We start from the raw sequence: 143,591 nt of genomic DNA, 5'->3' as shown, positions 1-143,591 counted from the left end.
ACTGTTGTTTCCTACACACAACAACCACACACCCCACAACCATCCTGATGTTCACAGGACATCCCAGCATTCCAGAAGCCACCTTGGCTTCAGATTGGATCCCCGAATGTCCCATTCCCCACCCCACCCCTCCAGTGCCACCACTGCTAAGCTCAGGGAGCAGGATGAGCTTGCAGGTGGCGATGGTACTTGCGGTGGTGCCATGCTCTCGCCCGAGTCAGCTGGCTCCCACAAGAGCATGGCGCCGAAAGATGCGCGTCCCAATTTTATTCAACAGAACGTTGGAAGGTATGCAACTAGCAGAAGACAGGGACCCCACAGCATGGGTGCCAAATTCCACAATAGTGGAAATTAAGGCTGCCTTGATAGGCCTTTCCCTTGGTGTGGGACACCAGCTGATTGCTCTCTACAACTGGCCATAACAGTGACAATAGCCTAGGAAGTGAGAGCCATTTTTGGAAAGGGGGCCACCTTCTTTTCTCCTCCCACCCCCCCTACTGCATTTAGATGTATGTGTGCAAAATAAAAGAAGAAATTTACAACTTAAGGGTTGTGGCCAATGTCAGCAAGCAGCTACATAAGGAAGAGTGGTGGGAGTTGTTGTAACGTGGGGATCATGATCCAGCAAGTGATTTCAGCTCTGACATAGCAGGCAGGAGACAGCTTCTTCATGTAACACTCTTTATTCAGACAAACAAGACTGGGGAACTGAGGAGAGGGGTGCTACATTTATAGGGACAAAAAGACTGGCTAGAAAAGATACATTTTGGAGGGAACAATCTCAAGCAATCACAAAGCTGCCTTTTGGTGGAAACCAAGAAGACTGAGGATCCAAATGCAGCAACTTGAATGGACCAATAGTAGCTGTTCCTTCTGGAACGGGAAGGCAGTTACTTTCCACTAATGTGAATACAGACAATAGTAATACAGATATCATAACCCTTGAATCAATACACAACGGGAGTCATCCACCCAAGAGCCCCCCAGGGAGGGCACGGAAGAGAATGACTTAGATCCCAGAACCTGGTGGTGGGGTACTGAAGAGCAGTCTAGGGAAGGGATGAGCTGAGGGGAGAGATACTTTCTGCAGGCAATGGCTTCTCCACATGCCTTGCCCCACCCTCCTTTCCCAGACCATGACTTTGAGAACAGCAGAAGCAGCTGGGAAGTGAGGTGTTCAGGGATATTAAAAAATAAACAAATTATAAGTTGTGTGTCCTTGTTTCTCAATTTGATCCTATTACGTGGTTTTGTATGTTTTTTATGCATTGTGATTTCCTGTTATTTTTATTGATTGGGTTAAACCACAGAGCCTAGGGCTTGCCGATCAGAAGGTCGGCGGTTCGAATCCCTGCGACGGGGTGAGATCCCGTTGCTCGGTCCCTGCTCCTGCCAACCTAGCAGTTCAAAAGCACGTCAAAGTGCAAGTAGATAAATAGGTACCGCTCTGGCAGGAAGGTAAACAGCATTTCCGTGCACTGCTCTGGTTTACCAGAAGCGCCTTAGTCATGCTGGCCACATGACCCAGAAACTGTACGCTGGCTCCCTCGGCCAATAAAGTGAGATGAGCGCCACAACCCCAGAGTCGTCCACTACTGGACCTAATGGTCAGGGGTCCCTTTACCTTTACCTTATTGATTATAGATTTTGTTGTTCAGTCGTTCAGTCGTGTCCGACTCTTCATGACCCCATGGACCAGAGCACACCTGGCACCCCTATCCTACACTGCCTCCCACAGTTTGGCCAAACTGCTGTTATAGATTAGTAATTCTTTATTGTAATTGATAAGTGTTAACTGTTTAATTATTATTTGCTCGTGTTTAATTTTGCTTTTCACTATTGGCCAAACTGCGGGAGGCAGTGAAAGATAGGTGTGCTGACGAAGAGTCGGACACGACTGAACGACTGAACAACAACAAATTGGATTCTAATGGATTTTTGAATATTGCTTTATTTGATATACGTTTATTTTAAAGTTATTGTAACTTTCGATATTGGATTGGATTGTTACTATTAATGTTTGATGTTTTATTAATATTTTTATGTGTTTTGGAAGCCACCCAGGGTAGCTGAGGCAACCCAGCCGGGTGGTCAAGCTATAAATTAAAATTTATTATTATTATTATTATTATTATTATTATTATTATTATTAGCTGGGAAGTGCTAGAAACGGGGTCATGAGACAGAGGGCCTTCCAGGACAGGGTCAGGGGCTGAGAGTCACAGTGTGAGCACAGACTCAGACAGAGAGGCATCAGAGGTTGCTCACACTTTAACTTACCACTGAGGTAAATCTCCTGTGGGAGCTCTGTTGGGATGTTTAAGCTACATAAGTATAAAAACTATAATGCTGAAGATAGAAGTATAAGCGATAACAATAATATCGAGATAACATATTAAGATATTTGAAAGCAAGTAGGGGGAGTCAATATGGGGGGGGGACCAGTAGAGGAAGTTGAGGGAAGTCGTGGGAGAGGGGGGAAATTGGGGGAATATATCTTGTTAATTTTGATGATTTGATATGTTGTAATGCGAAAAAAATGTAAAATCCAATACACACACACAGAGAGAGAGAGAGAGAGAGAGAGAGAGAGAGAGAGAGAGAGAATATATAAGCTACACCTCCCGTATATTTGAAAATAAATCAAAATACAGCAGTACCTTGGAAGTCGTACAGCTTAGTTCCCAAACATTTTGGCTCCCAAACGTCGCAAACCCGGAAGTGACTGTTCCGGTTTGTGAACTGTTTTTGGAAGCCGAATGTTCAACATGGCTTCCGCTTGAGTGCAGGAAGCTCTTGCAGCCAATCGGAAGCCGTGCTTCGGTTTTTGAATGTTTTGGAAATCGAACAGACTTCCAGAATGGATTCCGTTCGACTTGTAAGGCACCGCTGTATTACAAAATGCCAATTGGTCTCCAGCAACGGTGAAGCCCAGCTAAGCTCTGCGCTCCTTCATGTCGTCCTCAATGCTTGTAGAAGTGGGTCACCCATAACACTTTCTTTATTTCTCCACCATTGTTTAGTCGTCTCTTGGTCACCCCACCTTCTCATTAACTATACATTTGGCGAGAGACATTTCCTCTGAGCGAAGACGGCACCCATCTAGCACTCAGCTAATGAACACAACATAATTCACATCAGGCTTTGATTACCCTTATAAAAAAAACACTGGCGTTTGCTGTGCTTTCACAATTACTGCTTCTCTAACTTCCAATTATCTCCCCTGTATTAACAATCAGCATTAAATGCATTAAATAATGTTTCCATAGCAATGCCATCCTGCTCTCTTGTGGCGTTCATTTAGGGAATCCTCTCCTAAATCATGATCTGCAGCTGAAGCTATAAGCTTCGGAAGGTAGGACCTCTATCCCCTTCCTTATGGTTTTACATCTGCAGTTAGCCGGAAGCAGATATCCTCGCATGAGCGTTTTGAGCAACGGAAGATCATTGCGAACCCTTGCCCTTCAAAATCCAAAGGGCCTTACAGACTATGGATATTAGGGATGGGAGAAAAGTACAACTGAGTTCACAATTACAGTGGAACCTTGCTTCTCGAACTTAATCCGTTCCGGGAGTCCGTTTGACTCCCAAAACTGTTCGAAAACCAAGCCACGGCTACAGGAGCTTCCTGCACTCAATCGGAAGCCGCGTCAAACGTTTGGCTTCCAAAAAAACATTCACAAACCGGAACACTTACTTCCAGGTTTGTGACATTCGGGAACCAATTTGTTCAGTGACTAAGCCGTTTGGGAACCGAGGTTTGACTATATAGGTAAACCTACGCAATTTATACTTTCCGACACAATCTGGGAACTGAAACATAACCAGCCTTTGAAATCTGCTCTCCTCCCGCCGTGAGACCTGTGGGTAAATGGCTATATATGAATTCAATTAACAACAACAACAACAACAACAACAACAACAACAACAACAACGGAGCTGGGTATGTTTAGCCTGGAAAAGAGGAGAATGGGAGGAGATACGATTTCCATCTTCAAATATCTGAAGGGCTGTCACATGGAAGAGGGAACCAGCTTGCTTTCTCCTGCTCTGGAGGTAAGACTTGAACCAATGGCTTCAAGTTACAAGAAAGGAAATTTGACTAAACATACGGAAAAACTTTCCGACAGTAAGAGGTGTTTGACAGTGGAACCGTCTCCCTTGGGAGGTTGTGGGCTCTCCTTCCTTGGAGGTTTCTAAGCAGAGGTTGGATGGCCATCTGTAATAGGTACTTTAGCTTAGATTCCTGCATTGGAGGGGGTTGGACTAGATGAACCTTGGCACCCCTTCCAACTCTTCGATTCTATGATTCTAAGTTGTTAAGGACTTTATATACCAACGCCTAGAAGGGGTTTGTAGATTCCAGCTTGGAGTTTCAAAATTCTCCCTGAATTTAGAGTTCCAAATTATCTGGTTCCTGACTCCAAACTGGACCAGAGACCTCCCTCTCTTCCTTCCTCCCTCCCTCCCTTCCTTTATAGCCCACATTTTCTCCAAGGAGCTCAATGTGACACGCATAGTTCACCCTCACCCTGTTTCATTCTCACAACAACCCTCAAAGGTAGGTTAGTAGTGACTGGGCCATGGCAGCTCAGTTTGCCTCATGGCCAAGTGGTGGCTATGAACTCTGGTCTCCCCAGTCCATGTCCAACACTCTAACCACTAGACTGCAGCAGTTCGCATAAAGAATCCACGAGCAGGGTCGTATTTAGTGGTTGGCAACACTGGGCTTCGCCAGAGGCCCATGCCCCTGTCATGGGTCCACAACCAGTCCCTGGAACCTGCTGGCTTGGGAATGCTCATTCTTCCTGCTGCCACCTGTTCACCTATCCAGTGGTGGCAGCTGCCCATTGGGGCTGGTGGGGTGCAAGATAGGGAGACCAACAGCAGGTGGAGCCAGAGCAAATGGAAGGCAGAGCCACCCTCTGATTGGCTGCAAGTAAGTGGGGATTGGCTGATTCAGGGCCAGCCAAGGATGTTTTGCCACTTGAGGCGACATTCTGCTGCTGCCGCTGCTGTTGCCGCTGCTGCTCCTGCCTCCTTTACAGGCGCACCCTGCCCTCGTACTTCAGGCCATGTACAGAGCAGGGTGGCATTCAGTTAAACATACAGCGGAAAAACTCCCTCAGAACTATATAGCCAATCAGAGCACCCTGTCCCTTCCAGCTCTACGATTCTAAGTTGTTAAGAGCTTTATAGACTAACACCATGATTCTATCGTCTTCATCATCATCATTATCATCATCTGAGCTAGATGAATAGGGCAGCTTTCTGTCCATTCACCTCTAGGACTCCCCTGATCCTGCCTCTTGCCCCCAAGGGGCACATCTCCTTTCTCGTTGCTGTTTGGGAAATGGAGCAGGAAAGGAGAGCAGGAAAGCAAACCTCTGACATATTGCAGGTGCAGATAAGATTACGAACAGTGAAATGATTATAGCTTTCCCCCCGCTGCCTTCATATCTGAATATAACCAGTAATTAAGAGCAAACCAAAATAGCTGGTTTGGTCTGGGCAATCTGATTAGCATGTCCTTCAGCTGATAAACATGCTATATTTGGGGAGTGGGGTGGAATTAAGAAGCTATTAAGCCAGGGAGATAATCTGTTCTGAGCAATGATTCCCTGTTACACTATTTTTGAAAAGCATAAATAAGCAAGAGTCACCTGGCTTAAGTGTGTGAGGAGTAACTGAAACCGTCTGGGAATCTGATAGCAGGAAATCATTGCTATTTTTTTATTTTGTCTCTTTTGCAATATTTCTCCAATTAGAGAACCTTACTGGAGCAGAAATCCTCTTTACTCATAAGCCTCCATTTATTGCAGTGATATTTTCAAATGGCCCACATGATTGATATACCGGTATTCTAATGTTACATAACTGTGTGCACTACATAGAATCATAGACTTGTACTAATGAATGCAGGTGAGCTAAGAAGTTTAAAGCTTTTTCACTGCAATGCGTCTTGCAGAATATTGCATGATGCATATATATGTGTGTGTAAAAGGGTTAGATACTTCCTTAATATGAATTGGGCGACCAATATTATCAAGCGTCTGGAAACCAAGACTTATGAGGAGTGGTCGAGAGAGTTGTGTTTGTTGAGCCTGAAAAAGAGGTCTGGTTCATGGGCCGCAGGTTGGGGACCCCTGCCCCAAGGCATCCAGAGTTGGGATTTAATATGTTCATTCTGTTTCCCCATGATTCCCCCGCGAAAATGGCAGGGAAGTATTTATGCCGGAATCCTGCCCCAAATTTCTCCACACAACGTGATCCATGCAAACCATGGGGAAATCACAGTACAAAACTCTCATTTTCCAGGTTTGGGGGAAGCAATTAACATGGAAATGAGTGCTAAAATGACTCCAAGAATTATCAAGGTAAGCAAACAGCAAGGAAAGGGGATAAGTGCTGTCTTGAAAGGGTTCCTGTGACAAATGGAGGTTCATGTTGAACCCGAGCCTTTAACTTGGCTTGTCCAAGAAATGTTTAGAGAGGACAACAGAAGCACGTGGAGTTGTTCCATTTCCTGCAAATAGCCAGCCAGCTGCTGGGTGAAAACATCACTCTTAAAACAACCTTTTTTTCTCGAAAGCCTGCTTGTAGGCCAAGGCGGGGTAAGCGGAGCTTGTGAGTATCTCATCTCATCAACATTCGATCTCCATTCTTCCCATTGGCCCACAGAATAGCTGGGTAGGTGTGTGCTTAATGCACACATTAAAATTTAAAGAGATTTCTCTTAACTAATCCCATCAAGTGGCATTTGAGCATCGCAAATATTTGCTTTGTTCCTTCAGCACTCTTCCAATTACGCAGAGCATTTCAGAGAAATCAAATTATGGCAGATTTAATATTAAAAGGGGCGTTGTGTGTGTGCTGGGACAAATGTGGGCCGGGGTGGAGAGAAAGAGAGACGGTAAGCTTTAAAAGGGAAAGGTGGTTTAATTTAGTTTGCACATTCCAAATGCATCCCTGTTTTCTTTTTTCCAGTAGCACAGTTGTCAAAACCAAAGGTGATAAAACAGTTTCCAGTGGGCTGCACAAAATGCATACGCTTAAGCCTGAACAGACCTAGTGGTCTATTTGTCGTCATGGATCTCGTTACTGTTGCATTACAAGGATCAGCTGTTGTACAAAATAAAGCTGTTGTGCAAGGGGGAAAACAAATATATTATGAAAGATAACAGTTGCACCCCAAGAATCAGCTGTTGTGCAGCAAGCTTCCACTAGCACAGCTGTGTTGTTGGATTCCATTGTTGTGCTGCCTTTGAACTCTGCCAGCTTTCTCTCCTCATCCTAAACCAAGCCCCAGCTCTTTCTCTTACTCTTAACTCTAATTCTCAGACTAAACCTACCAGAACAAAGTTTGGGAACCGCTGGTTTAGACTGAGAGTTGGGCTTGGGGTTTAGCTTAGGGTTGGGGTTAGAGATAAGTTCATACTTAGAGTGAGATTTAGGGTTAGGGTTAAGTTTAAGTTTAAGGTTAGTGTTAGGGCTGGGTTTAGGGTTAGACTGAGAGTTAGGGTTAGGGTTCAGCTTAGAGTAAGGTTAGGGTTAAAGTTGTGTTTAGGGTTATTTATTATTAATTAATTAATTAGCTTTGTTAGTCTCTTTTCCTTGCCCAGGTCAACCGAATGCATCTTACAAACAAACAATAAATCCCTGTAGATATATTAAAACCAACAATAAAGAGAAATACATTAAAAAACATTCATACTTTTGGTTAGAGTTAGCAAGTTCTTTTTTTTCTCTCTCGGGGTACTCGAAGGTCCACAGTACCAGCACCTTTCTTTTTCCAAATGTTGAAACTGTAGCATTTAACTGTTAAAACCTTCGTGGCGAGTACGGCACCTTTTCTTCCCTTTTTTTTAAAAAAGCACTGGGTTAGATATAAGTTGAGGCTTAGGGTTAGACATTGGCCATGGCACAGTCTGTCAGCTTCCTGATTCTTAAAGGTAAAGGTAAAGGTACCCCTGACCATTAGGTCCAGTCACGGACAACTCTGGGGTAGCGTGGTCATCTTGCTCTATAGGCCGAGGGAGCTGGCGTACAGCTTCCAGTTCATGTGGCCAGCATGACTAAGCCACTTCTGGCGAACCAGAGCAGCACATGGAAACGCCGTTTACCTTCCCGCCGGAGTGGTACCTATTTATCTACTTGCACTTGACGTGCTTTCGAACTGCTAGGTTGGCAGGAGCAGGGACTGAGCAACGGGAGCTCACCCCGTCGCGGGGATTCAAACCGCCGACCTTCTGATCAGCAAGCCCTAGGCTCAGTAGTTTAGACCACAGCGCCACCCGCGTCCTGATTCTTAGTCTCAAGACCTGCACCAGCAGTTGGTACTTCCAGGAGGCTGGAGAGGAGACTTCCCACCATTGCCCTTCCTGTCATTTGCCTTCTGGTGCTCTCAGCCTCCTCTGGAGGAGACAAGCGGGAGCCAGCAGTAGGTCATCTACTCCACCCCTCCAAACGGTATTTAAGCCAGGCACCTAGGAATGCAACTAGACCGATACCAGAAACCTTATTGCCGGTTAACTTTCATTTTTGCTTTGTATTTATTAAATCGTGTTTTTTTACCCTTTCTAATGTTGAATTTATTCTGTGCTTGCTCAATTGCTGGCTTTCATTATTTTGAATTTGTTGACGTGGTCTGTGTTTTGCATGTTTGTATTTGCAACGCCCCACGCTTTAATGTTTTGAACGTTTGCTGTAAGCCACTTTGGGCAGAGCTCATTGTGCGAAAACAGCATATAAGTACGTAAAATCAAACAAGTCAGTCAATCAGTGGTTGTTTGTTTGTTTGTTTTTATTGCAAATACGTACAAATCCAAACTTACAAACTTGAAAAAGAGAAGAGAAATTAAAAGGTTACAAAAAAGAAGAAAAGAGAGAAAAAAGGAAAACAGAAACATAAATAAATATCATACACCGATACAGTTAAATCTTAATAAAGAAAAAAGGAAATCATAAATAAAATGACATTAAGTCATTCATTATTAAACTAATACTTTACAGATCAAACACATAAGTTTTAAACAATTACCTCTTCCATGTCATCCATTTTCCTAATAAACTGACATTTCTTAAATATTTCATTTTTTCGTGTATTATTTTTGTTGTTGTTGTTCTTTCGTTCTTTGGGCTTCCGTCAGTCTCACAACAGTTCATTATTCCTAATTAAAATTAACTTATCTGTATTTCAGTGCACCCCTCACCTTGTTATCAGGGTCAGTGTTGTTCTTTTAGAACTCTGCAGGGAGGAGGATGGGGGGGGACTAGAATTACTGTATTTGGTGCTGTCTCTCATTGGATCTGGGTCTGCCTACTGTGAACCTCCCTGCCTTCTTCCTTACCAATCACAGACCCTCCCGGTATCCCTTTTTTCCAGGGGAAAAGAACGTCCCGCTTTTCCTTAGGGCACCCCTGTTTTCATCAGAGTAATGTTGGATGTTAGGGAGTTATGTGACCCCTGAGCCAAGGAGAAAAGTAACCAGGCAACATCTGAAGACATTAGAAGACATCCGAAAGCAAGTTTGTTTAATGTTTTGTTATGTTTTTATATATGTTGGAAGCCACCCAGAGTGTCTGGGGCAACCCAGTCAGATGGGCAGAGTATAAAAAATAAAATTAATAGGTCGTCGCTATTTTCATCAGAGAAATGTTGGAGGGTATGCAGTCCCAATGGGCACCACCACATGGAAAGGGGGGGATTTGCTCATGCCTAGTGTTAAAAAAAAGGTTAAAAGGTAAGGGACCCCTGGAGTGTTTAGTCCAGTCAAAGGTGACAATGGGGTGTGGCGCTCATCTCGCTTTCAGGCCAAGGGAGCTGGTGTTTGTCCACAAACAGTTTTCTGGGTCATGACCACTTCTGGCATAATGGAACACCGTGATGGAGACCAGAGCACACGTAAACGCCATTTACCTTCCCGCCACAGCGGTACCTATTTATCTACTTGCACTGGCGTGCTTTCGAAATGCTAGGTTGGCAGGAGCTGGGACAGAGCAACAGGAGCTCACCCATTTGTGAGGATTCAAATCTCCGACCTCCTGATCTGCAAGTCCAAGAGGCTCAGTGGTTTAGACCACAGCACCACCCATGTGCAGTGCCAAGTGTAGCTACCAACTCGCAAACAAACTCACAATGACCCTGCTCTTACTTAGGGAGAGAAGGCATCCAACACACACAGCATTCCCCCTGAGCACAGCTAACTTTGCTACCAGAGGTTCAACTAAAATCTTCTACCAGCCACTCATCTCCCCACCAAAAAGGAGATGTCCCCACCATGGCGTTCCCACCAAGGCATGTCAGGCACAGCTCTTCGGTGGTTTTTAACTCCGGGCTGGTGGCTGCCTGTCTTGTTCCATCACAATTAGCCAAGCGGGGAATGTATTTAGAAAGCTGACAGCAAGTATTTGGGGAATTAATGATCACTGATTTATGAATATTGAGTGGCATCCCAGTAACATAAGCTGAGCAGTCACTCATAGATGGATCGCGTTCTCCCTCCCATTATCATCCCTTGCAGTCACTCAAAGGCAGTTAAATGATTTTGATTTATGACCTTAACCGACAGAGCTTGGTACGTTTGCTTTATCGGTGTGTAAATTCCTCCGATGTAATTCCCTGCCCCTCCAAAGAGCTCATTTAGCTTCAACATTATGCATGAGCCGAGCAGTCTGGAATTCTCAGATCTCTTACTTCATCTCATTAAATTTGCACCAAACAATCTTGCAATTAAAATTTCATATAGATTCCCTACTTATGATTGGCATTTGGCCTTGGTTAAAAACACACTTGAACGGCGTGTCGCCATTCCCCACCCCCATCCCGCCGCCGCCGCCCAAAAGAGTCTAAAGTGGCTAGATTGATCTTGACATTGTTTGGTTGCCCGATGATGACGGGGAGTCTAATGTTCCAATTAGCATTTGCAGCCGCTTTGGAGAGGGGGGGGGTCTGCTGCATGAAAATCTACACAGAGGCGTACCTAGGGTCCCTCGGTATCAGTGCCCCTTCCTCCCCCCCCCAAAAAAATGCTTAACCATAGTGCAAGAAAGACAGGAAGCTTCTTGTTGTGACAGCTGTGTTGCATCGCCTCACACATACCTGCCAACATTTATCTGATAAAAATAGGGGTGCCCTATTTAATAATAATAATAATAATAATAATAATAATAATAATAATAATAATAATATCATTTATACCCCACCCATCTAACAGTCGCACCAGGAACTCTGGGTGCCTTCCAATATATATAAAAACATAATCACAGAATTACACAGAATCATAGAGTTGGAAGAGACCACAAGGGCCATCCAGTCCAACCCCCTGCCAAGCAGGAAACACCATCAAAGCATTCCTGGCAGATGGCTGGCAATCCTCTGCTTAAAGACCTCCAAAGAAGGAGACTCCACCACATTCCTCGGCAGCAAATTCCACTGTCGAACAGCTCTTACTGTCAGGAAGTTCTTCCTAATGTTTAGGTGGAATGTTCTTTCTTGTAGTGTGAATCCATTGCCCCGTGTCCGCTTCTCTGGAGCAGCAGAGAACAACCTTTCTCCCTCCTCTATGTGACATCCTTTTATATATTTGAACATGGCTATCATATCACCCCTTAACCTTCTCTTCTCCAGGCTAAACATACCCAGCTCCCTAAGCCGTTCCTCATAAGGCATCGTTTCCAGGCCTTAGACCATTTTGGTTGCCCTCCTCTTTACACGTTCCAGCTTGTAAAGCATTAAACGTTTTTTTAAAAAAAAAAACTTCCCTATATACAGGGCTGCCTTCCGGTGTCTTCTAAAGGTTACTTATCTCTTTGGCTCAAGGGTTGTGTAACTCCAAACCCCCCAACATTTCTCCGCTGAAAATTGGGACGTCCGAAGGAAAAGCAGGACATTCCGGGATCAAATCAGAAAGTGGGACGGCTTCTGTAAATCCGGGGTTTCCCTGGAAAATAGGGACAATTAGAGGGTCTGCACTCACATATGTGGCTTACACTCCACCATCTGAGTTTTGCACCCCCAGTGGGGGCTGGTTTCGCCGATTTCTGTATCGAGAAGTTTTTAATGTTCTATTTTTTATAATGTTTTTATATGTGCTGGAAGCCGCCCAGAGTGGCTGGGGAAACCCAGCCGGATGGGCGGGGTGTAAAGAATAAAACTATTATTATTATTATTATTATTATTATTATTATTATTATTATTATTACTATTATTCCCTAGGACTCGAACCCACAGCCCCAAGAACAAGTGTCTCATGCTCTACCAACTCTCCCAGTCCAGGAACGGCCATTGCTGCTGCATCGTGTCGTGCAGCTGGTTGAAGAAGAAGAAGAAGAAGAAGAAGAAGAAGAAGAAGAAGAAGAAGAAGAAGAGGAGGAGGAGTTTGGATTTGATATCCCGCTTTTCACTACCCGAAGGAGTCTCAAAGTGGCTAACATTCTCCTTTCCCTTCCTCCCCCACAACAAACACTCTGTGAGGTGAGTGGGGCTGAGAGACTTCAGAGAAGTGTGACTAGCCCAAGGTCACCCAGCAGCTGCATGTGGAGGAGCGGAGACGCGAACCCGGTTCACCAGATTACAAGTCTGCCGCTCTTAACCACTACACCACACTGGCTCTCCCATCACAGATTTGGATCCAGCAGATGCCCCAAACTTGCTGCCTTTTAGTTCTTATGATTTATTATTGTTTACACCTGCTTTGGGTTTGGTTTTGTTTTTTTGAGTTATTTTCTGTGTTTTCTTTTATTTCGCCGCCCCTGCGGATTCTTACGGAAGGGCAGTAGTTGTGGAAATATTGTGCAAAATAAAGAAATCAGCCTCTCTTGACTCCTACAGCAGCAATCTATAATTCAAGAAAGTTAGAGGAGGGTATCCTTCCCCCTTTAGAAGGCGAGTGAATATAAAGCCTGCTTTTGTGAACAGCATAGCCTTTTTTTAAAACATAAGCCAGCCCATTTACAATTAAGACCTAACTGCTTCCAGACTGTGATGCCAGTTGCCAAATTGCAGCCTGGTTCAACTTTCGTTATTAGCCCTGGGGGGGATCTTTAGAGAGAGAAATTCTTTGGGATATATGCACTTGGCAGGATTTCTGCCTTCCCTTTCTGCAAAGAGGTCAGAGCATATGCTTTTATCATGAGCTTGAAGCAAGTCCTTGATGGACTAGCCTTTGTTCTTCTGACATTTATTACTGATGGGCCGATGTTGGCACATAAAGGGGGAGAGGGATGCGTCTGCAAAAGGAGGCTGTATATCAACACCTGACATGTTAAAATTAGCAGGACTGCACCAAACCCTATTTTACTTCTAGAAAATCAGAGGCATCAGTCCCTCTCTTTCTCATGTTCCTCCCCTAAGAGTAAGTGAGAGGTGCTATAGGAATTCTGAGGTCTCAAATATAGAATAAATGTTGATAATTGCACAAGGTAAACACACATACGTAAATATATAAACCACATGTCTAAAATAGTATAGGAGAGCAATCCAAAAGCCATCTTGGCTTTCCTAAAGACTCTAAATATTTCCTCTGCCTCCTTAATCCTCCTTGCCTGAGAACACGTAGGCAGACAGCAATCAGGGGAAGTTCCTGAAATGATTATTCCTCTCCTGTATCTATGAACTCCTTCGTGGATCACTGCCTTGTCGTGGCGAAGGGGCTTGAATAACTCAGAGAAGCTATGAGCTACGCCGTGCAGGGCCACCCAAGATGGACAGGTCATAGTGGAGAGTCTTGACTAAATGTGATCCACCTGGAGCAGGAACTGGCAAGCTACTCCAGTATCCCTGCCGAGAAAACTCCATGGACAAAGACAACAGGCATATAAAAGCTATGACGCTGGAAGATCAGCCCCTCAGGTCGGAAGGCGTCCAACATGCTACTGAGGAAGAGCAGAGGACAAGTACAAGAAGATTCAGAGCTGAAGAAGTGGCTGGGCCAAAGCCGAAAGGTCGCTCAGTTGCGGGTATGCCTGGAAGCGAAAGTAAAGTCCAATGCTGTAAAGAAAAATATTGCATAGGAACCTGGAATGATTCACTTCCACCTGGATCTGGATTGGGTGGCTCCTGTGGACCAATCAGACTGCTGCATTCGGGATCCTATTGTTCTAGGATTCAGCTCAGTACATAACACAGGGCTAAATCCTCCAGCTTATCCCAAGGTGCCCCATCTTGCAAGCCTTGCCTCCATATCTATCTTTCCCTGACCCCTGGGACCCTCCCCAGCATCCTCCTCCTCAGACCAGGCATGGAGCATAGGGGCGTTCCATGACCCTTCTTAATTTACACAATAACTACTTTTTAAAAACAAAAATAGTTGAGGGTGGGGCAGATGACATGCAGTGGGGTGGAATTTTCCAGCTCAACCATGGCACAAAATTTATTTTAATAAGGGGGTGCAGAAGATGACCCCCAAACCTATTAAACATTTAGTCAGCCTCCATTTCAAGCTGTAATAATGTAAGAGGGGATAATAAATTCAACAGACCTTGATCTCTGAGTGCTTTTCTTCATTCGTATCACTATTAATCGTCATTTATTCATGTGCCTCACTCCTCAGAGGGGTTTAAATGTTTCACTGCCTCCGTGTAAACGGACATGACTCTATTAAAGCTATCTGGAATGTGGAGAGATACAAAAAGATACACTACTTAGGTGAAGCATTTGTGTGTGTGTGTGTGTCATCTTCTGTTGCTCTAAAGGTACCCCTGGCCATTAGGTCCAGTCACGGACGACTCTGGGGTTGCGGTGCTCATCTCGCTCTATAGGCCGAGGGAGCCGGCGTTTGTCCGCAGACAGCTTCCGGGTCATGTGTCCAGCATGACAAAGCCGCTTCTGGCGAACCAGAGCAGTGCATGGAAACGCCGTTCACCTTCCCGCCGCAGCGGTACCTATTTATCTACTTGCACTTTGATGTGCTTTCGAACTGCTAGGTGGGCAGGAGCTGGGACCGAACAACGGGAGCTGACCCTATCGCGGAGATTTGAACCCCCAACCTTCTGATTGGCAAGCCCTAGGCTCTGTGGTTTAGACCACAGCGCCACCCGCTCTAGTAATCTCTAAACTGGATTGCAATGTGTTATATGTAGGGCTGCCTCTGAAAACAGTTCGGAAACTTCAGCTGGTGCAGAATTTGGCAGCTAGGTTGCTCACTGGTGCAAAATGGTTTGAGCATATGACACCAATCCTGGTCCTGACTGCATCAACTGCCAATGCAAAGTGCTGGTTTTGACCTATAAAGCCTTAAACAACTCAGGGCCACCTCTCCCCGTATAGGCCATCCTGAACTCTGTGTTCATCATCTGAGGCCATTCTTCATGTGCCTACTCCACAAGAGGTCTGGAGCATGGCAACACGAGAATCTTTCCCCACTGATAATGCTGTTACAAGCATTGTACTTCACTGTTTGTTAATTGTTTGCCTTTTTCTGAAACTCAATCAAGCACAATTCACAGACACACAAAACCTGCCAATTGGCACCTACTTCAACTGTGTCATGTTTTGTGGATTTGATTTTCCATAACTAAAATAAGCATCCTGACCCCATCCCCATGAATGTTAGATAGAAGCTTCGCAGTGGGCATGGCAGAAACTCAGTAAGCCCTGGATCTGTTAACAGTCTTAATTCTATTTTTTTCCTCGGATGCAACATCTGGCAGCTTTCTGTCACCTTCACTTGATGTTTCCTTCCAGCTTTGCATTGTTATGCATGCCACGCTGACACAAGCAACTTACAACACATCTGCCTAAGCAACCCCAAAGTGTTGTGTTGTTGCCTCCCCTCAAAGTGCCATCTTGCGGTTTCAGCTGTGATCTTAAACTCATTTATCGGCACAACCTACCCGGCAGTTTCAGTGGGACTTGCCTGTAGAATTCGAAACGGCCACATTCAGCCTTATTCTGAACTTAAGGCAGAAGGTGGGGGAGACCACTGTGGGATGTAAACACAGAGCAGCCAAACACAACACTCCTAGAGAGGACATGAAGGTAACTCAGTCCTCCAGGCTTAACTTCCTGTTTACCTGGACTGAGTTACAGGAACCAGAAGTAGGTGTGGTCTTACCTGGGAGCAAGATCCCAAAGAAGACTTCCCCATTTTGCCTCATGGTTTGAACAAGCAGGATGCTCTCTCTCAGCTTGCAGCTGAGAGAAGCAGCGGTGAAGCCTGTTCCCCTATGGAATCAGCTTCACCTCATGTAAATAGATTTATCTAAGCTTATCTGCCTCTTTGAGCCTGTACTGTGACTCTTGGATGTCTGTAAGTAAACTCTTTTATATCTAATAATCAGTACTGTATTGTGTCTTTGCTTTTAAGAGGGAAGAAGGGGAATATACCAGGAATATATATTTCTTATAGAGGCTTTAGCAAGACTATGCAACTGTTTTCTGCTGTGTTTTTAAAAGGGAATGTAACTCTGCTAAGTTTGGAGCTTGCTCACACAAGCTGGGATTGAGATATATAAATAATATATACTCACCCACACTTCTAAACATTCCCACAACCACAGCCGTACTGGCTTCTGTCTTAATCAACACAGCCAAAGGACTTAAAAACCAGGGATGGAAACGCTGCCTTGTCGAACCTCATATCGCACAGCAGAACCGCTGGTCCTCCATCCTCTCCCAGCCGCACATGCCCTCATATTGCAAACCCCAAAACGGTCATGAGACTGGGGAGCAGGTGCCTCATATAAATGATATGAGAGGAGCAAACAGATCCAGATAACTCAAGGAGGAAGAGCCAAATGTGATGGGTTTTTCCATATATCCGGTCTCACAACTGCTAGCTGTGAGCACCAATAAACAGATGAAGTTCAGCTCTAGAGGTTTTGAAGTAATCCTTCTTTTATTTATAAGCTAAACATATAGATATATACAGACTATACAGACTGTGTGAGTTTCAGTCACCTAGCAGAGATGATAACACATTTTACCTCAGGATTCTCTCCTCAGAACTGACAGTTAAGAACAGTTAGGAATAACAGTTACCAAGTAAGCTCCTCCCCCCCTCTCTCCACTGAGTCAGGAGATTGACAGAAAGGGAGGGATGAAAATGCTAACAAAATGATGCATTTGAAAGGGAATAAAAAGCAAAAAAAAAAAAAAAATACAAACGCTGATCCATGAGGGTGAATGGAGCGTTGCCCCCACCGAGCTCAGCCTGCCCTCAGCCACACCCCACCAACCTGCTTGCCTCCTGCCTGTCTACTTACAAACCAGCTCAGAAGGTGGCCCTGCCTGCCAGCTTCTTCCTCCTCGATATTGTTCTTGTAAAACTCATCCGGGAGGAGAATGGGGCCAAAATGTCGGTCTCCCTGTCGTTTGCTCGACCAGACCCAATGGGCACCAGCCACCACTGCTTTCAGATCGGAGCTCTGCTGTCTTTCTTGTTTCAATTTCTACACTGTAATCCCACCGGAGCAGAGACTTGTCCTCTCCTCCTTTAGTAAAGCACCCTATACTTTATGATTATCGGCTTGTGGCAACACGGAGGTGGGCTTTTCCACCGACGGCGCAAGCGTTGTGGAAAGCTCTCCCTGCAGAAATGCAAGAGGCTGTTCAAGGCACTCGTTCTGGCAAGCATCCCCCTGATTCCCTGACTCGAACCTCTTGTATTAATTGTTTTTAATTGCTGCATTAACTGTTTCGATGGTGTTGTTTTTAATGGGCTCATTTTTATTGCAGATGTTTGTTTTAGTGATTCAGTGGAGTCTATTGTACATTTTAATTGTACATTTTTGCAGTTGGTTTTATACTTGAAAACAGTGCTTTTTTTCTGGGGGGGACACAGGGGTACGCATACCCCTAAACATTTTGTGAATCTAACAGGAGAAGATTTTTTAAAAAAAAATAGTTTCTTCTCTAGCACAGTGAATCATCAGTTCCGTTGTTACCCCCAATGGCGGCCTCATTTCCTGTCACGGTGTTCCCTGAGTCTCAGACAGAAGCGGGCGTTTAATGTGTGAAGTAGCAGTTGGAATCTAGCACAGTGATTGGTCAGTTTCATTGTTACCACCTCCAATGGCAGCCTCATTTCCTTTCCCAGTGTAATGTGTGTTCTTTGTACCTTTGTCCATTTACTGTATTTATTTTTCCCGATTTCAACCATAAAATGGTGTGTGTTTTTTTTATTAGTCAAAATGAGAGTACAGTGGTATCTCAGGTTACAAACACTTCGGGTTACAGACTCCGCTAACCCAGACATAGTACCTCAGGTTAAGAACTTTACCTCAGGATGAGAACAGAAATTGTGTGGTGGCTGGAGGCCCGATTAGCTAAAGTGGTACCTCAGGTTAAGAACAGTTTTAAGTTAAGAACGGACCTCCAGAACGAATTATGTTCGTAACCAGAGGTACCACTGTATCCCTAAACATTTTTTTAGGGGGGGAAAGCACTGCTTGTAGACACCACTTAGAAGCTGCATTGGCAACTGAGTGGCATACAGTTGTACCTCGGGTTACGTACTTAATTGGTTCCGGGTCGCTGTACGTAACCCGAAATGTACGTAACCCGAAAAACGCGCTTTGCGCATGCGCGAAGCTTGCAGAACGCTTCTGCGCATGCGCAGATCGCGTGCGCGGCGGGATGCACTCCTGGGTTACGGGAGTTTATAACCCGAAAAGTATGCAACCCGAAGCATACGTAAACTGAGGTACGACTGTATAAACAAATCGCTAATCATTGTGATCCACGGATGACAGAATACAAGAAATGTGATTTTAACAAGGGCAGGTTTTAACCTCTGGATTATCCTCCCTGTATTTCCATCTCCACCCATCTCCAGATCCTCCACTCAATCTTAATTGCAGCAAATCTTCTTTTCCTCCTGCTCGGGAGCACATGAGTGGCGCTGTATCTCTCTGCCACTCTTCCTGGAATTGATGAGCCGCTAGGCCAACCCCGCACTCTCCTGGCTTCGAAAGCAATTTGTCCCAAGCCTGAAATTTAAACAATAGAGATTCATTTAAAGCTGGATAATATACCACCTCTCTCACCGATTTAACATGCTCTCGCAGCAGACAAAGATGGAAATTGAGAGTGACACGCCGTGAATAAACTATCCCCAAACGTACAGTTGGCAGCTGTAATTTTATCAAAAGGCTTTGCGGTGAATATAAACAGTGTTTCTAAAAAAAATGCGAGCTCTAATAACTGTTGTCCTTTACGCCTACAACAGGCTGTGTTTTACTAGCAGTTATCATACTATCGGCTCAGCAGCACTGATGCAGGACAATTGCTTTAACCACGCAGGGACTTATTGACTGATACTTCTCCCCAGCTGGACTCATTTGCATGGAGGAGAGCAAGAAATTGCCTGCCCATCTTCAACATCTCGAGGTGCCCACAGGGGGTCATGACCAGTGGATGCTGGTGCATTGGGGCAAAGGGGGCACCGCTCCCCCAAAATCAGAAAGCCCTCAGCCAGCCCCCGCCTGCCTGCCTTCTTGCTTATATCCAGTCCAGGGGGGCTGCCCTGACTGTCAACTTCTTCTTCCTCCACCTCCTATGCCTCAGTGTTGCCCCTGTAGACTCAGCAATGAGGCGGAGGATGGGTCCAAAACTATAATTAGATGATTCTGTCCAGGCGTGCAAACTACAGGGGATCAAAGGGTCTTCGGCCCCCTCAATATCTGGGGGCAAGGGGCCAGGGTCCCTGAATATTGAGGGGCGCAGAAGGGCAAGTGCAGAGGCTCCTCCCAACAGTTGGCCTTCCCAATGCGCCAAGATCCAAGGGTCACACTGGATGGCCAGATCTTCGGCATCCTGGCACAACCCTGCTGATGAGAGCACCGGTGCTGCACGCTGTCTGTGTGTGTGACATCATGTGACGGGCCCCCTCAATGTTGGGCACAACTTGGTGCCTTGGACTGAAGCAATGGTCCCCCTTTCACATAGTCCCTTCAGACATTATTTTATTTTATGCGCATTCAAGACTTTCAAAGTGTCCACCTAAAGTGCAAACGTAATTCTTCTTCTTCTTCTTCTTCTTCTTCTTCTTCTTCTTCTTCTTCTTCTTCTTCTTCTTCTTCTTTGATTACTCGTAGCCGAGTAAGATTGTCTTCCATGAACATGATCTTAATGGTGAGTCCATAAGTGACTGTGAAGGTGAATTCTGGACCCACACATCCTTCCACAGTGGGCAGGGGCGTCGCTGGGGAGGGGCGGTAGGAGCAGTACGCCCCCAGTGACAGGGGAGGGTGGGGGTGACAAGCGGCAGGTGGAGGTGACAAGCGGCAGCCCCTCCCACCACTCCCACGCGCCGCCGCTCCCTCCGTCACCCCGGGAGCAGCAGCACACAGCCCGCCTCCAGCCAGTGGCGAAAAAAAGCCGCTGAAAGAGGGGGCTTTCCCCCTTTCAGCGGCTTTTTTTGCCGCTCCGCTCCCTGCCCACTGCGCTCCGTGAGCGGAGCCTGGGGGGAAAGGACAGGGGCAGGCCAGTGAGGGGAATGACCCCCCCTCGCTGGCCCAACCCTGCTCCTTTCCCCGGGACAGCTCCGCTCACGGAGCGCAGCGGGAGAGGGGCGGGCCAACTGGTGGGCCAACTGATGTCATGCGCACGGAGCGACGCCCCGCCCCCATGGGTGCCGCTTGGCTTGCCGCCCCCGGCAGCCCAGCGGCTAGCTACGCCCCTGACAGTGGGTACATGGGTTTCCGGGTGGGAGTCGATCACAGTGTGGATTTGCCAAGCGTGCCGTCCCCTTAGCATGTTTCTCCCTTTCGTCCTGAGTTTGAGCGAATTCAAAGCCCATTACACCTTTGGTGAAGGCTGTTCTCCAACTGGAGAACTCACAGGGCAGTGTTTCCCAGTTGTCAGTGTTTATACGGCATTTTTTAAGATTTGCCTTGAGAGAGTCTTTAAACCTCTTTTGTTGACCACCAGCATTACGCTTTCCATTTTTATGTTCGGAATAGAGTAGTTGCTTTGGAAGGCGATAATCAGGCATCTGCACAACATGACCAGTCCAACGAAGTTGATGTTGAAGAATCTTAACAGTTTGCAAGCACATATAACCCTACAGATGCAGACATCAGAGTTTCAGGACTGGCAAAATTCTCTGGGTCATAACAAAGATCACTGCCTGAGTCTTGGTCCTTTGGAAAGGCTGCAGTTCCATGGTATTGGTCTTGCATTGCATGAGGAAGGCCCCAGGTTCCATCCCTGGTGCATCCGAACATCATGCATGTAATGTCTCATGATGCCCTGACGTTGCTTCATGCCCGGCTGTGTTCGGCCTCAAGAATGGGGAGGGGGGGCCCTAAAAAAATAAAATATTGAGAGTGCCCAAAGAGCTTTAGCCCCCTGGAGCTGGCACCTATGGCTTCAATTTAGGGAGATAAGAAGGCATTGTTTTCCACTCCACCCTGTAATCATCACATGCAGTGCTGTTTCCATTCTGCTGCAGTTCATCGTCCTCCCGATCCTACATTATTTGTCACACTGTCCACTGTAGCAAAATTATGTGACCACGGAATCAGTTACGTAAAATTAGATAAGTTAGGTTGTCATTACAAACATTAATCCACCCCATTTGTTGAAATGCAAAGGGTACACCTTGCAAGTGGGGGCGTGTAATCAATTGTGTCTCCTATGTGAACTGAAAGCAGGAGCGACAGCAAATACCTTGTCAGGGATTTGCCTTCTCCTCGCGAGGAGAGCCCAGGTGGAGGTCCTACTCATGAGAAGAGCCAGGGCAGGAGTACTCCTCGTGAGGAGAGAGGGGAAAGAGATCCTCCGAGGGGGGAGGATCGGGACAGGGAACTTCTTCGAGAGAAGGTCTTGCTTAGGTACAGGGATCCCCAGCCACTGCTGTCATCTGACTCCTCTCAAAGCCCATCGCCAGAGCTCTCTCCCACGGAAGAGGAGGAGGAGCAGACGGTCAGGGATGCAAGGGAGAGACCCAGCACCCGCCAGCCAGACGCGGTCAGAGGGAGAGTTGCAGCTTCCGGCACAGGCACAGGTACTGGGCGAGAAACCGGAGAGGAGCACTTCCGGATTCTTCAAGTGACTGAGCAGTCATGTTTTTAGCTAGCTCTGCACTGTAAATAAGTATGCACAATAAAGTAGTCATTAGAGTAAGAGGACTCTGTCGTTACTTGTGAGCAACCCCCTGGAGTATCCTTACAACCTATTGGAATGATTTCCATTCTAGACACTGGAGGAATAAGAGAACATCAGCTATTTCTGCTCCCGCTTCTGTTTTCACTGGAATTTTTCAGCAACGCAACTTCTGTTGCAATCTAATGTATACGTACCAAGGCACAACTATTGATGTACTTCTGAGTAAATGTGCTTACATTGCATTTTAATCCTGCTCTTCCTCAAAGAGCTCAGAGCAGTTTGCAAGGCAGAGCAAGGGAACTGGCCTAAAATAAGCCAATTTCTCCAGGGCAAGAATCCCATTTGCATTGTCTATAGGGATGGGTTGTGTTTTTTTATCTCTCCCTTTGTCCAGAGGTGCACTATGACACCTTGATTTATCCTCACAATAACTCTATAAGGTGTTTTGGAGAGACTGCCCCAGTGAATTTGAATCTGAATTCTAACCTGGATGTCCCGGGTTTTAATCCAGCGCTCTAACCACTACTGCACACTGCCTTAGGACAAAGCTGCTAATCAGCAATTGGGCAGATCTTTGATTTACAAAAGCACACATGGAAGAAGAAAGAAAGGGAATAGCAGCTCAATGAATATGCATACAAATAATATGTGACATGAATATAGAATACCTGGTTAAGTCATTTCTCCAACAATTAAATAAGGCCCATGGGTTACATCTATTTCAATAGCTTTGATCAGAAATTTAAGGAGAAGGGGGGGGGAGCCCTCCAAAGCAGCATTTAATGCAGTTTGTACCTGACAACTCTGATGTGAACGAACCGAAACAGCCACATTTAATCCTGCTCAGCCACTGATGCAACACACTGAGGCTGGATGTGTCAGGTGGGCTGCAGCCCGTGGGGAAATGGCCAGAGGGAGGAGATGGTTTTGGCCAAATAGACCAGTTACTGGGGATCCCAAGGGGAAGACGACTATGGTGCTCATGCTGTGCTTCCAGGTTTCTGAGAAACATCTACTTCAGGCATAGGCAAACTCGGCCCTCCAGATGTTTTGGGACTACAACTCCCATCATCCCTAGCTAACAGGACCAGTGGTCATGGATGATGGGAGTTGTAGTCCCAAAACATCTGGAGGGCTGAGTTTGCCTATGCCTGATCTATTTGGACAATGTGAGAAACAGAACACTGAACTAGATGAGACTTTGTTCTGATCCAGCAGAGGTCGCTTTATATCATTATGTTTACGAAGGGGAGGCATGCAAGAAAGGTAGTGTGGCACAGTCACTGGCGGAGGAAGGGTGTGTGGTGGGTGCGGTCCGCCCCAGGTGTCATCCCTGAGGGCGTGACATCACTGTGCAACCCCCCTGGAACGCTCAGCGCAGGCAACACCCCCGCAGGCAGCTAGCCCCGCCTCTGGGCACAGTCACTTCAGGGATCTGAACAAGAAACAAATGGCCGCATCTGCATTATACATTTAAAGCAGTATCATGCCACTTTAAGCAGGCATGTCTTTCTCCCAAAGAACCCTGGGAAGTGTAGTTTGCTTGGGTTTTCCCCAAATTTGTTTATTTGATTTTCCATATTAAAATTTACACTCATACCACAACATATTATATAAAAACAAGATTCCCACAAATCTCCTAGACTTTCCTCCTCCCCTTTGTGGGTCTTATTGTTAAACCTTTCCTGCTGCATCTTTTCTCATTATCCAGATTTTTATATCTCCAATGTATCCATAGTCCTCGATACATTACAAGTGTTATTGCAATCCCACTAATGATTTTAACTGTTTACAGTGGTTTTTAAGACAAATAGTAGCTCTGGAAATAAGGGTCTCCTGGCAACACTCTAAACAAACTACATTTCCCAGGATTCTTTGGGGGGAAGCCATGGCTTTTAAAAATGGTAAGATACTGCTTTATATTCATTGGTTATATCAAGAACTGTGCACACAGACAGATACCTCACACTGAACTGCTGCAAAGGAGAGGAATTGTAGGAGCTTAATTTTTTTTCAGGGGGAGGGGCAGCGAGGAAGAAAAGTAAAGTTTTATTTATTAAAAACTCTCCTTCAATATCTTGTCAACAATTCAGTGTTGCAGGCCTGTCACAGTGATCTATAGCCCTCGGCTAGCACTGTAATATAGGCTAAATTGCCCAAGTCAGAGGCAGCGACAGAGTCGTTCCACAGGAAATTGGAAATCAATTCCTGTCATCAATGTACATTAAATTCCTTATCAGTTTCCAGAACATCCAGAACACAAGAGAGTGAAGCTGTGGGCTGGCAAATCATGACGAGGGCAATTCGCGGTTGTGAAGAAATAGGCACGAAACACACAAAGGAGTCGTCCTGGTGATATAGTATCTGAGTGGATCGCAGGCTAGGGAAGTTGTCTCGCACCTCATTGTCACTGAAGGGTGCCAATTCACTGTGCCAATTCAGGCTGCAGGTAAGAGCTCAAGATGAAAGAAAGTCACAGTACCGCTCCTCTGTTCTGCCTTGACCAGACCCCACCTGGGGTCCTGTTTCCAGTTCTCAGCACCACGGTTTAAGAGGGATATTGACAAGCTGGAAGGTGCACAGAGGAGGGTGACCAAGGTGATCAAGAAACCAAGCCTTATGAGGAACGGTTGAAGGAGTTGCGTATGTTTAGCTTGGGAAAGAGGAGATTGAGAGGAGATATGATCACAACCTTCCAATATCTCAAGGGCTGTTCCATGAAACATAAAGCAAGATTGTTTTCTCCTGCCACAGAGGGAAGGACCTGAACCAATGGATTCAAATGACAAGAAAGTTCAATCTGACGAAACACTGGGGGAGAACTTTCAGACGGTAATTTCTGTTCAGCATGGAACTGACTACCGTACCTTGGAAGGTGGTGGTTTCTCCTTCACTGTAGGTTTTTAATGGCTGTCTGTTGTGGGGGTTCACTGTGATGCCTGTATTGAACTAGATGACACTTGGGGTCCCTTCTAAATCTACCATTCCTGGTCCTGTGATCCTATGCGTCCAGGGCTTTATTTGATAGGCTGCTGTTTTGACAGTTGGGCGGGTGATTGGCTGCTGGGACATGGACGGGGCTTATTTAACTTCCGTGAGCAGGAGATTGTCTGCGGTAGCGCTATTAGTGTGGGTGATTGGTGGCCTCCATGGCTTTATCCAGCTGCTGCTGTGGCAATTGGACCTTAGGGGGCCAGTGTGGTGCAGTGGTTAAGAGCTGTAGACTTGTAATCTGGTGAACCGGGTTCGCGTCTCCACTCCTCCATATGCAGCTGCTGGGTGACCTTGGGCTAGTCACACTTCTTTGAAGTCTCTCAGCCCCACTCACCTCACAGAGTGTTTGTTGTGGGGGAGGAAGGGAAAGGAGAATGTTAGCCGCTTTGAGACTCCTTCGGGTAGTAATAAAGCGGGATATCAAATCCAAACTCTTCTTCTTATTCATTTACCAGTAGCAATGTATTTAGCATTAACTCTGGAAATGTACTCTCGATTCTGACCAAACTAAGCCTCTTGATGTATATTGTGCTCTAGCCAAGGGGTGTGTGAGGGAAAGGAGAATGTTAGCCGCTTTGAGACTCCTTCGGGTAGTAATAAAGCAGGATATCAAATCCAAACTCCTCCTCCTCTTCTTCTTCTTCTTTTTCTTAGTTTGGCGGCTGCCCCCTCTCCCCAAAAATCTCAACAAGCGAGGGGGCTATCCTACACATTAAAAAATAGCAGAACAACTCTTGGGGCGGCATCGGAACAGCTGATAGGCAGGTTTTTTGGCGTGTGCGCGGTAGCGGAGGTCAGACGGGTGAGTGTACTTGGCAACATTTTCCCTTAAAAAAGCTCAACAACTCAGGTCCACCCTCCCAAAAAAGGCTCAACAGCTCTGGGCAATCTTCCCCCTTTTTCTTAAGTTTGAGTCCCCAAAAATAGGGGGCATCTGATGCATGGGGGCGTCTAGCTGGAATGAAGGTTCAGCGGCAATTGAATGCCGGGGAGAGCATGTCAGTAGAATTGTACATTTCAGTTAGCAATGAGGATTTATGTAAAGCAACAGTGCCATCACCTGGTGGAGAACAGGTGGCGACAGTGGCAGTCTAACAGCATTTTATTGCCACAATGAGGAGCAAGGGAGCGTGGTGTCATTTTTTTGTTATCTGTTTTTGCAAGCGTAGAAGCATTGGTTAAATAATGGGGGCACCCGGAGCATCGTTCCACTACATGCGATATATTCAAAAGAAATAAACAATCAGGCTTCCATATTCATTCATTTCATTTCATTTCATTGATGCAATGCAAAATAAAATGATTGAAATACAGTAGCACCCGGCTGGGGGAGAGAATTAAAATATTCTAGGGACAGTCCTGGATTTACAGAAGCCGTCCCAGTCTCTGATTTGATCCTGGAATGTTCCGCTGTTCCTTAGGACGTCCCTATTTTCATTCAAGAAATGTTGGAGGGTATGGAGTTATGCAACTCCCAAGCTAAGAAGATAGGTAACTATACAACCTTTAGAAGACATCTGAAGGCAGCCCTATATAGAGAGGTTTTTTAAAAAAATGTTTAATGTTTTATTGTGGTCTTTATATACGTTGGAAGCCACCCAGAGTGGCTGCAGCAACCCAGTCAGATGGGTGGAGTATTATTATTATTATTATTATTATTATTATTATTATTATTATTAATATACCACCCTATACCCGGAGGTCTCAGGGTGGTTCACAGAAAAGATCACAACATATATAATCAGAATAAAAACAACAACCCAATCACACACACACACAAGAGCCACATTTTAAAAGGGTATAGGGTGTCAAACAGAACAGCCAAAGGCATGGTTAGAAAGGAACATATTTGCCTGGCCCCTAAAGGTGTATAATGAAGGTGCCAGGTGAACTTTCCTGGGGAGAGCATTACACAGACAGGGAGCCACTGCAGAGAAGGCCCCGTTCTTGTGTTTCCACCTTCTGGACTTCTCAAGGAGGCGGCACACGAGCAGAGGCATAGGAAGGGGGGCGGGGTGGCCGGCCCTGGGTGTAATCACTGAGGGGGGTGACATTCGGTGGGCCGCCCGCCCGCAACTCCCAAGCCTACCCCAAGCAGAAGGGGGAAGCTGCACCACTTTGCCTTCATTTTGACAGCTCGGGGGAGGCTTGGGAGTCGTGGGCGGGCAGCGCAGCCAAGGGTGACATTCGGCATGCCGCCTGACCGTGACTTGGGCGGAGGGGTGTTGACAAAAAAAAATTCCACACCGGGTACCACCTGAGCTTGCTATGCCTCTGCACACGAGGAGGCACATCCCTATTTTCATCAGAAAAAAGTTGGAGGGTATGGGAAATGGCTCTTTGTTCTTCCTCCAAAGGATCCCAACAGAAGCAAAATTGTGCAGAAACAGGGTTGGAAGGATGACTTTCCCCGGCACACCAGACAAAGCATCACTAACTGATGACCAGCTGTGTAAGAAGCAGCCAAAGACACAGGATCCTGGCCAAACCAAAAAGCTGGCCGACTATAATGAACTCCTGATGCCCTCAGGGAATATGGGCACTCCCTTTTCTCCAGGACATTGCCAGGCTTCAGGGAATCCGATCCATCCCACAGTGGCAGACAAGAAGTAGATAAACAAGGAGAGTTCTTACCAATTCTTTAATTCAATATTCACGGAGAGAGAACGTAGAAATACCATCTCTCTCAGATAATGGCGTTGCTCTGAGTAAAAGTCCCACTCCCTCCGTCTCTAGTATTATATGTCAACCCTGTGCTGGCTGGTCTGTGTTTTCTGCCTCTGAACTTTCTGTTCTCCTACTCTCACTGCACGCCAGGTCCTGGGAGAGGGAGGGTCAGGAATGCTTTCAAGAGACTGTCCTCTGACTCTCCCCTCGTGCTTCTTCTTTCTGCTACTCCTCTCTCAATATTTCCCAGCTTCTCCCCTCTGCAGCCTCTGAACTATGACCTTCCGCATACCAATGTTGTAAGTCTACACTGTCCTCTTCTCAGGAGGTGGGGGGTGGTCCCCACCATTCCCCCTCAGTCCAGTCCCTGACAGACATTTCCTCTAGCACCTTTCGCTTGAAATACGAAGGAAGGATTATTCTCCTTCTCCCAGGGTCATTAAACCTCTTGCTATGATATACAGGCCATGCCCTGAATTTGCAGAGGGCATCGAACCTTCGCGTAGCTCGAGTTTAATATGTATCAATCATCTGCTTTTAGAGGTACTTAAATTTTAGTGATCCCAAGCCAGCGCTGCCGTTTTGCTGTCTCCATTCGTTTCCACCTGGGCTGTTAATACAAATTTAAACAGGTAGCTCAGAGATCAATACTGCCCGACAGATCGGGGATTGAACTAAGCTATAGATCAATACTGTAGAGCCTAGTCGGCCGGCAGGAGAACCTGCGTTTCCCAACAGGCTGTGGATTTATACACAACAACCTTGTCCCATTTGTAATGCACAGAAACGTTTGCTGCTTCTATTATGGCCCAGGGTCCCCTCCCCAGCCCACAAAAGCAATGACGGATACACACAATAACACAAGGCCAATTAGTCATTGTGACGAACAGCCCCTACTTGCAGCTCGGCGCAAACTTAAGTCAGATGGGGGAGCTCGATGACTAATGGGCCACTGGGAAGAAGATGGCAGGTCCTGGTAGGCTTGCAAAAATAGTCGTGCCGGCAAATAATTCTCTCTCCTACCTAGGACAAAGAAGGACAGAGAATCTGAAAACACCTCCTCAAGGACTACAGAAGAGGGGACAAGCTTGTTTTCTCCTGCTCCGGGGGGGTAGGACTCGAACCCAAGGCTTCAAAGTTACAAGAAAGGAGATTCCGACTAAACATACAGAAAAACTTTCGGACAATAAGAGGTGTTTGACAGTGTAACAGTCTCCCTTGGGAGGTTGTGGACTCTCCTTCCTTGGAGGTTTTTAAGCAGAGGTTGGATGGCCATCTGTCGTAGGTGCTGTAGCTTAGATTCCTTCATTGCAGGGGGTTGGACTAGATGATCCCCTGGTTCCTTTCCAACTCTACAATTCTATGATTCTAAGTTGTTAAGGGCTTTAGATACTAACACCTAGAAAAGGTTTGTGGATTTCAGCTTGGAGTTTCAAAACTCTCCCTGAATTTAGAGTTCCAAATTATTTGGTTCCTGATTCCAAAGTGGACCTTCCTTCCTTCCTTCCTGCCTTCCTTCCTTCCTTCCTTCCTTCCTTCCTTCCTTTATAGCCCACATTTTCTCCAAGGAGCTCAATGTGACACGCATAGTTCACCCTCACCCTGTTTCATCCTCACAACAACCCTCAAAGGTAGGTTAGTAGTGACTGGGCCATGGCAGCTCAGTTTGCCTCATGGCCAAGTGGTGGCTTTGAACTCTGGTCTCCCCAGTCCATGTCCAACACTCTAACCACTAGACTGCAGCAGTTCGCATAAAGAATCCACGACCAGGGTCGTATTTAGTGGTTGGCAACACTGGGCTTCGCCAGAGGCCCGTGCCCCTGTCATGGGTCCACAACCAGTCCCTGAAACCTGCTGGCCTTGGTACTGCTCATTCTTCCTGCTGCCACCTGTTCACCTATCCATTGGTGGCAGCTGCCCATTGGGGCTGGTGGGGTGCAAGATAGGGAGACCAACAGTAGGTGGAGCCAGAGCAAATGGAAGGCAGAGCCACCCTCTGATTGGTTGCAAGTAAGTGGGGATTGGCTGAGTCAGGGCCAGCCGAGGACATTTTGCCACTTGAGGCGACATTCTGCTGCTGCTGCCGCTGCTGCTCCTTCCTCCTCTACAGGCACAGCCTGCCGCCGTACTTCAGGCCATGTACAGAGCAGGGTGGCATTCAGTTAAACATACAGCGGAAAAACTCCCTCAGAACTACACAGCCAATCAGAGCACTCTGCCTGGTTCCTAAGCAACGCCTCCACACACACACAAACACACACCCTCCTAGCCAGTTGATTTCAACGCCAACAGAAGTAACTCCAAGGTTACAAACGGAATGCGCTCTGCTGTTGCACTTTGAACATGCACACACAGCTACAAGGCAGAGAAACACACACACTCACAAAGAATTCAGGCAAAGATACCTGACTTGTTTCTGATTTTAAAAAATGACACGCAGAGATTCGATTACAGGTTAAATCTGAAGCCACATCTAGTTTTACCCAAAGCAAATAGACTAGCTTAGAATCTGGGCAGGAGTTGCTGGCATAGTAACCTAAACTGGGGTGAAGGGCACATTTCCCTGAAATTTTGGCCACCCCCTTGAACCAACAGAGGCTCCTTTTTCTGCCAAGGCCCTGTTAGATGAGCCTCCAAGTTGGCATCCTCCTCAGCCTTCCACACTCCTGCAACACTCAGACCAATCTGGATCGGCAACCTCTTCCAAAATTATGCTGTCCATGCCTGGTGTTGTTTTCTGTGGAGAAGCCCATTGAAGAACTGGAGTTTTCAGACACACTTCCCGCCTGTGGGAACAGGTTCGAGAGCTCCGACCAAACGCACACAAACACGCACAAACGCCGTGACACTAATCTGGCCCACTTTCGTGCTCTTGACAAATGCGTTTAATGCTCTACATAGCCGCCTGGCTGCCGTTCGCTTCCACCGCCAGCTGTTGGGATGGCACCTTGCCAGCTCTGTCCACGGGCACTGCGTTGTGTACCTCATGCCCGGAATGGCGAATGCAACATTTCTTGGGTAACAAAATGGCATATTGATTGCAATCTTGCAAAGGCGAAGGCAGACAAGCCCTGCTCAAAGGAGGCTTCCAATATCTCCCACACATATGGGGCCAAAGGGAGACAGAAGAGCAAGGCAGCCGCCTTCCCACTGAACCAAGTCTGCCACCACCCTGGAAGATGCCCCACCCAAAGTGTTTGCAGAACCAAGGGGCCTCTTGTACCCTGACCCAGCCAGGACCCTCCAGGACCAGGGATGGAGGTGGGTTTTTTTTTCTTTTGGTTTGTGTCTTGCAGTGAAAACATTCCATCTCGTAGCCCTCTGGGTGTCAGGCTTCAGGGAATCTGATCCTCCTCCCTCACAGCAATAATGGAAAGACAAGAAGCTCTTACCAAAGTATTTTATTCAATATTCACAGAGAGAGAGATGTAGAAAGCTTTGCAGTCATCAACAGCCCCACCTCCCTTATGGTGTCCACTTAGGGACAATTGCCACTGGGCTCTCTGCTCTCCTACTTTCAATGCTCGCTGTATTCTGGGAGAAGGGGGGTCTGGAATACTCTCTAGTGATAATGTGTCAGCCAGCTATTCCTGCTCTGCATCTCCCATTATCTCCCAGCTTTGCCCCTCTTCTGTCTCTGAGCTGTGACCCTTTGCAAACCACCATTGTAAATCTATACCGTCCTCCTCGGGAAGGTTCAGGAGAAGGGGGAGGTAGTCTCCACCGTTCCTTCTCTGGTGTCCAGCGCCTGACACCAGAACTATGGCCAACTCATGTTCTAAGTGGAGAGCAAGACACCAAATCTATCTACATGACCCTTTATTGTTTCTGCCGCAACCTCTTATCCTGCTCAGCATCTAGGTCTGCAGGAATCCTCAGCGGGACAGCTCCTGAGTGCTTCAGCAAGCAGACCTGAGACTGGCTCCTTGCCATGTCAAACAGCTCCACAACCATGCCGATAAGACGATGAATCCAAGCCAGCAGGCACAAGATGCCTCCAGTGGTTCTTTTAAATAAAATAAAATAACCTGAGTTGGCAGGCGAGGATGTAACCTAGGGATGATGGAGATTTCCTTTTCCCGTCTGTATTTTGAAATGGACGGACCTTATTAGTATTCCCTGCACTAATGCAAATCGCAGCACAGTTTTCCTCCCCCCGGTTTGCACAATCTACACCTTGAATCAAACCTGGCGTTCAACAAATGCATAAACATGAAATACAATTTTTGTGCTTTTTTTATTTAAAAGAATGCAACAAATGGGATAGAACAGGCTTGCAACCAGACACATGTTGTCAGAGGAACCAATGCTTCTGAATACCACTTGCCAGAAACCACAAAGGAGAGAGGAGGAGTTTGGATTTGATATCCGGCTTTATCACTACCCGAAGGAGTCTCAAAGCGGCTAACATTCTCCTTTCCCTTCCTCCCCCACAACAAACACTCTGTGAGGTGAGTGGGGCTGAGAGACTTCAAAGAAGTGTGACTAGCCCAAGGTCACCCAGCAGCTGCATGTGGAGGAGCGGGGATGCGAACCCGGTTCACCAGATTACGAGTCTACCACTCTTAACCACTACACCACACTGGCTCTCATGTCCTGCTTGTGGGCTTTCCACAGGAATCTGCTTGGCCTCTGTGAGAACAGGATGCTGGACTGGATTGCCTTATGTTCTTGACCTAGCAAGGGCCAGAAATCAATGAATCCATCCACCCTTTACAGCAGCCAGGAGTTTTGCGGCACTTCCGATCACCCCAAGCATCTTTCGTTTAAAATACTTCAGAGCCAACGCACAAATAAGGGGAAGACTTTGGCAAGAAACTCCTGCGACCCAATTAGTTCTGCTGGCAAACTTACCACCACCGCCCCCCTTGGAAGCATGGGAGTGACTTTTTTTAAAAAAGAACCAACGAACGAACTTTACAGCCATTCCCTTCCCAAAGGCACATTATGGCCAGATCAATGCACACAAACTGAGATCATTATGTGTGACTTACCTTGCCCGTTTCTTCCTCGTTTCTGCCTCAGAGGTTCTTTTGAATGCATTCATTGGCTTCCCGGGGAATTTCATTTAATATCTTGGCAGCACACTCAATTCTTCCTGTCATATCCTTGAGGCAATCCTATAAATAAAGGCCAGCGCATCTCATTACTCGACTCAGCAAAAGAGCTCTGTGAACAAGCTGCCTGGGCGCTTTGGCCCCATCGAGGACATGAAGTATATTGTCTGGGGTGTATCGCTGAAGATTGCAGTGAGGAAAGCACAATCTGGGTGGAGTCTCTTCCTTGCACAACATTCCCCGCACCTAGAAAAGCAACACATCAAGAAGAGTTTGAGTCCAGCTTTCTCTCGGGCACATTTGTTGCCCTCTCTGCACAAAACCGTTCCCTGCACTTAGAAAACTAGTGGGGCAAAAAAAGAAGAAGGGTTTGTATCTAGCTTTATCATAAACTTGGTCAGTTGCTCCTACATACAGAATCACTCCCTAACCATAGAAAACTAGCAGGTCAAGGCAAAAGATTGAACACCAGCCTTCTCCCTTGGCCTCCTAGATTTAGCTTTAATATGCCAGCTATGGTTATAATTGCACATTGTCTGAAAACGCCGCCCAGGGGAGGAGGAGTTTGTTAATTGGGTGGTAACAATTATCATTTCCCATAGGGAATGCAGAAAATAAATAAATAAATAAATCCCAGTGAAATAAGGTTTTTTGGGGGGGGATAGTATTAAGAAAATGGGCGTTTTGGCCCTCTGTAATGCAGATGGGGAAATTGTCCTTTGGGAACAGTATACCCTCCAACATTTCTCCAATGAAAATACAGACATCCTATCAATTATAATTATACCCTGCCTGTCTGACTGGGTTGCCCCAGCCACTGTGGGCTGCTTCCAACATATATAAAAACATAAGAAAACATTAAACATTTTAAAAAAAAAAAAAACCTACCCAGGGCCGTCTTAGAGGGATCGGCGGTGGATCTCCATCTCTGTATTTTTTTTTTGTAAAAAAAACAACAACTATTTTCTCCCTCTGACTTGATTTACCAGGTTCTGTTCTCAGAGTCAGGAGCCTGGGGTCTCGAAGGCTGTCAAGAGTCACATCATGTTCCTACCTCGACGACGGCTGGAGATTTCCAGTGCAGGAAGCAATTACAAAGAGCCAAGCTGATGTGTCATTCTCCCCAAGTCAAATGTTGAACTCCGTGTTACAGGGCTTGTCAAGCGAGCTCAGGCTCAGACTTAGTCAGAAAGCAAGTTGTCACAGGAGAGGGATTTTAAAAAATATAAAATATAAAAGTAGAATTCACCTGCTGCTAGGCAGGCAAAGTTTTTGACAACACTGATGGATGCCACACTTGGATAATGACACATCCTGCACTGCATACTCTCTTGCCAGCTCTGAAACCAACAAGTAGAAAGTTGCCTGTGAGAGATTTGGGCCTATGGATTGAAAAGGGTTCCCCCCCCCGCCCCTTTCAAAAGAGAAGGAGCCCATAAAACAATGAAGTTCCAAGTCAAAACATACTTCAGTGCCAGTGGCGTAGCATGGGTTGCCAGAGCCCAGGGTGAAGCAACTATTGCACTCCAGATGGGCTGGAGTCAGATATAGTCGGTTAGGTCCAATGCCTAAGCCAATACCGCTCATCATCTGTAACCAATAAAGTTGTGGCCTTTTTTAGCCCATTAACCTTAAATATTTGAGCCATGTGTCTTTATTCAACCAAGAGGGGGGTCGGGACCTTGCCACGCAACGTGGTTCTCTCATTTTGAAAGCTGTCCCAAGGAGACTGATTAATTTATATGCCCACAGGCAAACTACCAGCTACTTAACATGGCCTTCTGAGGCAGCATTTTGTGGACATACTGCATTAACTGAAATTAAAGCCATGGACTTAATTGAAATTTACAGTCTTCATAGAGTTTTGGGTCATTCCTTCTTTAAAAACGACCTGTGCGAAAATCAATTTAAATAACCTAAATTCCAGGTTCCGGGTGTTTAGTAGCTGTTAATTCAAATGTCTTGCCTATCCAGAGGGACATTTAATTTAACAGCTAATCATTAGAAGCTCCTATTGTTCTCGGCTCTTCTTCAAATAATAGCACCCAAATGTAATGAGGGACAGTCAGAGCTGGCCAGGTTCGCAGACAAAAAGAAGTCGCCTTGTGATGAAGTTGTGTTTTGGTGAAGCTACAGAGACATCTGGTGGCCATAGAATAGCAAAACACAAGAAAACTTCGCAGTAGAAAACTGTGGATACAGGCAGAGTTGCGTGGATGAATGCAAACACAGACATATATTTCCCAAACAATACACATACAGAAAGACAGTGATAAATCGAAACTTCTCTCTTCTTTGAATTTTGCAACACAGTTTAAAAATGCATATGCTAGGACAACTTTTGCATTAAAATGCGTATATGAATGAAATTAGCATAAATTGCTTTGCATATATATATATACACACACACACACACACACACACACATACATACATACACACTGTAGCTGGCGGAATTGCATGCAAAAATGTGAAATGTGTATACTGGGGAAAATTTCCACTAAAATGCTGGTGAATCTTCACAGAGACTTTTTAAAAGGCATTTGAAAACTGATGTAGAGAACTGAATGTAAGATCGGGAAAACGAGAAACGGAGTGGAACCAAAATAGACAGATTTGCCATTCCCAAATGGAGAAGAGTTGTACAGCAGGTTCACCCCAGTTTAAGAGGGCGACCTCCAGCACTAGGACCTGGAGACCTGTGTGCGCTCACCTTCTGCACAGCTGAAAATATGACACCTTGAAACCCAGACGACATAATTGGCTGCTCTGCAAACACACCGTCAAAAGCGTTATCATCTTATCAGCAGTAACCTAAGAGCAGTCAAATGGCTGGCTTTGTCCTTCTGAAAATCCCCTTCCATATCTAGAAGCAAGCAATGTAGCGGCAGATACCAATTAGTCTGAGTCAGGAAGGCCTCCTGACTAGGGGCAGGTGGTATTGCAAGCATGTTGTGTTTGCAGTACATTAGTGTTGCACCTATGCTCAAAATGCCCTGCTTCAGTCAACTTTACAGGTGGTGATAGAAGTTGACTCTGGTGTCTCAATGTTCGTCCCATAAGTAACAGGACTTCCGACAGACAAATGATCAAATTTAAAGCTTCTAATGGCTCTGGATGAATGTTGGGAACCATCACATGAAAGGATGCACTATGTCTAACTTGTATAGCTGTACAGTGGTACCTCGGGTTAAGAACTTAATTCATTCTGGAGGTCCGTTCTTAACCTGAAACTGTTCTTAACCTGAAGCACCACATTAGCTAATGGGGCTTCCCGCTGCTGCTGCGCCACCAGAGCACGATTTCTGTTCTTATCATGAAGCAAAGTTATTAACCTGAAGCGTTATTTCTGGGTTAGTGGAGTATGTAACCTGAAGCGTATGTAACCTGAAGCGTCTGTAACCTGAAGCATATGTAACCCGAGGTACCACTGTAATTCAGAATAGTTTTGAGATTTTAAGCAGCCTGGGAGGTGAGTATCTTCAAAATCGCTTCTTGCTTTACAAACCATACAAGGTAAAGGTAAAGGACCCCTGGATGGTTAAGTCCATTCAAAGGCGACTATGGGGTGTGGCGCTCATTTCACTTTTCAGGCCAAGGGAGCTGGCGTTTGTCCACAGACAGCTTTCCAGCTCGTGTGGCCAGCATGACTAAACAGCTACTGTCGCACGGAGGTCCGGGACTGGTGCCAAAGCACATGGGCACGCTATTTACCTTCCCGCCACAGCAGTGCCTATTTATCTACTTGCACTTTGATGTGTTTTTGAACCGCTAGGTGTGCAGGAGCTGGGACAGAGCAATGGGAGCTCACCCCATCACGCGGATTCGAACTGCCGACCTTCCAATCGGCAAGCCCAAGAGGCTCAGTGGTTTAGATCACAGCGCCACCCTATTCAAACCACACACCTGTTAGTATTTCATGCCTCCGATGCTGCAGGTGAGATTGTTGTAAATCACATGCCTGTCTGAGAAGAGCGTGAGAAATGGAAGACAGTCTTATTTCTTCCGCTATAATGTACTTTCTTTCTTTTTTTGATATATAATTTTATTAAATTTTATATACATTATTTTAAACATCCATTAATATTCATATCTTATACATGTTTTTGACTTCCATCAACCACTTCTCAGGATTTTCAAATTTTCAAATTTCTTATTGTATTTGCAACTTCACTATTACTTTTTATCTCAACAATTAATTATTACCATCCAAAATTATTTCCATAATATTTCCTAAAGTTAACCTTACAAAAACTTCCTGTCAACCTACTAGCGTGATTTGTTGATCACAATTGTCTTTCAAATATTTCTCAAACTTAGTCCAATCCTTCGGGAAATCCTGGTCCCGCCGGTTTCGAATTCTTCCTGTCATCTTGTCTAATTCTGCATAGTCCATTGATTTTGTCTGCCATTCTTCCTTCGTCGGTAATTCTTCTTGCTTCCATTTCTGTGCCAGTAACATTCTCGCTGCTGTTGTTGCATATAGGAACAGTTTTTTTTATCTTGTTTATTAATCAATGCTTCTGGTTTCTTTATAATGTAATGTACTTTCTCTTTTATTTGTTTTGTTTTTTGTTTTCTCGGAGCTGGAGGGAACGGACGCCATTATGCCTTTGTCTGTACATAGTGTGTAAATAAATAGGAGATCATAGTAGACCTACGATGTCTCGCTCTTCTTGCTGTGTTTTGCCAGAAGATTAGTGTGCATATACCAGCTGAGCGCACTGGAGAGGAGAGGAAATGTCTTTCCAAGGCTGCGCATACCAGAGGACACTCAGAGATTCGGGGGCTTGCAGGCACCCCTAGGGCATTTTTCCAACAATACCCACTGCTAGGACCACAGGTCAGTTGTAGCAGCAAATATATTGGGTTTTGCAACTTCCTCTGAGTAAGCAAGAGTATACTATCCTTGGAAAAATGTAAGTGATAAAATGCCACCATCCCTGTTGTGCAACTCTCTCCCAATTAAAGATTCCCCCCCCCAACCGTGCTTCTGTCAACACACATGTAACAATCAGGTTCATGAAAACACATAAATAACAACATGGGCCAGCCTTGTAATGCCCTGCCACTTATTTGTCATTCTTTATTTTGATCATTCATATAAACCACTCAATTGCATTCTTTGCTGAGCAGCATAGAGTGAACTAACAAACAGAGATAAAATTAGCGGAACAACTAACAATACAGAGACCGAATCAGTAAAAAGCAAACTATAAAAACCAGAAACAGCCTTATAACGCCTGCCAAATGTGAGGATCAGAGGTCTCCTAATAACTCTCAGCACCCTTAACAAAGTACACACAGGTCCCACAATCCACTTGTTTGCTATGTGAAAATTCACATATCCGAATGTGAAGAATTCTTCCCAAACGTTGCCATACGCTCCAAAAATTCAGATATCCAAATAGCTAGAGTTTGCCCACTTCCTTACTTCCTTGCTTGTTTGTGCCTTGCTGGTCAGCTGCAGCCATTTTCAATAAGAAACCATGCAGGCAGGAAGAGATGGAAACTGGACAAAACAGAGAGCAGGAGAGATCAGACAAACCTGTTTTTCCTTTGTCTCTCTTTTGGTGGTTGGCTGCAGCCATTTCAGGAAGAAACCATTGAAAACAGGGAGGCAGTGTCCGGACAAATCCCAGATTATAAATGTTTCCATAGGAATCAATGGGAATCGTGGACTTTTTGTGCAAACACTCGCCCAATGAACACTTTCCAGGGAACACATTGTGTTGGTAAGCAGAACTTGCATGTACAGCTCCCAGGATTCTTTGGGGGTAAGCCATGACTGTTTAAAGAGGCATGATACTGCTTTAAATGTGCAGTGCAGATGGGGCCTTGGTTTTACTCACAGTAGACCCATTGAAATTATTGGACTCAAGTTAACCAAATCTACAGCTGGTGCCCATTGGAAATGATAGGATGAAAGGCCAAAGCCAATGGCAGGTAGAACCAAATCCGAGTTTCGTCCTCATTTTCCTCCTCGTTCAGTTATCTCCCACTGGGACTACTGCAATGCACTCTACGTGGGGCTACCTGTGAAGGTGACCCGGAAACCACAACTAATCCAGAATGTGGCAGCTAGACTGGTGACTGGGAATGGCCGCCGAGACCATATAAAACCAATCCTGAATTACCTACATTGGCTCCAAGTACATTTCTGGGCACAATTCAAAGTGTTGGTGCTGACCGTTAAAGCCCTAAACGGCCTCGGCCCAGTATACATGAAGGAGCGTCTCCACCCCCATTGTTCTGCCCAGACACTGAGGTCCAGCTCCGAGGACCTTCTGGTGGTTCCCTCCCTGCGAGAAGCCAAGTTACAGGGAACCAGACAGAGGGCCTTCTCGGTAGTGGCGCCCGCCCTGTGGAACACTCTCCCACCGGATGTCAAGGAAATAAACAACTACCTGACTTTTAGAAAACACCTGAAGGCTGCCCTGTTTAGGGAAGTTTTTAATGTTTGATGTTTTATCGTGTTTTTAATATTCTACCGGGAGCCGCCCAGAGTGGCTGGGGAAACCAAGCCAGATGGGCAGGGTATAAATAAATTGTTGTTGTTGTTGTTGTTGTTAGAAAAGGAGGAAAGTGAGACCATTGTAAGTAAAAAGGAAGCAGAGGAGTGGGGGGCTGGCTGAGGGTAGAGGTTGGCGGGGGCAATAGACTAGCCTGCACTGCTTGCCCATTGTTTTCAATGGACCAACTCTGAGAAAAAGAGCACTGTAGAATTAGCTTCCTATCCCCAGTTACCTGGGAGTGAGCCTTGTTGAATTTAATGGGACTTGTTTCTGAGCCGACGTGGATTACACTGTAAATATTCCCCATCAATTAATCCAAGACAGCCATCTATTATTTGTTGCAGAGCAGGACAGAGCATATGTCAGTATTATACGAAGCCACAAATCTGCGTGTCTGTGGAGTGCGGAAAAAACCCCAACAAGCAATCTCTTTCTATAAACAGACTTGCAAGGTTGCAAAGGACGAAAATGGAAGTGGTAGTGATGGAGTACAACAGGATTATTAATATCCCGGAACTCCATCTTTTTCACCAACCACAAGACCAAACTGCAGCTTTGCAGGAAGCTCCAAAGTATGTAGATTTAATCTGCAGACTAATGGGAAATTAAACTGGCACAGAAGGCTTAGCACTGATGCTAGCAAAAGAAGGGCAGGGGAGAGAATTTCCAAAAACAGATTGGCTTAGCAAAAAACAAAAACAAAAAAAACAGAGAGAGAGAGAGAGCATACAGCATCTGTGGGTTTGTTGGAATAAAATGCAGAAAGGGGCCTCATCATGCTCCACTCTATTCTGCCTTGGTCAGATCACATTTGGGCTTTTCTTTGATTTTTAAAGCATTTTTAAATAATTGACCTACTTGCCATACGTCCAGGTTTTCCTACACATTTTACAGATTCAGCAAAAATCCACCCAGACGCCATTTTTGCAGCCCAGTTCCCACATGTGTCCAGGAAAACCTGGACGTATAGCAGCCCTAGGCATATTGTGTCCAGTTCTGGGTGCCACAATTTAAGAGGGATGTTGACAAGCTGGAATGTGTGCAGAGGAGGGTAATCAAGATGATCAAGGGTTAGGAAACCAAGCCTTGTGAGGAACAGTTGGAGGAGCTGGGTATGTTTGGCCTGAAAAAGAGGGGACTGAGAGGAGAATATGATTTGTTGTTGTTGCTCAGTTGTTCAGTCGTGTCCGACTCTTCGTGACCCCATGGACCAGAGCACGCCAGGCACGCCTATCCTTCACTGCCTCTCGCAGTTTGGCCAAACTCATGTTAGTAGCTTCGAGAACACTGTCCAACCATCTCATCCTCTGTCGTCCCCTTCTCCTTGTGCCCTCCATCTTTCCCAACATCAGGGTCTTTTCTAGGGAGTCTTCTCTTCTCATGAGGTGGCCAAAGTAATGGACCCTCAACTTCAGGATCTGTCCTTCCAGTGAGCACTCAGGGCAGATTTCTTTGAGAATGGATAGGTTTGATCTTCTTGCAGTCCATGGGACTCTCAAGAGTCTCCTCCAGCACCATAATTCAAAAGCATCAATTCTACGGCGATCAGCCTTCTTTATGGTCCAGCTCTCACTTCCGTACATTACTACTGGGAAAACCATAGCTTTAACTATACGGACCTTTGTCGGCAAGGTGATGTCTTTGCTTTTTAAGATGCTATCTAGGTTTGTCATTGCTTTTCTCCCAAGAAGCAGGCGTCTTCTAATTTCGTGACTGCTGTCACCATCTGCAGTGATCATGGAACCCAAGAAAGTGAAATCTCTCACTGCCTCCATTTCTTCCCCTTCTATTTGCCAGTTACAGGTGGGTAGGCGTGTTGGTCTGCCATAGTCGAAACAAAGTGTATCTGAAGAAGTGTATCTGAAGAAGTGTGCATGCACACGAAAGCTCATACCAAGAACAAACTCAGTTGGTCTCTAAGGTGCTACTGGAAAGAATTTCCTATTTTGTTTCTTCTATTTGCCAGGATGTGATGGGACCAGTGGCCATGATCTTAGTTTTTTTGATGTTGAGCTTCAGACCATATTTTGCGCTCTCCTCTTTCACCCTCATTAAAAGGTTCTTTAATTCCTCCTCACTTTCTGCCATCAAGGTAGTATCATCAGCATATCTGAGGTTGTTGATATTTTTTCCGGCAATCTTAATTCCGGTTGGGGATTCATCCAGTCCAGCCTTTCGCATGATGAATTCTGCATATAAGTTAAATAAGCAGGGAGACAATATACAGCCTTGTCGTACTCCTTTCCCAATTTTGAACCAATCAGTTGTTCCATATCCAGTTCTAACTGTAGCTTCTTGTCCCACATAGAGATTTCTCAGGAGACAAATGAGGTGATCCGGCACTCCCATTTCTTTAAGAACTTGATAGCCATCTTCAAATATCTAAAGAGCTGTCACATAGAAGACGAAGCAAGCTTGTTTTCTCCTGCTCTGGAAGCTAGGACCTGAACCAATGGATTCAAGGTACAAGGAAGCAGATTCCAACTGAACATTAGGAAACACTTTCTGACAGTAAGAGCTGTTCAGCAGTGGAACAGACTCCCTCAAAAGGTGGTGGACTCTCCTTCCTTGGAGGTTTTTAAGCAGACATTGGATGGCCATCTGTCATGGATGCTTCAGTTGAGATTCCTGCATTGCAGGGGGTTGGAATAGATCAGTGTTTTTCAACCACTGTTCCGTGGCACACTAGTGTGCCGCGAGATGTTGCCTGGTGTGCCGTGGGAAAAATTGAAAAATTCAAGAGAATTACTTTATATATAGTCAATATAGGCACAGAGTTAATTTTTTTAACATTTTCTAATGGTGGTGTGCCTCGTGATTTTTTTCATGAAACAAGTGTGCCTTTGCCCAAAAAAGGTTGAAAAACACTGGAATAGATGACCGTTGTGGTCCCTTCCAACTCTATGATTCATGCAAATGGAGCCATTGTGTGGGGGATGGAGGGGGCTAGAAGCAATACCCTGTGTGATTTCTTGTCCCGTTCTGGCTGAGTGGAGATGAGCCTGTAGGACACGAGAAAAGGGACACCAAGTAGTCATTGTAAATTTTGAAGTGGAGCAGCTCCTCCTAGCAGCCCCAATATCTGATAGATGGCCTCTTTCCCTGGTGTTAAGAACAGAAAAGGGGCCCTCTTGGTAGTTGCCCGTCTCCTCCCACCCCTACGGAAGAAATGGCACAGATTGTCTCCTGGCAGAGGTGGTTTTAGGGTAGCAAGAACAGAGCGTGAGAGGCAGAGGCATGCTGAATTTTAGAGTCGCACAGGGTGCTGCTGAAATTTGAGAGCCTAAAGAACGCCACTGCTCCTGGGCTCCTGCCTGATACAGAAAAAGGCCGTTTTCCCCACCCCAGCTCACTTTGATTCCCACTTCAACCGTTGAGTAAGGTTGATTTGATTTCCACCGTTGTCGTGGAGTGGCTGAACACAGAGGGATGGTGGGAGGCACCAGCCAGGGAATAAACATTTAACCCCAGGTATTAATAAACCCAGGTGGCACTGTGGGTTAAACCACAGAGTCTAGGGCTTGCTGATCAGAAGATCGGCGGTTCGAATCCCTGCCACGGGGTGAGCTCCTGTTGTTCGGTCCCAGCTCCTGCCTACCTAGCAGTTCGAAAGCACGTTAAAGTACAAGTAGATAAATAGGGACCGCTCCAGCGGGACGGTAAACGGCGTTTCCGTGCGCTGCTCCGTTTCGCCAGAAAGCGGCTTTGTCATGCTGGCCACATGACCCGGAAGTTGTCTGTGGACCAACGCCGGCTCCCTCGGCCTATAGAGCGAGATGAGCGCCGCAACCCCAGAGTCGGACACGACTGGACCTAATGGTCAGGGGTCCCTTTACCCTTTACCTTTATTGTTGGTGGGATGACAATGAGTGGTCAGAGAGAGTAGAGGGAGGAGACTGGGAGGAGGAGGAGGCGTCAGAAGCAGAAGTGGTGGCAGGATTTAGCGCACGGGAAGAGGCTGCGACTCCGAGGCAGAAACAGTGGGTGGAGATGGGTGGAGCCAGGAAACAGAGAAGCAGGCTGCTGAAGAATCCAGGGAGTCTTCCCCTTCTGCTGCGACATGTTGCTCCCCCCCCCCCTTGGTCTCCTAGAACTGACAGAGAAATGAAATGGGCAGAACAGAGGGTGGTTGCTGAGATCACTAGGCCAGAGCTGTGGTTGGCTTCCTTGAATAAAGAATTGAGTTAGTTCACTGGCCCCGGGTGATTTATTGTGTTTTTGCTGAATTGAGCCTGATTCCAGCTCCTGACACTCCTTGTTCCTGATACAGACCTTTATCCCCCCACCTCCCCTTGTTCCTGATGTAGATCTTGACTTACCCCTTCTTCCCTGGCAAGGGGGGGGGGACACACACCATTTTGCGGTTCGCCTCAGGTGTCAAAATGTCATGAGCTGGCCCTGCACATTGTTTGCCAACCTTCCGCCATGACCGAATCTGACACAGCTTTCCAACCTCTTGACTTCTGTTCTTGATCCATGGAAACGTTTTTGGGGAACCGTTTTTGCTTCTCACCATTCCAAGAATGTTATCCTAGAAGAACAATAGTAACAGTAACCCTGCCCTGGAGTTAGACTTGGCCTCTGTTCTGGCAGTCAAAAACTGGAGTCCTGTTCCATTATTCGTAGATGGGCTTCTTTGGCACCCGGCCTGCTTTTAAACTGGCTTTTAATTCGTTCGTTTTTTTATGCAACATACATTAAGCTCCGTTGTCAGGAATGTTTGTTTGGCATCGGGGGTTTTGGCCAGAGGCCTTTCCTTTCTAAATACTGTATTTGCACTAGGTTGTTAAAAAAAAAAAAACTAGGATTAAAAAAAACCCACCAAAACACAAATCTCACTTTTCAGCTTCCTAAACACAATTATATATTTTTTTTCCAAAAAAATTATTTATTTTTCAACATAACACATACAAAAACACTACACAAACACTACATCCAAAAAAGAGAAACAATAAAACAGAAAACAAAAACAATAAAGAAAAACAATATATCTACACAAAAACAGAAATAACTGTTTAAATCTATCTATTCTTCTATATGACATTGTATGTGGACTTCCTCACGTCCTCTCTGGCTGCTTTCCTTGTAAATCATCTTCAGTAATTTTCTTACCTTTTTATATTCTAACTTAGAACTCTAATCCACTTATCTTATTTTAATTACCTTATCATTACTTCCTCTATTACTAAATCTAATCTAACTTCTATATCTGTAGCCTACCTATTTCTACCTGTCTGCATTTAAATACTTATTTTAACATATTTTTTCAAATATACTTTAAATTTAGTCTCTCTGGTTTCAGAGTTTCCTAAACACAATTATATATTATTTGTCCTTCCTCCGTCACAAACGATCAGTACATAATCCCTCCAAAACACGCAGGTTGCGATCGTTCCAAAAGACTCCCAAGGTGTGACTGAAGTGACAAGGGCGAAACAGATTTCATTGAAAGGAATCCCATGAAAGGCATAGCTGTCAACTTTTCAATTTTCTTGCTAAGAAGCCTATTCGGAATAAGGGAATTTCCCTTTTAAAAAAATGGGGAAAGTTGACAGCTATGATGAAAGGTGAAAAGACACAGCCATGGAAGTTGAACCCACAATGCATTTGGCTTCCAGTTTGAAGGGTGGCTGCTGCCGGGTGAAAACACAGAAGCTTTTTGCTCTGTCTAGAAAAGTCAGAAGCAATGGGACGTGTTGTGCAGTTAGTTACACCGCCTCTAAGTGGTGTACGAAAAACTCCAATACGGAGGAAATAAAATTATGACATCGAAATTCAGTTAAAATGACTGCTGGGGTTTTTTTAAAAAAAAACACACAAAGTTTTCAGTATGTGCAGGATATTCAACAGAGAGGAGGCTTGTCTGGTTTCAGCTGGGAGGGAGTTGCATAAAACCAGTGCCGGATTTACATATACCGTGTTTCTCCTAAAATAAGACATAGCCATAAAATAAGCCATAGCAGGATTTCTATGCATTTGCGAAATATAAGCCATACCCCGAAAATAAGCCATAGTGATGCAGCACCTCCCATTAAAACAGCCTGGAGAGGCGTGGCTATGCAGCGTACCGATGCGACGCGGTTAAAATAAGACATCCCCTGAAAATAAGCCATACTGTGTTTTGTTGAGGGGGAAAAAAATAAGACGGTGTCTTATTTTAGGAGAAACACGGGTAAGCTAAACAAGCTATAGCTTAGGCCCCACTCTCTTGGGGGCCCCAAAAAAAATTAAAGGGGGGGGGGGAACCTGGATGTACGTTTCCAAAATATAAGATAAAAAACAAATAAAATAAAACCTCATACAGCAATAGTGTTGTGTTGTGTTGTGTTGTGTTGTGTTGTGTTGTGTTGTGTTGGCTCCTATGATGTAAGTAATGGGCCCCGCCTGCTAGCCCGCTCCCTAAAATATCACTGGTTTGCTCGTTTCTATATCAGTTACTTTGATAAAATACGTATTTTGTTATGTGCAAATGGCTTTAGATACCTATTAGGTCCATAAATTACCATATAGCATATATTCAGCACACAAAAAAGTGACAAGTTGTTGTTGACATATAATGGGCCTCGGTAGCTTAGGGCCTCATCAAACCTAAATCCAGCCCTGCAAAAAAAATGGTCCCACAATACTGAACGCAACATGCCTCCAAAGTTGCGCACACACCACATATATAAAGCACACTCCTCCTCAAGTAATCCTGGGAACTGTAGTTTGGTACGGGTGCTTGGAATTGTAGCCCTGTGGCGGGTAAGCTTCAGTTCTCGGGGGGGGGGGGAACATGCTTTTAATGTACCGTGTGGGAGTCTGCTGTCACCCCCCTCCTCCAGTGCAGGAGCTCAAGTGATGTTGACCATAGAGAAGCATAGCTGTCAAGTTTCGGATTTGAAAATAAGGGATCAGCAGTCTCACCTATCCCGGGGACAGTCACATGTCAGTGGTGGGCGGAGCCAGAAGCAAAAGTGGGCGGAGCAGCAATGTAAACTCCAAGCGGGCTCAGGCTCGGAGCGGAGCAAAGAGGAGGGCAGCCAGCAAAGAGGAGGGCAGCCATGTGCTCTGCGCGATGGAGCCCCATCATCTTCTTGTCTGATCCCATCAAAACAGGACAGGAAGCAGCAGCTGCTCAAAGGCAGCCAGGCTCTGCCTGCTAGCTAACCCTATTGGCCGGCTGAAGGGCTCGGCGGCAACGGATAGGGGCTGATGCAGGGGGAGGAATACACCCCCCTGTAAGCACGGGAAACGGCTCCACCTTGCTTTGAGGGCTGAGGCTTTTCTCTCCAAGTAGGCAAGGTCTTCCGACCCAGTCCCTGGCCAGCAGGGGAGGAGCTGCTTCCATTAAAAACGGGAAATTTAAGGGAAATAAAAAATAAGGGAGAGCAGCGGGAAACTGCTTAAAATAAGGGAGAATCCCGGGGGAAACGGGATACTTGACAGCACTGTAGAGAAGTAGCTTTCTTTCCAGGAACACGCCTAACTCAGCACAGCTGAAATTTGCAAAGCAGGCGAGAGAAGCTGGCACGGACCCGAGGCGAAAAGAAATAAATAAAATGCTTTCTCCATATTCCTCTCCACCCACCTCCCAACTTCAGTGGTATTCAAACAAAGCGTTGTGTTTCGTCTTCCACTTGGCCAGCTGAAAGATCTTTCCACAAAAGTCCTTTACAAAAAGGCAGAGGAGGGGGTGTGAACATTGCAAGGACAGCCATTTGTGTCTAAAAGGCACGTTTCAGGTCCTGCTGTCACACACACACACACACACACACACACACACACACACCGTCCCAAGCCCCAAACCAAAATGTCAGATGTGGGCGTTTGTGTGTTACGTTGCGGGGCTGCCCCACAGGAAGTGACAATCTACTACTCAGTAAGTTCTTTGGGACCGACTGCCAGGAAAGGGTGCATAGGATCGTGGCCCAACTTTAGGTTTGCAAAATTAGGCTGTGTGCATACTAGAAAGCACGTTGTTTCTGGGCACTGTCGTTCACCCCTCACAGAGTTACAATTCCCAGCCACCCTTCGTGAACCACAGTGCCCAGAATTCTTTGAGGGAAAGAATGTGTTTGGCGGGATTTTGGCATCTTTCCGCAGGGCCTGCAAGACGGAGCTGTTCCACCTGGCCTTTGGGTTGGTTTCTGTTTGATACTTATGCTTCATTCTTTTATTGGTGGGCTATTTGAAAATGAGACTGCAGTTTTAATTTTGAATTTTTAAATTTGTATTTTAATCTGTATTTTAAATTGATTGTTTTTTATGTTTTTGCTGTGATTTTAACTAGTGTTAGCCGCCCTGAGCCCGGTTTTTGGCTGGGAAGGGCGGGGTATAAATAAAATATTATTATTATTATTATTATTATTATTATTATTATTATTATTATTATTATTTAAAGGTATAGCGTGTCTCTGTCAATCTAGTGCAAAGTTTTCCAAACTTTTCATGTTGGGTGGCACACTTTTTAGACATGCATCATTTCATGACACAGCAATTCAGCTTTGCTAGCAAACTGGAGATTAAACTAACCCCTTTCCAGTCCTCGGCGGAGCGTGGGGAATATTTGCACAACACACACACTGCAGCCGACACGCTAATGTGTCTCGACACACAGTTTAGAAAGCTCCGCTCTAGTGCAACCAATCTACTTTTTATTTTATTTTATTTTAAATGACTTATTGCTGTTTGGAAAGTGACAGGAAAATGCATTGGAAAGTGTTGAATGATTCAGAACCAGCAGGACCAGACTTTCCTAAAGGAATGGAAGATGTTTTCGATATATTTGGAAAGCAATTGCAATCAATTGACATCGCTTGTAGGGTTAAGAGCAGTTTTGTAAGGAGTATGTTATAAATTATTGTGAAAAGAATTAAGAACAGATGTATTGGAAATTTGAGTTTATAGCAATAATTATAGTAACAAAATGCATAATTAGAAAGACTTTAGAAAACCATCAGTCGAGGCTGAAGGAAGTCTTAGGCTGTGATTCGAAATGATGATTAAAAGGATGTTATGCTGGAAAATATGTGTAAAAACTAATAAAAAAATTATTATTATTATTTTAAAAGGAAAGTGTTGGGTGAACATATGAGTAACAGGAAAGGTGTAAAAACACCAAATAAGCAAATCACGATGAGGGCAGGGTGAACAACCGTGGCTATATAAACATCCCACAAACAAATCAGAACAAAACTTCGGTCCAGCACCACCTAATGCCTTATATATCTACCTGCTTCCCAAGGTCTTTGGGTGAGTCACTGTTAGTGGTTCCCCATGGCTTGGACTGAGAGGAATGGTGGAGCTTCATTCCGTTCACAAACTCTCCAAAAAGAACCCAAACCAAAGACCCATTCCAAAGCTTTATACTAACTTAAAAACATAAGAACAACCTCCTGGATCAGGCCAATGACCCATCTAGCTCAGCATCTTGTTCTCACAGTGGGCGAACAGATGCTTGTGGGAAACCAGAGAGCAGGATTTGAACACATGAGCGCACGCCCCTCTTGTGGTTTTCCACAACTGGCATTCAGAAGCATTGCTGCCCCCAGCTGTGGCGGCAGAGCCTAGCCATTGTAGTTCATAGTTATCGGTAACCCTCTCCTCCATGTTGTGGGCATCCATCAGTCTCTTTTTTTCCTTTTCTTTTTTGATAACATTTTATTAATTTTCCAAAATAACAAAAAAATACAAACAACAAACAACAAAAACCAAAATAAAACAAAAACAAAAACAAACAAACTGACTTCCCTCTAGTCCCATCCTTGGTTCTATTACTTATCAACATACTGCATGTCCATTATTAAATTTAGAACCTATTTAAACTACCTATTGGGGACGCGGGTGGCGCTGTGGTCTAAACCACTGAGCCTCTTGGGCTTGCCGATCAGAAGGTTGGCGGTTCGAATCCCCGCGACGGGGTGAGCTCCCGTTGCTCGGTCCCAGCTCCTGCCCACCTAGCAGTTCGAAAGCAGGTCAAAGTGCAAGTAGATAAATAGGTACCGCTCCGGCGGGAAGGTAAACGGCGTTTCCGTGAGCTGCTCTGGTTCGCCAGAAAGCAGCTTTGTCATGCTGGCCACATGACCCGGAAGCTGTACACCGGATCCCTCGGCCAGTAAAGTGAGATGAGCGCCGCAACCCCAGAGCTGTCCTCGACTGGACCTAATGGTCAGGGGTCCCTTTACCTTTACCTAAATTACCTATTATCCATTCATCACTAAATTACAAGTAATCTTAAAACCCTGCTAATGTATTAACCTGTGTACAATGCTTCTGTATATATGCAATAAACATCTTCCATTCTTCCTTAAATCTGTTGTCTCTTCCTCTTGGTTTCATTGTCAGTTTTGCCAGTTCAGCATATTCCATTAAATTTACATGCCAATCTCCTTTAGCAGGGACACCTTCTTCTTTCCAATGTTGTGCTAATAAAGTCTGTGCAGCCGTAGTTGCATACATAAACAAATTCTTTTGTGATTTTGGTAAGTCCACTCCTGTAATACCTGGTAGGAAAGCTTCTGGGTTGTTGTTGTTTTTTCCCAAAGGTCTTCTTTCTTTCATTGTAGATCATTTCCCTATATTTCTTTATAATTTTACAATCCCACCACATATGAAGAAATGTCCCTTTTATTATGGCGCTCATCTCTCTCGAAAGACAATGGAGTGCACCGCCGAAGGTCAAATCGCTAGCGGAGCTTTCCCAACTTTTCATGTTGCTGACATGCTTTTTTAGACATGCAACTTTTTGTGACAGTAATTCAGTTTTACTAGCAAACCAGAGGTTAAACTAACCCCTTTCCTGGCCCGGGATGAGCACGGCAAGCATTTGTGCAACACACGCACACACTGCAGCCGACACACTAACGTGTCGGGACATACAGTTTGGAAAGCTCTGCGCTAGGGAATCACAGCACCAGCTGTGGCTGCAAAGGCTGGTGGCTCATAACCGCTGCCTCCCACATTGTTTTTGGTGCGTTAGAAGCACCAAAGTGACTTCTCCAGAACGCAAGCCTGGGCAGTGTGTTTGGAGCTCCTGGGCTGCCCAGATGACAAGACCCTTCTCTCAACCTTGCTGATGTGGTCCAAAGGAAAGCAGAGCAGTACATTTGGCACCAGCTTGGCTGCAGGAGTTGCTGGAAGGAGGCGTACAATTCAAGGCACCATCCAACCGTCTTAGGGACTCCACTCCGGATTTGTGTACTGTTTACTCCTTAGCCTTTTCTTCTCCTGAAGATGTCCTGTGCAAGGCATCAGATTGCTCCTCAGGGTTTGCTCCTTAAGCCTTTCTCACCAATGAATAGAGCTGCAAGGCAGAGGAGGGTCAGTTAGGATGAGAGTTTTCCTTCTCCTAGAAGACGGGCTGCCTTCCTAGGTGGACGAGCCCCACCTGCCCCTCTCCTCCACGGCCATCGCTTCATAAAAACGTGTTTTGCAGATCACATTCCATTCTAAATCGTGGTGTCATTTGAAAGGCTTCGTAGCCATAAAAGCAAATAAGACCAGCTGAAAGAATTGGCTCTGTTTGCAAGGCGGGTACCCGGACGCCTCGCCAAGGACTCTTTTATTTTGGAAGCACCTCGGGGCGGCAAAAAAAAAAAAAAACAAGGCAAAACCCCCAACTCCTGACCCGTGCTCCGCCCTCTGGACTACACCTCCCAGAATGCTCTACGCTCCTGCGCATGCCCACTTGCGGGCCCGTTTGACTGGCAAGTTGTTTGTTACATTGAAACAGCAGCCGCTTTTTCTGCGCTCTGAAGCTCCCCACTCTCCTTCCAGCTTCAGCTGTTCTTTTCTCCCCTCCTCTCTTTTTTTTTGTTTTGTTTTGTTGGCTTTGCTTCTTTCTTTTTCTCTCCCTCCATCACCGCCACTTCTTCTTTAGTTAGCAACATCTTCCTTCTCCCCCCCCACCCACCCACCCCTGCAACCCCCCGCCTTGTTAATTCCATGACAAATAATTTCTTCTTCTTCTTCCATCCCTTTTTCAAGATCATTATTTTCCTCCTCCTCCTCCACTCTCTGCCTGCGTTGGAGACGTAAAAGGAAGAGGGTGGGAAAATACCCCTTTCGGACAAAGAGGAAGACACCCCCACCCTCCTCCTGCTGCTGCTGCTGCTCCTCCCCACCCCCCCGAAACCTCACACGCAACAAACAGAGGCTCCCAAAAACTGATGAACTACAAATGAAAAAGAGGAAAAGATGGAATTGCACATATTAGAGCACCGACTAAAAGTAGCTAGCGTCGCCAAGGAGAGAATCCAGTTGTTTACCTACGGGCTGATCAAGCTAGCTTTTCTCTCCTCCAAGACCAGGTAACGGGGGGGACAACCTTTTTCGGGGTGGGGGGTGTGCTCAGCAGCCTTGCCAGCTTTAACAGGAGGCCAACGAGACTGTAAAGGGGGGGGGCCGCCGGCAGGGGAGGGGGCCCCGGCTTGACTAATTCCCATACAGGAGTCAAGGTTGTGGGGAGGGGGAGGGTTAGGGTTAATGGGTCACCCCCCCACACACACACACTACCCCCCACTTCTTTTCCTAATGCTACCCTTAAATGGTTTAAGCCTGTCCAGTGAGAGCTTTTTCGCTTTATTCTCGTTTTATTTTTGGTGAGTTTCCGCACAAACACGCCCCCTTCTTCCCCTCCCCCCAATATAGTCTTTTTTTTAAAAAACAAAAAACACCCAAATCTGCTTTAAAAGATGCTGATGAATGTAAACAGCTGCCGGAGGGGGGTTTTCTTTGCGTGCATTGCTAAGTTTAGGCGGCGGTGTGTGTTTTATAAAAAGTGAATAAACGAGGGTTAAGTGGGGGGGGGGTGTTTCCCCTCCCCCCCCCAAAGAAAAACTAAGGACTCGGTCAGAACAACAAAGAGCAGCCGTGAAGAGGGGGGGGGGCAGAAGAGGACTGTGTTTTTTTTGTGTTTGTGCTAGAAATTGTGCTAGCAGTTAAGACCATGTAGCGTTTAGTCAAAAGGTATGTTTATTGCTAAGTATGCAAGAGGCGAGTTTCATGGGTTTCCTGCAACATCATGTTGTTAATATTTTTTTTTTCCTTCCTGTCTTTTTGGATAATTAAGGCGGGGGCGAAACGAAGTCAAAAGTTCGCCTTATTAGATCCGTGAATATATCGAGTTGCTGTTGTTGTTTTCTAAGACTGCATTATTATTTTTCACCGAGAAGTAAAGTGAATAGCCACCCTCCGCCGCCCTCCCCTTCCTCACCACACACACTCAATACCAGTGCTTCTTGGATGGGCATAATTTGAATTGCAAATATATTGTAAATAGAGGGTTGAGTGCTGCCTCCGCCCCCCCCCCTCTATTGCAGATAGAGCAGAGGTGGGGGGTTAAGAGAAATAATTCCTAAACTCCACTCTCGGTTTGGAATTAAGTGTTTTTGCATTGCTACTTGGAATCCACTTCAGAAACCAGTTTTAATAACCAAGCATTCCTGGGTCCCAGGGGAAACTGCTAATAAATTGTGTGTGTGCGTGTTTGTTTTAAAATTGAATTGCAGATTTAAAATGTTGGGGAAGGACATGTTTCTCTACCCCCACCCCACCTTAATAATGTGGCTGAATGAATGGGCATGTTTGCCATCTAATTTGATTACCATCCCTTATCTCAAGTTTAAACTTCATTGCTTTGAAATTTCCCCCTGATTTGTGGCTTGGCAGTTGACATTGTTTGCTGTGTAACATTATCCGTCTTTTACCTTGTTTACAGCTTCCCTTGAATAACGCAACAGGGTAGCCAACTTAAAATGCAACACAATTATTTTTAAACATTTAGTTCCGTTCTTTCTCTCTCCCCCCCCCCCCCGCCCCCCAATGGATGGTGACAGATTCCCCTTTTGTTGCATTGTTAATTGTGGCACTTTTGGGAGGAATCCCAAAGGCTTTTCAGATGTAGCCAGTAACCTTTAATTCCTTCTTGTCTTAAAATGTGGACTTTACACCGGAGCACAAAGTTCTATTGTATTTGTGATTAACACATTGCAGAAATTCTGAAAAAGCTTCGATTAAAAAGAAGAGTTGGATTCTTATGGCGCGACCAGCCTCTTTGTGAAGAATTGTTGCCACCTGCCACAAAATGGCCTGTTACTTACACAACAGGAGCCATGTACCAGTCTCCCCACTGCCAGAGATGCTCTCAGCAGCATTGGACCTATTGCCGAAAGTTCAGTGAGCAAAAACAAGTGTTTAAACCCTTCCTGGGCTACACCACTTCCAGTGGAGGTTGCCTGTTCCATAGATAGATAGATAGATAGATAGATAGCTATAACCTTCATTTTTCATAAAAGGCAAAGCTTTTTCCTGACATGCTACATCTCTCTGTGCAGGGAGATTCCTTCCCCCTCTAAAATGAAAAAAACAAAACAAACCCACCTGCAGTCTGCTGTGGTACAGCCAGGAACTGCTGCTTTGCCACTTGGATTCTGCTGGATGCATAAATTGGCCAGTAGTATTTTGGGACGTACCATTTCAGTTTGTTGGCGGGTGTGTGCGTTTCATCCTTTTTGAATGCTCTCCTTTGTTTTCTTGTTTTTTAAGAAGCATACATATGAAGTATTATTAAGGATAAGTGGTACAGAGTTCACAATTCGTTTGCAAGCTCCTAGGAATTTTTTATACAGTACTATAATAACCCTGATTGTTGGAAGGTGCTCATCCTTAATGATTTCATATTTTGACATTGGGGGACAAATTCCACTCTTCATTTAGACCAGGGGTCGGCAAGGTTTTCCGGGCATGGGCTGCATCATTCCCACGGAGATCATCTGTGGGCCGGACATGCGCAGCACGATGCCAGAAATTGCTTCTGCGCAAGCCCAGATACCGAAAACCGCGCCTGCGCAGAAGTGATTTCCAGTGTCTGGGCATGTACAGGCGCGATTTCCAGCATCTGCGTGTGCACAGATGCCATTTCCAGCACCACTCGTCAAGTCCCTATGCCGCGCTGCGCCGGTTTAGTGCGGCGCACGGGGACTTGCCGAGTGGGCGGTTTGGTGAGTGGGTGGCTCGTGGGCCGGTAAAACGGTCTTCGTGGGCAGCCTCCGGCCCATGGGCCGGAGGTTGCCGACCTCTGATTTAGACTGACTAGGAATCTTTTGAGTTGTTTTGTTTGGGGAGAGGTATTTCCCTACATTTCTTCAATCCAGACTCTTTCATCCTTGCCACAATCCTATTGGGTTAAGGCCAGGCGTGCAGAACCCTTGGCTCTCCAAATGCTGCTGAACTACAACTCCCATCATCCCTTGCCATTGGCCATCCTTGCTAGGCCTGATGGGACATGTAGTTCAGCAACATCTGGAGGGTGAAGGGTTTCCCCACAACTGGGAATGCATGCTCCCTTGTCTGAACACAATTCTGGATTGGGGCACATGTTAACTTTCAACAGAGAAGTATGGAAGCAGGGGCATACATACATACATACATACATAATTTTATTTGTGTGCCGCCTTTCCACAGTTCAAACCATGCCCAAAGCAGCTTACAGCATGAGAGAAAAGACATAACTGCAATGTAAAATAAATAAAACATTTTTTAAAAAATAATACACAACCTAACTGGACAGTTTCCATACAAATCACAAATATTAGATGCAAAAAAACAACAGCAACAACAGCGAAACAAACAGCACCTCAGCCCAAGAATCCGTTCAGCAACCTCAGTTTCTGTAGTTGGAGTCAGTTCGGGTCCTACCCTCCCAGGCCAGGTGGGGAAAGAAAAGCCTGCAAGGCAGGGAGCAGGTCTTCCAGGACTGACAGCCAAGATGGCTGCAAAGCTTGCCCCTTAATTCCTACCTTGTCTCCCCAACACTCCTGACTACTTTAAGGTGCTTTTTCCCTGACTGTTCACTCCTGGTATCAGATCAATATACTACCCCCAATTGGCAAGTGTGTGTGTTGAATAAACATGCGCATGTGTGGTTTGGCCTTAAGAAATGGTCCAAGTCCTGAGTAAGACATGAATGGGCAGAGTCACACCATACATTTGAAGGCATCCCCAAAGAATCCTGGGAACTGCAGTTTCCCCTCCCAAAGATGTAATTCCTCAACAAGCTGCAGCTCCCAGGGTCCTTTTGGGGGGGAACCATGTCCTTCAAATGTGCACTGAGTGGGCTTTGAACGTCTGGTGTTGGCCTGCCCTTGTTGGACACTGTGGACGCTATTATTGAAGAGATTTGCAGGATCCGCGTATGTCTGCCCCATGTGGCAAGCCACTGAATTGCAGGCAGTGGCTTCTCGCCCTAGACTGACTCCACCCGCCCAGGCTGGCCATTGGATCCTTTTGGAGAGGATGGAGCGCAAAAGGGGACTCCCTGTTTCACCTGAGCAGCAAGATCTTCCTGAGTGTGTTTCTGGATCCTTGGTTATTCTTTGATCTTCGTTTGTTCTTTCTTGATCACTTGGATTCCAGTCCTGACTAGTGACTCGTCTCACAGTTCCTGCTTCCCAGGTTCTGCTCCACCTTGGGCATCTCAGTTGGTAGAGCGTAAGACTCTTAATCTTGGGGCCGTGGGTTCGAGCCCCACATTGAGCCAAACATGCCTGCATTGCAGGGGGTTGGAGTAGATGACCCTTGTGCAGGGTTAGAAACTGAGATATAAAATCTCGGAGCCAGGTGGCACCTTAAAACTAGGATATGGTAATCACAACGATATGTCTAGCTGCATTAAAAAACAAACAAAGCCAAATTACAAAGCAAATGGTCTGTGGGGCAGCGCAGCAGCAAAAGATATGCATGTGTGCGAATCGCCTGGCTCGCACAACACCAGAAGATGTGCCTCTTTTGGTGCTTTGTGAGCCAGGGGATCCGAAGGGCACTGTGGCAACAAAAGATGTGTGTGTCTCTTGCTGCTGCTGCTGCACTTCCCCGCAGGCCAGCTGACTGAAGCAGCATCACAGCCATGCCCACCCGCCAGCCAGATGGAGATGTTAGGTGCCAAACCTGGCAACCAAACACCTCCACTTCCTTGCAAAAAAAAAGGCCAGTTGCCCTTCTCAAAATGTGCCCGGCGCTCAGCTAATTTCAAATGCTGCCCTCGTGGTCCCTTCCAACTCTACAATTCTATGACTCTGCCCGTGGCCCAGCCTTGGCAATGCCATGCTGGCTCTCAACCACTTGCGCTACAATTGCCTTCTCTGGTAACAGCATGGTTTGGGTGTTATCAAGAATATGCACTCCATCCAAGCAGAGCACACCTGCGTCCTACTTGTGCGATCACACACTGGGATCGTGTGGGTTAGTTTCTGGAAGCTGCTGGGTGAATGGCCTTCTCATGCCCTGCGCTTTGAACACTTGAGATGTATATTTTTAGGAGCCACCCAATTCTTGTGATTCTAATTTGTTTTAAACTGTTTTTAATGTTATATTTTAAATTGTTGTGACTCGCCCTGTTGCCTTAGGGCAGGCATGGCCAAACTCGGCCCTCCAGATGTTTTGGGACTACAATTCCCATCATCCCCGATCACTGGTCCTGTTAGCTATGGATGATGGGAGTTGTAGGCCAACAACATCTGGAGGGCCAAGTTTGGCCATGCCTGCCTTAGGGTAAAGGGTGGGTAATAAATAATAATAATAAAATTAATTAATTGATTGATTGATTATAGCAGGGTTTTTTGCCTCCAGTAAGATTTGTTAAACTCACCAGAAGCGCAAATAGGCTCCTGTTAGGTAAATATGCATCCTTGTTGAACGAGAGGGACTTTGCACATGCCTAGGAGCACTCTGTTAACCTGAACCCCAGATCCTGATCTCTTGCTAGAGCTCCTCCCCTAGAAATAGGTCACCACCTTCATCCCGTTCAGTCTGCACACTTGCAAATAAGTAGGTTTAGGATTAAGATGTGGAAATTCATTTTTGCAGAATGGAGATCGGCAACTATGTCGCCCGAGCAATAAGGCCTACCCACTCCAAGCGATAATCAGCTGCTTTCCCTCCTTCCCATTTGCCATCCCAGAGGCAGAGAAAGTGGTGACTGTTGTGGCACACATTGGGACAAACCAAAGAAAGGATCCTTTTAATTGTTTTAGAAGAAAAATATCTCCTATACCCTGTCTCCATTTTCTAATGTTTCTCACTCGAAGCCACAACCTCCCCATTCTTAGTTGTGAAGTTGTGTTGAAGTAAGTGAGTAGGGAATAGCAAAACTCTTAACTATAAATCCAATGTGCTTTTTTAAAGTTACGGGCAAGTTACACTATTCCGCAACACCTTTGCAACTGAGTACCTTCTGCACTATGAATTTAAAGCACTATGATACTGCTTAAACCCAAAAGAGTCCTAGGAACTGTAGTCTGTAAAGGGTGTTGTTTGGAGACCACCATTCCCCTCACAAAGCTCCAATTCTCAGGATTCCCTGGGAAGAGGAATTGATTGTTAAACCACTCTGGGAACTGTAACTCTTTGAGGGCTCAACTCACAACTCACAGCACCTTAAACAAACTGCAGTTCCCAGGATTATTTGTGGGAATCCATTACTGCTAATGATGCTATCCTTGGTTAATGCTATTCTAGGCTGAATCAACAGAAGTACAATGTCTAGAATCTAGATCAAGGGAAGTAATAATCCCACTCTCTTCTGTCTTGGTCAGAACACACCTAGAGTGCTGAGTCCATTTCTGGGCTTCGCAGTTTTAAGAAGGATGTTGACAAGCTGAAACGTGTGCAGAGGAGGGCGACCAAGATGAACAAGGGTCTCTGGAAACTAAGCCATATGAGGAATGGTTGAAGGAGCCGAGCTGGGTATGTTTAGCCTGGAAAAGAGGAGATAGGATAGCCATCTTCAAATATCTGAAGAGCCGTCACATGGAAGATGGAGTAAGCTTTGTTTTCTCCTAATCTGGAGGGTAGGACTCGAACCAGTGGCTTTAAGTTCCAAGAAAGGAGATTTTGACTAAACATCAGTAAGAATTTTCCGAGGGTAAGAGCTGTTTGACAGTGGAACAGACTCCCACGAGAGGTGTTGGTCTCTCCTTCCTTGGAGGTTTACAAGCAGAAGGATGCTCTAGTTGCAATTCCTGCATTGCAGGGGGTTGGACTAGATGGCCCTCGGGGTTCCTTCTCCCAACTCTACAATTCTAGCCCCTTTCGCTGTGGGAAGATGCTAGAAACCATGAGGACACAGCTTCCAGCGGGGCAAAGGCTTGAGTATTCTGAGTTCTTTCCAACCACCACCACCCCCAACTAGCAGAAGCAAAACCCAGCAAGTGCCTTAATCTGTATAATCCAGGCTGTCGACTTTGGTTTATCCTGGCTTGGAATTCGGAGAATTTGCACAATAAAAAGTGAGGTGGCAGATGAGGAGATATTGCAGCGATACATTTTTGACCCCCCTCCCATCAGTATTCTTCCTCTCCCTGTTGTCCTTTATGGTGCCTTTTCCTGTCCATTTTTACTTACCTGGTTACATCCACACCAAGCAATTAAACATGTGGTGTCTGGGTGCAGCCTCCGTTACTGAAGCTCTCCTACTTTGGGGTTCAGCTCTTCCCCACGGGGCTCGCATGCCCTTCCACATTTCTCCGATGAAAATAGGGAGAATCGTCCATCTGCGCTATATATTTAAAACACTATTATTCCACTTTAAACGGTATGGGCTCCCTCCAAAGAATCTTGGGAGGTATTGTTTGTTGAGGGTGCCGACAGGTGTTAGGAGACCCATGTTCCCTTCCCAGAGCTACAACTCCCAAAATAAGAATTGATGGTTAAAAAGCTCTGAGAGTTGTAGGACTCTGAGAGAAACGAGGGTCTCCTGATAAATCTCAGCCCCCGTAACAAGCAAAAGTTCCCTAGGATGCTTGTTTAAAGTGGTATCATAATGCTTTAAATCATAGAGTTGGAAGAGACCACAAGGGCCATCCAGTCCAACCCCCTGCCAAGCAGGAAACACCATCAAAGCATTCCTGACAGATGGCTGTCAAGCCTCCGCTTAAAGACCTCCAAAGAAGGAGACTCCACCACACTCCTTGGTAGCAAATTCCACTGCTGAACAGCTCTCACTGTCAGGAAGTTCTTCCTAATGTTTAGGTGGAATCTTCTTTCTTGTAGTTTGAATCCATTGCCCCGTGTCCGCTTCTCTGGAGCAGCAGAAAACAACCTTTCACCCTCCTCTATATGACATCCTTTTATATATTTGAACATGGCTATCATATCGCCCCTTAACCTTCTCTTCTCCAGGCTAAACATACCCAGCTCCCTAAGCCGTTCCTCATAAGGCATTGTTTCCAGGCCTTTGACCATTTTGGTTGCCAGCTTGTCAGTATCCTTCTTGAACTGTGGTGCCCAGAACTGGACACAGTATTCCAGGTGAGGTCTGACCAGAGCAGAATATAGTGGTACTATTACCTCCCTTGATCTAGACGCTATACTCCTATTGATGCAGCCCAGAATTGCATTGGCTTTTTTAGCTGCTGCATCACACTGTTGACTCATGTCAAGTTTGTGGTCTACCAAGACTCCTAGATCCTTTTCACATGTACTGCTCTCAAGCCAGGTGTCACCCATCCTGTATTTGTGCCTTTCAATTTTTTTGCCCAAGTGTAGTACTTTACATTTCTCCCTGTTAAATTTCATCTTGTTTGCTCTGGCCCAGTTGTCTAATCTGTTAAAGTCATTTTGAAGTGTGATCCTGTCCTCTGGGGTATTGGCCACCCCTCCTAATTTGGTGTCATCTGCAAACTTGATCAGGATGCCCTCAAGCCCATCATCCAAATCATTGATGAAGATGTTGAATAAGACTGGGCCCAAGACAGAACCCTGTGGCACCCCAGGGTTGAATGGTGTGGATGTTGCTTCGAGAGTAGACCCATTTAATTTAATGGACCTACGTTCGTCCTGTTCATTAAGTTCAATGGGTTTCCTCTGGACCCAAGGAAAACGTAGTTGTAAAATGTTAGCCACTCAACGCATCTGTCTGATGTGCAGAGATGTCATAATATTCTGACAGCCTGATTGCGCTTGCCTGCCACAAATGCATCTCTCTGAAACAAGTGACTCATTAGCTACCAAGGTCTGAATTTCCAAGGAGTTTATATCACTTAATGTTTTACCTTCTACTGTTGCTCTTCTCCAGGAGGAACTATGAAGTCTGCTTGAATCTGTTAAAGTGTTTGTAATTCTCTTACGAGTAGTGAATCACCTCAGAGGGCCCTTTGTGAGCCACGAGGTGGGGCGGAAACACTTCTTTAAATTACAACGGCCACAACAAACCTGTTAGTTGTCGGGTTGTCCACCACGTCAGACCATTGGGTCCATCTAGCTCAGTATTGTCTTCTGTCAAGGCGGGAGTTGGGAGCAAGCCAGCAGTAACTCACAACGTGTCAACAAAGTTGACTGTTTATTCGAAGAAACCAAACAGCTCAGTCCTAATGAGCACAGCAACTCTTCTCAGTAGGACGTGCCCCAATGAGACACTTGTGAGGACTGAAGGTCCCTGCATTCCCACCGCTCCCTAAGTCTCCTCCTCCCCTGAATCCTTCCCTTGAAATCTGAGACTCCTCCGCCTTGCCCGCCTTTGCTCCTCCATCTTCATACCTCTCCTGGTCCTGGGAGACCATGGGAGAGGGTAGCAGGAGGGGGAGACTCCCTGGCTTCTTCAGCAGCCTGACTCATCTCTGCTTCTTGCCCTCTTCTCCTCCAGCCTCTGATTCTGGACTTCTCTCTCCCACCATTCCTCTGTGTCCAGCACAATAACATTCAACTTATCATCATCTCTTACCGCTTTTAAGAGTGTGCGTAGGTCTTTCAGGCAAAATACTCGAGGAAGCATTAGGCCGGGGTTGCTTGCCTTTTCCATTCAACTTTTATTCATGCTTCTCAGTCAGAAAATCATTGACGCAGCAAGCCCTAAGTGGCTTAGATGGGATGTCACTGGTTGGTCACTGCCTTTGGTCGCATCCATACCTTACATCTAAAGCACTGTTATAGCACTAGCAGTCATGATTACCCTGAAAGAATCCTGAGCTCTGTGGCACAATAAGTGTGCTGAGAGTTGTTAGGAGTTCCCTATTTCCCCTCACAGAACTACAGTTCCCAGAATTCCTTGGGCTTGTTTAAACCCCTTTGGAAACTGTAGCTCATTGCGGGGAACAGGGCTTAAAAACCTAGAGTGGCCCATCTGCACGGTACATTTAAAGCACTATTATGCCACTTTTAACAGTCAGGGCCTCCCGCAAAGAATCCTGGGAACTGTAGTTTGATCAGGGTGCTGGCAGTTGTTTGGAAACCCCTCTTTTCCCCTCACTGGACTTTAGTTCCCAGAGTTCCTTTGGAAGGCGGAGTGATAGTTGACCACTCTGAAATTGTAGCTCTGTGAGGGGAATTGGTCTGAAGAAAACAAAACCCAGCCCTCTCAGCCCCCTTAACACACTGCAGTTCCTAAGATTCTTCATGAGAGACCATGACTTTTAAATGGAGGTGGCCTGTGTGGGATTATTTTAATATGTTATCATTTTTAGTATTGAAAGCTGCTCCGTACGTCTCCTGAAAGGAAAGCGGGTCAAAAATAACAAATCGAGTCAGTTTTTTGTATCTCCGACCCATGCTAGGATTTCAACATCACATTTAAAATGGGAAAACAAGGTGGCCGGTTGGGGGGGCAGGGGGAGGCAGTAAACTGCCTCAAGTGTCCTGCAGGATTGCTGACAACACTCAAAGTGTGTCTCCTGCCAAAGGTTGGGGCTTTCTGCCTCGAAATGCCTTTTTGTGGGGTTCCTCTGCACTTAAAGCAAAGTACATATTTGACCAGCTTTTGCGATGACCTCCTCCCACCTTTCCTGCCTCTGCTCTCTAACCCACACTTATCCTGCGCCGAATACTCCTTTTACACAAGACTTCGCACATATTGACCCGAGAAGCTGTGCCACAAATAAGTTTACTCTGGACTCTGGAGCTAAGAACGAGAGAGAGACACAAACATCGTTTTGCACAGCCTGTTCTTGCTTCCTCTTGAAAAACAGGGCCATTAAGAGAGAGTCAGAGGGCCAAGACATACTGGGATTGGGGGTCACATAGAGGTAATATCTGAAGAGCTTCCAAAGTCCCAGATTGCCAGCAGGCTGTGGAAGGAGACTGGAACTGGGTAAAGAAACTCAGCCGTAATCATGGAACCACAGAGTTGGAAGGGTCACCCCCAGGGGTCATCTAGCCCAACCCCCTGCAATGCAGGAACCTCAGCTAAAAAGCATTTATGATCATTCTGACATTATTATTATTATTTGAATTTGTGCTTTGTTGATCCTCGGTTACAAATGAATTAAATATATAAAAGGAGTCAAGAAAAAAAATATTGACAACAACAGGTAGGAGTGCAGAGTATTATTATTATTATAATTACTATTAATGGTGATACACTTAGAAACTACAGGGTGAGTCTTTTAAAAGAGGCCCCGTGGAACATGTGTACTCTTTATCCACGGGTGAGTCTTTTAAAGGACTCACCCTGTACGTAATACTAAGGGCTATCACCCGGTTCACTTACCAGCCTCACAAACTCCTTTGCCCTTGCCACACACCTGACCAACCCCCTTTCCTTTGCACCTCTCTCACACCCTCAAGCATCACCCCACCCCGACAGCTCGCCCCACTCCCTCCCTCCCCAAGCCCCACCCTTGGGGAGAGTTTGCTTCACAGGGGTTGCTTCTCCCAGTGGATTGGTAAATCTCCATTAAACAGCTCAACTGAGCCTTCTTGCCACTCGTAGTTGGGGCGGCTGCCTACAGGTGGAGCATGAGGACCCCTTGCATTTCTATGCTTAGGGGATGCATTGAAATTGAGGCGGCTCAGTTGGTTAGAGCATGGTGCTGATAACGCCAAGGTTGCAGGTTCGATCCCCATATGGGACAGCTGCATACTCCTGCACTGCAGGAGGTTGGACTAGATATGTACTAGGATTCCTTCCAAACTCTACAGTTCTGTGATTCTAAGAAGAGTTGTAATTTGATGGATACTATATTATTTAATATAATATTGCTGGCTGTGCCATTGGATTGGGGGTGGGGAGCTTCCCCCCCCCAAAAAATGTTTTGCTGCTGGAGGGACAGTGTTTATTTATAGGATTGGCAAAGCTGCCCAGCCTGGCCGCTGAATTCTGCATCAGCTGAAGTATCCGAACAGTCTTCAGAGGCAGCCCCACGTATAATGGGGTGCAGTAATCTATCCTAGAGTTTGGTCTCCCTGTCTCCTGCCCTACCAGTCGCTTCCCCTCCTCCTCTCCCTCCTCCTCCCTCTGCCTTCCTCCCTCTTCCCGCCCACCCAGCAACCAGAACGGGAAATGACAGGTCGTTCTTGCCAGAGCGATGGCTTCCAGAGCATTTTTGAAATTAGCCTGCAGGCCATCGGACTTTCCAGCCTCCCACACGGCTGCGCGCCATTTTCATGTAGTCCATAATACATACTTGCATGCCCTGCTTAACTTCCTGTGATCCGTGTGGTGGTTTGGACATTGCTTAGAGGCTGGAACCTTCTCAAATACAAATAGCGAGGCTTGGAATAGTGGCTGATTTTGTTCATTCCTTGGTTTCGAGCTGCCCTCCACATCACCTCTGAGTTATGTGAAACATGCGCAGGACTGTTCTCCTTTTTAGTTTTACTCTGTAGGATCTGTGTGTCTTCCAAGCCCTAGGGCTTAATTGAATAAGTTTTTACTGCATATGGAAGCAGCCACTTCTTGGCCACCTTCACTTGTAGTGATAAACCAAGAACACTGACTTAAGAAAAGTGTGCTTGCTCAAGCTGTGTGCTTCTTGTGAGATCCAGATATCCTGATTTGTTCCTCCCCTATCAAGCCAGGATTGCTAGCTGGGCAGGCTTGGCTGAAGAGATGCTCTCCAGTTAGACTACAAGTCCCATTAGCTCCAGCCAACACGGCCAGTGATCAGGAATGATGGGAGTTGTAGTTCCGTAATATCTGGAAGGCATCTGAGAGACTCCGTCAACATTCTGCAGGCAGCTGGATGAAGGAGCTGCTCGCTCTCGATCTGTTGAGTCACATCTTAAAGCAATGCAGTAAGAAGCACAGAGAAGGCTTAACATTCTTACCCAAATACGGTAGCTTTTTTTTTTCTTATTTTCTCTTTTGCAAGACTACCTTCACTCATGTCAACCTTCCTGCCTTTAGAAATCAGCTGTGTGTCGCTGGCTGGTGAAATCAATTAAATGGCCATCTCAGTGGTGGCCCCATGCTTGCAGCAATATATATGTATAGGTGCCAAATTATAAATAGAAATGCAAACCATCTCGCCCTCGTGCGGCAGACTGGGGGATGCGTGGTCTCCAGGTAAAAAATGTTGATGGCGGCATTGTAAGAATGTAAGAAAAGCCTGCTGGATCAGGTCAATGGCCCATCGTGTCATAAAATCATAGAATTGCAGAGTTGGAAGGGACCACAAGGGTCATCTAGTCCAAGCCCCTGCAGTGCAGGAATCTTTTTATTTTTATTTTTACCCAATGTGGGACTCGAACCCACAGCCTTGAGATTAAGAGTCTCATGCTCTACTGACTGAAGATTCCTGTTATCAAATGCCTATGGGAAGCCTGCAAGCAGGGTTCAAGCACAAGACCACTCTCCCTCTCCTGTGGTTTCCAGCAGTTGGTATTCAGAAGCATTGCTGCCTCTTAACTGTGCTGGTAAAACATAGCCCTATTTTGTTGTTCAGTCGTTCAGTCGTGTCCGACTCTTCGTGACCCCATGGACCAGAGCACGCCAGGCACGCCTATCCTTCACTGCCTCTCGCAGTTTGGCCAAACTCATGGCCCAGCCCTATATATTTATTTATTCGATCGAGATTTTTTTAAATAATAAAAAAATTCTATAAATGGTGACAAACATTCTCTCGGGGTTGCCAAGTACAGTGCCTTTCAGCCTTCCAGTTCCTGGGTTAAACAGGAGTGTTTTCGAATTCCTCCAGAAACTCTGTAATGAAGGAGACAGGTGCATCTCACCAAGAAGGGCATTCCAGAAACTGGGAGCCACCACCGAGAAGGCCGTGACACACAAGCCAGGTAGTCCCCAGAGGTGGCATCATCAACAAGATCTCACCTTTGGATTGTAGGGTCTGAGGTGGTTGATATCGAAGAATCTGCTCTTTTAGGTATTTGGGAGAGAAGAAGATTAGCACAGTCGGTAGAGCACGAGACTTTTAATCTCAGGGTTGTGGGTTCAAGCCCTGCATTGCAAGGGGTTGGACTAAATGTCCCTTGTCGTCCCTTCCTACTCTACAACACTAAGCCATTTCGGGCTTTATGCTGTAGTTTGTAACACCTTGCACCCATACCTTATATCCAAAGCACTGTTATAGCACTAGCAGTCATGATTTCCCCAAAGGAATCCTGAGCTCTGTGGTACAATAAGTGTGCCGAGAGTTGTTAGGGGTTCCCTATTTCTCCTCACAGAACTAGAGTTCCCAGAATTCCCTGGGCAGAGGGCTTGATTGTTTAAACCCCTTTGGAAACAGTAGCTCATTATGGGGAACAGGGCTCAAAACCCTAGAGTGGCCCATCTGCACGGTACATTTAAAGCACTACTACGCCACTTTAAACAGTCAGGGCCTTCCGCAAAGAATCCTGGGAACTGTAGTTTGCTAAGGGTGCTGACAGTTGTTTGGAAACCCCTCTTCCCCCCCCCCACTGGACTTCAGTTCCCAGAGTTCCTTTGGAAGGCGGAGTGATAGTTGACCACTGGAAATTGTAACTCGCTGGCAGCCGGCACAGGGCCTTCAGGATAAGTGGTGCATGATGGTCCCATCAAACTGCCCCATTTACCACGCCAGCAGCTGCATTATGCACCAGCTGCAGCCTCCAAGGGCAGCCCCTCATGCATCTCAGTCCAGACGGCAGGTCGCTGTGGAGGACTGTCAAGGGAGGACACCCGATCGCCCATAGCAGGAGACCTCACACTGTGCGCCACACACTCCTCCACCGCACGGCTGGCTTGCATGCAAAATTCCAGAAGGGAAGAGTAAGTTTAGAAGGGGAGATGTGCGTTCAGGAGAATTCACGGCCTACTGGGTTACAGGCTCCTCTACGGATGGCATGGGGGGGGGACGCTTCTCTCTTTTATTGCTAAGTCAGTTGGCTGCCTCGCCTCCCCCTCAATGTGCCAAGTTTGCAAAAAAGCGAGCCGCCCAGCTGTTCCAAGATACAGATCTGTTTCCTCTGCCGCGGTATTAATTACATGCCTGCTCTTCCACTCCAGCCAGTCCAAACATCTCCCGCGTCCAGTAACTTCTAGGGAAATTTGGAATTTGCTTGGAAACACTTGTCAGGATGATCATCTAGCCCAGGGTGGGTTGTTCCTGGACAGATTTCTTGTTGACACAGGAATAGTCATTTGATTTGAAGAACGGTTTGTGTGCCATTTTCCTTGGCCCGCCCGCCGTAAAATGTCTTTCCAAAGTGGATGGCTGTTTCGGTACAGTACCTCGGAAGTCGAACGGAATCTGTTCCGGAAGTCCGTTCGACTTCCAAAAACCAAGGCGCAGCTTCCAATTTTCCTGCAGCCGATCAGAACCTGCGTTGGACGTTCGGGTTCCAAAGAACATTTGCAAACCGGAACACTCACTTTCCGGGTTTGCGGCGTTCGGGAGCCAAAACGTTTTGACTCGCAAGGCGTTCGACTTCCGAGGTACGACTGTGTATAAAAACAAAGCCAAACAATACCCAAAATATGTGTCTCAATTGCACCTGCAACAGCAACACAAAATAAACAAGCTGCTGGAAGAGCAGCAGGTGCAGGTGTCTTTTCTGTGGCCGACACCCTAAGTTGTGGAAATCCCTGCCAAGCGAGGCTTGTCTCGCCCCTCCCTTGATGGCCTTTAGTACTACTGCAAAGGTCTGTTGTTCTTCAGATGGTAGCCTGGATTTTTGGGGTGCAGTTAACTTAGGTTGGTGGCTAAGGATACAAAAGTAAGACCAGCAACAACCTGTTCCTGTGTGGAGTGTTCCCAGTCAAGTCTGCGGCCAGCCCCTATTCCCAGGATACGTCCAGTGGTGTAGCAGGGGGGCACAGGGGCGTAGCAAGGGGGTGAGGGGGCGGGCCGCCCCGGGTTCCATAATGGGGGGGTTTGACAAATTATCAAGAAATTAATTTGATTTTTTTTTTTTTGAAAATGCCTGCTCCGAAGGTCTTACCTTACCATACTATGGATTATATAGCTATATATGAAATTTCATGCATATTGGTTAATATCTTGACCCTCCTCCACCAAAATAGCTGTTCGCTTGGCTGTTTTCCTATGTCATGAAGGCTGAAATTTCAGTTCAGAGAACACTTACTGTTCCCAACCCAAACCCTGTGGAAAGCCACCTAATTAGACTTTGAAAGGTTTTTAGGAGGTAATTTAATTATTGTTTGATTTTATACCAATGTTATGTATCTGGTGTTAGCCACCCTGAGCCTGACTTTGGCCGGGGGGGGGGGGGGCAGGATATAAATAAAAGTTTTCTATTATTATTACTTGTTATTATTCCTTTGTAAGAAAATATGAAATAACGTAAAACCAATTTGGGGGGGGGGGTTTGACAAGAAATTTTCTGCACCGGGTACCACCTGACCTTCCCATGCCTGGGGGGGGGGGTTGACAAAAAAAAATTTCCCCCGGGTACCAATTTACCTAGCTACGCCCCTGGGGGGGGGCATCATGGCTTCTCACTATGTCATGCAGAGTCCCAAATTCTACAAGTGGGGAAAAGGAGCAGACCTTTGATATTCCACCCCTCAAGCAGTAAATTCTTTTCCTATCACCTTCCACTTCCACACCCACAAGGAAATGAACAAGATTAAATAAACACAGCTTTAAAAAAAAGTTTAAAGCAACACAGAAACCCTGTTAACCCAGAAATATCGAGGGATTTTTGTTGCTGTTGTTATAATTCCGTCCATTTAAAATTTACCTGTAAAATGGCAGGAGTTTTGCGCCGTAATTTCCCCTGCTTTCATGGTTCACCCCAGGTGGCAAATTTTGGGTTGGTGTTCCCAACATGCAGTAATGGGTGAATTGCGGGAAAACAGAAGCACACATGCATGGGTGAATGCAACTCTCACCCTGGAGATCATGCTTTGGGGCAGGACTTAAAACAAAAACAAAAACAAAAACCTTTCCCACAAACCTTTCCCTGGCAATACTTCTGCTGGTGCCACATTGCAGGGGGTTGGACTAGATGACCCTTGGGATAATAATAATCATAGAATTGGAGAATTGGAAGGGTCATCCATTCTGAGGGTCATCTAGTCCAACCCCCTGCAATGCAGGAATTTATTATTTATATCAGACCCTCCAAGTGTCCCTATTTTCCAGGGACGTCCCTGATTTAGATCCTAGAATGTCCCACTTTTCCTTAGGATGCCCCTATTTTCATTGGAGAAATGTTGGAGGGTTTGGGGTTATCTGTACCCCCGAGCCATCTGAAGGCAATCCTGTTCCCCCCCCCCCAATGTTTAATGTTTTTATATATGTTCGAAGCTGCCCAGAGTGGCTGGGGCAACCCAGTAAGACGTGTGAGGTATAAATATCATTGTGGAATGGGACATCCCTATTTTCATTGGAGAAATGTTGGAGGGTATGTTATGTGCCACCCATCTGACTGGGTTGCCCAAACCCCTCTAGGAAGCTTCCAACAAATTTTAAGATCGAACACAGTAAAACATCAAACATTAAAAACTTCCTTAAACGGGGCTGCCTTTCAGGTGTCTTCTAAAAGTCAGATAGTTGTTTTAATTCCTTGACATCTGACGGGAGGGCGTTCCACAGGGCGGGCGCCACTACCGAGAAGGCCCTCTGCCTGGTTCCCTTTAACTTCACTTCTCGCAAGTAGGGAACCACCAGCTGGAATTCAGTGTCCAGGCTGGACGATGCGATGCGGGTGGAAGGGGGATCCCTTCCAAACCTACAATGCTATGATTCTGTGACGCCATGACAGCATCATGGGGCTTAAAATGTGTGGCATGAACCCAGACACTTTTACTGCAGTTTGTGGGTGTCTCCATGTCCCCAGAGAGGTTGACGACTCCTGTCACCTGTTGGCAACAGCATGGCCACATTGAGGTGGCCACTTCAGACCTTGCTACTAAATGCCGGGAGGCTGAGCATGGCCTGGTCAGGGCTGGCTCATGTGGGGACATTGGGGGGGGAGTGAGGCACCCCACCCCCTGCGCCATCCCTGCTCTCCACTTGGGTTGGGAAATCCCCTTTCAGACAGAACGCCTGAACAGCATTTATATGGTTTGTCAGCAGATTCCCAAACCCTGCTAACTCTTAGCTGAGCTTCTCTGAGCTAATATTTACCCATGCTCTGGTAAACTCCAGATTAGACTGTTCCAAATGTGTTGTGTGCAAAGCCTTTAAAAAAATAAAAAATAAAAATAAAAGCCGTTCACTGACTACAGCGAGTTCAAAATGCAGCAGGGGACTTGCTGTTTGGGACCAGGAGGTTGGAACCGTATCTTGCCAATGTTTAAGCGACTGCGCCAGCTTCAGTCTGGTTCTGGGCTCTGTCCAATGTTGTTTGTTGTTGTATCTCACCATGCCCACTGGTGCCCCCACTGCCATTTAGCGCGACATTCCAGAGTATCGGTCAAAAAGCCTCCGTTCCACAATGCAACAAATGCCGCAGCATGAAAAGTACACTAGAAAATGGATAGAAGCACTAGCAGTATAATCTGGAAAAAGGAACACGATTCCTCGTATCTGAATGCATGCTATACGTCAGGGCAACGTCGTCTGTGTTGGTTCCTTGCCTGTTCCTGGCTGGATTTGACATTTTTAATGCCTTTAGGAGATTGGAGGTTGGGTTCCCTGAAGAATGGCCTCTTCCCATTCTTGAGATCATCTTCAAAGGCCTCTTTTCTGGGTGCCCAGGTCATGCAAAAAAAAAAAAAAAAAACCCTCTGTGTTACACGCCACCCCAATCCCCGAGTGGTGGGAGACTCCAGGGGTTCCAAACCCTCTTCCGGAGTTTGATTTCCTTAGAATAAAGGCCAGTGGAGAGTATGGGGCTTGCCGATCGGAAGGTCAGCGGTTTGAATCCCCGTGACGGGGTGAGCTCCCATTGCTCGGTCCCTGCTCCTGCCAACCTAGCAGTTCGAAAGCACGTCAAAAGTGCAAGTAGATAAATAGGTACCACTCCAGCAGAAAGGTAAAAGGCGTTTCCGTGCGCTGCTCTGGTTCGCCAGAAGCAGCTTAGTCATGCTGGCCACTTGTCCCGGAAGCTGTCTGCAGTCAAACGCCAGCTCCCTCGGCCTATAGAGCGAGATGAGCACCGCAACCCCAGATTCGTCTGCGACTGGACCTAACGGTCAGGGGTCCCTTTACCCTTTACCTTTATACAACCTGAGCATAGGTTAGAGGATGTCACACCATAAGCACCTCAACAGATCTTGCTTCTGCATTTGTTTCCAGAGAAGCCCCAAAGTCTAAGCTTAGGTTTGGCACAGAGCAAGGCATGTCTCTCTCTGCGGCTTCCAGCTTTATCGCTCAAAGAGATGTTCTTGTGTTGTTGTGTGGCCTCTTAAATGTGTTCCATAAGCATGCTTAGGGTTTCGTGGTTCAGCCAGTAGCTGAAAGTAGTTCCACCCCCCCTTCTCTATTTCAGGTGCAAGTTCTTCAGTTTAACAGAGACGCCAGAGGACTATACCATCATAGTGGATGAAGAAGGCTTTCTAGGTGAGCACGTCATCGGTCACCTCCTGTTCCTTCCTTTATCAGTTCAGTTCCGTGTTACTGGACCCCACCTGCGCAATACATTAAAAGAAGGATCCTGCCACTTTACAAACAGCCATGTCTTCCCTCCCTACACCAAGAAACCTGTGCGCTGGCTCATTTTGTCCCTGTTGTGCTATTTTTGTATAGATTGCACAAATAATTTTTCTTTAAAAATGGGGGGGGGGAACCAATGCAACAAATCTTTTTTGAGTCTCCCCAACCACCACACACACACACACACACACACACACATACACAACCACCCACCCCAGCCCAGTGGGGACCGAGCATGCTCAGTGGGCCCTGAAAGCTCATTGATGGGGAATGGAATGGAATGCAGTCGTTGAAAGACAGGACGGCTGGCTGGTGCACTGATTTGAATCACTGCTTGCAGCAACATTTTGTTACAGTCCCAAATTACTGTATGACAGTGGTGGGGAGATCGGCAGACCAGATTGCTACCTCCCCCTCCCATCGTGGGCCAAGTGAGACGGGCATGGCTGGCTGAACTCTCCAGTGGTTTGCTTAGCTTTTCAGCAAGCACCAGTTCCATATGCTCCAACATTTCTCCAATGAAAATAGGGATTCCTATGCAATAATTATTATTATAAACCTGGATAGCTCAATTGGTTAGAGTGTGGTGCTTATAATGCCAAGGTTACAGGTTTGATCCCCATGTGGGGCAGCTGCATATTCCTGCATTGCAGGGGGTTGGACTAGATGATCCCCAGAGTCCCTTCCATCTCTATAGTTCTATAATTCTGTTGTTGTAGTTGTTGTTTTATTTATACCCCACCCATCCGACTGGGTTGCCCCAGCCACTCTGGGTAGCTTCCAAGATATATAAAAACACAATTAAACATTTAAAAAATTCACTATACAAGGGCTGCCTTCAGGCAGCTTGGGGGTTGGATAACTCCATACCCTCCAACATTTCTCCGATGAAAATGGGGGTGTCCTAAGGAAAAGCGGGGCATTCTAGTTCAAATCAGCTTCTGTAAATCCGGGTATGTCCCTGGAAAATAGGGACACTAGGAGGGCCTGCAGTTCACTTGGAAGACATGCCAGAACAGACATAGGCAAACTCGGCCTTCCAGATGTTTTGGGACTACAACTCCCATCATCCCTGACCACTGGTTCTGTTAGCTAGGGATGATGGGAGTTGTAGTCCCAAAACATCTGGAGGACCAAGTTTGCCTATACCTGTGCCCAGGACTTCAACTAATTAGGGGGGGGGAAGGAAAAGATGAGGAATGTTTGGTCTTTAAAACTGCTCCAGCCTGGAACGTTAGGAGGCCTTCCTCAATGTGGGCTAGCATCTTGAAATTCTGCATGTGCATAATAATGCAAGACAAGCTCCTCTGCTAATGGGGTGATCTGCACTTATTGGGCACAGTCAGGTTTTGAACAAGACCATCAACCGATGGAGCATATTAAATTGCTGGCCGCGGCTGCTCCTGGTTTGACATACACTGCATTTATCAAAACGGCAAAGGTCCCTCACGTGGGTTTCTGTTTCCCCCTTAGCCCTCCCACTTTTAAATGTCAGGGATAAATTGTGTGGAAAATCCTTCAAACTAATGGCCTGCGAAATATTCGGCAAAAGCTATTTTCTTCCCTCTGTTCTAATTGCATCTTAAACTTTAATAGCGCCGGCAACTGGAGAATCACGCACATGCTAATGTCACACTTCACTTGAAGCAATTTGTTTCATAAGATAATGAACTGTATCAGCATTAAGTCGGGAGGAAGAGGAGGAGAAGGTGGCGATCGACGGGTTGCCTTGTAGGAAGGAACTCAGTGGGTTCCCACGGTGGTGATGCAGAGGTTAGGGGTTATAACAGGCATGTTCAAAGTCCATTTCGGGGGGCCTAATTTGGCCTGCCGGTCGGTTTAATCCGCCCCCTGTGACAGTCTATCTCCTGGGGTAAACTCCCAAAAAAAAGCTCAACAACTTTGGTTGGCCCTCACGCATGTTCACTTCATCAAATCTGGCCCTCTTTGAAAAAAGTTTGGGCACCCCTGGGTTATAACCCACACCCCTGGGTTATAACCCACCCTGAGTTTCAGCTGGCCCATACCAGGGGCTGAGCCCTGTAATGCAGTAGGCTCTGTCCTGTGGAACTCCTTGCCAGTAGAGGTTCAGCAGGAGTCGCCGCTGCTGGTTTTCAGACACCTTCTAAAAAACATTATTCAGGTAGGCCTTTCAACCTTGAGATTCGTTGCTTGACCAGCTTTCCCCCCCACCCACGTTACACAGGTCCACCTTTATTTCTATTTACTTTTTGAAAACATTTTTATTTGATTTTACAAATATAACATTATAACAACCCAAATGCATATATCCATATGTAGAGATTACTCTGAATTTCGAGAACCGCATCCCCTCCATGTGTCCTATTGTCAACATTTAGAACTTCGTATTATTTCATAGTCTATATTTTGTATCACTCCATATTGTCCGTAGTATTTGTTACATTACAAGTGAGATTAAAACCCTGCCAATGTTTTCATCTGCTTGCAATGGTCTCCTAAATAAATTTTTCCCATTCCTTTTTGAAGTTTTTGTCCTCTTGGTTCCTGAGCTTTCCGGTCAGCTTTGCCATTTCGGCGTAATCCATCAATTTAACCAACTTCGACTGACATTTAAAAATTGCAGTTAGTCGGAGGTGTGGTTTTTTATTTTTAAAAAATGTTTTCCTTTATGAAAGTGTGTTTTGTAAGTACATATGTTATAAAAAAAAAAATAGGTTCGGCCCCAGATGGGAGTCCGCGAACCCGGAAAGAGAGCCTTAGCAGGGCTTCCTCCCTGTCAGATGCACAATGCAAGAAACAGAGATGATACTGAATCTCCCAAAGCAAGGCATTGTTTATTAGAAACTGCTGCAGCGGGGTGTTTTGCAAGCAAAAGACCTCGAACAAAGGCGCGCAAACTGCTATATAGACTTTTGAAATTGCCCCCCTCCAGCTCAAGACCAACCCTCCGTACATCAGAATTACATCACAAATTGGGAGGGTCTGGTAGCAGTGATCTGAGCATCCTGGACCCTGCCCGCATGTCTCCTCTTGCCCTCCACCAAAAACCCATCAAGTGAAACAAAAGATATTTACATTTCCCTATTTCCCAGCCAAGTTATTCACACCCTTTTGTCTGGCACTCAGGTATCAGGATGCCAGAGATTATCACTCAGGCAGAGGGCTGCTGAATACAAAAATCTACTTTTGTTCCTGAGACAAAGAAATACTTGGTCAGTTGGGAGTCAAAAATGGAGTGAGGCCTGTCTTCCTGTGCTGTTTTTCAGACATGTGGCCTTATTTGTTTTGGTATATTAATAACAATTATTATATAAATAAAATACCTTAAAATTCTTACAACACATATATAGATAAAAGGCATTTCCTATGTAGTCAAAACTGACCCGACTCAGAGCTTGTTAGCTTCAGCAAGAATTGCTGCATCAAATGCCCTGAAGGCCACTCTAAGAACTTTATTCATGGTTGCTTTCCACATATGCTACTGAAATGTAAAATTGTCCTTCCCTCAAGGGTTTGAAAAATGTGCACACTGGTGAAAATCTACTTCTGCACGGCAAGGGGGTAATTAAAGGGAACTTTGATGGCTTTGGCCACCTTAAAAAGATACATTTTTCCTCACCTTAGCTGGGAGCCAGTAGTTAATCATTCAGAAATTTCATGGCTTGCCTAGTGTCTGGTTGACTAATAGCATGCTTTTGTAGATTGTGGAGGGCAGTCCTTGTGGGGGTGTTGGGGGGAAAAAAGAAGTTGTTGAGGGGGTTGTGAATTGCATATATTAACCGCCGCGAAACTAGTGGATTTGCTCAGGGCAATGAGCACATAGGTGTACAAGGTTAGTTGCTGACGTTTAATTGTGGAGAAAGAATATTTCTCCCTCCTAGAATGCAGGGTCGTCTAGTGAAGCCAAAAAGGTGCGAGAGACAAATAGGCAAATGTGTCCCGTTTCTGAAGCACCTGCCATTAAAACATCCCAAAACATAGAGTATAAAATAAAAAAAGGAAGAACATGAACATTTCCTTACCAATTTTTTTTAAAAAAAATCCATATGTACGATCAACGAAATACAGTTCCGTGGAATGGAAATGGTTTATTGAGTATTTACAGATAAATCGTAAACAGATAAGAACACTGGCAGGGTTATTGTAATAACCTGCAGTTTCAATAAGAGTACATATTTAAAGTAGATGAATAAATGAACAAATTAAGTTAATTTGGATATGCAGAAGATACTGAAAATAAATTCAAGGAACTGCGGAAAGAGGGGGAAGGAAGCCAAGTTTTGAAATGTTAAAATGACTGTAAAATTATTGAAATGTATAAACCTGAAAATCATAAATAAAAATTGGGGGGGGGGGAGATATAATTATATATATATATATATATATATATATATAATGATTTCCTTTGTGAAAAAGCATTTCAGAGCCAACCAAAAACCGCAGACTGGGGAAAAGAGTCAAAACAATAAAATAAAAAATTCCTTCCAGTAGCACCTTAGAGACCAACTAAGTTTGTTCTTGGTGTGAGCTTTCGTGTGCATGCACACTTCTTCAGATACTTCTTCACATGAAAACTCATACCAAGAACAAGTTTAGTTGGTCTCTAAGGTGCTACTGGAAGGAATTTTTTTATTTTGTTTTGACTATGGCAGACCAACACGGCTACCTACCTGTAACTGGGGAAAAGAGATCTGCTTTTAAAGGAAGGTCTTCATTTGATGCCAAAAAGGCAAAAGAAATTGCAGCTGTGCATTGGAAAGGTGTTCCAAAGAGAGCTCCCACCACTAACTGCCCATTTGCTTTCTTGCATAAAGGGGGCCTCCTCTGGTTACACAACTTGTTTATATTTTGTTCCATAAGAAACATAACAGTTACAGCAAAGAGCAATGATGTATAACCTATCTTTGCAAATTAGTGGCACAGCATCCACGGTATACGATAACAATACTTTTCGTTGCATAGTAAAATGGAGTGGACCGCTTGATGAAGTGCTGTGGGCAAGTGGCCAGTCTCCTGCAAGATGGCTTCAGAGAGCAATGCTGAGAGAAGTGGCTTTGAAAGGAAAAAACCATGTCCCCCTCCTTGAGAACCCTTCAGCTGGTGGGCAGGCGGGGACACACTTTGCTCCAGCAAAGGGACCAAATTTGGGGAACCACTTTTGGCTCCTGGTCGTTCCTTTGAAGTGCTGACCTTACCCACTTCACACCTGATGTGTATTGCATGTGGCATGGGTAAGCAAACTACGGCCCGGGGGCCAGATCCGGCCCAACCGCCTTCTAAATCTGACCCGTGGACGGTCCGGGAATCAGTGTGTTTTTACATGAGTAGAATGTGCCCTTTTATTTAAAATGCACCTCTGGGTTATTTGTGGGGCATAGGAATTCATTCGTCTTCTTTTTTTTTTTCAAAATATAGTCTGCCCCCCCCACAAGGTCTGTGGGACAGTGGACCAGCCCCCTGTTGAAAAAGTTTGCTGAACCCGTGGCGTATTGGGCATGGCTTCCCCCATATGGCCTGTAAGTTTGGCCCATGAGGTTCCCCACCTTGATTTAAATGAGGCTTCCTCAAACTCAGCCCTCCAGATGTTTTGAGGCTGCAATTCCCATCATCCCTGCCCACTGGTCCTGCTAGCTAGGGATCATGGGAGTTGTAGGCCAAAAACATCTGGAGGGCCGAGTTTGAGGAAGCCTGATTTAAATGCCAGGCTGGTAGGCAGGCAGGCAGGCAGGGTGGGTCTAAGGTACCTTACACTCAGTCAGAGCACTGGTCCATCTTGCTCAATGTTGTCTAAACAGACTGGCAGCAACTCTCGATGGTTTCAGGCACAGGACAGTCCCATCCCTACCTGGAGAAGCTGGGGGTTGAACCTGAGACCTCCTTCATTCCACTGAGCTGTGGCCCTTCCAGCCTTTGCGCTTGCCTGGCTGCAGCCTCTCTTGTTGTCCTCTTCATTTCTGCAGACGGGGGAGGAAGAAGGGAGGCTTTAGAGAAAGGCATTTATTAGGCAGTCGTCAGTAGCAGCTCAGGAACTCAGCCATGGCACAATAGCAGCTTGTTTGCCATCAGGGCGTGTGGTCCGGGGAGGTCAGGGCAGCCTGCAGAGACCACGGCAATCCCGATTTAGAGATCTGGCAATCCAAACGTGGACCATTGGTCTGGAATTTCCTCCCACCCCATGTTAAGGGATGCCCAGAGAACCTGGGGTGAAATGTTCTAAGTGGAGAACTATAGTGCAAGAAGGAATCTCTCTTCTTCCTCCTCCCGCCCCCCCGCCCCCACTCCCCCTATTTTTATCACGGTGAGGAATATTTTCCAGCCCTTTTCCTTTGCTCGCATCCACAATGACTGTTATTCAGGGCTGGTGACCTTCAGGTTGCTCTTGACGTTAAGAAATTACATTTAGCACGGATTCTGTTTATTTCTGTCTCTCGGTCTTCTGCCCCCCCAAGTAGCCGGCCTGAAATGGGGAGAGTGATGGGGAGGGGGGGCGCGCGCACACACACACACACACACACAAAACCAAACCACCTCCCTCGGCTACAGCCTGTTTGTTTGCCAGATGACTTTGTTTGCTGTGAATGCAAACAGAGATCTTGCCGTTCCAACTGCTATATCTTGTTTTATAAACAGCAGCCAAGCAGCGTGTTAAGCTGTTGGTATCTGAAGAGGACTTGCCTTATAATTTATTTGGGGTGCATTAATAAAGGGGACGGCGAGGCAGGATATTGCAGGATATTTGTCTGCTTAAAGCATAGATCTTCCGGCTTATTTATTAATTTCGCTAATTAAGGACGCCCACAATGCATTGGCCAGAACATATTGCTGAGCCCTGAAGCAGATGAAACTTCAAAGTACAGCAATCAAGAAGTCAAACCGGTTCCAGTTCAAGCTTCCAAGGGGGGAAGTAAAATTTAGCTTGTTCCATTTTCAAGCTCAGCCTCCGTTTGACTCCCATGTCGAACCAAACGTGGATAGAAACCCAGAAAAACCTGAACTGTTCTTTGAACAAATTGCTTTTCTCTCTCTCTCTCTCTCTCTTTTTAAATCTCCAAAGCAGCTTACCGTGAAAGCTACCCAAATAAAGCAATAGGAAGTGAAAAGAAATAAAACTGCAGAAGGGGCAGTTTACGTTCAGTAAGTGGATCTTCCCCAATCTGGTGTTGTTGAACCACAATTCCCATCAGCCCCAGCCAACATGCCTTAATGGTTGAGGAGGATGAGAGCTGGGAGCCCGGCAACTTCCAAGGGGCACCATATTGGAGTGGGCCTCCGTAAATCATTTAGAAGTACAAATTTAAGAGAGCAGATGCACCCTTTGAGCAATTTAAAAGTCTTGGAGAGGAAAAAAAAGCCTTCTCTAACCAAGCCTGTGCAGATGTGCTTAGGAGTGCATCCCGCTTCTTCAATATCCCAGATAAGCCTGCCTAAAATCTAAATGCAATTTTGACCTTCTAGCATTGGTTTGGGAAGCATGCTTCATAAATAAGGAGCCACCACTGAAAAGGCAATGTCTCTCAAGTTGCCATCCACTTATCCTGGATTAGTCCCTGGGAAATGAACCTTGGAAGTGGATCATAAATATATTACATGGAACCATGTGATCCTTCTGTTTTAATGTTTGTACAGGGAGGGAAGGAGGGAGATCCCTTTATTTAGACCTGATGGTTGGCATCCATCTGTCTCGGGAGGCAAAGGAGAGCGAAATGGAGATAACCAAACTTCTGTGCAAAGTGCTGGTTCGCCAGTTTCCTGCTCTTGTTGAAGAATGGCCTGCAGCTCTGTGTCCTGGAGAGACTGATAATGTCCTCCTGTTTGTTTCCGGAGGCTACTGTCCGTCTGCTTTTCTCACCAGGCTCTCACCTGACTCCTGTGCCAGAATTCTATGGTTCTGCTTTCCCTGTTCTCCTGACAAATAGCTCTGTGTTACTAGCAAGCTTGCACACCCTTTCCTCTGTCGCTGGGCACATCTATCCCAACAGGGCACAAAGCTGCTGGCAGGGTAGGGCAGGGTTGTGCATGAAAAAGGAAGTCTGCCTCCTTTTTTTGGCTCCCTGTCAAAGGGAGGGAAAGTCTGCTGCTTCTCATATGATACTCGCGAGCGAGCGCCCCCCCCCTTTTCCTGGTGCCTCTGCCACTGCCTTTTTTCTGCCTCTCCCCCCCCCCCCCACGCCTTGGAACTGGCACCTATGTCGGAAATAGAACTGACCCTCTTGTTAAGAAGAGATATAAAAGTCATGCTTAGTCACAGTGCTGAACTTGGGCTGTGAAGCCGGTGTAGCCAAACCGTTATCAACAGCCACGGTGGTGTGATCTCAGCAATGCGGTAATAAAGTTTTGGGTTTAAAAAATAAAAATAAAAAAATCCAAGGCTACATTGGCAGTGATTTTCCAGTTTGAAGAAGGGATGTAGCTTGGTGGGAAATGGTTCCGGGTTCCGTTCTCAGCACCTCCAGGTCGGATAGGGAGAAACTCCCAGAGAGCAGCTGCCGATCAGGTCAAACAATAGGCTGATCTCACCAAGTCTAAGATCCTCTTTAAATTAGCCCCTTATTCAAAACCATGAGGACTAGAGTCCTTATCTGTAGCAAAGGTACCATCGTGAGTTTTGCTCGCCAGTGGTTCTTTAGATACCCTGTATGTTACCTGCAAACTACTCTTTCTTCAGGGATTCAGAAAATACCTGAAGGCAGCCCTGTTTAGGGAAGTTTTTAAACTGTGATATTTTAAATGTATTTTAATATTTGATGGAAGCTGCCCAGAGTAGCTGGGGAGACCCAGCCAGATGGGTACAAATAAATTATTATTATTATTATTATTATTATTATTATTATTATTATTATTATTATTATTATTATATTACTCTGTGATCTTGAATGAAAAGAAACATAAAACTGGATATTTTTTAAAAATAGATGATAAGACCTTCAAGAAGGTAGCTGGGGTGGCAGAGCTTCAAACCCCCCATCGCATCTTACTGTAATAACAACCTTGGATAAAGAGCAAGAAACTCTGGCACAGCTAGATGCCTTGAGCCCTGGCCAGGGGCTTAGCCAGTGGCGACAAGCAGCCATTTTAATTTCCCACAATGCCCTGGGTCACACTATACACCTGACACTGGTGCAAAGAGGGGGATTAAGTTCTTGATGCAGCAGCTAGATAAGTCTGTGGCTGAGGCTCCACCAAAACATGAGTGACACACACACCCCTTGCTTGAAGGCTTGTTGCCAAGACCCCCATACTGCCAATCCTGGAGCTATCCCAGAACAACCAGTTCTTATTTTAGTTACAGATAGGTAGAGACAACCTAGAAAAGACCCTGATGGTGGGAAAGATGGAGGGCACAAGGAGAAGGGGACGACAGAGGATGAGATGGTTTGCGACAGTATTCTCGAAGCAACTAGCCTGAGTTTGGCCAAACTGCAGGAGGCAGTGAAATTGGTCTGCCATAGTAAAAAAAAAAAAAAAAAAACAATCCTTCCAGTAGCACCTTAGAGAACAACTAAGTTTGTTCTTGATATGAGCTTTTGTGTGCATGCACACTTCTTCAGATACACTGAAATAGAAGTCACCAGACCCTTATATATAGTGAGGGAGTGGGGAGGGGTATTACTCAGAAGGGTGGGGGGAATGGGTGATTGGCTGATGGGTGTGGGAAACCTGTTGATGACTGTTAACGACTGCAATTAGTCGTAAAGGAAAAAGCAAGGGGTGAGATGGCTAAAGATAGCTTTGTCATGTATAATGAGATAAGAATCCAATGTCTTTGTTCAGACCAGGTCTCTCCATGGTTTTGAGTTTGGTAATGAAGTTGCAAAGAGTTCTTATTTTGTTACACTCCTGAATTTCCAGTATGGTGTGGTGGGCAGAGAAGAGGGGATTTAAATGACACCCCTTCCCCTTTGTGTGTTCTTTTGCTGAGTGTCTGAACTCCCCTGATGTCAGCCTCAGGTCCCCCGTTCAGCCGCTTGTAAGCCATTCGCTGCCTCTCCGCCAAAGCCTACCTCACAGGGCTGTTGTAAGGATGAAATGTTGCGCTAGACGACATATAGGAGCTCCCTCTTCTAGCTCTGCGCTAGATCCACCACGCTGTGCAGAACCACAGATTCGACCCTGGCATCTCTAGTCAGAACGACCTAGCGAAGCCAGCTTGCTCAACAAAGTCTTGCCCCAGACTCTAGGGAATGGCTGCCAGTCAGAGCCTGGGAGCCCTGGGCTAGATCAGCCCAACAGCCTGGCTAAATATCAAGCGCCTGCATGTGTTCATGGGAGAGATAACTTGTTTTGTAGAAGATATGCAACAACAACACCATCACCCCGGAAAAAAGAGAATGATCTCAGCCCATCCTTAAAAAAAATAAAGCCTTGCCAGGATTTCAATGTATGGCCCGTTTATTTTTTGTTTATTTTGTTTATTTTTATTTTTTTGGCTAAAGCAAAGGAAAGCAGTTCGGACATAACATTGCTATGCTTTAAGTGAGCCAAACAGAATGCCCATAACTAGGGTTTGTTATATAATGGAGCTTACATAATCGAGTGGCAACTAAAAATATACTCCGGTTTAACTTCTAATGCAGTGAAGCATGAATAGATGATTCCACTTCTAGAAGGAAATGAATCTCTCTCTCTTTGTGCCTGTTTATGTCTTGCAGAGGGTCAATATATTATATATCAATTTTGTGCAGCCCAGATCTTTTGGTCTAAAAATTCCTGTCATCCTCAGCCTGATGGAAATTGTTGTTTGGAACACCTGGAGGGCACCAGATTGGAAAAGACAAATATACAGTGGTACCTCAGGTTACGAACTTAATTCGTTCCGGATGTCCGTTCTTAACCTGAAACAGTTCTTAACCTGAGGTACCACTTTAGCTAATGGGGCCTCCCTCTGCTGCCGCACGATTTCTGTTCTCACCCTGGGGTAAAGTTCTTAACCCGAGGTACTATTTCCGGGTTAGCGGAGTTTGTAACCCGAAGCGTTTGTAACCCGAGGTACTGTTGTAAACAAAATCTGCCCTTATTCCCTTATGGGGTACACAAGAGCCCTTTTGTAGGTTCTCCATCGGTACAGTACCACTGTATATACCATCAGCTGCTATGGGTAGATTTGTATGTTACGATTCCCCCCCTGTTGGAATTCTGATGCAACATTTCAAAGTTTTTTATTCCTTCCTCAGGGTCTCTAGGCCTGAGGAGCTGCAATGCCTTTCAGAGATGTGATCAATGCTTATCAAGCTGGATCAGGCCAGTGGCCAACTGAGTCCAGTATCCTGTTCTCACAGTAGCCAACCAAATGTCTGTGGGAGTGAAGCTCAGTCAAGAGCCTTCTCCCTTCCCTCCCGTTTCCAGCAGCTGGAAGGGAAAGTAACAGTGAACTATTAATTTCGGTAGGTCTACTTCAGATGGGATTTTTAGTCGCAGGCAACTCTTGGTTCCAGTCCGGCTCCTCGGTTTTCTCTCTGGCCCCCATCCTTGCACCTCTCTCTACCGCTGCTTGTCCCTCAGTTTTGACATTTCCCCATGTGCCAGTGTGACTGCGACTCAACAGCAGTGGCAGACCTTGCGGCCTCAGATTTCAGTGGCGCCCTGCGCGATGCCGAAATCCAGCCCCTTCTGCCTCTTGCACTCCGTCCTAAATCATAGCTGCAGCGCCCTCAAGGCTCCGCACGCAGGGAGACCAAACAGGTTGTGTTCCCCCAAATCCACCTCTGCCCACAGCAGTCTGTAGCCGATTTCCAGCGGCTCTGGTTGAAAGTATGTATGTGGCACAAGGGAACAGCGTACACCCTGATCGTTTTCTCACTCCCAGGGAGCCAGCTGTGTTCCACCTTTTCTTGCTCTCTCCCTACCAGCCCATTTTGGCATTGTTTACCCACATAATTCCCCGGACTTCGAAATGCGGAGTGGCATCTGTGCTCGGAAAGAATGCTTGCACTTGGCTGGCGTCCAGCTGCCCTGTTGGCTTCTGCGGGCTCAGATTTTGATGTAAACACATTCTTGATGCACGGAAGCCGGTGCCGGGCCAAACGTGAGACCTTCCTCGTGGCCTAATTATAGACACACGAGGACCTGTTTGGCAGGTTTTGTGGTTATTTTGGTGTAGCTTGGTGCATCCTGCCCCCGGGCCAGGCATTCAGGTGGGCTGGGGGGGGGGAGAGACAAGGAGTTGTTCACGCCCAGGATCTGGACCTCCTGCGAAATCAAGGATGCCAAGAGGTGGAAGTGCCACAGCAGAGATCATCCTGTGTGTACCTTAAGGGTTAATTCTCTTCTGGTTAAAGTCAGCTAGCCAAGGGGAGGATGGCTGGAGGCAGGCCTGTGCGGAAGAGGGGCCTGCAATGGAAAACAGATTAGTCTAAATAAAAATGAAAAGGGGAAATAACAAAAAGAAGAAGGAAAGAAAAAGAAAAGGAATTACTATAAACTCATGGAAAGTAATTTTGTATCTTTGACCTTACTTCCATGGAAGGAGGGGAGAGGAGGAAGAGAAGGGAAAACTGATGCTGTTTATTTACACCCAGTTTTTTTGTGTTGTTTTTTTTTGCAAACCCCATTTCCCAAGGAAAGGTGCTATCAGAAACTTGGGTTTGTTCCAGCTATGCAGGCATAACTGGAGCTGCGGGGAGCACGTGTGTTTATGCATGTAAATGTATATTGTTTTATGTTTCTCTGAAGAGAATCATGGTAGTTTCCTCCTTCTTCCCAGTTCATTTGTACAACAGCCCTGCCAGGTTGGCATGGCTGAGAGAGATGGTGGCTCGAGGGTCAACTAGGGAGCTCAGTGGGGGTTGTAACTTAATAATAATAATAATAATAATAATAATAATAATAATAATAATAACAATAATTTATTTGTACCCCACCCATCTGGCTGAGTTTCCCCAGCCAGTCTGGGCGGCTCCCAATCGAGTGTTAAAAACAATACAGCATTAAATATTTAAAAACTTCCCTAAACAGGGCTGCCTTCAGGTGTCTTTTAAAAATAGGATAGCTGCTTATTTCCTTGACCTCTGATGGAAGGGCGTTCCACAGGGCGGGTGCCACTACCGAGAAGGCCCTCTGTCTGGTTCCCTGTAACCTCACTTCTCGCAATGAGGGAAACCTCCAGAAGGCCCTCGGTGCTGGATCTCACCCTTGGACCCCCTCTGCTCTGTACATTTAAATCAGTACCATGCCACTTTAGACAGCCCATGGCTTTCCTCCAAAGAATCCTGGGAACTGAATGTTATGGGGTACTCTCATTTGACTCAAGAAAAACCACCATTTTATAGTTCAAATCGGGAAAAATAAATACAGTAAGTGGACGAAAGTACAAAGATTCACAAAATGAAAAAAGCACTGGTTAAAGGTGCTGAGAGGTGTTAGGAGATCTTTAAGTCCCTTCATGGAGCTACAAATCCCAGAGCAGGGGATTTATTTATTTTTTAGGCTATTTTCGGCACTGCTGGGGTGGAGCCGCAGGGGTGGCCAGCGAGGAGGGGTGTCACCCCCCCCTCGCTGGCTGCCCCTGTGGCTCCGCACCAGCAGCGCCGAAAATAGTCCCCCCTTCCAGTGGCTTTTTTCGCTGCTGCATGGAGGCAAGGGGTGGGGAATGGAGAGGGGCGGGCCAGCGAGGAGGGATGACACCCCTCCTCGATGGCCCGTCACCCTCCCTGCCCCGACTTGCGCTCCAGCAAGGGAGCCTGGGCGGCGGCTTAGGGTGTCTCTGCGGGCTGCAGATATTCCTGAATCCGCCGCCCGGCACCCCAGGGGTGCCTCTTGGCTTCCCGCCCCGAGTAGCCAAGGGGCTAGAAGCACCCCTGTCCCAGAGTTTAAATGAAAGGTGCAGATGAGGATCATAGATAGATAGATAGATAGATAGATAGATAGATAGATAGATAGATGATGCATGTGTACAGAATGCAGTTTTTCCATGTCTGAGTTACCACATACTTATTTTACACACCGCTGCCATCAGCCACATCCTCATGTGGCTGTTTGTGAAACCAGAGCGGCTGGAACTATTGCAGAAATGTGTCATTAAAGGTGTTTCTGTTGCAGTGTTTCGGGAAGGGTGGTCTCTGGTGTCAACCTTCACAGCACCAGGTGTGATCCCTCTTTCCAACACACCACCAACCACTTAGGGAGAAGAAGCGAGAGTTCACAGAGCAAACCGAGCGGCCCAAAATAATTGGAAACCGCTTCACTCTCTTTTCCTTTCTGTTCCGGCATCTTGCTTAGATTGTAAGTGTCAGGATTCCGGGACAGAAACAGCAGGAGTCACCGGCAAACTGCAAAATCAGGCGACGATTCCGTCTCTCTTGTGGGAGGCCAACACCTAGTTATCCATGTCATTGCAGAATGTAGGCAGTTCAGCGAATGACCAAGCCCGTGTTGTCAATAGAAGAGTTGCTTTCGTAGGTTATCATATTTACCACCAGCCAGACCCTCGGTTCACCTACATCTTTTTTTAGCCTTTCCCTCTGGTGAGGAGAGCATGAACCCCAACTGCTAAGGTCCAGGATAGATCTGGACTATCCTCACTCCCTGCCCTGGGGTGAAATGGTAATATTTAATTCACCGCACCTTTCCCCATCCCCCACCCCTACGATAACAGCATCCAATTGTGCTCCAGGGCAAGAAATATCAGTCATCAGTAGTTGAGGGAAGGAGGCTCAGTGGATCACTTAATAAAAATCAAGGCAGAAGGGAAATGTCTCAGCACTGGCGGAGGAAGAGGGGGGGTGGGGGGAGCACATCAGCCCCGGCACCACGATCCAGGTGGGGGGCCATCGTGGATGCCCCACCCCACCACCCCCCGGGCTGGGTGCCACGCCCCCAGGACATGTGCCACACCTCTGCGGGCAGCGCATCATGCTCCCAGGACGCGTGTTACGCCCCTGTGGGCAGCGTGCCACGCTCCCAGAACATGCACCAGCCACGCCCCCACCTGATCTCTGCCCCCGGTGCCGGAGCATGAAGCTCCACCACTGTGTCACAGTAGAGAGGGAAATTTACGTTCTGTGTTTTTGAGAGAGAGAGAGAGAGAGAGAGAGAGAGAGAGAGAGAGAGAGAGAGGTGCATTTTGCAATTGCATGCATGCAATTTTGAGGGTGCAGTTGCATTTTGAAGTTTAAGGTGAGGTTGACGTTATTTGCATTCTTCTGGGTTTTGTTTTGCCTTTTGTATTCTCAGGACAGGTGAAGCGTACAGGAGAGTTTGGAATTTGCTTTGGTTTTTTACAAACTGGGGTGGTGGAGTATCATGGGGGCAAAGAAAGCATCTCATGTGCCTCTGTCTGTTTCACTATCTATTGTTTTAAACAAAATGCCCTTTGTAGGTTCTCCATCGGTAGGAGAAAATAACCGAGGCCAACCAGAGAATATTGAGAAGCAGAGAATATTAAAGCTGTTGCAACAGGGTGCTCCCCCACACACAGGGGAGCGGGGAAGGACCTAGAACAGAGGTGTGCCTGCCCTTATATAGACATTTAAATTTCCCACCCTGGAGTCCAAGACCACCCCCAGAAACATCATACATACATCACAGAAGGGGTGTAGCCCAAGACCACCACCCCAGATACATCATACCTACATCACAGAAGAGGCAAGTCTAAAACAGAAATCCGAGTGCATTGTTTATCTCCTGTCTGCCAGGTTATATATGATAATGCAGTATCTGGTTGCCTTTCCTGGTAGTCTGGCAATTCCTTTGAGGTGCTAATTACTTAATTCCTGAGACAATGGGAAGGTTCCCTCACCCCCTCCCTCCTTGCAGAGAAACATTTGGTCAGTTTTAGGAGTCAAAATGGTTTCAGGACTGTCCTCTCAGACATGTGGCCTATACATTCATGTACGTGTTTACTTGGTACACTTATGAACATTTATGATATATCTAAGACCTTGAAAATCTTATAACACTATCCTTGAGTGCTGCGGCTCAAAACCATTTTGTTTGCCTGAGAAAAGGAGCTTTGAGTCCTCGCAGTCTTTGGGTGAAAGCAAAAATACTACTCAGAAATCCATACGTGTTGCAAGATGTTCTCCACCAGTGGCTGGCAGACTGGGGTATTTATTGGATGAATTCTGAGAAACAAGCTTCACTGTGTTGGATTTGGCATCAATTAGCAGGAGCGTCAAAGCAAATATTTTTGGCATTGCAATTGTTCCAGCTAGAAAATGTGCAAGCGAGAATATTGGGAGTGGAGGCGAAAGCATTTGAATTTCCAAAAAGGTCAGGATTCTTTCTTTAAACAACATAAGGACTCTTCCACTATACAAAAGCACATAACCTGTTTTCTTGGAGTAACAAAGATACACACACACAGGAGCATCCCACAGTGCCTTGTTGCACCCGAGTCAGCCCTCTGTGGGGTCTCCTCCATCAAGGGAGGAGCCCAAAAAACCCCCAGCTCATTCTCATTCACAGGCGATAGTTGGGTGGGGGCATGTGAGGAAGAATGAGCTGAAGAAAGCATGCTGGTTGGTTGTTTATTTTTATTTAATAGTCGTCTGCCTCGTTGAGTCAGCATTGATGATGCATTTGGGCTTCCCAGGACTGCTTGCACCCTACATTTCACAGCTCCCCGAGCAAGGAAGCTGTCCCACGCGTCTTATTTAGGATGAAGCTCTTGGGAATTCTTCCATATCTTTCTGCCCCCCTTTAACCTGGTTTGGTTTGTTACAGGGTGGATTTGATTTTTTAAAAAATAAAACGTATCCGCTGCTATTTTCTGTGTTGCTTTTAACTTTAAAAAAACAACAACAACAACCCTGTTTTTATTTGTACATTGCCTTAAGGCACGTGTTTGGAAGGTGGTGGCAATGTTTGCTGTTGCTTTCCTATCATCCAGCTCTTAAAGTAAAGGTAAAGGGACCCCTGACTGTTAGGTCCAGTCGCGGACAACTCTGGGGTTGCGGCGCTCATCTTGCTTTACTGGCCGAGGGAGCCGGCATACAGCTTGCGGGTCATGTGGCCAGCATAACTAAGCCGCTTCTGGCGAACCAGAGCAGCGCACGGAAACGCCGTTTACCTTCCCGCCGGAGCGGTACCTATTTATCTACTTGCACTTTGACGTGCTTTCGAACTGCTAGGTTGGCAGGAGCTGGGACCGAGCAATGGGAGCCAGTGCTGTCAAGTATCCCGTTTCCCCCGGGATTCTCCCTCATTTCAAGCAGTTTCCTGCTGCTCTCCCTTATTTTTTATTTCCCTTAAATTTCCCGTTTTTAATGGAAGCAGCTCCTCCCCTGCTGGGCGGGGACTGGGTGGGAAGACCTCGCCTACGTGGAGAGAAAAGCCTCAGCCCTCAAAGCAAGTGGGAGCTGTTTCCCGTGCTTACAGGGGGGTATATTCCTCCCCCTGCATCAGCCCCTATCCGTTGCCACTGAGCCCCTCAGCCGGCCAATAGGGTTAGCTGGCGGGCGGAGCCTGGCTGCCTTTGAGCAGCTGCTGCTTCCTTTCCTGTTTTGATGGGATCAGACAAGAAGACGATGGGGCTCCATTGCGCGGAGCACATGGCTGCCCTCCTCTTTGCTGGCTGCCTTCCTATTTGCTCCGCTCCAAGCCCGAGCCCACTTGGAGTTTACATTGCTGCTCCGCCCACTTTTGCTTCTGGCTCCGCCCACCACTGACATGTGACTGTCCCTGGGATAGGTGAGACTGCTGATCCCTTATTTTCAAATCTGAAACTTGACAGCTATGATGGGAGCTCACCTGCCGACCTTCTGATCGGCAAGCCCTAGCCTAGGCTCTGTGGTTTAACCCACAGCACCACCCATGTTCCTCATCCAGCTCTTACAAGTGACAAAATCACTTTATTGCTGGGATTTTTTGTATTTCAAAGGCTTCCATGCTTGGCTGAGATGTATTTTTTCTACCAGGACAACCGATGGGTGGCTCATTCTTTAGCCAAGGACACTGCTACAGGAATCCTAATATTATTGGGAAATGAAAATGAGAGAGAGAGAGAGAGAAAGAGAGAGAGAGAGAGAGAGAGAGAGAGAGAGAGAGAGAGAGAGAGAGAGAGAGATGTGTGTCTCTGTTATGTAAATGAATGAAAAGTCTTCAGCATCAAAGCCTCAGCATCCAGGCTGTTTGTTCAGGATTATTTAAATGCTACAGGCCATTGTTCCTCTTGAGAGTAATGAAGTGGAGGAAGAGGTGACTGTTTGATGCCTTGAGTGCGGGATTTGTCTCACAGGGCTGTGAAAAAACGCACACCAATACTTGTAGGCAATTGCACAGTTGCGCCAATTAAACATGGAATTTAAGTAATCGGCATCCTGAAATGCCTTGCTTAACATATATATCAATTTTTAAAAGTCACAACAGAAATCGTAATCGGCATAGAGAAGGTGACATGCAATGAGAAGGAATGTGCTGGACCACTAAGCGTTAAATGCCATAACACTAAATTCTTCCATTGTGTCGAATGGGCCTCCTCTAATTATTACTTTTTGAAATTTATTTATTGACACTTATTCAAAGATATACAAAAAAACACATGCCCGTTATAAAGTTTTTATATACAGAGATAAAACAGCTACTTAGCCTAAAAAGAGAACAAAATCAGAAGGAAGAACAGAAAAGGGAAGCAGAAACTTAAAGAAAAAGAAAGTGAGAGGAGGAGGAGGAGGAAGAAGAAGAGAGGAAGAAGAAGAGGAAGAAGAAGAGGCAGAAGAAGAAGAAAAAGAAGAGGAGAAGGAGGAGGAGGAGAGGAAGAAAAGAGGAAGAAGAAGAGGCAAAAGGAGGAGGAGGAAGAGGAAGAAGAAGAAGAAGAAGAAGAAGAAGAAGAAGAAGAAGAAGAAGAAGAAGAGGAGGAGGAAGAAGAAGAGGCAGAAGAAGAAGAAGAGAGGCAGAAGGAGGAGGAGGAAGAAGAAGGAGGAGGAAGAGAGGAAGAAGAAGAAGAAGAAGAAGAAGAAGAAGAAGAAGAAGAAGAAGAAGAAGAAGAAATAATAGAGGAAAATTTAAAGGACTCCTGGCTCTCTTTCCTTCAGTTATACCTGTATATGATGTTCATGCTTTAAGTTCCAACCATTTTATCTTTTATAAAGCAATGTTTTTTAAATCTTCAAATCCAGATATTACTTGATCATTTCCTCCTAATTAGATGGTGTCTGCAGGAAACTCTCAACTGCAGAGTTCAGCGACCGCGAGGTATATGAGGAGTGAGACCACTCACCAATTCCGCTAGGAAGTCAGATGGATCTCAGACATGTCCGGCTTTATACACCAAAACTAGCACCTTGAATGAAGCCTGGTAGCTAATTGGCACCCAGTTCAATTATTTCAACGTAACAGGGTGCCCTCAGCGAGCAGCCAAGCTGCCACATTTTTCGCTACCTGCATCTTCAAGCCCATGCAACAACACATTTCAAATAAACCAATAGATAAGAGAAAGGAGTCAGCCATTTCCTGTCCTGTCAAAGGTCTTATTAGTGCTTAAGGTTATTTATTGTGTTGTTCCCTGCTCTTATTTTGTTCTAATTAAAATGCCAACGCCTGTACTTTTTGCATATCGTTGCCATTTAACTCTACCTTTTTTCAGTATCTTTTTCCTCAACACCTGTGTGTGTATGTGTGTGTGTGTACACAAGCACATAACTAGATGGGTGGATAGATGTCAACTGACTATATATAATAAAGTGGACTCTTGTCCACAAATGCTTATGTCCTAATATATATTTTCAGACTCGTAGCTCCTGAAGACTAATGCCTTGATTGTGGCTGTGTAAATAAGGAGTCCACTTCATCAGGTGACAGGTATAATAAATATGCACACGCAGTGCTTTTTTTCTTTAAAAAAATGTTTAGGGGTGCTCTCATTAACCTACTCATATTGAAATACTACCAAACTTAGAGTTGCAAAATGTTTAGGGGTATGCGTACCCCCCCCCAGGGAAAAAAGCACATGGGTATGTATGTTGTTATTGCTGTAAGAAAAACAAATGGACCAACCTCCATCATCTGTGGCCCTTCTTCGTGTGCCTCCTCCACAAGAGATCTGGAGGGGGCAACGTGAGGCTAAGCCTTTTCAGTGGTGGCTCCCCATTTGTGGAATGCTCTCCCCAGGAAGGCTTGCCTGGAGCCTTTGTTAGGCTGGCGCCCTGGGGAGGTTGTGGGCTCTCCTTCCCTGGAGGTCTTTAAGCAGAGGTTAGATGTCCATCTGCCATGGGTGCTTTAGCTGAGATTCCTGCATTTCAGGGGGTCAGACTAGATGACCCTTGGGGTTCCTTTCCAACTCTACGATTCTGTGATTCTATATCTTTAGGCACCAGGCAAAGACATCCCTCTTCTCCCCCGCTAAACAACCTATGGCTTTTTAAACTGTGGGTATTGTTTTGTTATTGTGTGTTTTGTGTTTTTGTATTGTAAACCACGCTGCAATCCTCAGATGATGGGCAGTATAGAAATATAACAGATACAATAAATAAATTCCAGAGGAATACAGCTACTGCTCTCGAAATAGTTTCACGGTAAACTGCTTTCATGTCATTCACACTTGTCTGAATTTGCCAGAATAAACAGACTCTCAGAACATTATAGGCACCATGTTCTTGGATCTTACATTTGTTCTGGAACGTTCCATACCTGTCAGTCACACTTCAGAACTCCCTTCTTAGCTCTCAGCTAAATTAATATTCACCGATGAACCAATGAAGATAATCGTTGTGGGGTTTTTTTCCCCTCCCAACACTCAGAGCTCCCTTCCTCGGAACACCTGAGTGTGGCGGATGCGACGTGGTTGGCGCTCAACGTGGTTTCTGGAGGAGGCAGTTTCTCCAGCTCCCAGCCCATCGGCGTGACCAAGATTGCCAAATCAGTGATAGCTCCGTTGGCTGATCAGAACATCTCAGTATTCATGCTCTCCACTTACCAGACAGACTTCATCCTGGTAAGGAAACACAGTGTGAGCAGATAAATGACAGAAGTCACGCTCCATTTACAGAAGACCTGATAGGAATCAGATGGGTGGCCTCCCCTGACTTTAAGGGAATGATCCCCAATTATTTCCTATTTACCTTCTGCGTGACTTCTGAATTTTATAAATTTTGATAACGGGTAACCAACATGCAGCATGGTGTCAGAAGTGGCACTGTCTGCAGTGGTTTCTAGCATGTATTGGTTGGCAATGGGATGCCTCTGGATTTGACTGTGGCACAGCACCAGGCCTGCACACCCAATTACTCTAGCTTGCACTTTACTCAGAAAATGTGGCACTCCCTCTGCCCCTAATCAGTGATAGCCCTGATCCCGTGGTCCCTGTGTTTTGCCTTTGGGGATACCTTGTTAAAATGTTTAGTGCAAGCTCTCTCCCTTGTCCTTCCTGCAGCACTCAGCGCCCCAGAGTTTTTTGAACTTCTGTCCTTAGTAGGTGGCTGGACCCTTCTTGGCCATAGTGCACATGCCTGTAAAATCATGTGTGTGGGTGCTGAGGTGTCAGAAATGCTGCAGCTTTACACTTCAGCTGCTTTTGAACCACTGATAACCGGTTGTTTTGCAAAACAAAAATGGGGGAAAGGAAAGGAAGCTCTTTTGGTCCTTAAGAAGTATTCTACAACCAGGCAATACCTTTTTTCTTTTTTAGGACGAACACAAATGCACAATGCTCCGAGGAAGCTTTTGTGTGCTCTTTATGAGGCTGGGTGTTAAGAAAAGTGTAAGGGGGGTGTGTGGTTCCCAGGAGCAGAGTAGACAATGAACCAGGGAAGTATCCTGCTAACTGCATAAGTGGGGAAGCTCATGGAAGCACCTGCCTGGATCAGGGCCTGTCTAGGAGCCAGGGAGACTGGAGCTCCAGTGTCTTCCTAGACAGGGACAGGGGGCACAAAAACACATGCATGCATACATGGCTGGCACACCCATAAGGCAAGGGAGGCAACATCCACAGACCAGCAAATTCCAGTGTAGAACTTTATTTCCCTTGTTCCTGATGTAGATCTCTCTCCCCTAGGAGGGAGGGCGCACCATTCTGTGGTTCACCTCAGGTATCAAAATGTATTGGGCCAGCCCTGCTTACGGTAAATACACAGGCCCTTACTCCCATCCAACCAATCTCTGTCCATGGTCCTGTTTGGTGAGGGGCATAAGTGCCGACTCCTTGGGGCCCTGGGGCCCTGAGCACCCACAAAATTCCCCATGAAGGGGCTGGGCACCCACAGATTTCGGTGCCAGGGTCATGTGTGCTGCATGGCACCCACAGCCCCAGGCACCCACGGTCGCGGGGCCAAGCTGGCACTCCTGGTGAGGGGCTTCATGCATGAATTAGAGTTCAGCTTGTATGGGACGCAGGTGGCGCTGTGGTCTAAACCACAGAGCCTAGGGCTTGCCGATCAGAAGGTCGGTGGTTCGAATCCCCACGATGGGGTCAGCTCCTGTTGCTCAGTCCGAAAGCACGAACTGCAAGTAAATAAATAGGTACCACTCCGGCAGGAAGGTAAACAGTGTTTCCGTGCACTGCTCTGGTTCGCCAGAAGTGGCTTAGTCCTGCTGGTCACATGACCCAGAAGCGGTATGCTGGCTCTCTCAGCCAGTAAAGCGAGATGAGCGCCACAACCCCAGAGTCGTCCGCGACTGGACCTAACTGTCAGGGGTCACTTTACCTTTTATGTTGGTTATATGAGGCTGATTGTCCCACAGTAACCCCATCCTGGGAGCTTAGAGTGAAGAGCAGGCAATGAATTAAAATAATAGCAACAGGGTCTTTGTTTTTCTCATGAGCCGATTTCTTCTTCTTCCTCCTCCTCCTCCTCCTCTTCCTCCTCCTCTTCTCCTTCTTCCCATGCTCAGATACGTGAGCGGGACCTGCCCTTTGTGACGCACACGCTGGCTTCTGAATTCACCATCCTCAGGGTCGTGAACGGGGAGGCAGTGGCGGCTGACAGCCTCGGGATAACAAACGGATTTATGAAACCGAAACTGGGTACGGTTCCCCTCCAATTCGCCACCTGCCCCCCAGTTTTACAGGGATCAGTGTTATCTTTCTGGTCACAGCCCATTGCTAACCAAGACCCCTTTTAATGGTGTGTGCCAGTTTCCCTTTGGGGGAGGGGGCCACCATCCAATATTGTGCTACGATCCGAGTACCCTTGTTCCCAATGTTTTGTTGCAGCAGGACGTGGTTGCAGATGATAATGCCTCAGCAGGTTTCTGGTAACTGTTGTGTGAAGAACTGTGCCATCTATTGCATGATTCGTTTCTACTGATGCGCTAGGCTCCCTGCCTCCAGCCCTACCAGTCCCAACGAGCGCAAGCTGCCGCAGCAGAAACAACTTTTTATCATTCCTGCAGGACGGAACCCTCTGTCTTTTACATCTGTGTGTCTCTTCCTCTTCTTTCAGTTCAGAGGCCTGTCATCCACCCGCTTTCCAGCCCAAGTAACATGTTCTGTGTCACCAGCCTGGACCCAGATACCCTCCCCTCGGTTGCTACACTCCTTATGGATGTCATGTTTTACTCCAATGGGTAAGTTCAAACCAGGGAATTGCGGGGGGGGGGGAGAGATGCACAAGGGAGAAGGAAGCTTCCTTAAACCTCACAAGAAATGCCTTTGGACTTGACCCGCTTGAGACAATTTCCCTTCATGATGTCCTGGGATTGCCAGGAACGCTGCCACAAGCTTCTTGAAAGAAGGCTTGCCACATGATACCTGTTCCACAGGTATTGATCTTTTAGGGTGCACTTTGGAACTCCCTGCCTCTGTATTCTTCCTGCCATCAGCAAAAAAAAAATAAAAAAAATTGTTTAGGCAAGATGTGTAGAATGATGGCATGTGTTTTAATCCGGCTTTTAGCTTGTCGTTGGTTTCAGTTTTGTTTTGAGCTGTTTTTAACTGTATTAAATTATTAGTTTGACGCTTTTTTTTCTTTTTGTAAACTGCTTTGAGCACAATCGAGCAGCGTATAAATTGCTCCAAAATTTGGTTCTTCCTTCCCCCGCAGAGTAAAAGATTTTATGGTGGGCAATGAAGACTCTGGACACATTCGCTTTTTCTCATTCTCCCTCATTGAGGGTTACATTTCTTTGGTGATGGATGTACAGACGCAGAAAAGGTGAGAACCGGCATCCTAAATCCTATTCACTGGGCCTCGAGCGGTTATTAGGAGACCTCGCATGTGGCCCCATGCAAACACGCGGCGCCGTCATGAATGCCAAAAATCCAGCTGGCTCCTGAAGTAACTTAAAGGAGCCCCGGAATACGTATGGGCTTCATACACCCATCCCAGAACATGGACTCCATCATCAAGAAGCGACCCAGAACGGTGCAAGGGAGTTACGCCAAGGGAGATGGTGGATGGGAGGGGTGGGTGCCTGGGAGAGGAGCTGCCTTCGGGAACATTCCAGGGAAGACAGCACTTTGGGGTGGTCTTTTGTGGGATCTGGGTTCGAATTCTTCTGGGGAACAGAAGAAAGAGCAGCAGGTGGGATCTTTTACTCCGGAATATATGTGGCTTTAGAATTTTATATTGGCTATGTCTTGCAAGCCACTTTGTGAGTGTCATTGCATTATTTATATGTTTGTTTATTAAATTTATATCCTGCCGTTCCTCTTAAAGGAGGCAGCGGTGGCAAAACAGTTTATTGGTTGTTTTGGTTGGTAGATGGGTGGATTGCATGTATAGGCCACCTTTTTCTTCAAGGAGTTCAAGGTGGTGCACATAGTAAAACTTTAGTTGGCGACAACCCTAAATCTAAAAACCTTGCATCAAAGATGTCACAGGCCTCCCTGGGTGCATAAATGGGTGGTGGGTTTCTCGAGTTCTTTTGAATACAGCAGGACAGATTGCAACCTTATTTTCCTGCTCTCTCTCTCTCTTTTTAAAAGGTTTCCTAATAATTTGTTGTTTACAAGCGCATCGGGAGAACTCTGGAAGATGGTCCGGATTGGAGGGCAGCCTCTTGGGTTCGGTAGGTTGTGCCTTAGAGGCTGGCTGCTGATGTTGCTGAGGTGGGATTTACTGAGAAGCTAATGGATTTCCCCGTCGTTTCCCTGCCCATATATCCATCAGGGAACATGGGGTATACAGGGTGGGGCAGGAGTAGGGCTGCAATTCTTCTCTGCTGCTCATTGGGATATGGGGCACCTCTCCCTCAAAAATGGGAGGTCCCATTCATCCAAGCGGCATGGATCATTACCAGGGGGGGACGAGCAATGATACTCCATTGTTTCTAGCCCAGCCATGGTACTCTGTTCCATTTCCCCCTCCTTCCCACCTCAGCAAGTCAACAGGCTGTATACCCCCCTGGCCTCCCCCTCATGATCCTCGCCATAAAGATTATGCGCTTCACGGTTTCGCAGACGGCTCTGCGCAACAGGAAATGCCAAGAGCAGAGAGCAAACAAATCCCTGCAGTAAACGGAGGACCTACTCAAAGCCTCTGTTTCTCAGATAAACTCATTCCTGGCGCTCCCTTCACCGCCAGTTGTAGGGCCTGTGACTGCAGGGCGCTCTTTTCTGCGCAGGCGCCAACTCCTAGGGGCCAAGGCAGTGCCGGATTTACGTATAAGCTAAACAAGCTATAGCTTAGGGCCCCACTCTCTTGGGAGCCCCCAAAAAATTTAAAGGGGAAAAAAAACCTGGATGTACATTTCCAAAATGTAAGATAAAAAAAAGAAATACAATAAAACCTACATACAGCAACAGTGTTTTGTGTTGCGTAGGCTCCTGCGATGTAAATAATGGGCCCCCAATCATTTCAAGCTAGAGCTTAATAGTTATTTCACTATTAATATACTTAATTGTATTTCAGTTCAACAATTACTTTGAAAAACACATATTTTGTTGTGTGCAAATGGCTTTAGATACCTGTTAGGTCCATAAATCACCATATATTCAACACACACAAAAGTATCTGAAGAAGTGTGCATGCACACGAAAGCTCACACCAAGAACAAACTTTAGTTGGCCTCTAAGGTGCTACCGGAAGGAATTTTTTATTTTGTTTTGGTTTGACACAAAAAAGGGACAGTTTGTTGTTGACAAAGGACAGCTGGACATATAAAGGGCCCCATTGCCTTCAGTAGCTTAGGGTCTCAGCAAACCTAAATCCGGCCCTGGGCCAAGGCAGTTTTGCGTCCCGCCCTGTCCCCAATGTATTTTTTGAGAGAGCCAGGCCCCCCTCAATGTTCAGAGGGCGTTTGGCTCCACCACCACCACCTTGGCTCCTCGCAACGTCACACTCGTGACGTCAAGACATTGCGCGATGTCGCTCCGAGCTCCCTCAATCCTCCGTAGAGAAGCTGGCGCCTCTGCTCCTCTGCGTTCAGAACAAGTTGAAGCTTTTTCCAGACTAGTCACCCTGGGTAGCCCTGCGGAAAGATTATAGTAATCTAATCCTGGTTCCCAAAGCAGGAATATGTCTGTGGCCCCGTTGCATCTTTCCTCTGCTAACACGGGGGATTGTAACGAGCTGTTGTTTCCCCCTCCTCCTCTCTCCCCTAGATGAATGTGGAATTGTGGCACAGATTTCTGAACCGTTGGCAGCAGCTGACATCCCAGCCTATTACATCAGCACGTTTAAGTTTGATCATGCACTGGTAAGTCCCAGGGGGCTGCCTTTAAACCAAGACCATTGGTCCATCGAGAGGGATTAGCAGAGGCTGCTCAGGCTTTCAGGCAAGCTTTACCAGGGCATTGTAGTATTATTATTATTAGTATTAAAATTTCTATACTGCCCTTCATCCAAGAACCACATGTAGTAACAAATAACCCTCCCTGCAGTTTAAAAGGCCATAGATTGTTTAATTAGACAAAGGCCTTGGGAAAAGAGGAAAGTTTTGCTTGTCACCTAAAGATTTACTCAGGCCTTTGGCCATTAAATAATCTATGGCCTTTATGTGGGGGCTATTATGATTATGATTATGATTATTATTATTAGCTGTTTTTAATTATGCTTCAGATTATGTTTTTATTATCACGCTCCATAAAATGTGTTCTTAATGATCTACATCACCCTGGGGTCTTTTGATAAAGGGTGGTATGTAAATTTAATAATAATAATAATAATAATAATACAGTGGTACCTCAGGTTATAGATCTTCAGGTTACAGACTCCGCTAACCCAGAAATAGTACCTCAGGTTAAGAACTTTGCTTCAGGATGAGAAGAGAAATTGTGCGGCGGCAGCGGGAGGCCCCATTAGCTAAAGTGGTACCTCAGGTTAAGAACAGTTTCAGGTTAAGAACAGACATCCAGAATGAATTAAGTTCTTAACCTGAGGTACAACAACAACAACAATATTAATAATAATAATAATAGTTACAGGTAGGTAGCCGTGTTGGTCTGCCATAGTCAAAACAAAATAAAATAAAAAATTCCTTCCAGTAGCACCTTAGAGACCAACTAAGTTAGTTCTTGGTATGAGCTTTCGTGTCTGAAGAAATCTGTATGCACACGAAAGCTCATACCAAGAACTAACTAAGTTGGTCTCTAAGGTGCTACTGGAAGGAATTTTTTCTTTTATTTTGTTTTGAATAATAATAATAATAATAGCCTGGCTGGCAGTGGCTCTCCAGGGTTTCAGGGAGGGAATCTCCTTCCCAGCTTCACCTGCAGACACCAGGGATCGAACTTGGCTCCTTATTTCCGCATGCGAAGCAGACCTTCTGCCGCTGAGCTGAGGCTCTTCTCCGCGGAGAAAGAGAAGGTCCATTTTGGACATCCCACTCACCAGCGATAAAATATCTTAGGCCGGCTTTGGCAGCAGACTTAACCTAGTGACGCTGTTGGGGTCTTTTGTTTTAATGTGTTTTAATGCGTGTGCCTAGTCGCCTGCTGTGTTTGAGAGTCTCCCCCCTCACTGCCCCCCCCCAATAACACTTCCCCATGTTGCTGCCCATTACCTTTCCTACATTAAGCCTCTTTCGGAGGGAGTCCTGACCTTCTAACCCATTAAAAGCTCAGGCAGCAAATCCCAGCTTTTCTCCTCCTCCGGTCAGATTTTTATGTTTTGTTTATATTTTTTTGGCACTAGCCTGGAAACTCCAATGTGTGCTCTGTAAAAAAAGAAAAAAGAAAGTCAACACCATCTCAGATAGCGAAGGTCAAATGGTTAGATCCACTTGGTTTATTTCCTTAAACATTAACCACACTGATAAGATAAGCCCATAAGAGCCTTCCTAGAGTGAACACACTGGCTTATTTCGCACTGGGGGTGATAAGCCTGCGTCTGTTCGGAGGTGGCGGGGAGGGGGTGTGCCTGACATCAGGGTCCAAAAAGCATTTCTTGCACCTAGAAAACTAGCAGCTCAGGGAGAAAAATAGAGTAGCATCCAGCCGTAGATCTCAGTGGCAGAGTGCTTGCTTTGAATGTATAGTCCCAAGCTGAGTCCCCGTGATTTATAGAGAGGACTGGGGAGGTTCTCTGAAGCCCTACATAGATGCTGCCAGTCTGTATAAGCAATACTAAGGTGGATGGACAAAAGTCGGCTTCCTTTTGTCCTTGGCACTCTGTATTTCTGCATGCAGGGCCTTGTTAGAGTGCTGCTTCTGCTGCTGCTGCTGTTTTGGGGGTGTTTGTTTTTATATGGAGGAATATTCAGTTATTTACCACCCCCATAGTTGAAAGTGGTACATCCCTACAATTCTGTGATTCTGCAACACACCCAACACCTTGCCACTCGCAGAACACCGCCAGTTGGGCAGCCGCCTTGGCGGGGCTTTCTGGCAGTAGCCAAGGGAAATCCTTTTTTTAAAGTGCTTCTCTGCCATGTCCTAAGGCAGAGGTCGGCAACCTAAGGCCCATGGGCCGGAAGCTGCCCATGAGGGTTGATTAACTAGCCCATGAGCTGCCCCCGAACCGAGCCACCCACTTGGCGAGTCCCCAGCTCCGGAAATCACTTCTGTGCATGCCCAGATGCCGGAAATCACGTCTGTGCATGTCCGTGGTGCCGGAAAACGCTTCTGCGCATGCCCAGATGCCGAAAATAATTTCTGCGCAGATGCAATTTCTGGTGCTGCACTGCTCCAGCCCGGCCCACGGAGGATCTCCATGTCCTAAGGCCCTTAAGATGTCCTCCCAGGGACCATAGGATTTTACCCATTATCGATTAAAAATTATGGCCCAAAGAAGCCATTGAAGTGGGTGGACTGATTTGGATGGGTCTACTCTTGGTTGTGATTTGAGAGAGCAATATCTGGGACACCGTTTTAGGGTGGATGGGGATACATATGAGAACTGCACATTCTCTTTCGGCAGTAATTGACAAAATAATAAAGTTCTTAAGAGAGATTGCTGCGTTTCCCCAGGGAGATTCAGAATGTTAGGTTTATTTTAATTCAGGTAACTTGTATTTTCTTTCTTTTTAGTCATTTTGAAATGGGCATCTTTTTTTTCCCCAAGGGGGCAAGGTGTGCTTTCCAAAACAAATTTGAGTGTTCTGTGTTTGTTCATGTTGTCATTCGTGTTCAGCTTTACAGTGGTACCTTGGTTCTCAAACTTAGTCCTTTCCGGAAGTCCGTTCCAAAACCAAAGCGTTCCAAAACCAAGGCACGCTTTCCCATAGAAAGTAATGCAAAATGGATTAATCCGTTCCAGACTTTTAAAAACAACCCCTAAAACAGCAATTTAACATGAATTTTACTATCTAACGAGACCATTGATCCATAAAATGAAAGCAACAATGTACTGCAGTCACACAATCAATCAGTAGCGGAACTGGGTTCCACAGTCACAAAAAGAGACGCAAAAACAAAACCACAAAATAAATAGCAAAAACAGGCAGACCTCAGCACAGTACTCAAAACGGAAGTGTGACACTCAAATCGGAAACATAACACTCAAAACGGAGCACATTAGGCTTCCGGAAATAGTTCGCAAACCAGAACACTTACTTTCAGTTTTGCAGTGTTTGGGTTTCAAGTTGTTTTGAGTACCAAGGCGTTTGAGAACCAAGGTAGCACTGTATTGTTAAATTTTGTTTTGTCATGGTTATAGAATCGTAGAGTTGGAAGAGACCACAAGGGCCATCCAGTCCAACCCCCTGCCAAGCAGGAAACACCATCAAAGCATTCCTGACAGATGGCTGTCAAGCCTTCGCTTAAAGACCTCCAAAGAAGGAGACTCCACCACACTCCTTGGCAGCAAATTCTTACTGTCAGGAAGTTCAACCTTTCTGGTCTAAGGACTAGAAACAAATAAATGAACCTGACTCAGTAAAGCTAATGCTAGATATCATCTTAATGTTCTGTCCATCTATTCTGGGCACCCTGCAATGTTGCATTTATGACAGCTGGGCTATAATTTATCATTTCTAGAAGTCTGAATTTCTATCAAAATGTAGCATCCTGGTTTTCAGGGGTGGCTGTTGTTTCTCTCTCCTCCCCCCCCCCCACTACAGGTACCAGAAGAAAATATCAACGGTGTTATCAATGCACTTCAAGTGAGTCAAGCTGAAAAGCACTAGGAATCCTTTGGAGCGGAACTAAGGGTGCATTTTCTGTCAAAAATTCTCAGTATTTTCTTGGAGCAAGGAGAGAGAGAGGGGAAAAAAGTGGTTGGTTTGTGTGTGTTTTTTACTCCAAAGAGAGCCTGGGAAAAGAAGCTGTTGCCACATGTGAAGAAAACAAGAAACAAATGACTGCTTGAGAGGCATAAATAACTCCTGATAGCTTTTTAAGAAATAGCAATTTTGAAAATAAAATCTTCAAAGGGCAGAGCATGGTGAGGAGCAAGAAGGAAAAATGTTTGGGGTTAAAAAAAAAAACTGTGGAGGGTTTCTGAAGTTCAAAATGTACCAATTCTGCCGTTTTCTCTTTCAACCCACCCACCCTCCCCTTTTTCGTTTTTATTTGCCGGTGTGACAGAAATACACCGTTATCTGAGGTTCGAAATAAAAGAGACTGCGTACATCAGTTGAGGGAGGAACTGGGATGGAGCACATTTGTGAGGATGGAAGAGCAAAAGTGTAGCACGCATTTGCGGAAGAAGGGGAAATAAAATACAATTTTGGACTCTTGTCACCTTTTCTGTGAGCAACGGGCCGGTCATTTAGCGTGTCAGGCCAAGAGGGTCAATTGTTACAAGGAAGCGTCACCATGCTACGAAGACAAAAAGGGAGCCGTCCTGTCTCAGACCATCTATTCCAGCATTTTGTTTAGAAACAGAAAGCAGATGATGGCTCCATTTTAGCTCTGTATCGCCAGCACCAGCCTTTCTCAACTCGGGTTGCTGTTGGACTACAACTCCCATCATCCCTAGCTACCAGGACCAGTGGTCATGGATGGTGGGGGTTGTAGTCTAGCAGCAGCCGGGGACCCCAGGTGTTGGTCTGTGGCTCTGCGTGATTTCAGGCACGGAGCCATTCCCAGCCCTACCCAGAGATGCCATTGGGGACTGAACGCAGGTGCACGAACCACTACAGCTACAGCCCTGCTTCCCCACATTGGCAAAACAGATGCTTCTAGAAACCAGCAGCAAGCATTACGATGACTGGCCTTCCCTGCTTGGTTGCAATACTGGCCCTGGTTTGCTCTGTTTGGCTAGCGTGGAGAACACCTCTCAGGAGAGACATGTGAATTGGTCTGATGCTCTGCGGAAGCCACCTAAAACGAGTGGCTACCACTGTGCTGTTTGGCAGGGGCGTTTTTTCGCCAGGAAAAGGACTTCAACGGAAGAGCCACAAGTTCCCAATGGTCAAGCCACAATTATCTCCCAATAAAAAGGCAACAGGAATGGCCCGAGACCCTGGAAAGTTGATGCCAGGCAATGCTGGACTCAACTGACACAACGTCCTTATTATGGGCAAATGGGGCACTGCCCCACCAACCTCAGCCAGCCCCCACCTGCCTGCCTTCCTGATGAAGAGCTGGTCCAGGGGCTGGCATTGCCCCCATCAGCTTCCTCCTCCTCCCTCTGTTTGCCCCTTGTAGAATTCAGCAGGGAAGACAAAACTAGAATGAGTTCACTCTATTGTTAGCTCTGGCGCCACCTACTGGTGGGCTCCCTGCCTTCCAACCAGTCAGCAGGCATGGCCAAACATGGCCCTCCAGATGTTTTGGGACTACAACTCCCATCATCCCTAGCAAACAGGGATGATGGGAATTGTAGTCCCAAAACATCTGGAGGGCCAAGTTTGGCTATGCCTGGACCAGTCCCAATGGGTGGATCGGGTTGCATATTCTTAGCCTTTCTCGGCAGGCAAGACTAGGAAATAACCACAAGCAATGTGGCTGCTCAAAACCTAGCAGGGTAATTTTTTTATAGGTATTTTCAATGACGGTGGAAATTTTTCCAGGGCTTGGTGCTTTTACCCCCATGGAAAATGTTCCATGTTATAAGTTCATGAGTAACAGCCAATGGATGCCAACTGCAAATAAATATTGAGCAGGTTTGGCACTTTCCACTTTTATAGCTCTGCTAACAAAATGCAAGTTAAATAAACGTGCTGCGCCAGATCGCTCTCTAGGGCAGGGGTGGCACCCGCCGGCTGTTATGGACCCCAATTCCCATCAGTCCTGCCCGGAATAGCCAGTTGTCAGGGATGATGGGAGCTGTGGCCCACAGCAGCTGGAGGAGCACCACCCCTGCCCTGAGGAATCAGAAAATTGCCTGAGGCAAAAACAGATTTTTTTTTCAGTGCAAATTTTATCAATCCAATTCCAAGGTTTGTGGAAGACCCGGACTGCTGTGCATTATCTCACTTTCAGCAGGTTGGAGCAGAGAGGTGAGTGTGGGGCATAGATGGCAACATAGGAAGCTGCTTTCTATTGTCAGGCCATTGATTTCTCTAGCTCAGTGTTATCCACACTGACTGGCAGCCGCTCTCCAGGGTTTCAGACTCTCTCAGCCCTTCCTTGAGGCCGGGGATTGAACCTGGGACTTGTGCATGCAACGCAACTGCTCTCCTACTGAGTTATTGCTCTTCCCTGTTTGGGAATTATAGTCATTTCCCTGTAGAAGCCAGTGGGCGCAATTTGAATGCCTTCTCCTGGGCATAGCCCATTGAAATGAGTGGGACGTGGTACTTGTGCCCTCTGTTCTAGAAACTGACTTGGATCCTGGTCAGACACAAAATGGAATTGATTTTGCTTGCTTCGTTCCTCCATTCAGAATTGTGAGTGAGCCTTGTTGGGATGCACTGCTGATTTTGGGGGGGAACTGAAATGTTGGTTTCGGAACATTTGTACTTAAAAGAACAACTCTTTGTCGCTGCAATTGTACGCCTCTAAGAGAGCCCTCTGCAGTCTCCTGGTACATCTCTGCTGAAAAGTTTTCCAATCTAAGCAAGTTTCACTCTGCCTTTGTCTCTTTCTTTCTCTTAATTTCAGCTTGCTACTTTTCTCCAGGTGTCTAGTAATTCTCCTTCCTTCCGTTCCTGGTGTCCAGGTGGCAATTGCCAATGCTAATGTAGCCGAAATGGTACCACCCACTTCTTCCTGGGGCTTCTTCAAGGCAACGGTGACATTAATTGGCATTAATTATCTTTGCAGCTTATGCCTCCAGGATGGCAGGGCGTTTAATGCTGAATTGCTCCCTTCATTAGTCAGTTCCTGTTCCGTGTGGAGGGACAGGCTTTATTTACAAATACCTTCTGGTTTTCTAAGGTATTTTTCATTCTATAGAAACAGCAGCATCCAGTATATTAAGTGGAAATCAAGATATCAAGCCACCAACCTCCACCATGAATGGAAGTCAGTAAAGTCACAAATAATGTTGGAAGTCACACTGAACACGAAGCAATAAAAAGAACACAAGCTGAAAGAAGGAAGCTTCTAATTAAAGTTGCTCGGGCTCTGTGTGAGCAGAGCTGCGCTGTAAGCATTCTAAAACATACATGGGGAAGATCAGAAATGAGAAGCCTCTCTATCTGGACTTTATGACACTACCCCACCTCTCACTCACCCACTTCTGGGCCCTCTTTCTCCAGGGCTTTTGCCTTGTTGGATGTGTTCTTGGAAGGGTGTTTATGTCGCTTGGATGGATGGATGGATGGAGGGGGGTGGAGAGAACTGTGCACACAAACCGCTAACTTTTACATGGTTAGAATCTGGCCTACTGGATAAAAAGCTAAGATTCACACCAATTGTTCTGCCCACTTTTTGCACCTGGTCCTTCCCAGCCACTGCCATGTGCCTCTCCCCCGCCCCTCAAAAAACAACCACCCTGCAAGCAGGTCCCACAGATGAAACTGCAGCCCTCGCTCTAGAAGGATCTTGGCCACAGAGGTAAAACAGTATTGTCTTATTAAGCAATGCCCAAGAGGTACATGGAAGCGCATTTTAGAATTCTATCTCCAGCTAATTACGGAACCGGCAGTACCGCAGCTCAGCTAAAGAGCTCCCGAGACAGAAGCAACCGCTGCCAGATTTGATAGCCGCCTCACCTAGCAGCCCAAACCCTAACATGTATGTCATTCACGCGTTTCCTCTCCTGCCCCGGCTGCAAGGAGATCGGAACCTTCCGCTTCCCTTTTCAACTAACTGCAGTTTCAGCATCGTGTATGAATCCCTAAGCTCTGGTTCTGTTAAAACAATACACCTTCAAAAATCATGGTTTGATGTGGGCTGGCTTCACTAAACCATAGTTACGGCTACCCACGGTTTACATAGAAGAAGAAGAAGAAGAGTTTGGATTTGATATCCCGCTTTTCACTACCCGAAGGAGTCTCAAAGCGGCTAACATTCTCCTTTCCCTTCCTCCCCCACAACAAACACTCTGTGAGGTGAGTGGGGCTGAGAGACTTCAGAGAAGTGTGACTAGCCCAAGGTCACCCAGCAGCTGCATGTGGAGGAGTGCAGAAACGAACCCGGTTCCCCAGATTACGAGTCTGCCGCTCTTAACCACTACACCAAACTGGCTCTAACACATAGGTTCTAACACATTGCTAAACCGCGGTTGGTAGGAGAATTGACAAGCCCAAGTTCAATGGCACAATATAATATGTTCTCTATTTGGGTGCAGTACATAGTGAGAGCTAAGATCTGTGAAGGGAAGGAGCCAGGGATACGATGAAACTTTTCAGTAAAAGCTTCAGCGGTTGCTTTCGAATGAGGCAGGGATCCTACAGTGTTCCAGCTGTGCTTGGACTCCAACTCCTAACATCCCTTGCCACTGACCATGCTGGCTGGGGGCTGATGGGAGTTGGAGTTCAACCACAGCTTCCCTAGCCCTGCTCTGGGACAATAAAGAGCTGGGTGCTAGAAAGAAAGGAAAAAGGCAAGACATTCAATCGTCTCGTAAGAGCATCTTTCAAAAGCAGCAGCATGTTGTACAATCCCGCTGTAAACAAACCCTTTTGCTCTGACTGCACAGCAGCGCAGGCTTCCTTGCAGCACTCCCAAGTCCTCAGCAACCACTTCGGAAGTTCAACGTTACAGAGACAGCCAAGCAGCTAACGATTGTCCTGAGTGAACAGCTCCCAATATTTGCGCAGGGTCCCAATGAAAGCAAATCCTTGCTCCTTTGAAGCCTGCTGCTACAGTGTACACTTCGTTAAGTTCCCTCACAAGGAATTCAGGCATCCGTCCCAAAGAGCCGCCAAGACCAGCCGTCAGGGAAAAAGTTGATACATTTCTAGTTGTGTTCCAAGTCATCCGGCACTGTCCAATCAGGCATTGCTACACAAATGATTTAACCAGCGTGACCATGTGGTCCACCCCGCAGGCAACATCCACCACCTCACCTGGCACGATCACCTAAATATTTTTGGGAGGGAGGGAGGCAGGGGCAGTGAGAAAAAGAGAGACATCATTGACTAAAATAAAACACTTCTCTTTTTTCTGGGCGGTGATACGATGACAAGTCCACTCCAAATGTAAGCTATCAGAAAAAGCGCTGCAACATGGGAAGGGCACCTCGGCCAGCTTTGCCAACCTGGTGCCCTCTGGTTGCTTTGCACAACAGCTCCTATCAATCACACTTCCATTCTCTCGGCTCTTTGCATTTGACGGTGACACATGAGCACCCAATTGGGAAACCAGCCTAGCAGAATGGTTTTTAAAAGGCAGGCAGAAGTCTGTGGGGGACAGCACTGTGTGTGTGTGTGATGAGAGGGATATTGCATTCTGCGACAGAGAGAGCGAGGTTGTGTTCTGCGAAACAGTTCTTTCATGGCAACGTGTGAATAGGCGACCCCCCTCTCCTATGCCAGTTACTTTGCGACAGTGCCCATGGCACACTCTCAAGATCCCAAATATGCCCACGTGCCCCAAAAGGTTGGCAACCCCCAATTTTCCCCTATACTACTGATTACTTTCGCTAGTCGCTTTGCACAGGGGAAGGAAGGTCCCAGAGCAACTTCGCAAGAAGAAACACAAAAGCAAATTGAAACCAGAATTATTTAAAGCAATGAATGGTACAGAATCCATTCCCCAGGAAGAGACACAGCTTGCTGTTAAAGCTACAGGAACTATAGCTCTGCAGAGGGAATAGGGTTCTACTAAGAGCTCCCAACACCCTTAACAAGCTACAGTTCCCAGGATCCATGATTGCTTGAAGTGGTATCACACTGCTTTAAATGTATAGTGTCATAGTAACAGAGGAAGCAGATAAGCAGACAGGGCCTTTGCCTGTCACTGGAGCCTTATCTGCTCTTCCCTTTTGCCCTGCTCTTTCCAGGAAAGGGTCTTGTGTTTTAAAGCTCTGAATCAAAGCAGTAACCCCCCCTTTTTTGCCTCCTAGCTTTCCCCACAAAAGCCCGCTCTTTAGGGCTCCTTCGAAGCAAACACCAATTCGGTTTTTCCACGGACTGCTGTTTGCTCCAATTTGACTTAAAATAGCGAATTCTCGCGGGGAAAGCTATAGAGCAAAAAAAAAAAAAAACAGGAAGGAAGGAGAAGGGGGCGCTCACTCATTGAGCTTTTAAAGTGTGGTCCTTGCCTAGAAACAGCAGAGGGAAGGCGAGTGTGGATAAGTCCCCAGCTGTGACCAATAAAGCCAGCCTCATCACAAGGAAACCTCAGCGAAGGAAGGTGCCTCGCAGCGCATTTTGAGATGTATGAAAAAGGAACTCTGTTACTGCTCCCGTCAGAGCAGAAGCCAGATCTTGCCGCCTTCCATGCCAAAACGCTGCATGATTTGGCAGCCACCTGAGCAGTTTCTTGGAAAGAGAGGGTGGAGGCGGGAATGTCGAGAACCAGCTACACCATGCACACCGTCTGTTCCTGCTTCCCTTCAAATACAGGCCAGGAATGGCAACGCCACCACGTGACAGAGCAGCAGGTGCCCTGTAGATTTCGTAATCATGGATTCTGGTAGAGAAAGAAGCAGACTTCCTGCAGGAATGCATGTCTCTGGAACTTCCAAGAGTCTGCTGCCAACATTCTCCAAGCTGTCCCAATTCAGGCCAAGCCAAAGAGAAAAAGGGGTGGGGGTGGGAGAGGCATTTCCATACCCAGCCCTTTTGAAAAGCAGCCTCTACGTGATCTTTCAAGTCTTCTCCTGCACAACACCTCTCTAACATCCAGAGCATGGGTGGGCAAACTAAGGCCCGGGGGCCGGATCCGGCCCAATCACCTTCTAAAACCAGCCCACGGAAGGTCCAGGAATCAGCATGTTTTTACATGAGTAGAGTGTGTCCTTTTATTTAAATTGCATCTCTGGGTTATTTGTGGGGCCTGCCTGGTGTTTTTACATGCGTAGAATGTGTGTTTTTATTTAAAATGCATCTCTGGGTTATTTGTGAGGCATAGGAATTTGTTCATCCCCCCCAAAAAAAAAAATAGTCGCCCCCCCCAAGGTCTGAGGGACCGTGGACCAGCCCCCCGCTGGAAAAGTGTGCTGACCCCTGATCCAGAGGGAAGGTAGCACCTCCTGCCCTCACACTGAAGGCTGACATCACTGCATAGCCATCGCTGGTTGGCTACACGACAACCGGCTGAAGTGTTGTTCATCAGGCCAGAGGCCTAGCATCCCATTTCCCACAGTGACTAATTGGAGACCTCCAGGGAGCCCACGGTGAGGGCAATAATCGCTGGGGCAGAGAGCAGTCCAGAATCAGAGGCCGTAAAGGATGGGAGCCAGGAGACAGAGATGAGGCAGGCTGCTGAAGAAGCCAGGGGGTCTCCCACTCCTGCTGCATCCAACTCCCCTCTCCCACCCTGGCCTCCTAGAACATGCAGAGAAATGAAAAGGGCAGAGCAGAGATTGGTTGTGCACAGACGCAGTCTACGACTGCTTGGGGGGAAGAAACTCTGGAGAGGAGCCTTTGAGAGCAGTGGGAAGGCGGGGACCTTCAGTCCTCACAACTGCCTCCTTGGGGCAAGACCTACTGGGAAGAGCTGCGCTGACCACTAGGCCTGCACTGTTTAGGCTTCTTTGAATAAAGAGCTAACGGCACTGACACCGTAGTGTTTTTTTTTAATTGCTGACCTATGGCTGACTCTGGTTCCTGAAAACCACGAGCATTTCAGCCACAAGTGGGACATTAGCTCAATATGGCTGCCCAATTCTTGCAGGTCAATCTTTTTTTAAAATAAAATAAAAAAGACAAAGACGAGCTTCCTTACCCTCCATGGGAAGTACTGGTCTTCCATTCTGCCGATCCCCAAACATCCTCTGACATTTTTGCCCCATACGAAGAGCTCTCCTCGGTCTGCAATGCAACACAATATATCAAGTGATGACTCCAAGTTAGCCTTGGTGGACGTTTGCTTATTTGTTGGCAGAAAGATTCATTTTAAATCCAATTCCTTAATTGGCCACTACAGGTATTCCTCCACCTCCTTTTTTAAAAAAATGAAAGGATGGAGCACATCTTAGTTACTCGTAGATACTTGTGATGGGAGATGAGGAAAGTCATTTTGCTGCTGCTGCTGCTTTTTTTAATAGAACCAATCTTACTTTGGCTAATCTCTCTCCGTGTAACTAACTAGCGCAGTTTGTCGAGCAGCTGCCCCCTGCAGGATTCATTTGGTGCCAAGCCCATTTCCGCAATTCCCTTTTAATGGAGGCAACACACACACAAATCCAACAGCAAATCCAGAAAATTATGTCTGCCTGCCCCTCTTTTGTTTTTAATTGTAAATGGACCGCATTTGCAAGCGGCATTGCGGCACGGCCACTAATGGGCTCCATTACCATAAAAGTGCCTTGTTCCCAGGACCAGACACTGGGCAATATCCAACCATCGTGTCCCGGCAGCATGACTTCACACACCTCCCCACGCGCCCTGCTCCCTCCCCAAATCTTCTCCAGAGGGCTGTGCCTGGGGCAGGAAAGGGGGGGTGGCAGGTCCCACTGCACAAGTGAAATTGAGTTACCATATTTTTCCACGTATAACACACACACCCCATGTATAACATGACCCCTATGGGGGGGGGGGGAACTCAAATTTATGAAAATGGGCAGGAGATGACCCCCGTGTATAAAATGACCCCTGTTTTTTCAACACTATTTTAGAGTTTTAAAAAAATCTAGTCTTATACATAGAAAAGTACGGTACTTAGCATTATTTCCAATACAACCCACTCCTCCTTCCACCAGGATTTTCAGCAACCCAGCAAAGACCCTCTTCCTTTAGCCCCCTCTCCCTTTCACTACCTCATTCTTCATCTCCACTACACACCAGCTGGGCTTGCATACTGGCCCAGAATCCATACCTCTGCCCACTGACCACCTCATTCGTGTCCTGCCTTTAAACCCCAAACTTACATTTTCCTCTTGCTTAACTGTTTTCCCCTTCCCTCTCAGGTGGTGCACTGTTTTTTGACATTCTATCGCCAACACATTCCGTAGTCAGAATGCTGGTGAACATTCTATGATGTCACAGAAACTCGGGCAATGAAGTGCTCGGAGAGAGCTCACAGACAAGCACCCAGCTTTTAAGCCTGTTGAGGCTGACATATAACGAGGCAGCACCAATCCTGAATGCTTTTACTTGGCTGAATGCAAGCTAATGAAAACGTAAGAAGAGTCTTGCTGGATCAGGCCAATAGCCCCTCTTGCCCAGTATCCTGTTCCCACAGTGGCCAACCAGAAGCATGCGGGGAACCGGCAAGCAGGATTCAAGCACAAGAGCCCTCTCTCCTCCTTCCATTACTGCTTCTAACTGTGGAGGCAGAGCATAACCATAATGGCAAATACCCATCGGCAGCCCTCTCTTCCTCCATGAGTATGTCCAATCCTCTTTTAAAGACATCTAGTTTGGTGGCCATCCCTGCCTCCTGTGGGAGGGAGTTCCATAGTTTAACTCTGCGCTGTGTGAAGGGCTTTATCTGTTCTGAATCTTCAAACAGTCCGCTTCATTGGATGTCCACAATTTCTAGTGTTAATTAATCATTGCTAACGGGACTTGCAGAGGGAACAGATGCGAACTACAAAAATTGCTCTGGATTAACTGTGGGAAGCAAGAAAACTGACAGGAGAAAGCAAGAGAGGAAAGCAAAACTCCCCTTCAGACTTGAAGGAGGCAGGGGCAGAAAATTCCCCGGCCTGAGACTGCAAAACCCTAGAACTAAACCTCACTAGGACTTACTTCTGAGTCCACATGCCCGCGAATGCATTGGAAGCCACTTACTGGTGACGGCAGCAAACTGGCTGAGTCCACAGCGGATCCGAGCCACGCGGACGTCCGGGTTGAAGTCCGAGAGGCCAAACAGGGTGGGTGGGATCATTTCGGGGGTCCCCGTTTCCATCAGCTTCGGTCCTTTCCCAAGTATCCCGTAGCCCCAGACGAAGACATGGCCTTCCTCTGGGTTGGGTTTCAAGAGAGGCTCAGTGTTAACACGCTCAGTCCTTTGCAATGTCCCGTGTCCATCAGATCCATTAGCCCAAAGTTCTTTAACCAACCAAGTCAACTTGTTCCACCTCCTCCCCCCAAATGAATGATTCCCTCCCCATCCCATGCGTTCCAGTGTTATGAGAGAAGGAGAAAAAACTTTGTATTGTATTTTGGTATTTGTTGGAGGCCGCCCAGAGTGGCTGGGGAGACGCGGCCAGATGGGCGGGGTATAAATAAATTATTATTATTATTATTATTATTATTATTATTATTATTATTATTATTATTATTTTCTCTATCCACTCCCTCCAGGTCACACATAATAGTTTTATAAACTGCTATCATGCCACTTTTTACTTGCCTTTTTCTCTCACCTATGAAGTCCCAAATGATGCAATCTTTCCTCATACAGGAGTCACACACACCCCTTCTAGATCATTTTCTGAATCTCTGTCTTTCATTACTTCTGGTGCCACCTACTGTTGGCCTCCTTGCCTTCTCCCACAAAGCATCATGCAAATGTTTTAAATCACAGATTTTTTAAACGTTGGACTTACCATTTAAGAGAGCGTTGACTGTCCCTCCGCAAGCAGCCTCCTTCACTTTCCCAACCTTTAAGGGCAGGTGTCTGGGAACATTAACCTATGCAACACAGAAGTTTGAGACAATGATCAGAGATTGTTTTGGTTTCACATATATATATAAACTTTACATGTATATCACACTTTTCGTCTGAGTTCCTCAAGGTGACATTCACACTCCCTATCCTCACTGTTTCTTCACAACAACCCTGCGAGGTAGGTTGGGCCAGTCACTGGGTCTCCGCCCAAAGTTACCCAGTGAGCTTCACACCTCTGAGTGGAGATTTGAACCCTGGCCTTACAGATCCGAGCCCCAAAACTAAAACCAGAACGCCACACTGGCTTAAAAAAAAAAGGCTTCTACAATTTGGTTCGGTGTCAAGAGTTTCACACTGACATTCGAGGATGCGAGAACAGAAGAGCAATTGAAAGCATGTCTGCCTAAAAATACAATATTCTCCACCACCACCCATACTCTGCATTTTATAGTTCCAGAATTCAATACCTCCTTTTTAAAAGTTTAGTTCTAACCCAGTCTCTCTCAGACTGGCGCCCTCCAGTGCTGGACTACAACTCCCATCAGCTCAAGGCAACACGTTAAAGCTGCAATATATTAAGGGAAATGACAAAAATGTGCATATTAGGGCAAAATTGTGTACCCCAAAATGTATATATTAGAAAAAATGCACTCTAAAAACGCTGGTGAATTTTCACGAGGACTTAAAAGAAAATGCAAGCCAATGTGGAAATGTGGAGAACATAATTTATGATCGCAAAAAATAAGAAACAGAGACTGATAGATTTGCTTATCCTGAACATGGACTGATATAAATTCCACTATGCCCAAGACCCAAACCATAACCCTTACTGCTGTCCCCAAAATCCACCCCCCCAAAAAGCCTCAACATTCCAGCAGGACCCCAGCACCACCTGAAAATCACAGGGGGGAGACACCCATCCTCACCCCCTTACTGCCAGACACAAGAGACAGGAGCACAAACCCCATCTGAACTGCTCTCACCTGGGTCGACTCGGTAACCGAAGACAGCTGCAGGTATTCAGAGTTCCCCCAGCCAAAGATGTCGCCGTCCTCCGACACGGCAAGGCAACAGTCGCCGTAGGTAGAAACCTGAGCGATGCGCACGCCCGCGATGTCCCCGCCAAGCTTCGTAGGGGTGCTGACAATGTTGTAGTGACCAAGGCCTGGTGCGGAAACAGAGAAAATCCCTTGTATATGTTGTACCATTTCCGTCACCCCTGACCACTGGGCCCTGCTAGCTAGGGATAATGGGAGTTGAAGTCCAACAGCCGCTGGAGACCCAAGTTTGGGAAACCCTGCTCTACAGAAAGGAGATACCTGACTCTTAAACTTATGGACAATGCCTAGCAAAGTCTCAAACAGAGGGAAGGCGTGGAGAAGCTGGTCGGCAGGCAAGGGAGATCCTCTGTGTCCCTGGCCTTTGCCAGAAGGCAAACAGCGGGGAAGAAAGCGACTGGATGCAAATGTGCCTGACTTGCGGAATCCAGTCTACGAATACAGAGTCTGGGACTAAGTGCTGTGGTTTTCCATCTCCCTACCCTGCACAGACCACTGAAGATTGCTTGATTGATGGGGGGCGGTTGTCTCAGTGGACAGCTTAATAAACTGTCACAGGCAGGATGGTTCAACTCAAAGCTTGTACAGAACTCTCGTTTTAATTGCTGTTGCCTTGCCTTATAACCAGTCAAATCATACAAGGGAAAATTAGAAGACGAGGCTGTGCTGTGGAAATGACAGAAGTTAAGGCCAGGTTTGTGTTACCCTGCCCTGGTCAGAACAGTCTCCTTCTCCATTACCCAAAGAAATAAATCCAGAGCTGGGGCAGGGACAGTTTGAAGGTCTCTGGTTTAGTGCACACAAAACTCCAAGAACATTCTCTGTTGTTCCAGGTATTCCCCACCCCCGATTATAGTGAGTATAGTTCAGAGGAGCCCCTGGACTCCAGCTCCCATCATCCCTGACCATTGGCCATGCTGGTGGGGCTGATGGGAGTTGTAGTCCAACAACATCTAGGGAGCCGCAGATTTCCCCATCCCTAAGGCAGTCATTTCCATGCTCTTATTTTCCATGGACAAGCATCCTTCTGCCTCAACCGTGCTGCTTCCGCAAGAGGCAGAAAGTGTTGGGGAGCCTTGGGGAGCAGAACAAACTCTCTAGACTAGGTTCATGCCCCATCCTCCCACCAGGACCCTTCGGACAGCCTACCTGTTTGGCCGTCCACTCCCCACCCACAGGCATAGACATCTCCTTTCTCCGTCCTGAAGAGGCTATGGTCCTGCCCACAAGCAACCTATAGGCACACACAAAACAGCAGCCGAAGAGTTGGGACAAAGAAAAATTGTTCGGAATTAAAACATTCAAGCGAAAACTGCAACAGTTGCTGTTCAGTGTTCCGTTCCTCCTTTCAATGGTCAGGCCCCTTCTGCATTATGCATTTAGAGCAGCATCATGTTCCTTTCATGGCTTATTCCGTAGAATTCTGGGAAGTGCAGTTTATTAAGGGTGTTTGTCGAGAGGCTGCTTGTTTCCCCTCACAGAACTACAATTCTCTGGGAAGAGGGATTCACTGTTGAAACTACTCTTCCATCAGTGTCCTGAGCTAGATAGACCAATGGTTTGACTTGGACTAACTTACACACAAAAGTACAGTCATCCCCTCCCACCTCTTCTTATGAGTGTTCTACTCACACGTGACCACGAATGTGTGGCACCAGGAAATAATAATTCAGGTCATACCCGGAAGTGGCAGGAGAGACCTGGCGAGTCTTTGTGGCTCACAAGGAGACCTTCCCCAGAGCCCAAAGAGGATGTTAGTGAGGGTGGAGGAAGCCCCGAAAAGACCAAAGGAGGAGCGGGGCTTTGTTTATGCTGCTCAGCAGCCCTGCCTAACAGCTGCCATGCGGGGTAGCGCAGCTGCCACCCCCTCTTTCCCACGCATCCTTGCCCCAGAGCTTCAATTCTAGTTGTGGATATTTTGGGGTGCAGGATTTTTGGTCTGGATTGAAGAGAGAGCGGCAGAGGAGACACTTAAGACAATTTCACTTATGTGCAGGGGCCCCAGAATGTAACCCCTGTGTAAATGTAGAGTTGCCTGTAGATGCAAAGCAGCAGATAACGAGGGTGATAAGAACGGTATACAAATTCAAACAGGCTACTTACTTGGACAACGGTATCTTCAAGTTGTGGCAGGCGGTTAATAAGCTGGCTCTCACTGTATGCGGCCAGGAAGAGATCATAACAAAGAAAGTGAAATAAGCCAGCGAGAAGTTGCACAGTTGGGATCGTTTTTGAAGTACATTAGGGTTTACACCATACTGTACTAATTTTCGACCACATTTTGTAGTGAATCACATTTAAATTCACCACCTTTCTGGCAAATGCACTTGGGGTTATTTTCAATTTAACAATGGCTTGGAATTGGGGCTGTCATGGGATTAAATAAAACTTGAGGATTTACTCAATTAACTGATAAGATGTTTGATACAGACATGAACTTTTAAGCTCTACACTGCACATAGTATGCACAATAAAACTACTATAGGAACGGCTGGAGTTTTGCCTGGTTACTCATGAGCAACCATCCAAGGACCTTACAGGGGGGGGGGGACTATCTATCTCAGGTTTTGGGGTGTTACACCAGTGTCACAGAATAAGATGAACCTCCCATTCTCTCTCCCGTGCAGTTCTTCTAAGTGGCTCTTATTATCTGCATCCTATAAGGCAGGATGAAGATTTTAGCTTAAGAACATCAAGCAAAGACAGGGATGCTTGACCTAATTTCAGGCAGCATTCATATAACCAACATGCTGGGTGGGAAAATATTAATTTGGCTGCAGGGCCTCCTTGGGTTATTCAGACATTCCATTCTCTCCATCTTGCTCAGTGGGGCTGATGGGAAGTGGAGCCCAGTCTCCTTAGCAACTTCTGGGTTAGGGAGTTTGTTAGGCCACATCTGCACTATACATCCTGTTAGCTGTAGTTTGTTAGGGTTTCTGAGAGTTGTTAGGAGACTGCTTATTTCCCTCACAGAGCTACAGGTGAAACTCAAAAAATTAGAATATCGTGGAAAAGTTCATTTATGTAAGCAATTGTTTCCATTAGCTACCAGAGTTTAATATATGAGATAGACCCATGACATGCAAAGCGAGATATGTCAAGCCTTTGCTTGTTATAATTGTGATGATTATGGTGCACAGCTGATGAAAACCCCAAAGTTGAAATTGTTAATTTGGGGTTCTCATCAGCTGTATGCCATAATCATCACAATTATAACAAATAAAGGTTTGACATATCTCGCTTTGCATGTCATGAGTCTATCTCATATATTAGTTTCACCTTTTAAGTTGAATTACTGAAAGAAATGAACCTTTCCACAATATTCTAATTTTTTGAGTTTCACCTGTACAATTCCCAGAGTTCCCTTCGGAAAAGGGGTTCATTGTTAAACCACTCTGGGCCTTAGGGGCAGAGCTCACACTCTGTACACAGAAAGGTTCAATGCCTGGAATCTCCCGTTAAACAAGATCTCAGGAAGCAGGGTATGAGAACAATCTCTTACCTCTAACAGCTTGTTATTATTATTACCTTGTTAGAGGTAATAACAATATGTACGTATGGAAAAAGATGGAAAATTCTTTAAAGACAAAATTAAAAAGAGAGAGAGAATAATCTCTTTTCCCCTCAAGACCCCGGAGAGCTGCTACCAGTTAGAACAGGCAATACTGGCCCCAATGGAGAAATCATCTGACCTGGTAGAACGGAGTTTCCCAAATCACCTTATAACTCATTCAGAATTTGACAAACCTGCTTTGGGAGATAGATTTGGAGAAACAGACACATTTGGAACCGAGCAGATCGTCTCACCTGTAAATTTCACCTTCGACCACTTTCCGGCCACACTGCCCATAGGAATTGTTGCCCATGCTGAAGACTGAAACAAAGTTATGGGATGCCATCAGACAGATATCAAGTACCACCCCTCAAGGATAGATACTGGCTGAGTTCAGACACAATGCTAAGCGATGGCTTAGCAGTACAGAATGAGTCTAGCCTCCACACTGGGCTCACATGCTCCTACCTCCCTTCGTCATGTGTGGCCACAAGACAGAGATCAGAAGCTTCCAATTCTGTTTTAGGTTGTTCACCTAAACCACTAACTGTGGTTAAACTGTGGTCATTTCTAGAATAATTTCTATAATTGAGGACAGTTTTGCAGCGGGAGTATGTAGGGCAAGTTTTTGAAGCACCCCCACATCAAAAACCTGGGGGAGATACTTAACTACAAACAGCATCCCTCCTTAGAACTTCATTGGAATTCCACCATACCTCCTTCAGAGTCTGTCAGCACTAAGGAGTGTGCTCTCCCACAGGAAACCTGTACAACTCGGGTCTGCTGCGGCTTGTCCAGGGGCAATGCAACAGGACTTGGCTCCAAGACATATTCGTAACCTTTAGCTTTTATAAAATATACAATGAAAGAAAGGACAGGCATTATTGCATACAAACATGACTGCTGGTTCCAGAGGTAGCCATGCAATCTGTTGCAGCAAAACCAAACAGGTCTTGTGGAACCTTAAAAATTCTGCGATAAGGTTTGGGAGGCTAATGGTTGGATGATGTCCATCAGGACTGGAAGGGATAAAATATACAATGAAAGAAAGGACAGGCATTATTGCATACAAACATGACATTGCTGGTTCCAGAGGTAGCCATGCAATCTGTTGCAGCAAAACCAAGAACAGGTCTTGTGGAACCTTAAAAATTCTGGGATAAGGTTTGGGAGGCTAATGGTTGGATGATGCCCATCAGGACTGGAAGGGCAGGATGCAGGAAGACCAACAGATAAGTTGGATATTTTAACCTAAAATAAAAATTACAGGACCAAAGCTACAAGGGCACACAAAGCTTCAAACCAACCAAGTCTTCACAGACTTACAGTGATCTCTCCTGCTCTGATGAAACCCAATCTGGGAATCCTTGTTGAGGCCCGTGCCCCAGACTTTGGTGACATCGGTCGTTCTGGAGGATAGGAGGGTGAATCCATAGCCACAGGCAGCAGAGGAAATCTTTCAAAATGAGATACAAGTAGACGTTGATATTGATCAAAGAAACAAAGGACTCAGCAACATCGCTAGATCTCCAGAAATGAAGAAAGGGCACAAGCTTAAGTGATCTCTTGCTCCTGGCAAAGACCAAACTGAGCATAAGAACATACAAATTGGCCTGCTGGATCAGGCCGGTGGCCCAGCTAGTCAACATCCTGTTCTTACAGTGGCCAACCAGAAGGGAAGCCCAAAAGCAGGATCTGAGCACAAGAGCACATTCCCCACCTGGAATTCCCAGCAACTGCTATTCAGAGAAATAAAGAAAACTTCCTTTTGTCTGTCTTGAATCTTCCAATGCTCACTGCTGGTTTACCATTGTAGCCACCACTCTAAGCAATCTTGGCTCTGCCCGATGCATAGCAGCAGTTGGCATAATGGGAAAAGATGCTGTACCAGCCCATCAGTGCCTCTTGAGCATCTCAAATTAAAAAGGAGGCCTGCTTCCTCATTTCCCCCCACTCACTCACCTTGTCCTCCACCTCCAGGCGATATGGAGTGGGCTGGATCCTCCGTTTCCTGAACCCAGGGGGAGGCGAGACAAAGGTGGGGATTCCCAACGCCCCCGAGAAGCAGAAACCCCACACAAACACCCGGTCTTTCCTTTTGGCATGTTTCCCCACGTACTGGAAAATGGGGGCGGTGTCGTCAGCTTCTTTGATGTCCCTGATGCTCTTCTTCCCGGCTGCTTTTGCCAGGCCTCTGGAGAGCCCCTCAGAAGGAAGCCTCGGGGGGAGGTCAAGAAAGGACCTACAGGGGCCGCATAGCGAGCCTTGCTGGGGATTTTGAGAGGGGAGACCGAGGGGGTGCTGCGTCCTTGTTAGAGGCCCTTGAAAAAGACCCCTCGTGCAGAACAAGGCCAGGCCCCAGGGAGATCCCAATCCATTTCCGGGGAGGCCCAGAAACAGCCCTTCCTTGAGAGTCCAAGGAGGGCCCAGGGTGACACCTGAGGATCTCAGAAGCAGCCCCGGAGACGTTCTCCGGGAAAAGTCCCATATTCTCCGAGGGAGCCCCAGCAGCGCCCCCCTTGACCCCCTCTGGAGCTCTGGGGACAGCAGCGCAGCCCCACGGGCGCCCCGAATCTTGCACACTTGCAGCAGCCCCCCATGAGGCCCCATGCCTAGCGAGGCCGCGCTTCCTCCGCGGTCGCGTCTACGGCATCTGGTCCAGGGACCGGAACACGAACACCTGCAGCATGGGCAGCGCCATCTTGCTCACCTTTCACTTTTCACCCGTGCTCTCGCTCTGCGCATGCGCAGCGCCTCTCAGTCGAAGCGCGGCCACGACACGGCAGGCAATGGAGCAGGTGCCTGGTCCGCGCAGGCGCCGAGGTAGCGTTCGTAAAAACGCGATAACGACGAGACGCTCTGCGCAGCCACAAAAGCTTCATCCCAATAGTAGCCATGATACTAGAGGCAGTTTGGTTTCTCCCCCGCCCACTCATACCTAGTCAGCCATTCGTTAGAGGGCGCTGCACGCCATTCAGCTTTCATTTGAAAGAAATATTCTAATTAAAACAGGCAATGCCTGTTTTATGTGAGGATAATTTATACCAATGAACACACCTCGGTCCTCCAACCACAATAGAGATTTTTTTTTCTTAGCATGTGTAGTTCAACCCTTTTAAAGCATAAAATCCACCAATGAGCGTTGCTTCCCTTTATTAAGGTACAATAAACTTTTAAAATGCAATTAAATACCGTACCAAAAAGAACAATCAAAAATACTTTTGAACTATTCATGGAAAAGAACTGGAGGTTCTTATTCCATTAAGACTGCAATCTTGTGTACACTTTGTGTAAGCTCCACTGAACCCAGTGGGACTAACTTCAGAGCAAATTTACATTTATATCCTAAAGTTTCCTCTAAGGAGCTCAAGGTGGAGTTCTCCTTCCCATAACTTTCACACGACAATCTTGTGAGGTTGTCTGAGAGGGAGTGACTGTCCCTCCCCATCACTTACTGAGCTTCATGGCCAAGCAGGACCTAAACCCTGGCCTCCCAGGTCCTACTCCAGCACTCTAACCACTATACCATGCTGCACGGTACTAGATGCTTCTGGCTCCTCTGCAGACCTGTTTATACCCACACTTCAGACACATTCACTTCATAGTGAAGTCACAGGTGCGTACATTTGAGACAGCTGCCATGCGCATGGGGCAAAAATATCCCCAACTGCTTTCTGATAATGTTCAACACCATGCAGGTGCAACTTGAAACACAAGGCGGAGAGGATGAGCTTGTTGCATTTTAAGCTGCACATGTGTGTGCCCCATTTGCCCTGATGGACCATTCTCCGCTACTTCCGAGTAAACATGAGTGTCCCTATTTTCCAGGGACAGTCCCAGATTCACAGAAGCCATCCTGGTTTGTGATTTGATCCCATTTTTCCTTAGGATGTCCCTATTTTTGTATATTAGAAATGTTAGAGGGTATGGAGTTATGTGACTCCCTGTGTCAAGCAGATAAGTACAGTAACTATACAACCTTAAGAAGACATCTGAAGGCAACCCTGTTTGGAGAAGTTTTAAAATATTTCATGCTTTATTATGTTTTTATAAATGTTGGAATTCGCCCAGAGTGGCTGGAGCAACCTCGTCAGATGGGTGGGGTATAAATAATAAGATTATCATTGTTATAATTATGGATTAGGTAAAGGTAAAGGGGCCCCTGACCATTAGGTCCAGTCGCAGACGACTCTGGGGTTGCGACGCTCATCTTGCTTTATTGGTGAGGGAGCCGGCGTACAGCTTCCAGGTCATGTGGCCAGCATGACTAAGCCGCTTCTGGCAAACCAGAGCAGTGCATGGAAACACAGCTTACCTTCCCGCCGGAGCGGTACCTATTTATCTACTTGCACTTTGATGGGCTTTCGAACTGCTAGGTTGGCAGGAGCTGGGACCGAGCAACGGGAGCTCACCCGTTGCGGGGATTCGAACCGCCGACCTTCTGATCGGCAAGCCATGGGCTCTGTGGTTTAACCCACAGCGCCACCCGCATCCCTTAATGATGGATTAGGAAAGCCCTATTTTCGTCAGAGAAATGTGGGAGGGTATGTACACATGGTAGCGAAACGAATGCAGATTCTTCCTTGGTGTGTCCCAGACTCCATGACATAGGAGCCAACTCCTAGGGGCTTTGGGAGATTCGGCCCCCAATATAAAATATTTGAGGGGGCCAGGCCTCCACAAAGTTTATGGGCATTCCCATTCAAATGGTGTGTGTGCACTGCATCATGTGATCGATTATGCAGGGTGGGGCTTACCTGGGCCCTCACAATATTGTATTCAAGTTGGCAGCCCTACTCCATGAACTCCCATTCCTTTCCTCTTGGACACAGATATACTTGGACATAGACCAAGGTCTTATTTAGAGCATGCATTCGCCCTTCCCCTTGTACTTCGTAAAGCACCGCGCATGTGGATACCGCAATGTAAATCAGATTTCCCCAACCTGGTTCCCTCCAGATACTAGCAGACTTGCTTGGAGAAGCCCTAGACAGGGAAAGGACAATATAAGGGGCACAAATAAGGAAGTCCAGTGAGAACCAGGCATTCTGGGTAGCCAAAGGTTGGTGTCAGGCCACATCCACAACATCTGCTGCTTTAATCTGTCATGGTTTACCCCAGATAAACCCTGGGAGTTGCAGTTTGCCAAGGATGTTGAGAGGGGATAGGAGAACCCTGATTCCCTTCCCAGTGCTGCAGTTCCCGGAGTGGTTTAACAATCAATCCCTCTTCCCTGTGAGGGGAATCGGGGGTGTCTCTTAACAGTTCTGAGCACCTGTAACAAACTATAGTTCCCAGGATGCTTTAGGATAAGCCATGACTGTTTTTAAAGTGGTATCACAGTGTTTTAAACTTATGGTGTGGACCTGGCCCCAGTCGGAAAGAAAAGCCAGGCAGTCAGTTCCATGTTTTGTGTCCTGAAGAACTTCCTAAGCAGGAGGACTGCTAAGAAAACCCCTGCAACATTTTGTTGCGCATCCCACTTCTTGTTAATAATTTGCAATCTCCCCTCTGACAGTAGAGAATTGCGAATTCCTTCCTTCCTCTCTCTCCGGGCTTAGGCAAGAGGTTTTACCAAAAACGGAGACTGCAAAACAGAAAGTTATATGCCAAGGATTTCCTTTCTGTTGCAAGAGTTTCCTATCCAGAACTGCCTGGGCAAGATGACGGGAAACTCAGGTTTCACATGAACTTATTTATTTATCAAACATTATATCAAAACATATACATATATTGATATACTTGGGCATAGACCAAGGTCATATTAACCAAAAACACAATTTACAAAAGAGCCTGTGCTATATGTCGGATAATGGGTGACAAGCATTAATACCATTCTTCCTTCTCCTGCTATCACAAAAATGATTGACAGAATACTTCTAGTCTAGTAGCTAGCAAAAGCTAATGGCCAGCATTATTTATTTCTTAGGAGCATCAGTTACCCCACTGACCAGCCAACACTCAAGGCATCCACAGGCTTTCATGCCTCAATTGCTCTGTGTAGGCATTTAAACCTTCTGGAGCCCAACAAGTCACTAGTCCATAAGATTTAATGTTGGGGGGGGAGAAGGAAAAGCACATCCTGAAGAATGAACAGAGTCCACCAGCATCAAACCCTGCACTGACGACAATTTTACAACAAACACGGTAATACGCATTGCTAAAAATTCAGGCGCAGAGTTCTGGAAAGCAGAACTTCACAGGAGTCCAGTCCGGCTAGTGAGTCCCTTGGAGATGCTGCCATGGGCAGAAATAAGCTCCTTCCTCACTTGATTTTGCTTTTCGTGGTCTCCGAGCAGCGGGCCACAATCAAGTCTTTACTGGGTCTCGGTGGGATGGCGGGTTGAGCCTTGGACTGGTTATTCTCTGTCTCGTCTTTCTCCGCTATAAAATGAAAGAAGCACACAATAGATTTCTTTGTTTCCATCTCAAGCAGTGCTTGGAATGAACTGGTTCGATTTAACAAAGCTCACGGGATCGGTTCAAAAATCTCTGAACTGTAACTGAAAGCAGTTCTTACCATTACGGGGTGAAATGAATGTGAATTGTGTTTGTTTTGAGGTGAACTCAGAATGATTCCTTGTTCATCTTCAAGTCCACTCTCCTAAGAATTTTTTTGTTTTTACTCTTTAGACCAGGGATGTGGAACCTGTGGCTCTCTGGGTGTCTCTGAACTACAACTCCCAGAAGCCCTAGCAAGCGTGGCCCAAAATTCCTCACACCTGCTTTACACTCCTTGGGCTTTTAAGCTTTAAAGAGCACGATTGTTGTGTGTTTTAATGTTTTCTTGGTCTTGTTAAACATATTACTTCAGTATAGCAGTTTGCAATGCTCCAAAGGCTTGTTTTATGTATGTATGTATGTATGTATGTATGTACAGTGGTACCCCGGGTTACGTACTTAATCCGTTCCGGGTTACAGTACGTAACCCCAAAAGGACGTAACCTGAACAAGACCGAAAAAACAGCAAAAAACGCTCTGCACATGCGCAAATCCCATGCGCATCGGGTTGTGCTTCCAGGTTAGCGGAGTTCATAACCCGAAAAGTACGCAACCTGGAGCGTACGTAACCTGAGGTACGACTGTATGTTATTTGCCAAGGCTCATTTGAATAAAAACTTGAACTGTGAACTGAACTAGTGTAAACTGGAAAGTAGTTCCTTTGGCACATTGTGAGATGGAGAGGGGACTCAATGGTCCATTGGCTCAGCTGGGACTCAATGGTCCAACCTTTCCAGAACTTATTCCCTCGGGTGGGTCATTGCAATAATTTTGAGTCGGTAACCAAATCTGCCCATCTTCCTCTCCCCTCCTCATCCCCTTTTCCTTTCGTATTGTCCCCATTAGGTTGTAAGGTTGTGGAGAGAGGCCTTGTGCTGTTGTTTTCAATACAGCACCTTTTTTATTTAAAAAAAAAGAAACAAAACACAAATAAATAAATAAATAAATAAATAAATAAATAAATAAATAAACAATCCACCTGCAAATTCCTGTCCTAGAGGTTGAGGTGGCTGAGAAGGGCCCTACTTTGCAACATACGAGTAAGAGAATAACCTTCCGGATGAGGCCCAAGGCCCATCTGCTTCAGCAACCTGTTTTCACAGCGGCCACAGCAACTCACTACCTCCTCACCACAGGGTGCCTTTGGAAAAGCTGCTTCCAAACGAAGCCAAACAAGGTATTGGGGAGCCCCCACCCAATACTTACTGATAGTGCCGCCTTTGTAGAGGAGGTTGTTCCTCATCTTCTTCCGGCTCACTAAGTATTTCACGCTGTTCCGCCGATACGTCTCCTGGCTGATCTGCTTGCGGCTTTGATTGTGGATGCTCTTGATATTTCGGATGGTGGATCTGCCAAAGTCAGAAGGAGAAAGAGCGTGTCTTCCCTCACGTCATATGGGAAATCGCAATGACACTCTGCAAATTCTATTACCAAGGTAATTGTTTTGGCCTCATTTAGACCACACACACACACACACACACACACACAGGAACAGGTTGTATGAAGCTCAGGATAGAGAAGCTATAAGTTTGCTACAACCAACTAAATTTCCCCAATTTATTGTCTTTTTCAGAAAGGATCATCAAAGGTCCAGCTCAGGGGTCCCCAAAATAAGACCCGGGGGCTGGATGCGGCCCAATCGCCTTCTAAATCCGGCCCGCAAACTGTTCGGGAATCGTGTTTTTACATGAGTAGAATGTGTCCTTTTATTTAAAATGCAGCTCTGGGTTATTTGTGGGGCCTGCCTGGTGTTTTTACATGAGTAGAATGTGTGCTTTTATTTAAAATGCATCTCTGGGTTATTTGTGGGGCATAGGAATTCATTTTTTTTTTCAAAATATAGTCCGGGGGCCCCAAAAGGTCTGAGGGACAGTGGACCAGCCCCCCTACTGAAAAAGTTTGCTGACCCCTGGTCAAGCTATCTAGAAGAACTGACAGTGTTTCCCTTATACAAGGCTGTTTCAGAACTATGCCTTCAGAGTTATGCTTTCCAACATGTAGGTAGTCAAATACAGACATGTTTGTTTGTTTGTTTGTTTGGCTAGAGAAAGTAATTTGCTGTGAAACATCCTTTAGGATGCCCCAAGGGGAAGATTTACGAGAAGTTCTTTGTTTGGTTCAACCACCTACTCTTATCAAGAAATCATCTGTTCACTCTAAGAATATGTTTATCCACATGTAACACATGGGACAGCGCTGCAGCTGCAAGGAAGCACCGGGCAGAAAGAGCTAGTACAGTCACATCTGAGAAATTTAAGTGTGCTCAATTTCGCTTTAGTTTAAATTAGGTTTCATTCGACTGTGTCAAAAGCTTTATGATTAATTTTAACTTCTTCCTTAATGGTTTTTTTTTAAACCTAACTGTTCATGTCAGTGCTTTTCTTCTAGGAAAAAAAGGAGCCAGTATTGCGTACCCTTGAGTACCCCCAGGATAAAAAAAAAATCACTGGTTCATGTATAGGAAATTGTCAAAGTATAATTGTAAGGTGTCAAAGCCAGTGGATCATGCAATAAATTTGCTTATGGCGATGCAATCAGCCTCTGTATGTGGGATGGGAAGTGTTTGCAATTGTCTGATTTGACTCATGCAGAAAAATGTCTTGCACCAGTCCTTTTAATTATTGTTCCCATGCCAAAAATTACCAAAAGCATCTTCTTCCACCAACACACACACACACACACACACTACCTTCGAGGTGGGGCTCCTTTGTTCCTCAGCTGATTGTTTTCTGGGTTATTCACCTCCCCAGATTTCTGCAGATACATCGACGGGTAATAGCCTGTGGTTTCGTCCTTCCTGAGATTTCAGAAACAACATCAATTTACCCACAAGAAAAAAAGAGGAAGGAGCGCTGCGGTTGGCAAGCGGACAGAGAGCCTTAACCCCAGGAGGGTGAAGGAGGATGTAACCCCAATCTCCCACACCATGAGCCACGCTGCCCCCACTTTTGATAAACACAACACACTTTTTTGACATCCACAGATTCAGCACAATATTTGAAGGGGATTTTCCTGCTTGTGTGGAGAGCCTACGTGGGTTAAACAGCACACAAAAACACGTGTGCGCACACCCAGGCTCCCCTTTCAAATATCACACCGGATACCCTGACATGGGAGCAAGAGGTGTGATCCTGTTTTGCCCTCCACCCAGTAAATGTACACTTTGAATGATGACCAATAAGGGGCACAGTAAGCTGCTTTAGACAGAGTCCTTCCTCCTTCACCCTGGTGCCCTCCAAGTCCTTTAGACCACAACTCCCATCAGCCCTCGCCAGTGCAGCCTTGGGGCTGATGGGTGTTGTAGTCCCCAAACATCTGGAGGGCCCCAGGTTAGCAGAAGGGATGTTTGAAAGGCCCAAACAAGTCCTTAGGGCAGAACAGTCCATGTCCATTAGCCATGGTAGACAGAAATGGAGCCTCCACATTCAAAGGCAGGCTACCTCCAATTGCCACACACTAGGTGATGTTTATTTCCACCAACCCCTCTTTGGTTCCTCACCTGACAACCCACCATCCATCAAGCAGTTTATGGATAACTTCTATGGTTTCCCCTTCCTTCAGAGTGATCTCATCTTCCTGGGCGGCTGTGTAGCCTTTCCGGACAACGTGGAGTTCCCCTTAAAACAAAAGAGCAGAGGGCCATCAAGAAGGACTCAGGAGTTCGCACGGCAACAAAAGACCCAATAATCATTTCACTGATATTCATCCTTCGGTTTGCACAGTTAAAGCACATGCAACGTGCTTTCCGATCTGAATTGCAATCCCCTTCATGGTAGCCATGTGTGGTGCGGCTCACTATTGTTCCCATTTCACAGGTAGGAAAACAGAGGCTGAAAGATAGTTATCTTTCAAATGCTGCCGTTTAACCTCAGGGTTAATCGGGACCTGGGCATCCACAGACCCAACAGAGAGGGTTTGTTTTACCTGCATAGTTGGGATCCTGTTCTTCAGACTCATCTGGACCATCCATAGGTTCAAGGTAGGCGGCGGGGACCCAACCCCGTTTGTTCTTCTGCTGACAGAACCACCAACCTGGAGTGAGACAAACAGATAAATAAATCGGTGTCCTCCTGGACCAAGTTATCTGCCTCCAAGGTTTACACATCAGAAGTGCAGCTGGTTATGCTTAATGCCTGCACGAGTCATCAACCTCTTTAGAACCATGGGCACATTCGGATTTTTTGAGGAAGCAGTGTGGGTACCACCCCTTCAGGTCTTCAAAAGAGCCTGCTGGATCAGACCAATGGCCCATCTAGTCCATCAACTTCTGGAAACCTGGAAGCAGGATCTGAACACAAGAGCACACTGTTCTCTCGTGCAGTTTCCAGCAACCGGTATTCAGAAGCATTTCCATTGATGGACATTGCTGCCTCCTATGGGATAATATTCCACAGATTAACTGTGTGCTAAGAAGGACTTTGTTTTATCTGTCCTCGGTCTGCCAACAGACCGCTTCTCTCGTCTGCTCATCCGCCCCATCAAAGACGGAGAGAAAGAAATTGGACACACTTAGCTTTTCCAAAGGACCTGGGCAAAAGTCAGAGGCGGTAGAAATAATATGAGCCTTGGAAAGCACATAGAGCCAGAAGAGGAAGTGGGGAAAGGCGCTGGTCTTCGAACTTCCTCTTTCAACTCTATGCACATTTTGAGGGAGGAAAGGGTAACCGCTGCCCTCATCTCATGACCAAGGAGGCAGTGAGAGAATCAGAGACTCTCCATGAAGTCACCAGGAGAAGACCTCAAGGCACGCCATGGCCCCAGAGATGCCACATTGGTAGCCTCCGCTTAGGGGGCAGACTCCCTGCTGTGGCCAAAGTACAGACCCTCCAAGTGCCCCTATTTTCCTGGATTTACAGAAGTCGTCCCAGTTTCTATTTTGATGCTGGAATGTCTCGCTTTTCCTTAGGACATCCTCATTGTCATCACAAAAATGTTGCAGGGTATGGAGTTATGCGACTCCCGAGCCATCTGAAGGGAAGCTTTTTTTTAATGTTTAATGTTTTATTATGCTTTTATATATGTTGGAAGACGCCCAGAGTGGCTGGGGCAACCCAGTTAGATGGGCAGGGGTATAAATAGTAAAATTATGACAATGGAATAGGATGTTCCCTACTTTCTCTGCTACTGCTGTAAAACCAGCCCCTCTTCAAGAGAGAAACACCAGCTCTCTCTCTCTCTCTTCTTACCGCTTTCGCTTTTCTCCACGACGTCCACCATGTCCCCCATTTTGACCCCCATCTCAGTGCTGGAGTTCTTCTCATAGTCGCCAATTGCCCGATACGTCTGTAGGATGATGGGTCCTGTGATATCTATTGGAGGAGAAGCGGCTGTGATTAGGGGAACTCTCAAGGGCCCCGTCTGAGCCAGGATTCGCTGGAGCTGAGCCCCTGAGACCTGTCCGGAGTGCTTCACAGAGCTATGATTCCTAACACCCTTAACAAACTACCCAGCCAGATGTTTCTGGAGAAGTGGCACGTGGGACTTGAGGGCAACCACAGCTCTCCTTAGACCTTAGTGCTGCTGAGGACAAGGCAGACTGCGATCCTGGCAGTAACATTTGGCCATTGTAGAGAAAGAGGTAGGCAAGACGAGCGGGAAGGATTTCACCACTTCTGCTTTTTAATTACCTGTTGCAATCTTCTTGGAGTCTTTTGGTATCAAAAAGGTTTCTGGTTTCTTGACGCTAAGGAGAAAAGAATCAAAGGCAAACACTGTTGGAAGTGTCATGTCTATGGAGGCCGGACCACCAACCTCAGCCTGCCTCCAGTCAGCTTGCTTGCCTTATATCTCACAAGCAGTCCAAGGAGTGGCCCTGACTGTCCGCTTCCTCCTGCTTGATCTCAGGGTCGCCCTTGTAAAACTCAGCAGAGAGGAGGCGGATGGGGACAAAACTAGAAGAAGGAGTTGGCTCTGTCTGTCATCAGCTCTAGCGCCCCCTACTGGTCGGCTCCCCATGTTCTGCCCAAGCGGTGTTTCTCTAACAGGTGTCGTTGGACTACAACCCCCATCATCCCTGATCACCGTTCCTGCTAGTTACGGATGATGGGAGTTGTAGTCCAACAACAGCTGGGGACCCAAGTTTGAGAAACACGGCCAGGGAGCAGCTGCCACTGGGAAGGGGCTATACTGAGTTACTGTATATAGCACTTTTCAGAGCCACTTACCAGGAGCGGCAGTGAGAGGGGAAGTGGCAATGAGCCCTAGGGGAGGGTGACACTGGACTTCTTACAGCTGCCCAAAGTATCAGGTGCTGACACCGGGTTCGAGATGGACACGGGTCCCTTCCTCCCTATGGACCCTTCCCACCAGTCTTAGCCCAATAGGTGCCTCCCAGCGTCCTGACAATACTCACTGGCTTGCTATAGGTGGGTTCAGGTCATCCGGTCTGACTTTGAAGAAGGTCAAGACATGTCCACACCGGGAGATCTTGCGGGGAAGGTTGATGAGGGCCATGGTGTACTCGGAGAGCGTGTCTTGCCGATTTTGGGTGATTCGCTGGCTGTCAAACCACCTTGGTGCTAGATAGATGGGTAGGAAGGAACATAGGAGTCTGCATTTCATCATGCCAGAGGACTACCCCATCCCGTCCGGTCAATGTCTAATCCAGTCATTTCAGTTTCTATTTCAGGTGACACTACCTAATTCTTGCTTTCTGAAACAAAAGGCAAAGCTACCTTTCTAAAGCTGCACCTCTCCAAATTTTCCAATGCAGTTCTCCAGCCCAGTAAGATGTACAAACATGCATAAGATTGGTGAGAATAACATACAAAAATGTGTTACTTCAGAGGGAAATTCTTGACAAAGAAGAAGTATATTCTGGGCAAAAATTGCATAGAAAAAATGTGTATTTTGGGAGAAATTCACATTCAAATGCCAACTTCAAAATAATAATAAGAAGAATAAACATACACAGATGTGGTTGGGAAAATGAGAATTTGAAAGAAACTGAAACAGACGGCGTATGCTTGTGTCTCAGTTTGTGACTTGGTTCAAGACTTGGTTGTTTCTCATCGTTATGCAAACAGGATCCAAAAGGGAACAGGAACAATATATTTTTTTTTAACCACATGTGGCTGCTTGGTCAATCAACTGCAACGGAACAGTTATTTCAGTTCCCCAAAACCCACAATACTGTACTGCATTTGCAAGACAACTGATTTGGACAAACCAAAGATCTAAATGTGTTCCTGGTTACTACATAGGAAGTGAGCGTTTGAGCAATGACACTGTTATGAGTTTGTAGGTGCCAGGTGCCACTAAATTCCTGGGTCCAGTAGGCGTTAGAATATAACCAAGGCTTGGGGAGTTAAACTGCTAATCCCTATACCCAAGCTTCCTGTGTTCAGGTGATCGCCTGGGAGATGGGCCATTAGGAGAACGAAGGAATAAGCCATTAAGAAAGTAAATAGGAGAGTGGAGTCTGGGTCAGACAGCAAATGGGTGGGACCATGCCCTCAATTCAGAGTCAGTTAGAAGACAAAGGCAGAGCTGAGAGTTGGCTGTGATGTGACCTAGAGAGGGAAAAGCTTGCAGGCTGGAAAAAGCAGCAAGTTGAAGAGAAGGTCAGAGCACAGTGGTTGATTTCTATTTGAATTCAAGTCTTTGGGAGAAATGAGACCCTCTTGGGGTGTTGATGCTGTGAGCCCCTCCATCATAAGCTCAGGTTGTATATATGTGTCAGTAAACCATGTATCCTAAAAACACCACAATCTCTACATTGCCTCGTTTCCAAAAGGAACATTCAGCGTGCCCATTTCCCAGAGCTTACTGTAAACCAGAGCACATTTGGGTGCAGCCAGTGAAATGCTGAAGTACTGGGGCTCAGCCTTAAATCATGTGAAATAATATACCGCATTTTTCTGTGTAATAGGCGACAATTTTTCCTTAGAATCAATAGGCGAAAATTGTGGGTCGTTTCAGACGGATATCAGAGGGGTGACAGGCGATTGGTGGCAGCAGCCAGCAGGAGATTGGCAGCGGTGATTGTGCATGTGATTGGTTGCTGCTGCGGCAAGGCCTGGTGACGATTGGCTGTGGCTGTGGCAATTGGGTGTGCTATTTACGGCGGGGGCAAGGTGTGCGTGCAATCGGCTGTGGTTGCGTTGAGTGTGCAGGTGGTGGGCTTTTGGCGGCAAGCAAGCAGATGATTGTTGGTAGCAGCGAAGCATGCGATTTGCATTGGTGGGCAGGCTGTAGAGCGAAGGGCAGCGGTGACTCCCCCCCTCAAAAGAAGCTCAACAACTCTGGGCAATTTCCCACCACCACCAATTTTGTTGTTGTTGTTGCGGTCCGAAAAAATAGGGTTCATCTTATACATGGGGGCGTGTTATACACGTGAAAATATGGTAATATGATGTGGGAGGGAGGTGTTCTTTTGAGCATGTGAAGAGTGCTTTCACTCTCCACCAAAGGAAAGCCCTGAATAGCTGGGGGAAAGATCCTACATAAACACATACCTGCAAAGAATCCTGAGAAACTGAGTTTGTTAAAGGTGCTGGGGGTTGTGGCTCGGTGATGAGCAAACTACAGTTCCCATGATTCTTTGGGGGGGAATGTGATTTAAACATACGGTGTGTGTACAGCCAAAAAGTCATTTAGGCCAGCAGTTTGAAATTTCAGACAAGTCTGCCACGATGATAATTTAAAATAACAGTGCTGATTGTAAATCAGGGCTGGCTTTATATTCCCAGGCTCAGGGCAATGCCAAGAACCCAGAACTGGCAGTTGTACTTGCTTACTTACCAGGCAAGTGAGGAATGATCCTGTTCTCAATACTAATGTCCCCGGATTCAATCGGAAACATCTCCTTTAAAGCTTTCTGGAGAAAGGAGAGAAAGCAAGAAGAGCAGCCTTAGAATTCTAGATGAAAGTATGGACGAAAAACAAATCATCGGGCGCGTTCAGTCACTTCCAGTGAGTAATTTAATAAGGGACTTCCATTCCCATCACTTTGGCAATTAGCAATCGCTTCCCCTGCTTTTAAAAAGTAAATTTCAGGCAGGGAAGCAGAATTCTGGACTGGGACCCTGGTGCAGGGTGGGGAGAGAAGAGTCCCTTAATCTTTCACCCTTTTCTATGGGATTCTGACGCAGATTGTGGTGAGGGTCTGCGTGTCCGCAATATACATTTTTAAAAAAGCAAATCCCCATTCAACAACAGGCGCATCGACACCGTACATTTGAAGCGCTGTGATATCACTTCAAACAGTTTCCCCCAAAGAATTTCGGGAGTTGCAGTTTGTTAAGGGTGCTGGGAGTTGTTAAGAGGCTCCTTCCTCCCCCATTCTCCACACAGAACTACAATTCCCAAAGTCCCCTGAGAAGAAAGGTTGATTGTTAAACCACTCCGCAGCTCCCTGAGGGGAATAGGGGTCTCCTCGCAACTCTCAGCACCCTTAACAAACTATAGCTCCCAGAAGAGAAGCCATGACCGTTTTACATTGTGTCGCAATGCCTTAAATCTGTGGCCAAAGAGCCGGACGTGACCAGGCAGTGGGACAGCCATCTGACAGGAACCAGCAACAAGAAGCAGGGACTGTCCTGTGAAGTGGTAACTGGTAGGGTGGAAGGCAGGAGGCTGGCAGTAGGTGGCGCTAGAGCAGATAACAGGCCAAGCCACCCCCTGATTAGTTGTAAGTAAGAAGGCTGGCAGGCAGAGGCTGGCTGGGAGCAGACTGAGTTTGGTGAGGCAGTGCCCCATTTGTTGCTGTGGGCCAGCCTCCACTGGTCTCATGAGGACTGAATGGAGGGACATCTGGAATTACAAACTCTGAGTGCCCCAGGCTGCCCCTCCCCTGGGTTTCCACCTCAGCCTTCCCAAAACAAGAAAACAAAAGAGCAAGGCACAAGGTTGATGGCAAAGGCAGCAACAGACTTCCCCTTTGTGGCTTGCAAAAAAAAGGAAAAGACTTGAAATGTTGAATTCTCATCACATGACTATCTCATGAAATAATATTTAAACCAGGCAGCTCAGAAATTCCAACCAGCTGCATTAAAAAGAGAACCCTCTTTTGCTGACCACCTACTCAGCTGCCCTCCCTTCCAGCTTTAGTGAGATTTGTAAGGTTCTTGCCCACAATGCTTGCGAGTGCGTATTCTTTGGTGGCTCTGGTTCCACTTACTCTTCATTCCTTTGCTGGTCTATGACCGTAATAAAGTTTATTATTATTATTACTTACCCTTCATTCCCACTGCCTTCCACCCCAATGGGCTGCACAGAGTACTCAAAACGACAGGTACGTTTCCGAGCACAATTCAAAGTGTTGGTGCTGACCTTTAAAGCCCTAAATGGCCTCGGTCCAGCAAACCTGAAGGAGTGTCTCCACCCCTATCATTCAGCCCAGACGCTGAAGATCAGCTCCGAGGGCCTTCTGGCGGTTCCCTCCCTGCGAGAAGCCAAGTTACAGGGAACGAGGCAGAGGGCCTTCTCGGAAGTGGCACCCGCCCTGTGGCACCCGCCATCAGATGTCAAGGAAATAAACAACTATCTGACGTTTAGAAGACATCTGAAGGCAGCCCTGTTTAGGGAAGTTTTTAATGACTCATGTTTAATGTATTTTTAATCTTTGTTGGAAGCCACCCAGAGTGGCTGGGGAAACCTAGCCAGGTGGGCGGGGTATAAATAATAATAGAATGATAGAATCATAGAGTTGGAAGAGACCACAAGGGCCATCCAGTCCAACCCCCTGCCAAGCAGGAAACACCATCTAAGCATTCCTGACAGATGGCCGTCAAGCATCCGCTTAAAGACCTCCAAAGAAGGAGACTCCACCACACTCCTTGGCAGCAAATTCCACTGTCGAACAGCTCTTACTGTCAGGAAGTTCTTCCTAATGTTTAGGTGGAATCTTCTTTCTTGTAGTTTGAATCCATTGCCCCGTGTCCGCTTCTCTGGAGCAGCAGAAAACAACCTTTCTCCCTCCTCTATATGACATCCTTTTATATATTTGAACATGGCTATCGTATCACCCCTAAACCTTCTCTTCTCCAGGCTAAACATACCCAGCTCCCTAAGCCGTTCCTCATAAGGCATCGTTTCCAGGCCTTTGACCATTTTGGTTGCCCTCTTCTGGACACGTTCCAGCTTGTCAGTATCCTTCTTGAACTGTGGTGCCCAGAACTGGACACAGTATTCCAGGTGAGGTCTGACCAGAGCAGAATACAGTGGTGCTATTACTTCCCTTGATCTAGATGCTATACTCCTATTGATGCAATATGTTGTTGTTGTTGTTGTTGTGACATCCTGTTTTCCTAAGAAAGAGGAGCAACCACACAAATTTGCCCTAGGGTGGCATACACACCCTAAAAAGGAAATAAAGGAGGCCACAGGTTTCCATGGCATTATATTATATGTATAAAGACAGATTCAGGAATGATTGCTATGATTTAACTCCTAAAAGGTGAGAAGGAGGCCTATCTGAAATAACAGCAATTATTTCTAAATCTGCAGGTGTACATATAGATTAGCCCATGGACATTTTATGCAAGTCCCTGTTTTTAGTCTTCTTTGGCAATGTAATCCTAGCACAGAAAGACATCAAGGTTAGCCGGACACTCTTAAGGCGCCAGAGACGCAACAGTTTACTTACATGGAAGTCGTAGATCTCGGTGAACTTCCGATACACAACTTTCTCGGTGAGATCTTGCCATTTCACCAGAAACATGTAGACCTGACAAGGAGAACAGATCGTTGTTCAGAATCTTAGCAAAGGTTTTCAAACGCTCTCCCTCAGCCAACCCTACTCTTCATTCCAGGCTGTTCAGAGGGCACTGAATTTAGATGTGCAGGGAGACTTCATTAATGATTTATGTTACACACATTATGTTCAAAAATAAAATGCATTAAAATAGGTGTTATCTGCTTTGACGCTGGAATACTAGAGTGCTTCTGGTGCTGCAGAAACATTCATCGGAAACTGAAGCTTTAAGCACATAACAATGCCAGTTTTCCCAGTTCTAGTATAAGCAACTAATGTAGACATCCTGAAAACAGTCCATAAATGGAGTCATATCCGAATCTGGAAATGGACTTGTGGTTTTTCATTGCACAACCGGTGTTTGTTTTTTCCCCATGTTGTAAAATTCAGGGCTGATTTATGGGTGCGTTACAGCCTTGGGTTGGGGGGCAGCAGGCACAGAAGAATCAAACAGTCATAGAATCACAACATTGTAGAGTTGGAAGGGACCTCGGGGGTCATCTAGTCCAACCCCCTGCAATGCAGGAATCTTTTTTTTAAAAAAAAACCCCACAATATTAAAGATTTCTTAATTTACAAAAATACGTGTATTGTCTCTTTTTTTCAAGTTGTGTTTTCAACAGATCAGTTACCCAATGTGGGGCTCGAACTCATGACCCCGATATTAAGAGTCTCATGCTCTATCAATTGAGCTATCCATTATCTCCTCTTGCCATACTGCATGGACTGGAAATCCCAGGTGATGAACCTGGGATTCTGGGGGCGCAAAGCATTTGCTATGCTTTAGAACAGCGAACAGCGGCTGTTCCCTCGCAGCATCCTCAAGCAAGGGTATTCCCAAGCAAGGCATATGGGGTGCAATTTCCTGACTTGCTTCACATGGTTGTTGTTTTTTCTTTTCTACGGAGAAGCCACATGATAGAGCACTCGAATCATAAGCCTGCTGGCTGTTGCTTCACCCCTGGGGCACTTCCAGACTGTTGCGGTCTGCGGGACTTTGAATCAAGTACTGGCCACTTCCAATTGCACAATTAAAGTTGAACTGTTGTGCAACAAACCTGCTTCCTCAAAAGATGACATTTGCAATGAACAAAGTGATGGCAAGGTGCAACGTCATCTAATCTCCCTGCAATGCTCAGTAAACATGCTCAGTAAACAAGTCATCTAGGAGCCCCCGTGCTCCTTCCATCTTTTTTTGTTCTTTCAGTCTGAAGAAAATGCAGCTTTTTAAAAACACAGCAAGCGAACACCGGAGCTATCTTTTCAATGTGGATCACCTGGGCTCTGGCCTGCTGTTTTCCAAGAGGCCAAATTTGGCATGAGCATTGACACCTGGGGCACCTGAAAACTTGCCGCCACTCACACATTTACTGTGGCCTTTCCATATCCAGAGGACACAGAAACTGGGGCTTTTGAGGTGTCAGGCTCCCATCAGCCCCGGTCAGCATGGCCAGGAATGATGGGAGTTGTAGTCCACATCTATCCCTGAGCTTGGCCCAGTACCTTTTACCTAGCTCTTTCTCAGTTGTTCACAAGGGCGGCAGGAGAAGGGAAAGTAGGACAAAAGGAAAGAGGATTTCCTTGCAGGCATTTGTGAGTTCAGAACGGTGAGACGGCAAATTAAACTGCAGTCGTGAACCTTGGTTCTCGGACGGCTTAGTTACCGAACAAATCGGCTCCCGAACGCCGCAAACCTGGAAGTGAGTGTTCCGGTTTGTGAACGTTTTTCCGAAGCTGAACATCCGACACGGCTTCTGCTTGAGTGCAGGTAGCTCCTGCAGCCAATCAGAAGACACCGTGCTTTAGTTTTCGAATGGTTTCGGGAGTTGAACGGATTCCCTGAATGGATTAAGTTCGAGAACCAAGGTACCACTGCAGGTCACATTTAACCTAGAAGCAGAAAAGAGGGCCAATGACCTCTCTCTCTCTCTCTCTCTCTCTCTCTCTCTCTGCTTGGTTGCAGAAGACCCCACCCCTATGAATCTGCAGCAGTGTTGATCGCCAAGCCCTTAAAAGCTGAAGCCATCCTGCCAGGCTTCTTTCCGCCTCAGTTCCTTGGGCGGCCTAGAATGACTTATCTATCCTCTTCCTGCAGGTCATCATGGTGCAATAGTGAATGCAAGAGAACAGGGTTCAGAATCGATAGCAAGCAACAGTGGTGAGGTCAGGGAATGATGTCCTAACCAGGCATAGACACACCCGTCAATTTCAGATCCTCTTTGTTTATCATTCTTCCATTCTTAAGCTTGGTTCCTGCCGTTTCTGCATAATATTGCAATTTTTTTAAAATAAAAAATCTACACAAAAATGCCTATGAGCATAATATGCTCATTTTTGTTGCCTAGAGTACACTTTTTCGCAAGGAGTTTGCCAACAACACATCTAATAGAATGCATTTTGGTACATTAATTTCCACATGGCTTTGCGCACAGTTTACACTAATGTATGCATCTTTTGTACCCGTTCTTCAGTTGTGTGTTATGACCCTCAGAGAAGGGAAAACTTCCAAGGATTCTGGTGTACGAAGCGCAGATTTGACAGACTAAGGATGAAGTGAAAACTGAAGCTATGTCTCCCCCATCCCTAGATCTAAGCAGGATCTCTCAGCCAGATGACCCTCCTCCACTCTCTGCCTTTTCAGATTAAAGAAAAGGCCAGCAGGAGAGGATATATAAAAAGATGCACAGCTTGGAGAAAGTAGACAGAAAAATGTTTTTCTCCCCCTCTCATCACACTGGAAACTCGTGGACACCCAATGAAACGAGGACTGGTTTTATAGTTTCAACTGATGCTTATTTTTTAAAAAAAAATTGTATCGGATCTTTGTAGAGAACTACTGTAGTTAAGTAGTATATAGTTTGCTTAAGTTAATAAACAAAACACGCAAATCCCAGCCGAGCAATGCTTGCTTGCCTCTGCAAACAGAACATTGAAAACAAATTACTGTCCCAAGAATAGGGTGTGGTTCCTAAAACTATACATCTCAAGGTCCAAAAGCAGAGATAAAGAGATGTGATGAAGAGAAAAGCTCTTTAGCTGAAAGGACGTCTCTCACAGGCATATTTTCCCTTCTCCTTTGCTCAGGAGCCCCAGGTGGGCTGAATGAGGTACTTCCCGACTATCGTACATCCATCTGTGGTGCATCTGCAGTGTGGTGTAGTGGTTAGTGTGCCTGACTAGGAAGGGTTGAGAGAGACCAGGGTTCAAATCCCTACCCAGCTATTATTATTATTATTATTATTATTATTATTATTATTATTATTATTGAAACAAAATAGAAAATTCTTTCCAGTAGCACCTTAGAGACCAACTGAGTTTGTTCTTGGTATGAGCTTTCGTGTGCATGCACACTTCTTCATACCAAGAACAAACTCAGTTGGTCTCTAAGGTGCTACTGGAAAGAATTTTCTATTTTGTTTCGACTATGGCAGACCAACACGGCTACCCACCTGTAATAATAATAATAATAATAATAATAATAATAATAATAATAATAATAATATTACAGGTGGGTAGCCGTGTAATTATTATTATTATTATTATTATTATTATTATTATTATTATTCTGCCCTTCATCAATATCTCAGGGCAGTTCACAAGAAAAAATATATAAGACAAAAGCACTAATAATAATAAAAAATATATATTATTTATTTAATAATAATAATAATAATAATAATAATAATAATAAATATATAATAATAATACTTATTATTATTATTATTATTATTATTATTAATACCACGCCAATCTGGCTGGATTTCCCCAGCCATTCTGGGTGGCTCCCGATAGAATATTAAAAACACGAATTAAATATTAAAAACTCCTGAATTAAATGTTCTGTCGCATTTATTTTAGCTAAGGTATTTATATAAATTATAATTGTATATATGTATTGAATTATTTTAGTTACTTTATCTACATATTTCTGCTTCGTTTCGTTTCGCTTTACTCTGTTTCACTCAGCGTTGATGCATATTGTTTCGTATATGGTTTTATATTGTGGACCTATGGTCGTAAATAAATATCCGTGTCTGTATCTGGGCGGCTTCCAGCAGAAGATGAAAAGTACATTAAAACGCCAGTTATTAAAAACTTCCCTGAACAATTAGTTAAAACAGAAACGGCAAAACAATACCACCACACACACACACACACACACACAATGCCATGAAGTTCCCTGTGAGTCCCTCGCTCTCAGCCTAACCTACCTCACAGGGTTGTTGTGAGGAGAAAACGAGGAGGAAGAGAACGGTAGGCGCCACTTTGAGGAGGAAAGGTAAGAGAATAAGGTAACACAAAACAACACAAAAGACTTACATAGTGCTGGCTTGGGAAAAACCTCTTCTCGTAGCCCAGCAGTTCAATATGTCGTATATAGGTGTCTCCCATGGTCGCTGCTAAATCCCTGCAGCCCTGATGCTTGTTGGCTGTTGCTGAGCTAGTGCCCCCTTGCTGTTCTACTCGGCCTGTGGGCTGCAGCTTTTATCCTCATTAAAAAGGGGAAGTCTCATTTCCCCACATTGCACATTGTGGAATTTTTTTGGGTCTGTGCGTGTGTGCTGGGTTTCAGTTTTCTGCACCTGCCGTGTGTCCCCAGAGCACAGCAGAAACTACACTGGAAGCTGCCTGGCGTGCGTTATTGTCTGTGCTGCGGGCTAGAGGCAGCGCGGCACAGGGTTCGAAGTTCGCTGGCAAGGAATGATCCGGGTTCCTGAGGCTCCCCGGGTTGCCAGTTGATATTGCTCTGCCTAATCTAACTCACGGGGGCTGCTGCAAGGACGGAATTGCAGGGCGGGGGCAAAGAAAGAGGAAACGAATCACCGGAAACAAGGACAAAAGAAAGTTTACATTTGCATAACAGGTGCATGCGGTGATTTACAAGTATACGTGCAAGAATGGAATATAAATGCATCTCACCACCATGGGGAGGGGGGGGGGAATGGCAGCCAGGTTACCTGTCAGCCTGCTTCCAGAGGCGTAGGAAGGTCAGGTGGTACCCGGTGCAGGAAAATTCTTGTCACCCCCCCCCAATGATTCCCCCCCCTGCAAAAATGGTTTTTATGTTATTTGCTATTTTCTTACAAAGGAATTATAACAAGTAATAATAATAATAATAAAACTTTTATTTATATCCCACCCTCCCCGGCCGAAGTCGGGCTCAGGGTGGCTAACATCAGATACATTAACATTGGTATAAAATCAAACAATAATTAAATTAGCTCCTGAAAACAGTCATACCTCGTGTTACGCATGCTTCAGGATGTGTGCGATTCGGGTTACGAACACACCGAACCTGAAAATAACGGAACGCGTTGCTTCCGGGTTCGGCAGTTCACGTATGCGCAGACAAATGACATCACGCGCATGCACAGAAGCGCCGAATCGCATTGCGCACGTGCGCAGACGCGGCACTTCAGGTTAAGCACATCATGGGTTACGAACGGTACTCTGGAACGGATCCCATTCGTAACCAGAGGTACCACTGTATTGCTAGTTTAGCCAGGAATTAAATTTACGCACTGGATTTATTTTCCGTTTATATATTCACAATGATGCTTAGTTGTCTGGCATTTAAAGCATTAGTACTTCAAACTGATGGGAAATGATGTTTTCTCATTTTCATGGAAGTCATGCACAACAAGCATGCATCATCTCTTTTTCCTTTTATTTTCAGTTCCTTTTTTCCCCTAGTGTTGCCTGTATGTGCATGTTCCTGATGAAGCAATCAATAAAAACAGATGCAATGATTTTTTTAAAAAAGCATTTTATATAGTAGCTGTTCTCAGTGGGGATTTTTCCCCCCAAGGGATACTCAAAGGTACACAGTACAACCGGCACCTTTGTTGTTGTTGTTGTTGTTAGAAAGTTACTGCAAACTTACTGTAACAACATCATGGTTGTACCGGTGCTGTAATAAAGGAAAAAAGCAACAGCAATTCTAGCACTTCTCGTCTTCAGTATCAAAATGGTGAGAAATTATAACCTGTGGGTTGTGTGTTGCTGAACATTGAAACGGTGCAGTAATAAATAACCTGCAAGAGAGGGGGAGAGGAATTTCTTCTCTTCCTAGCCCAAGGGGATCTGTTGCCCCACCAAGATACAAGAGAGCCATTGCATCACAGAAGGGAAACCATGATTAATGAATCCTGTGGTCACTCTGGAACATGATCTGAAGCATGTAGACTCAAGACAAGTCCAACTGAATATTGTGGAACTTATTTCCAAAGAAGCAACCTCAGGACTGCGGTCTCTCTGAACATGCATCACACAGGTTGGTCTAAGGCAGTGTGAACTTGGAAATAACTCTTCTCTGCAATCATCTGGCCATCATACAGCAGCTTCTGGTGGAAAATATGCCAAAGGCATTGCATGAAACAGTGCGTTGCATTAGCTGCGATCCTGCGTTGTAGGGAGTTGAATTAGAAGACCCTCAGACTTCCTTCCAACCCTTTAATTCTACTATTGTTTGATTAACTAACATTATTATTTGAACTTATTGGTCACCCTTTTTATTATTAAATAAAATGTAACTTATAATACAAATGTAAAACCGATGCAAAGTTAAAACAAAATAAGAGCTGAGAGCATTAACACATACAGAAAAAGCAGTGTAACACATCCCACCCACTAAAAAACACCACAGCATTTTAAACTCTCCAAGTTAAATCCCTCAAGTGTAGCTGAAAAGGGACGTTTTCTGCCCAGTGCCTAAAAGTAGCTAGTGATGGTACCAGGCATGCCTCCCTGGAGAGCATTATGTAAGTGGGGAGCCACCACAGAAAAGGTCCTGTCTTGTGTTGCCACCTTCTGGGTCGCCCTCAGATGATGAATGCAGGGTCTGGGTTGGCTCACGTGGCGATAGGGATAGTCCTTGAGGTATTAGGGTACTCATAAGGCTTTATAGATCAAAACCAGCACTGAATTGGGCCCAGAAATTAACTGGTAACCAGTGCAGTTGGACCAGGATTGGTGTAAAATGCTCTTACACCAGTCAGCAATCTGTCTGATCATATGTCCAAATGAACTGGTTTGAGAGAAAATGCATCAAACAGCCATACAGTGGTACCCCGGGTTGCGTATGCAATTGGTTCGTAACCCGAAAAGCACGCAACCCAAACAAGTGCGCAAAAAAACCGGAAGTAGCGGTTTGCGCATGCGCTAAAGTGTCTGTGCATACGCGAACTGCACAGAATGCTTCTGCGCATCCGTGCGTCATGTGCGCTCCGGGTTGCCCTTCCGGGTTACCGGAGTTCGTAATCAGAAAAGTACGTAACCCGGAGCGCACGTAACCCAAGGCATGACTGTATTTCTCAAGGAACAGCAGAATAGATGTGAGTTGCATCTTCTCGGTAGTGGCGCCCACCCTGTGGAACACTCTCCCATCAGATGTCAATGAAATAAACAACTACCTGACTTTTAGAAGACATCTGAAGGCAGCCCTTTTTTAAATGTTTTATCTTATGATGATGATGATGATGATGGGAGCTGCCCAGAGTGGCTTGGGAAACCCAGACAGATGGGTGGGGTATGTATGTATGTATGTATAAATAAATAAATAAATAAATATAATTACTAATGTCACATGTCCATTGCTTCAAACACCAGCAACAGAAGTGCATGGGAGCGAGAGGAAATGGTAATCTGTATACAGGTTAAGCCTCTCAACACCAGCTGGACTTAAAAACTGAGTGGAACCCAGCCTTGGAGAAGTAACAGCTTCTCCACCCCGCACAAACCTTTTGGTTGAAAAACCCATCCAGGAAGGTGTACCGTACCAAGCCTTGCCCAAGATTTGGCTTGGCTTGGCTTTGCTTGATGGGAAATCCAAAATATTTTTAGCACATCTTTTCTTGTTTCCTATTATTTCTCAGCCTCGGCATGAGAAACGAAAGCAGCTGGTTCTCGTTCAGGAAGCACACGCTTGCCGGATATTCTGCAAGTGGAAACAACGCAAGCTTTTTGTGTTTTGATTACACCTTCCGGGAACTTCCAACTTTATCTAGACTGGGAAGTCTGTAGATAGGGGAGAGAGAGAAAGCGGGTGTGGGGACGATAGGAGAACAAAAAAAGGCAAGCCTGCGGGATGAGGCCCGTGTCCCATCTAGTCCAGCGTTCAGCTCTCATAGTGGTCCTTCAGATAGATGTCTGTGGGAAGCCTGCAATCAGGATCTGAGCATGACAGCCCTCACCCCTCCTGCGGTTTGCAGGAAGTGGCTTTCTGAGGCAAACTCCCTCTGAAAGTGGAGGTGGAGCCTAGCCTAGCACCAGTGCTGTCAAGTATCCCGTTTTCCCCGGGATTCTCCCTTATTTTAAGCAGTTTCCCGCTGCTCTCCCTTATTTTTTATTTCCCTTAAATTTCCCATTTTTAATGGAAGCAGCTCCTCCCCTGCTGGCCAGGGACTGGGTGGGAAGACCTCGCCTACTTGGAGAGAAAAGCCTCAGCCCTCAAAGCAAGTGGGAGCCGCTTCCCGTGCTTACAGGGGGGTGTATTCCTCCCCCTGCATCAGCCCCTATCTGTTGCCGCCGAGCCCCTCAGC

General features: G+C 46.1%; 3 protein-coding genes across 3 annotated transcripts; 1 reads left to right on the top strand and 2 right to left on the bottom strand.

Moving 5' to 3' along the window:
* The first annotated feature begins 51,191 nt into the window (after window positions 1–51,191).
* Window positions 51,192–101,449, top strand: CASTOR2 (cytosolic arginine sensor for mTORC1 subunit 2). Its single transcript, XM_033171834.1, has 9 exons — window positions 51,192–51,574; window positions 70,851–70,921; window positions 91,669–91,862; window positions 93,758–93,890; window positions 94,309–94,432; window positions 94,909–95,019; window positions 95,793–95,875; window positions 97,410–97,504; window positions 101,306–101,449. The coding sequence occupies exons 1-9, from the start codon at window positions 51,462–51,464 to the stop codon at window positions 101,369–101,371; spliced, it is 990 nt and encodes a 329-aa protein (XP_033027725.1). The 5' UTR covers window positions 51,192–51,461; the 3' UTR covers window positions 101,372–101,449.
* A 4,681-nt stretch (window positions 101,450–106,130) lies between these two features.
* Window positions 106,131–119,535, bottom strand: RCC1L (RCC1 like). The gene is made up of 11 exons (XM_033172108.1): window positions 118,818–119,535; window positions 118,182–118,311; window positions 117,572–117,700; window positions 117,110–117,176; window positions 115,406–115,457; window positions 114,452–114,536; window positions 113,228–113,409; window positions 112,183–112,267; window positions 111,422–111,595; window positions 109,413–109,498; window positions 106,131–106,601 (listed from the first exon to the last, which is right to left on the bottom strand). Exons 1-11 carry the CDS (start codon window positions 119,463–119,465, stop codon window positions 106,524–106,526), a joined length of 1,716 nt encoding a protein of 571 aa, XP_033027999.1. The 5' UTR covers window positions 119,466–119,535; the 3' UTR covers window positions 106,131–106,523.
* Window positions 119,536–122,579: 3,044 nt separating this feature from the next.
* NCF1 (neutrophil cytosolic factor 1) lies at window positions 122,580–139,498 on the bottom strand. The gene is made up of 11 exons (XM_033172391.1): window positions 139,372–139,498; window positions 134,944–135,024; window positions 132,099–132,174; window positions 129,709–129,874; window positions 128,984–129,039; window positions 128,543–128,665; window positions 127,281–127,388; window positions 126,856–126,973; window positions 126,046–126,153; window positions 124,563–124,705; window positions 122,580–123,239 (listed from the first exon to the last, which is right to left on the bottom strand). The coding sequence occupies exons 1-11, from the start codon at window positions 139,441–139,443 to the stop codon at window positions 123,121–123,123; spliced, it is 1,170 nt and encodes a 389-aa protein (XP_033028282.1). The 5' UTR covers window positions 139,444–139,498; the 3' UTR covers window positions 122,580–123,120.
* Between the last annotated feature and the right edge of the window lie 4,093 nt (window positions 139,499–143,591).

Source organism: Lacerta agilis, chromosome 15, assembly GCF_009819535.1.
Source record: "Lacerta agilis isolate rLacAgi1 chromosome 15, rLacAgi1.pri, whole genome shotgun sequence".
Taxonomy (NCBI): domain Eukaryota; kingdom Metazoa; phylum Chordata; class Lepidosauria; order Squamata; family Lacertidae; genus Lacerta; species Lacerta agilis.
This window is presented reverse-complemented; position numbering and strand designations above follow the sequence as displayed.

Bases quoted from the DNA above. Each gene is read 5' to 3' on its own strand.
- CASTOR2 (XM_033171834.1), top strand. From the start codon at position 51,462: ATGGAATTGCACATATTAGAGCACCGACTAAAAGTAGCTAGCGTCGCC. The intron at 91,863-93,757 runs GTAAGGAAACAC...TCCCATGCTCAG, and splicing joins ACCAGACAGACTTCATCCTG to ATACGTGAGCGGGACCTGCC. The intron at 95,876-97,409 runs GTAGGTTGTGCC...TCTCTCCCCTAG, and splicing joins AGGGCAGCCTCTTGGGTTCG to ATGAATGTGGAATTGTGGCA.
- RCC1L (XM_033172108.1), bottom strand. From the start codon at position 119,465: ATGGGGCCTCATGGGGGGCTGCTGCAAGTGTGCAAGATTCGGGGCGCC. The intron at 117,701-118,181 runs GTAAGTCTGTGA...ATTTTATAAAAG, and splicing joins TCAGAGCAGGAGAGATCACT to CTAAAGGTTACGAATATGTC. The intron at 113,410-114,451 runs GTAGGCTGTCCG...TTTCCGCACCAG, and splicing joins GGGAGTGGACGGCCAAACAG to GCCTTGGTCACTACAACATT.
- NCF1 (XM_033172391.1), bottom strand. From the start codon at position 139,443: ATGGGAGACACCTATATACGACATATTGAACTGCTGGGCTACGAGAAG. The intron at 126,974-127,280 runs GTAAAACAAACC...TTTTGTTTTAAG, and splicing joins ACAGGATCCCAACTATGCAG to GGGAACTCCACGTTGTCCGG. The intron at 123,240-124,562 runs GTAAGTATTGGG...TTCATTTTATAG, and splicing joins CTACAAAGGCGGCACTATCA to CGGAGAAAGACGAGACAGAG.